Source organism: Manis javanica, chromosome 8, assembly GCF_040802235.1.
Source record: "Manis javanica isolate MJ-LG chromosome 8, MJ_LKY, whole genome shotgun sequence".
NCBI classification, from domain to species: domain Eukaryota; kingdom Metazoa; phylum Chordata; class Mammalia; order Pholidota; family Manidae; genus Manis; species Manis javanica.
Genome location: NC_133163.1, coordinates 35,614,293 through 35,735,175, shown reverse-complemented (window position 1 = coordinate 35,735,175; position 120,883 = coordinate 35,614,293). Strand labels below are relative to the sequence as shown.

Genomic DNA, 120,883 nt, shown 5'->3' with positions numbered 1-120,883 from the left:
GGGCAGATTTCAGTAGTGCTAGGATCACATCCAGGGAATGGCTGCTGGGTGTCTCCCACAAGAAGCCTCCAAGAACCTGTCTCTCAGTTAATTTACACTGATTATTCTACCAGGGAAACAAGGGCTACGGCTGCTTCCCGCCATCTCCAGCCCAGCCCCACTGAGCATGCTCCTTGTTAAGCAGCCAGCAAGGCCACCACTGTGGGATCTGCCATAGCAACAGCTGAGTAACTGGAGAGACGCACGGGTAGGCAGCCCACTGCTGAGACTCAGCACCAGCACACCACAGGGCTCCTCATTTGCAAAACCCCTCTCCTCTTCCAGGCTTTCATGTGTGTGTCCAACTCAGGGTGACATAAGAGATGTGCTCACCTTGCAGATGGATTTCCGCCTTGTCTTAGGATTAGAAGAAACAGAACAGACGTCCCTCTCCTACTATCTCAGAATCATGTTCCATGCACATCCTTTTTCTCTTCTATCTCTGAAAAATAGAGAAAGGGGAAAAGAGACTGAAATGACAAAGAAAGAGTGGAGAGGGTGAGTTGTCAAAGACACTTGCATATTGGAACTGGGGACGATACTGAAATTTAGGGGAAACAATCCTAGTGGTAGTTCTAGTTAACACAAAATGACCGTGTACCATTTCAGGTTGTCCTTGGTGTCAACTACCTTCAGGACTGTATTAGTTTGCCATAACAAAGGACAGCAGACTGGGTGACTTAAACAACGGAAACTGTTTCCTCACCGTTCTGAAGGCCAGAGGTCCCCGATCACAGGGCTGGCAGGGTTGGTTGCTCTGGAGGCCTCTCTCCTTGTACCTGGCCATCTTCATGTTCACATATCCTGTGCCTCTCTGTGTCCTAACGTCCTCTTCTTACAAAGACACTACTCACATTGGATTAGGATTCAAACATGTGGCCTCATTTTATCTTTCTGACCTCTTTAAATGCCATGTATCCAACAATAGTCACAATCTGAGGACTTCAACATATGAATTTAGGAGGGACATGATTCTGCCCATAACAAGGAACAAATCCAGAAGCCTCGTCAGAGAGTTTCTGTGCACAGGTAATTTTGGGGAATTATTTCATTCTCTCAGAACAGGAAATGAAAGTTGTAGTGTCTTTCTTCTGACTCCCTAATAGGTGATCTGGCCTGTCAGTGTGGAGTATTTTGTGATGGGAAAGCCTCAGAAGAGAGATTCTTCCTGTTATGAGACCAGAGTTGAGAGACCTAACTAGTGATCACCAAGCAGTATGTGTCATATTAAAGTTTTGTTGCCAAAGTTACATTGAAGGACAATATATAACCTGCAATTAGGAATCTATGCAATAATGAGGCATTGTATGTATTAGTTAAGGTATTGCTAGATTCAAGATTACAGACTTTCTTTTTTACCTAAGTACATACCTAAGACCCCCTCTAAGATTGCCATGTAGACTGCGGGGGAGGAGAGGTTCCCTCACACTCTGTAGGGAAGATGAAACTTTGGGACATTCAACCAGGGATCGGAGAGTTGAGCTGGTAGTCATAAGTTAGCAAACTTCAAAAAGGCTGTGTGAAGGGAGTGGTAATGATACGCATTTGAAAGCGGTCACAATATTTGTTCAGAAAATAATTTTGAATCTATAAAGAATCATGCCATTTTCCCAGTAGAACAATGTATCGAAGAATCTCTGTTAATTTATATTTTTAACTTTTGGAACACATGGCATGAAGTTCTTCTGAATGTGGAGAGCCAGGTATTGACACCCTGCTGGCAGAGAGGGGCAGAGAAGAAGTGGGGATCCCGGATCCAGCAGAAAGTTTTAAAGGGCCAGGCCTGGCCATGGTGGACATCACTTCTGCCCATATTCCACTGGCCACAACTCAGTCACAAGGGCCAGCCGAAATACAAAGGGACTTCTTGGGCAGTCACTGCCCAGCTGTAACTCCCTGCCCGGAAGGGGAGCAGAACTCTGGTGGACAGCCAGCATTTCTGCCACATAAAAAAGTTTGTGGTGGCTCCCATCCCTACCCCATGTAGGCATCATGAATGGAGCTTTAAAAACGCATGTGCCTGGGTCTTAGCCCCAGAGCTTCTTCTGACTCAGTAGGCCTGGGCTGGTGTCTGGGAGAATCTGTATTTTTAAAGGCACAGCCAGTTGGAGAGTCACTGTTATGCTGGGGAGCTCTGTCATTGCCTCTCAGCAGTTATTAAAATAATTTCCCAGATTTCTCAGTGTAAACAATGCTCTTTCATTGGCTTCAATTTTATATCTGCTGGTAAAGTAGTTTTTACCATGATCAATTCCAAATGGAACTGAGTCAATACTTTTGTACAGGTTTTCAGTAATTGAGTATATGTAATGATGAATAATATATAATGTGATTAATTTTATATCAATATATGACACAATACAATAATGCAGGCATGTGTAATTGATTTATTGATTTCTGAGCTCACAGTTGTTCTGTGTCATAAAATCATTGCATTCAGAAAGCCATCTTTTTTTTGAGTGATTTGAAACTTTTTATATTTCCTTTTGTGTGCTATTGGAAATAAGAGTAAAAACTAGAATTTTACAATTACAATATCAAAACTCTAATGTGATCACTTAAAAATTATTACCAGAAAATATTTATTCCTTTGAAGGTATTACTAAAGCAGAAAAGTCATATATTAAAAGGCCATCCTCATTAGATTAAAATTAATTACTCCTTTCCAATTCTTCCAGTGCAGTTTGTGCATATATTGTCTTATTTTGTTTACATTTATCTATATATTGTTTTATATTTACTTAAATATATTTATTTTATACTTACATGGTTTCTGTTTTTATTAGCTCCTGAGCTCCTGAAGGGGAAGTCTAGTATTATGTTCAGTATCATTATCTTCTACAGTATGTTATACAAATAAGTACTCAAATGTTTATTACAATGAGTGGAAGTCATATCATTTAACTTACTCAATGCCTGTCATGTGCCTAAGAATGAGCAAGGAACAATGCAAAAATCTCTGCCCAGGGCTTATATTCTTGTTGGGGGCAGACAGACAGTACACAGAATAAATACATTAAATATATGGTCTGTCAGGTGGTGATAAGTGCTACAGAGACAGATAAAGCAGAAGAGTGGGGCAGAGTATTACTGCACGATGAGGGCATTTCGATTTTATGGGGAGACTAGGAATGGCCTTAAGGAGAAGGAATTTGGGTTAGACTGAAGGACTTGAGTGAGGACTACAAGAAATGAGAAGACAAGCTCTGCCTACATCTGCAGCAGAGCACTGTAGGCAGGGGTAGCTAGTGCAATGCCTGGAGGCTGGCGTGTGCCTGCAGTGCACGCAGAGCAGTAAGGAGGCCAGGCTGGACAGATGGAGTGAACAAGCAAGAAAATCCAAGGAGAGGCCAGCTTGTTTGGGCCTCTAGGCCATGATGAAGGGCCTTGATTTTGATTGGAGTGAGATGAGAAGGCTTTGGAAGAAGGCGTGACTTCTGACATTGAAAAGGATCTGGCTTTCAAGTTTGCATTAGACTATAGAGAGACAAGAGTGGAAACAGGGAGAACAGTTAAGAGATGAATCTTAAGAATCCAAGTAACTGATGATGGGGGTTTGGATCAGACCGCTAGCAGTGGAATTGGTAAGCAGTGGTCAGATTCTGGAAATCTTCAACAAGATATGTGAGGGGTGAGAGAAAGGGAGGCGTCAAGGATGCCTCGAAGGCATTTGGAGTAGGTAAAGGATGGAGTTAGTTTAACCACGAGGAGAAAGACTGAAAGCACAGGTTTGGAAGGATATAGACCAGTGGCTCTGTTGTGGACATACAAAGTTTGAGATGCCTATGAGATATCTAAGTGGAAATGCAAATAGGTTGTTAGATATGAACTCGAGTTCAAGGTAAGATCCAGGTTGGAGATATTTTGAGGGGGTTTTCAACCTACTGGCAGTATTCAAAACATTGAGACAGGCTGAGCTCACAGGTGAATGAGTGCTCCAAAGTTAAGGTGTCAGGGAGATGAAGAAATATAAAGGCTGATGCTAGGTGCTACAGGAATAAGGTACTTCAGGGAGAAAGGAATGACCAACCCTGTCAAATACTGCCAGGAAGTCAAGTAGGAATATGAGATGAGGACTAGGCAACATGGGTTTAACCGGGACTTGACAGGAGCTGATGCAGCCAGGAATGGGTTCAAGAGGCAATTGGAACTGGAGACACTTGAAGGGAATACATGAATAATGGGAAGGTAACTAAAGGAGTGAAATCAAGAGATTAAAAATGTCTTTTTTCCTCAAGAATGGAGAAGTAGCCTGTTTGCGGGTGATGGGCATGACCAAATAAATGCAGGGCAATTGGATGTTTTCGTGGAGGCAAGGGAGAATCGCTGGAGTAACGTCCCTGAATGGGGCATGAGTGGATGGGATGGGGCTGGCGCTAGGTAAGAGCTGGGCAGTCCTTCCACCCAGGGGCGGGAGGCAAAGGGACAGAGCAATAGGAGGCCACAGGTGCTGGTCGAGGAGCAAATGTGGGGGAGGAAATTAATTACCTAGCAGGATAATAGATGGGTTCTTTCCATTCTCCAGTCTTTGCGACTTATGTATTATTACATAGTTACACAAGATAGTGAAAGAAACAATTCATGCTGACAAATGGGCGTGTGTGAACAATGCAGCCAGAGCAACTTAAAGCCTACAAGGTTACGATAGGGTCAGAGGCGACCTCTAGTGGTTCACCTAGGCCATTAAGTTTTTCTTTTTTTCTTAGCAGAACTACAAAAATACTACGACCCATATTTTATATTATTTTTAAAGAAACAATTACAATTCACGGTTTAATTTAGAAATATATCAGGCATTTGATTAAAGTAAACCCAAACCATGTGCCTTCCAAGCTGGAGTCACTATTAATTATCATTACTAAGACTTTCTCCTTTAAGTACAGCATTCCCTGCCATACTGCCAATATTTATGTTCATTCTGCTTCTTGAAACGATGGTTTTCTTAAACCCAGAGGAAGGACAACTGGTAGGCCACTGCTGATCCAAGGCTAAACAGTCTTCTCAATCCTACACAGAGTAGAAATTCCTCATATTTTTCATATTTTATTTCACTTAATTTTTTATTGTCCCTGGATTTCCTGTCTGGCATTTCCGTCACGCTGCATTGTTAACTCATTTCCTTATTCGAGTCTTCCCTGATCTTTTGGAATACTCTAGGGTTTCCGTTATGCAATCTCACAACACCCGGTACTTCCTTCTCCTTCATGCCGTTTCCCCCAACTGTAATGAAATAGTAAATTGTGTAATGATTGTTTAATGTCTACTTCTCGTAAATCATGAGACGGGTAAGGGCTGAGACTGTGTCTGCCTTGTTCATCACTGTCTCCTCAGCACTTAGCTCAGTGCCCAGCACATAACATGTATTCAATATATAAATATTTATTGAATGAACAGATAGTATCCTGAAGGAAACTCTTGCCATGACCCTATTAACATCTTTTGCATCCCACTGCAGATAAAACTGCATTTCAGATGAGGATTTAGATTTGTTTCTTGAAAACAATTTACAATTGCTTTAGGTGCACCTGTAACAAATGTAACACTCTGTTGCAAAACTATTACAGCTACTCTTTCAGTAGCTCAGTTTAAATTTCTAGCCAGAAAAGCAACTCTACAAAGAAGGCTGAATCCTCAGGTATGACCCAGTCTTTATGAGATCATTTTTTCCAAGATAGAACTAAGGGAAAGACATTAACATTCCAACACAGAGAGAGGTAAAGCCCATCCTTATCTGTTGTCATAACCCAGTGTCATTTAGTCTCAGGTTTGGTAACATCATGCCACCTACAGGACTTACCTGGGCAACAGCACCACTGAAATGGGCGTGGTGGTAGTGTTTATTCCTCTGAGGCCTTTTGACAATCCCAGCCTCATTCTTAAGACTCTTTCTGAGTGCTGCTATTTAACACCAGAGACTGAGAACAGGGGAATGGCTGGTTTTGAAATACTGCACATGGTCCTTGGGTCCTAGACATATGCCTTGGAATTAAGAGGGAACAGAGTAAAATGTTCTGAGCAAGAAGTTGTCCAAGTCTACTTGGAATGTCTGCTATTATCGTATCTTCTCCCCTCACCCACCCCAACTCTTGATGTTATCATTTTGGTGTAGTCCTTTTTTATTTTTATTGAAGTATCGTGGATATACAGCCTTATATTGGTTTTAAATATACAACACAGTGGTTCAACAGTTACCTATTATTAATTCCTCACCCACTCTAGTGCGGTTACTATCTGCAACATAGGAAGATGTTACAGAATCATTGGCTATATTCTCCATGCTGTACTACCGTCCCCATGACCAACTTATATTATGATGAAAATTTTGGGTCCCTTTATCCTCCTCAGCCTCCCCACCCACTCACCTCAACTACCAGTAACTACCAATCCTTTCTCAGTGTCTATGAGTCTACTGCTCTTTTGTTCATTCTGTTTTGCTTTTAGATTCCACAGGTAAGTGATATTTGGTATTTGTTTTTTTCCAACTGGTTTATTTCACATAGCATAATACCCTCTAGATCCATCCATCTTGTTGCAAATGGCAGGATTTCTTTTCTTTTTATGGCTGAGTAATAAGTAATATTCCATTGTGTATTCTTTCATCTACTGGTGGACTCTTAGGTTGCTTCCATATCTTGGCTATTATAAATAATGTGGTAAAAAACATAGGGGTGTATATATCTTTTCAAATCAGGGACTTTGTTTTCTTTACTTAAATTCCTAGAAGTGGAATTACTGGGTTGAATGGTATTTCTATTTCTAGTTTTTTGAGGAACCTCCATAAAAGTTTCCACAGGGGCTGCACCAATTTACATTCCCACCAACAGTGTAGGAGGGTTCCCATTTCTCCACATCCTCACCAACACTTGTTATTTCTTGTCTTTTGGATAGTGGCTACTCTAACTAGTGTGAGGTGATATTTCATTGTGGTTTTGATTTGCATTTCCCTGATGATTAGCAATGTGGAGCATCTTTTCATGTGCCTGTTGGCCATCTGAATTTATTCTTTGGAGAAATGTCTGTTCAGTTCCTCCACCCATTTTTTAAATCAGGTTATTATTGATTTTTGATGTTGAGGCTTGTGAGTTCTTCATGTATTTTGGATGTTAACCCCTTATTGAATAAATGATTTACAAATCTATGCTTTCATAACTGTAGGTTGCTTTTTTGTTTTACTGATGGTTTCCTTTTCTGTAGAGAAGCTTTTTAGTTTAATGTAGTCCCACTTGTTCATTTTTTATTTTGTTTCCCTTGCATGAGGGGATGTAACCAGGAAAAAATCGCTAGTGTTTATATTCGAGAGATTTTTGCCTATTTTTTCTTCTCAGAGTTTTGTGGTTTCATGTCTTACATTCAAGTCTTTGACCCATTTCAAGTTTACTTTTGTGTATGGAGTTAGTAATCCATGTTCATTCTCTTGCATGTAGCTGTCCAGTTTTCCCAACACCTGTTATTGAAGAGACTGTTTTGGTGTAGTCCTTTTGATTTGGACCCTGAGATTCTTTTCTGTTTCTTGCATGATGTAGCAGGATTTTCCTAAAGTCACAACTTTAACATTTTTATAGAGGCATATGTGATGATTAACTGCACACAATAAGAATTTCATTTATTCTTAACACCTTTAGATTAAACATCAGAATTAATACAAACATGCACTTGTATAATGGTGGCATATTCTCCCACATCTGCTGTTTCTCTCATGGAGCTCTTCCCCATATTGTTCATATGGATGGCTCCTTGTCATCCTTTAAGTCTCAGACTTGGCCTGACCATCTCCTCCTTTAGCCTATCTCATAGACCCTGTTATTTTCCTTCATACCACTAATCATAAGTCTTCAGATATTTATTGTGTTCATTCATTGTGCCTATTCTTCTAGACTGCAAGACTGGACAGGGACCTTTTTTGGTTTTGTCCACTTTTGCATTCCTAGGGGCCTACCACAATGCCTAACATGTGATAGGTGCTTCATAAAAAAGTGCTGAATAAATGAATGTTTTGTTTCACTTCCACTTGTTCCTCCTACAGCATTTTAGTTTCTGCTATTACACTGTAACTCCCTAGGGGATAGGAGAAAATGACAATGTGCCTTTCCTCCATCACTGAGTATTGAGATGGCAATTCTTTATTGAGAAGCTGTTGGTTTCTCCTGGATGACTTTGACGTACTCAGAAGTGCACAAAAATATTATTATTATATTAGTAATTAGTAACAGCGTGACTGAGGCAATCAGGACAGCTGTCTGAAATGCTTTTATGGTTATACTTACTGGGTTCTTGGGCACCCGAAACTACGAACTACTGACATTACAATGAAGTGAGAATTAGCAGAATGTTGAAGTGTATGCATGTGTGTTTTAATTTGCATAACGAACCAAGGCATCCTACACCATCTCTCGGAAATGAAATTCAGATGGACACATCCTTGCGTGCCGGGAAGCAGAGCTTCTTGCTGCTGCTCCTCTGCCCAATGGGGGGCAGCAGCATCCTAGTAACTCATTCCCTGACGACGTGCAGGTGGGAGGAGATTCGCGTTCAAAAGTCTTTTGACTCTACCCGCTCTCCGTAGCTCCTTAACCCGCTGGAGTTTCAATGCGCGTTGTTGTTTTACGAAGCTGAGTCTTATACACCACCCGCTGTTTTCCTGGTCATGGCTTCTCCGAGTTCCTTCACCTACTATTGCCCTCCAACTTCCTCCCCAGTCTGGTCAGAGCCGCTGTACAGTCTGAGGCCCGAGCACGCGCGGGAGCGGTTGCAGGACGACTCAGTGGAAACAGTCACGTCCATAGAACAGGTGAGGTAGGACTGGGCGATGTGCCCGCGTGGGGGCTTCTGGGAGCGGGAGTCCGGTCCGCAAGGCCGCCCGGGTGCGGAAGTCACCCGGGAACTACGACTCCCACAGTACACCGCGGCAGCTCCCCTCTGGGAAGCTCTGGGCGCCCCGGCTTGTGCTGGGGAGTGGCGCGTTTGTAGGGCCAGGTTAGGGAGGGGTCGTCGTCAGGGTTGGGGTTGGAGGCGAGGACGGTACCCGGGTGCTCTCTGCCTTAGGGACCGGAGAGAATCATGTTCTGAGCCTGGAGGACTGAAATAGCCTGGGCGGGTCAGACAGCCCGCTACATTCTGCCAGGACATCAGGAGACTCTTGGATGGATACTGTACTTTCCCCACACTGTTCATAGTTTTGGGACATAGAGAAGAGAAGCGGCCAGACTGCGGTCATGCCATTCCATGATTTCTTTAATTTCTGACCCATAATGGCAGGTTGGGTCCTGCCTCGTAGATGGGCATTTTAGTAATCATATCATTTGAGCACCAACAACGTGTTGGACAATGTTAAACGTTGGAAATACAAAGAATTAGAAGAGTGCCTGACCATGAGTACAGGCAGGAAAACAATACACTTGGAAAGTGCTATAGTAAAAGTATAAATTTTGGACTACGTGTCATTCATTCGCCGAGGTCTTGCAATGGGATCAGACCTATCACTTTGAAAAGGGATTGAGAAATGAGTAGTAAAAGATAGCTTAGTTTTTCTTCTATTCCCCAGTTGAAATTGTTTTCAAATTATTGTTGGAATGTTTGTCCATCTGTCACTAGAAAAGGTCAAGATGAATCTTTTTAGCATTAACTCCGAAGTATCAGACTGCTTACTGAAGTAAGATCTCTTAGTAAGATCAGTGTCCAGGCTTAGCCTTGGAGGGACCTGGTTTGACTTTCATACCTGAAGATGAAAGCCTCTGTTTAGGCAAATTAGTAGTGATAGTTATATTGTATATTTATGACTATAAGTGTAAATTAATAACAAAAACAAGGGCTTGAATACACAGTCATACATATGGAATAGAGTATTATAACTGGAGATTTCTACTTTGTGGATTTTAGGGTAGAAAGGAAATCCTTGCCTTTTGAGTCTAGCTCCAGAGGTTAGTTAGCTCACCAGTGTTTCCTTCTACAGAGGTGTTTTTGCAAAAGATTGCAAAGAAATCTAACATCAATGAAAAACCTACAAGATCTTTGCAGCATTCCTAAGTGATGGATTGTTGAGTTGATTCAGGTTGAGCCTTTTTCCTTTTTTCTGCTCTTAGACTGTTTGATTACCTTTTATGTAGTTAACCAGCCCAGCAGATAAGGCTATGGACAGAATGCTGATGGAGAAAGGAAATTAGAAGTTGGTCTGTTAATTTAGAAACCAGATCAGAGATCTCCTTGGTTAGAGGGGAGCTTTACTGAATCTTCTCTTTCTCTTTTTTCTATACTACTGTTTTCAGTAGAGTTTCCTGCTTAGTTCTTACCAGGAAAACACTAGCACTTATATTCTAAGTGCCTAGGCATAATGAGTGATGCAAAAATGGATACAAGGGTTGGCCACGGCCTGGCCAGATAAGAAAGTTAGGTTCTGATAAAGAACATTGTTATAGGATGTCTTTCAAATCTAGGCCCAACTGTGTGGTATAGTAGAGCATCTTATATTTCTTTTCCATACCATTATTCCAGCTCATGTTTTTTTTTTTCAATTTCTTATTAAGGTATGATTGATATACACTCTTACGAAGGTTTCACATGAAAAAACAATGTGGTTACTACATTTACCCTTATTATCAAGTCCCCACTCATACCCCAGTGCAGTCACTGTCCTTCAGTGCAGCAAGTTGCCAGAGATCCACTATGTCCCTTCTCTGTGATACACTGTTCTCCCCATGATCCCCTACACCATGTGTACTAAACATAATACCCCTCAATCCCCTTCTCCCTCCCCACCCACCCTCCCACACCCCTCCCCTTTGGTAACCACTAGTTCATTCTTGGAGTCTCTGAGTCTGCTGCCATTTTTGTTCCTTCAGTTTTGCCTCATTGTTATACTCCACAAATGAGAGAAATCATTTGGCATTTGTCTTTCTTCACCTGGCTTATTTCACTGAGCATGATATCCTCCAGCTCCATCCATGTTGTTGCAAATGGTAGGATTTGTTTCTTTCTTATGGCTGAATAGTATTCCATTGCATATATATACCACATCTTCTTTATCCATTCATCTACAGATGGACACTTAGGTTGCTTCCATATCTTGGCTATTGTAAAATGTGCTGCAGTGAACATAGGGGTGCATATGTCTTTTTGAATCTGAGAAGTTGTATTCTTTGGGTATATTCCAAGGAGTGGGATTCCGGGATCAAATGGCATTTCTATTTTTAGTTTTTTGAGGAACCTCCATATTGCTTTCCACAATGGTTGAACTAGCTTACATTCCCACCAGCAGTGTAGGAGGGTTCCCCTTTCTCCGCATCCTCGCCAACATTTGTTGTTGTTTGTCTTCTGGATGGTGGCGATCCTTACTGGTGTGAGGTGATATCTCATTGTGGTTTTAATTTGCATTTCCCTGATGATTAGTGATGTGGAGCATCTTTTCATGTATCTGTTGGCCATCTGAATTTCTTCTTTGGAGAACCGTCTCTTCATATCCTCTGCCCATTTGTTAATTGGGTTACTTGCTTTTTGGGTGCTGAGGTGTGTAAGTTCTTTATATATTTTGGATGTTAACCCTTTGTCAGATATGTCATTTACAAATATATTCTCCCATACTGTAGGATGCCTTTTTGTTTTGTTGATGATGTCCTTTGCTGTACAAAAACTTTTTAGTTTGATGTAGTCCCATGAGTTCATTTTTGTTTTTATTTCCCTCTCTTGAGGAGATGGGTTCAGGAAGAAGTTGCTCATGCTTATATTCAGGAGATGTTTGCCTATGTTGTCTTCTAAGAGTTTTATGGTTTCATGACTTACATTCAAGTCTTTAATCCATTTTGAGTTTATTTTTGTGTATGGGGTTAAACGATAATCCAGTTCCATTCTCTTGCATGTACCCGTCCAGTTTTGCTAACACCAGCTGTTGAAGAGGCTGTCATTTCCCCATTGTATGTCCATGGCTCCTTTATCATATATTAATTGACCATACATGGTTGGGTTTATATCAGGGCTCTCTAGTCTGTTCCATTGGTCTATGGGTCTGTTCTTGTGCCAGTACCAAATTGTCTTGATTACTGTGGCTTTGTAGTAGAGCTTGAAGTTGGGGAGCATAATTCCCCCTGCTTTATTCTTCCTTTGGCTCAGGAATGCTTCGGCTATTCTAGGTCTTTTGTGGTTCCATATGAATTTTAGGATGATTTTCTCTAGTTTGTTGAAGAATGCTGTCGGTATTTTGATAGGAATTTCATTGAATCTATAGATTGCTTTAGGCAGGATGGCCATTTTGTCAATATTAATTCTTCCTATCCATGAGCACGGGATGTGTTTCCATTTATTGGTATCTTCTTTAATTTCTCTCATGAGTGTCTTGTAGTTTTCAGAGTATAGGTCTTTCACTTCCTTGGTTAGGTTTATTCCTAGGTATTTTATTCTTTTTGATGCAATTGTGAATGGAATTGTTTTCCTAATTTCTCTCTCTGCTAGTTCATTGTTAGTGTATAGGAATACCACAGATTTCTGTGTATTAATTTTGTATCCTGCAACTTTGCTGAATTCAGATATTAGATCTAGTAGTTTTGGAGTGGATTCTTTAGGGTTTTTAATGTACAATATCATGTCATCTACAAACAGGGACATTTTAACTTCTTCCTTGCCAATCTGGATGCCTTTTATTTCTTTGTGTTGTCTGGTTGCCATGGCTAGGACCTCCAGTACTATGTTGAATAGAAGTGGGGAGAGTGGGCATCCTTGTCTTGTTCCCGATCTTAAAGGAAAAGCTTTCAGCTTCTTGATGTTAAGTATAATGTTGGCTGTGGGTTTGTCATATATGGCCTTTATTATGTTGAGGTACTTGCCCTCTATACCCATTTTGTTGAGAGTTTTTATCATGAATGAATGGTGAATTTTGTCAAATGCTTTTTCAGCTTCTATGGAGATGATTATATCATTTTTGTCCTTTTTGTTGATGTGGCGGGTCATGTTTTGAGCTCACGTTTTAAAAGTCTAGGATCAGAAGTTACAGAGAGTAGAAGTTAATGTAGTATTCCATTCTCATGGCTATCTCAGTGTCTGAATAATCATTGCAGTGCGCATCACTTGGGTCCCAGCACTGTGTTAAGTGCTCCCCAGACATTTCACAGTGAAGATTGAGGCTTAGAGAAGTACTAGGTTGGTAGGTTAATGATTTCTTATTTATAGGAAATACCAACCTTGTTAGGAGGAGTTGTTCATAGAAGGTGCTGTTATTCTTTTGGTTCTGTCCGTTTCTTCATAGGGATTTACTGACAGTGCTCAATTTTGTGCCATTGCCAATAAAAATAAAAGCTTGTCACCTGTTTCCTGATTATCAGGAAACTTTATTTGTTAAATGACAGTTTGATAATAGGAGTTAAATCTATAAATAGTGGAAAGAGCCCTTAGCTGTGGGTTCTTCTGTTCTCACATTTTCATTCATTCAACAAATACTTAAGTGCCTTCTAAGTACCAGGAACTGTTCTAGGCACTGGGCATAAGGCAGTGAACAAAAGAGGCCAAGTTGATGCTGTTAGGAAACTTTTGTGCTAGGCCAGGAAGGTAGTCAATTAAAAGAGGAAAACAACCAACCAATTTTAATTAGAGGGAAGTGCTTTGGAGAAAAATTAAGTTTAGTATAAGGGAAATAAGATAGGCCAGGAATGGATGGAGTGGGAGCAGGGGGGATTTTATGTAAGGTGGTAAGGGGTACACTGCTGGTGATGTGACATTTGAGCTGAGACCTGAAGTGAGTGAGTGAACAAGCCCTTTTTTAATCTAGGGGAAAAGCATCCTGGGCAGAGAAAGTAGCCAGCACAAAGGACCTAAGGCAGGAGTGTGCCTGGTGAGTGGAGCGGCTCTGTGAGCAGAGAGGTTGGTGAACAGAACAGGCGATGAGGTGGGATCATATAGGGCCTTACAGGCCATTGTAAGTACTTTCAGAATCCTGATTGGGATGGGAAACGATTCGGTTGGATAGCTCCCATTTCCCCCCCAGATTCACGTTCCTCTTTTCTACCCTGCTCTGCAGATGTGCCCCAGGAGGTGGACCTGTATTGAAAGGCTCGCTTGCCTCATGGCTTCTGGTTGTATTTGGCCATGGGCAGTACTGCTGGGACATGAGAGAGGGAGAAGAATGAATGAGTGCATTTGTTCCCTCTCTGCAGGATTGCATGGGCCGAAGTGTCTCTCTCCTTAAGGCCCATCTCCTCTCAGGTGCCTTCTCTTTGGAGCTCTCTGTCTCCCTCTCTACTCTGTTTCTTCATACTTTCAGGTCTAGGAGGGGATCCAGTACCCCTGTGTGCCCGCCCCAGAGTACTGCACTCCTCCCTGTGGTTTTCCTACACCTGCCATACCTTTGTAACTAGTACCTTCATAAACTCTCCTCAAATCACCCACTGTGAATGTGCCATCTGTTCCTACCGGGAGTCGAATGGTCCATTATCTGAGGGTTTTGACACAATCTGACCAGCATTTTAACAAGTTCATGTAGGTCACTGTTGAGAGTAGACTGTGAGGAGGCAAGGGTCTGTGCAGGGAAACCAGTTAGGAGGCCATTGCAATATGCCAGGTGACAGATGTTGGCAGCTTAGCTCAGGGCTGTGGTAGTGGAGCTAATGAGGTGTAGTCAGATTCTCGGTTGTTTTTTTAAAGGTCCTTTCTTGACGAGCTGCTTTGTTGATGGATTTGGTGCATGGAGAACATTTTATGACTCTGGAAAGTGCGAGGTGATTGTATTGCTAGTGGTTTTCTTCCTTTTGGTGCCATCTGTAGTCACTCCCATTGCAAATACTCTGTGACTCAGGCCGGTAGGTTAATACTGGTATAGTCTCAGGAATAGGAGGCTTGCCCAAAACGCTTATTACAGAGGGTGCTACTCCTATCTGTCTTTTAGTTTGCCTTTGAACAGGGGCCAAAGCATCTCCCACTTGAAATGGCATTTTGTCATTAGACAGCATTCAGTCCAGTGACAAGGAGCTCTGAGGGGAACTTAGAAGAATTATCTGCTGTAGTTCCTACCTTCAAAACTCTTTTCTCTAAGAGGAAAAATAAAGAATATGTCTGAAGCAGTCCCAGAACAATGTACAGGGACACATAATTAAGTGCTAGATTATTGACAGTCAGGGAGAGGAACTCAATCTGATGTGGACGGGACATCCTGTCAGGACAATTTCAGGATAGTGTTGGGCTGCAAAGGATGGACTTGGGGAGCAGCCATTCCAGTCAGAGGAGCTGTTAGGAAGGAAAACGCTTACCAGGAATGGATGGTGCAGGTTGGCTGTGATAAGAAACTAGGTCAGCTGGATGGATGGGCCAGCAGGGCTCGGGGAGAAAAGCGAGGGATAGAGCTTGGCCGAGGAGCTGGCTTCAAGGGACAGGCATTGTGCCACTCAGAACCTGAAGGAGGGAATGTCAGGGGTCCAGGAATGAATCCTGACTCCTGCTGTTGGCTTATTTTCAAGTTATGTCTCCAAAAGATTATTAAATAGAGGTAAAACAAGTCATTAAATGTGCTCAAACTTACCAGTTTTTTATGCTTCTGGTAGAAAGAACCAGAGCTCTACCTTCTTTAGTGGTCAGAAGGCTGGCTATAGTGAAATCAATTTTGTTTTATTGACATTCAGCATATACCATGTTGCCCAGCTAAAAGAAACTTCCAGATAGCAAATTTCTCCTATCTTCTCTATTAAAAAGCTCCCCCAAAACTTTTTGGTCAACTCAAAATTACATGTACTTTTAGGTATATAGGTGAACAAATCAATTGTCTACTTATAAAATTTACATCTTAAGTTTTGGTACATATGCCTATTTAAAATTACATACTTTATAAAATCAATTCTAATTCAGAAATATTGTTCTTCCTCATTCATAAATTTTCATTTTTCTCCAAATTCTTCACATATATCTTTGACCTTAGCATTTTTATCATTACTGGCGCCACATTTTGTATTAGCTAATGTGTTTTTCTATACCACACTTTAAGTTTAGGAGATAAATCCCTTTTGAATATGGATAAGGATATTTTATCCCAAGTTATAATTACCCATTTGCATAACATATGAATTCTTTTACAATGTGTCCAGTTGGTGTTATCTTTAACTCTGAATTCTTGTGTTCCCTTTTTGCTCTCCTAAGCCACCAGTTCCCTCATGACTGGAGAAAGTGAGATGTACTGTTAGGATTAACAGTTATGTTATAGATTAAAAAGATTTGGGAGGGCTGGCCTGGGAACCAAGTGGTTAGGTCTACCATTGATTTGATGAGAAAACAAATAAGGTCCAAACAACAGACTTCACTGAAATTTCAGAACACAGCTTCTTTTGTGTGTTGTGGCCTGCTTACCTATGTAGGTGTGGGAAAGCTTGGGTGATTAGGCATCATGAAACCAAGCACTTTGGAATCTTTTTAAAGGAATTTGTAGTTAGCAAAAAATGTGAATAATAACATAATTAGCAATTGTTTTCCTGGAACCTAGAATTAGCAGTTGCCAGCATCTTATTTTTTTTGCTTCTGGTTATTTGCTTGAAGGACAACAATGACAGTCCAGCTAGTCTCCTTTAACCCCACCCCCAGTTCTGTTTGGCCCCACCCCCTCCAGAAGCAACTTCTATGTGAGTCCAGTATGTATCCTTCCACTTCCTCACTTTTGATCCTGTCTGCATCTGTAAATTCTGTACTATGTGCATTATTTTTAAAAATTTACATAAATTCTCAAACTCTGTCATCTTGTCTTTTTCTGTTTAGTGTTTCTCATCTTTATCCAAACTGATGACTGTTCATCTTGTTTATCTTATATAACTACTAATAAAGATAATTTTCAGAAAAAGGTAAAATCATGTCTCACACAGATAAAAAATAACATGTGTTAAAATTTTTATTTTACTCACCTTGAGGGAACAAGGCAGATGTTATTACCAGTTCAAGTAAAAGTCAAAAAGCACATATTCATCTGGAGTAAGGAAATTGAATTACAAATAGAGGCAGAACTGGTTTTTCCATTGTGTGTGTTGGGACGAGGTGATCAAATCAAAGTTTAAGGGTCAAGATAGAGTTTGCATATCTTCTCAATTACAACTTTCAGAGAGGCCTAAAATAATTTGAGAACAATGAATAGGGCTAGAATCAGACAGGTGCTGTAGACAATGCATAGTTTTCCACTGAAGTGCAAAATTTTTTCTTTACTACTGTGTAGTATATATAGTATATACTATACCATAGCATATATATACTGTACTATATATATAGTCTACAGTAGTTAGATGGGATGTCTTAGATGTATAGTATAGTATAGTATAGTATAGTATAGTATAGAGTAGTCTATTTTATCCCTACCCTCCCTGATGGCTGTTTGGATTGTATCTAAGTTTTCAGTATTATTATTATTATTATTATTATTTTTTATTTTAGATTTTAAAAGAGGAATTTATTATATAAATTACTGGAGTGTAGCTAAAGGAGCCTCGGATCCACTCTGGCTCAGGAATATGGGGTGTCAGTCCCAGCTGGTTAATATTCACCTCAGTTCTGGGCCGGGGTGAGGGGCAGATGGGGATATAAGCAGAAGCCTGCAATGCACAGTCCACATTTACAGAAACACTGCCTGGCTCCCTGAAGTTCCTTCCTGAGGGCAACTCCCAGCTCTCCTCTGTGCAAACCTGATGTGGAAGAGTCATGTGGAGAACCTGGGAAGTCATGGGGACAGAGCGAACCCACATCCTCAGGACTTCAGGTCTCAATTTTTCAGTATTATTTATAATACTGCAGTGAGCATCTTTATGCACATCTTCCATTGCACATGTGCAGAAGTTTCTCTAGATAGAGCTCTACTTAGGAAATTTCTGGGTTGAAGATTCTGTGCCCTTTCAGTGTTATTACCTGCTGTCATACTGTCCTCCAAAGTGGCTGTAGCAGTTTGTGCACTAATTAGTGGTATACTGGAGTTCTGTTTTCCCCCACACCCTAAGACTTGATATTGTCAGCAGTTCTAATTTGGGAAAATAATGTCTTTAAATATGTTCCAGATATTTTCCCCTAGGCTCTTGTTTGCCTTTAACCTTTCTTTTCCCTTATAGTTTGGGCTTCTTAAAGAAAAAATAGATTTTCTATCTCATGAATACATTCTCTTATATACTTTTTTAATGATTCGATTGAAGTTTTTCATGTTCAAGCTTGATCAACTTGAAATTTATTTTTTTTAGGGTGTGAAATAGTAAGGTAATTTTCTACCAGCAACATTTACTCAACAGTCTATGTTTCTTCCCTTGTTATTGGGTTTTACCATCTCTGCCGTATCCCAGCTTTTCCTACATGCATGGGCTGTTAGGAATTCTTTAGTGCAAAATGCTTCTGGAAGACTCCTGAAATAACAGAGTCATGATGAGCACCTGTCCTTTGAAGGAGGAGGGGTTACTGCTGATAACCAATTGTTACTCTGTAGGCTATTAGGTACCTCTTTCTAGTGTTCATTTTGGCTTATGACTTAAACTTAGTTTTCCTTTACTACTTCTAGGATACGTGGTGTTAAAACAGGTTTTTAAAAAAGGAATTGACAATGAGGGCAGTGGTTCTCAACTGTTAGAATCACCTGGGAAGCTTTTTGTCCTCTCCCTCCAAGGTTGCACCCCAGACCAATTAAAGCACAGCCTTTGAGGGTGGGACCCAGGCATCAGGATTTTTTTTAAACTCTCCAGGTGATTCTGATATGCACTCAGGGTTGAGAACCCTTGGTTCATTAAGGATTCATAAAGGATCTCAGCCTTGATAGAGAGGAGAGCCAGCTGGATAAGAAGACCAGGTCAACTTGGACCTCTACAGAGTTATAAAGTAGCCTACTCGAGGACAAAGGTAGAAAAACCCAATGGATCACCCAGCTAAAGACACAATTCTTCTTTTGGGGTGTGTGTATACATGCGTATATATGTATATGACCAATTTTTTAAAATGAATCTTTAAAAGCAAGGTAAAGACACAATGACAATTCATTGCTAACTGATAAAGCATTCATATTTTAAGAATGACATTCTTCTACATAAGGACAATAACATGACACCTAAGAAAATAAAAAATAATCCTATATCATCTAATATCCAATTTATTTTAAAATTTACCCAATTGTCCCAAAATTCTTTTGTATCTTTATTTTTGTGTGTTGAACCACCCAAAGTTTCTTTATTTCAAGATATTTAACATTTTTGAAGCATTAATTCCTTGGGACTTAATCTTCTGGTGACTAATCCTGATGGCCTTTCTTGTAACATTTCATGTATCATTGTTTCTGAAACAGATCAGATGCTTTCGGCTGTCCTCCTTCCAAGAGAGCCATTCCACTTTCATTAATGTGGTCATGAACTGTGTGCCCTATGCTCGAGGGAAATAAACCTATGGGTCCTTTGCTATTTATGCAAAAGAAAATATTACTTGTTGTTATGGAGGCATTAATCCACCTTTGTATTGTGCCCAGTTGGTAACTGCCTTGGCTGTGGGGGTTCTCATGCAGAAAGCAGAGATTGACTAGAAAAGAATAGTAGGTCCTTTGGAATGGAAAGGAGGCATCAAAATTCAAGATAAAATGAGGGGCCAGGGAAGGTGAACATGCTTCAGCATCCTTGTGTTAGAGCTGATTATTTTTTTGGTATTTGGATAGCTATATAGTATTCAGAATTCTTCATGCTGAGATAACTTTTCTTGAATAGCCTCAGTTCTCCTATATTTAAAGTTAGACTTTTCAATCATTTAAAAAAAGAATTTAATCATAGATCTTGCCTATGGATATGCACTTGTTAAGACTACTTCCCTTAATTCTGTCCCAAAGGCTGTATTTCTAAATCTAATAATGTATTAGAGGCCTCCAAGACCACCCCTAAGTTTGCTGATTCACTGTAAGGATTGAGAGAACTCATGGTTATGATTTATTACAGTAAAAGACTACAGAGTAAAATCAGCAATGAGAAAAGGCTCATGGGATGAAGTCTGGAGGAAACTAGGCACAAACTTTTGATAGTTTTCTCCCAGTGGATTCACACAGGGTGTACGTAATTCCTCCAGCGTTGAATTGTGATGACACATGCAATGTGTTGGCTACTAGAGAAGCTTGTTAGAGACTTGGTGTCTTGCCAATGGGTTTCAGCCCCGGGCATGTTCGCTATGGATTCAGTGTGACCAAAGAAATTGACAGCAAAACGTTCTTTGAGGTGAAAGGGTTTATTACCCGGCTTGTTCTCCGGCAGAGTAGGTCGAGCACTAGCATCTCTGCCTCCACCCAGAGCACTGTGCCGAGCTCTCTATATAGCGCAATAATAGCTTATTGCCTAAAGGTGTGGAAGCGGCAGCCCAGCAACAGGCCAGTTACACCATCAGGTGGTTTAAGTTCAGTGAGGATCCTGGCCATAGGAACCCCAACTTCCCCACACTCCACCCCTCCAGGATTCTCACCTTACAATCTACACACTTTCAATCTTCTGCAATGGTCCCTGTGCAAAAAAGCTGGAGCACTGTAACCAGATTCCACAATAGCAACAGAGGATAACAACAACTTAGAGATAATAAAAATTAAGATACAGCAAGATTTTGATACAAAAATTATAATGATCCTCAAGCCAGAGAAGGTTCCTAATAATAAAAATTATAATAATCCTCAAGCCAGAGGAAGTTCCCAATGCACAAAGACTTTAGGGGCGATAAGACACATGTTTTAATGCCACCAACATAGGCAAATCTTGTCCATCAGGTAGGATGCATGCAAGAGAGTCATCCTGTGATAGAACTGTAGCAGAAAGAGGGTCCCTTCCAGGTCTAGTATACCATACTTTTACTCCTTTCCCCATGGGGGTTACTGAAGGGTCTATATATAGTGCTACTGGAGGTGCATGCACTGGCCAGAATGATAAAACAAAACTCCCTGGTAAGATGCTCTTACCTTCTGGCCATTCAGGATATACTACTATAACCTTTGGTGGCCACTAGGCTGTTGCTCCAGGAATACACAGGAGGCCAGCTTCCAGGCCTTGTCCCCAAGGTGCCAGGAGAGCCAGCCATTGTTGGTCCATGTCGAAAGGTCCAAGGCCATGTCCACTCAATGGAGTCTCTGGGATTCAGTGCAGTTGGTGCTGGCAACAAGATGTTATTCTGGTGGTCAAACCTTGGCTTCTGTGATTTTTCCTTGGTTTGTACTTGCAGTTGTACAGGGAGGCAGCCATATGTGTTAGCATGTCTACGGGGCTCAGAGCTCCCTTTTGAGGTCTCTCATTCAAACACCGTAGCACGGTCCATAAGCGGACTGACCATCCCCGCCGACTATTGGTATCTGACTTTAGTCCAGAGTTTAACAAGCCACTGTGCCTCTCTATCATGCCTGCTGCAGTAGGATTGTATTGCACATGAAACTTCCACTTAATTCCCAGCTGTCGTACCCATTCTTGCAGTGTATGTCCAGTATAATGGGTGCCCTGATCACTCTCAATCACTTCTGGTCGGCCATGGGCAGCAAAGAGACGCTCCAGGCTTCTTTTGGTTGTCTGCTGGTCTGCAAAGTGGGTTAGAAAAAGCAACCAGAAGTCCAGTAGCTGTGTCCACACAAGTCATCGCATACTGATATCCTTCTGACACAGGTAGAGGCCCAATATAGTCTATCTGCCACCTGACAAGGGGTATAGACCCCGTAGCTATTGTCCCATGTTGCTGTGGAACTCCATGTAAGTCCCTTTTGGAGCACACAACCACTCCTGCCAGGCTCTGCTAACTTCTTTGAAGGTCAAAGGCAAGCCCCACTGGCAGGCTACAGCCCACATTGTCTTTTGCCTCTCATGCAACAAACGCTGATGTAGCCATTGGGCTACATCAGAGGCAGGCTTTCCTTCTAACCAACGTATCTGGGCCAATTTATCTGCTTCATCATTTCCTGGGGATGCCATAGGCAAATGACCTGTCACATGGTATACTGTAATTATTTTAGTCTGACCACAGGCTCGTAAGTCTTGCCACAATTCTTGCCCCAAAGGGATTGGTGACCAACCAGTTAGTTGGCATGGTACCAGGTTGGTAGCCATAGGGTCAAGCCACAGGGTCAAGCCCCGACAGCTGTGAGTGCAGACAACTATAGGGGAGGGCTCCTGGCTGATCACAAGCCACACAGCCCTCAGCTCTGCCCATTGGCTGCTCTTCCCCTCACCATCTTCCATCCATATTGTCTCAGTCTTAGGATGGAAAGCTATGGCCTCCATTTTGGGGGCTGCCTGTGGCTGGAGCCATCTGTGTATCATGCATCTTCAGGTGTAGGGGCTCTTCCCTCCCAGTAGGGACTCTTTGCTACTAATGGTTTGAAAGCAAGTTCTTCCTGCTTTTCACTAGTATATGTCACTGGCCACAACAAGCATTGGAGTTCTTCACTCAAGGGGCTACTAGAGAGGGCACTATGCTGCTGTAGGTAAGCACCCCACTTGGCTAGTGTGGGTGTTCGTGCCACACCACTCCTTGGCTTTTGGGTCCAGTCTCGTACCCACCCCAAGATGGGATAGGTGGTTATTACCTTTATTGGGGCCATTCTAGTGATGGGTTCTGTAGCCAGCAAGGCATGATACATGGCAGCCAGTTGTTTTTCTATCAAAGTGTATCGTACCTCTGCCCCTTCCCAGAGTTGTGACCAGAATCCAACAGGTTGGCTTGTTCTCCAGCAGGAACTCTTGCAAACACACAGGCTGGACTCATGGCTCTGCCTCTGACCTCTGCCTCTTTAGTTTTAATGGCTGGAACTGCTGCTCTGGTTTCAGCTGTTGCCATAGCTCTAGTAAGATCCTATTGGACTTTCCATCTAATTTCCTTCCATCTGCTCCTGCCTGTATTAAATCAACCCACATCTGGGTCCTCGTAACCTTCATAGGGCCCTGTAAATTCTTCTTGTGAGTAACAGGTCTTCTTTCTTTCCAGATTCTCATTTCTTCTGCCTCTCCTAAGTCTGCTACTATACGTGTCACCTCGCTTATGGGATGCCCTAAGTGAGGGGAAAGAATGGCCACTGGAGACCCAAAGAGGGATGTAGGAGCCATTTGAAGTACAATATTTCTCATCCCAGTAGTGAAAATTTCTTCATCTGGGCTTTAATTCTCTGGACTATATACATGGCATTTCTTATGCCTAGCTCTCGTCGCACCTGTTGGAGCTCAGCATACGTCTGCCATCTAACAGGGAAGGATGGCAGATCACCCTGATTGGGCCACACAGCACGAAGTGCAGCCATAAGCCACTCAAGGAAGGAGTAACTCCCTGGGGTCTGATGTCCATTTTGTAATCGCTGCCTCAAGGTGAGCTGCACTGTCAGGGAAGACAGCTTTCCCATCTCTGATCCCGACAGGACAATTCCATCCACCCCTAAGTTCCACAGCCACCGGCTCAGCCTGAGTATAGGGGTGGACCACAGAGTGCTCCACGACCTGGGGAGGGGGCTGCCCCTCTTCTTGGGGAACTTTCAGCTGCTGGGTCTTTATTTTCTTTACAACCACTGGGTGTGCTTTGCTTTCAATACAGGAGGTGCCAGTGCCTCTGGCACCACCCCTTCATCCTTCCCCAGCTCCTCCATTTCTGGGGCTGATGGCACCTTTCTCTCCCCTCCCCAAGTGCCTCCTCTGCTAGAGCCTTTACCTTTTCTACCCTGCCTCGTAGCAATGCCAGCTCAGTCTTCAGAAAGTCTCTTACCTTCACCTGCATGCTTTGCAGCTGACGCTCTCGTGCCACCTCCGCCTGTGCTTCCCTCAGGAGCTCGTCCCTTTTCCTTGATGGCCTCTTCCTCCTTCAGAACACCTGGCAGCACTGCCATCTTGTCTCCAATGGCTCCTTGCTGCTGGCGCTCTTATGCTTCCTCCTCCCACATCAATGTCATCTCCTTCCTCAGGGAATCCACAGAGGTTTGCAGCTCGCGTTCTCGCACCACCGTTTCTTGGGTCTCCTCTGTAGACCTTTTTAAGACTGTGAGAAGCAGCCAACCCACAGTCCCCACTGCCTCACGGAAACTCTGCTTCTCAAAGGATCCACTCTACCAAGAGCCGCCCATACTGCCTCAGGTGTCACCTCCACTTGCCTCCAGTCCTGGGGTGGGGCCCAGTCCTCTAGGAGGCAAGCCATCTTAGACCACATACCCACTGTTGGAGGGGCAGCCCGCAGAAGCGCCCCTCCCATAAGGGCAGCCTGCCTTTTTCCTTGGTCAACAGTGAACCCTGCCAACTGTCGCCAGTTGTCTTGCCAATGGGTTTCAGCCCCAGGCAAGTTCGCTATGGATTTAGTGTGACCAAAGAAATTGACAGCAAAACATTTTTTGGGGTGAAAGGGTTGCTTACCTGGCTTGTTCTCTGGTGGAGTAGGTCGAGCATTAGCATCTTTGCCTCCGCCCAGAGCACTGGGCCAAGCTCTCTATATAGCACAATAATAGCTTATTGCCTAAAGGTGTGGAAGCGGCAGCCTAGCAACAGGCCAGTTACATCATCAGGTGGTTTAAGTTCAGTGAGGATCCTGGCCATAGGAACCCCAACTTCCCCACACTTGGTGTTCATGGTTTTTACTGGGGGTTGGTCACTTATGCACTCTCTTTGTCTAGCACTTCTCAAAATTCCAGACTCTCAGAGGAAAGTAGCTGTTCAGCATAAACTACATTATGTATATCTATTAGGCACAGTGAGCCACTTGTATCAGTTCTGGGAATGTTGGGAACCCTCCCCAAATCTAGGTTCCCAGACACCAGCCAAGGTTCCACCCAATAAGGAGGACTTCGTAAGGATAGCAGTCTCAGGTCTACTATGTTAAATTTTTTATATACAAGTAACTTTTTTCCTTCTGCTATGCAAATCAGAACATTCAATGAATGCTTGCATCTTCCCAGTAACAATTTTTTTTTATTTTTTTATTTTATTTATTTATATATATATATATATTTTTTGAGAGGGTATCTCTCATATTTATTGATCAAATGGTTGTTAACAACAATAAAATTCTGTATAGGGGAGTCAATGCTCAATGCACACTCATTAATCCATCTCAAGCCTAATTCTCATCAGTCTCCAATCTTCTGAAGCATAATGAACAAGTTCTTACATGGTGAACAAATTCTTACATAGTGAATAAGTTCTTACATGGTGAACAGTACAAGGGCAGTCATCACAGAAACTTTCGGTTTTGATCACGCATTATGAACTGTAAACAATCAGGTCAAATATGAATATTCGTTTGATTTTTATACTTGATTTATATGTGGATCCCACATTTCTCCCTTTATTATTACTATTATTTTTATTTTTAATAAAATGCTGAGGTGGTAGGTAGATGCAAGATAAAGGTAGAAAACATAGTTTAGTGTTGTAAGAGAGCAACTGTAGAAGATTAGGTGTGTGCCTGTAGACTATGTGTTAATCCGAGCTAGACAAGGGCATTAAAACATCTACGGATGCAGAAGATTTCTCTCAAAACGGGGGGGTGAGGTTCTAAGCTTCACCTCTGTTGATCCCCAATTTCTCACCTGATGGCCCCCCTGCGACTGTGCGTGTCTTAGGTTGTTCCTCCCTTGAGGAATCTTACCCGTCTCTGGCTAACCAGTCATCTTCCGGGGCCATACAGGGAAATGTAAAGTTGGTAAGTGAGAGAGAAGCCATATTGTTTGAAATTCCCAGTAACAATTTTACTCAGAGTTTACATAACACTGTATAAAGGCTATATGAGGAAAAGAAGCAAAAAAGATATGTTGCACGTTTTGGGGATTACTTTGATTCTTCTCTCCCCAAGTACTTTGAATTTTTATATTAATCATTACTATTTGTCAAAAAACCCTGCAGGCTTGCTGCTTAGTATTATTTTTAGGTTGTACTCTAAAAACCAGGTGATCTGCTAAAATACACCATTTCCTAAAGACAATCCACGGAATGGGAGTAAATTTTTGCAAATCACTTATCTGTTTTGTATCAAGAATACCAGGGACTTGTACCTAGCATACGTAAGGATTACAATTTAGTAATGAAAAGACAAATAACCCATTTTTTTAAATGAGCAAAATATCTGAATAGACATTCTCTAAAGAAAATCTACAAAGGACCAATTAGCCCACAGAAAGATGCTTGACATCATTAGCTCTCAGGTACATGCAGTCACAACTATAAGGAATATTGCTTCACACCCACTAGGATGGATATAATCAGAAACACAGATAATAATGTGATGGTGAGGATGTGAAGAAATTAGAACTCTCATCCATTGCTGGGTGGGAATGTAAAATAGTGCACCTACTTTGGAAAACAGTCGGACAATCCTTCAAAGAGTTAGACATACAGTAACCATATGATCCAGCAATTCTATATCTAGGTGTATACCTATGCCTAGGTAGAAATGAAAACATGTCCATCCAAACACTTGTACAATAATGGTTGTATCAGCTTTATTCATAATAGGCAACATAACTGGTACAAGATGTGGAAACAACCCAAATACCCATCAGATGATGAATGGATAAACAAATGTGATATATCCATACAATGGAATATTACTTGGCAATAAAAAGAAATTGAATACTGGTACATGCTACAACATGCATGAAGCTTGAAAACATCATGTTAAATGAGAGAAGACAGTCACAAAGGACCATATTTTGTGTGATTATGTTTACATGAAATATCCAGAATAGGCAAATCTTTAGAGATAGGAAGTAAATCAATAGGGTGGGATGGATGGAGGATTGGGGGCAACTGCTAAGGGGTGCAGGATTTCTTTTTGAGGTAGTGAAAATGTTCTCAATTTGGTTGTGGTAATGGGTACATAACTGTGGATACACTAAAAGCCATTGAATTACACACTTTACATGGGTGAATGGAATGATGTGTGAATTATATCTCAATAAAGCTAATAAAAAAATATGCCAGTTCTTTAGAGAAAATAAAGGAGATTGTTATTTGTCCATTATTATGAATAGCTGTTCTTTAACACTCAGGTATTTATTAGAATTCATAACTCAGATTTTCAGACGTGAGTCAGTTACTAATTTAATTAGAACATCACTTGTTCATTCTAAAGAAGAGTGATTAGGAAATCCAAAAAAATGATGCTCTATTGGGAATATTTTAATCATTTTCTACTTTGCAGTATGACATACATGTATTTGTTCATGTAAAATAAACCTCTGTTTTCCTCACCTAGTTCTTGGCTGCTCACATCTCCTGAGTGGGAACTAAAGGTGGGGATTCTCATTAAGGAGTTCTTGGCTTCACCTTTTCTTCCTAGGGGTCTAAGTGTCAGAATGCTAAGGAGGTGAGGCTCATCCATTAGCCTTTGGATATTATTAAGTCATATGAATTTGAATCGACCTGTATTTGGGTAAAGGAAGTGAATTTTCTTTCTACTTGGTTTTGTTTAATTCAAAATTCATTGATTCACTTAGTTATAACTGTATACTGTAGGCAAATCTTTAATGATCTTACTGACAGTTGCTTCTTATATATTTCCCATTACTTTCCAGCTTACTGCTAAGGTAGTCATGACTGAGAAATGCAGTCTGTGTTCCATTTAGGCTGGTGCTTTAAACGTCCTATCTGAGTGTCTGGAAAGGAAAAAGAATTGTGTGAAATCTGGGACACTTTCTTCCTCCCGAGTCAGAGTCTCACAAAGACTTCAGTCCTTTTTTTTGAAGTATTGCAAATTCTGAGCCAGATCATCCCTCAAACTCATGTTCAAAGGCAAATACCAAAGGATATCCTAAAGCCAAATGTGAATGAGTTTTAGATTGGCTGCCATTTTAGGTGGTTCACATCACTGCTCCTCTCATCATCACAAGTAATTCCTGCACACTTGTCCAATAGACTTTAGAAGCCCTAACTCAGTGAGTGTTTCCAAAATAAATAATACATTTTGAAATTTCCTAGAGAGGAGATTATTATGTATCTTGAAATGTCAACAAGGGCATGCCTCACTATGAAAAGCTAATGAAGGTGAAACCCTGTATCCTGCTGACCAGCACTCCCTGCACTACCGTGACTTTTCCTTATAGAAGCTGTACTGTGTGACCACATTAGGTATGCACTTCAGAAGAAACAGCTGATCTGGTTTCTTTTATGGCCTGCCTTTTTGAGATCCTTCGTTTTATGGGACTGTAGAGTCGTGTGTGTGGCATAGGACCAATGACCAGATGTGCTGTTTCTTTCTTGTTTCGACAATTGATGTTCTTGTAAATCCCTTAGAGGATTTTAATACTGTTCAACCTGTATTTGAGCTGTTCAGTCTGATGAGACATATGACCCTTGGCAGGAATTAAGTGTGCATTTGAGGAATGGCCAGTTAAATGAACACTTAAACAACTTCATAGAGTGGGCAAGAATAAATCTTCCAAGTAAAATGTATCTCTTTTCATCTGCTCCCTTAGTAACTGGTGCTAGAGTGCCAAACTCCAAAACTGCTGTTAGTTTGGATATTATCGATTCGTTTACTAGAGAGTTTAATTGTGATGCCAAGATGGTACCAGGCATTCTGTCAGTCTCTGTGTCCTACGCCTGTCATCCCACTTCCTGGATTTAGTCTTACAGTACTGTGAAGTACAAACCACACCAAGCAACTGTACCAATAGGTATTTGTGGCAAATAGGAAGAAAAAGTTGATAGAGGTCTCATCTGTATTTGTTTTCTCTCCCCCATCTCTTGCATTCTTTTCAGGCAAAAGTAGAAGAAAAGATCCAAGATGTCTTCAGTTCTTACAAGTTCAACCACCTTGTACCAAGGTAAGCTGTGTTTAGGAGTTTGAGGGAATCTGGAAGACACACCTCCCGTGGGAGCCTTTCTTTCCTCCTTGAGCCTATCCAATCTCAGGGGATAAGTCTGCTGCAAGACTGGTGTGTTTCTGGACCTTGATATGTATATCCATAGCTACCTGGATATGCTCATGACCCCAACTCCTTCCCCTATGAGAAAGCTGTTTGGAGGAGAAGCTGTCCTTGTCCTGAGCCTCAGGTGTGACATGGGGATAGCCCTCAAGGCCTGAGCTCTAAGGTCTGAAGATGGGGGAGGAAGTTCATGTTTCTGTTGCTTAGTTGTGACTGGCTACTCTGGTGTTCAGACTAGTAAATGTATCTATTTTTCTTCTTCATATTTATAAAGTTTTTCTTCTTCATATTATACTTTGTATCAGATGTACAGTCCAGGGAGTGGTAAAGGATGGATTTTTTTGATATGTATTTTAATTGACTGGGACACCGTGAGAAGTCTGAGTTTCTCCCAGCCTGGCCCTTGTTGGTAATTGTGCGGCAAATCCTAAGGATGATACTTCAAGTGAGAAATGTTTTCTGTTTTCCTTGGTGCTTAGCAAGTTGAAGTCTCCTAAGCTCTCTGATGTCAGAAATTCCAAAAAGGAGATTGTAAGCAGAAACTTATTACTGAACTTAAGCTTTATTTTCTCCTTTTCATTTTGTAATGTATCATACTAGAATTGCATAAGGTTCTTTCATCCCTTTATCAGCATTTTTCTCCTAGTCACAGGTTGTTTCTCTGAAACCTTCCTGTGCCATAGTTCCAGCCATCATCACAGATTATAGTACCACACTGTGTGCGGTCATCATTTCTTAAAAATAATATAGCACTTTTCCTTGACAAGCTGAACAAAGGGTAGTTAGGCTGCTGGCTGGTTCACTCGGGATGGGAAGCTGGAGGGTCTACAGTGCAACCTAACCATCTTTATTACATCTTCCGACTTCTGAGTCCTACCAGACTAACTGCTGCCAAGTCATTCTCTGGGTTTGTTACTTACTGGGACATCATATGGTTCTAGCCTGAGTTACCTTTGTGTCTTTTCGGCCACCATTGTATGTCACCACTATTTCCTTGCCAAAGAAATTCTGTCTGAAATCTCTTGACTACCCAAGGCAGTAATCAATTGGAAAAGGCAAAGGGGAAAAAGGGAAAGACAGGTGGAAAAGTTGTCTTTATCATCCTTCCCTGGGGAAGGAAAGAAGGACAATAACAATTAGCTAGAAGAGTCTTTCCCCAAACTGCTAAACTAAGTCTCTGCATTAACCCAAAGCTCAGACCTCAGTCAGTGAATCATTGCTCTTGTCATGAGCCACAGCAGGCGATTAGCAAAGGAAGCCGTTTGTTTAGAGAGCCCAGGGAGAAGGACTCCACGCAGGCCAGGCCAAGCGGCTCCAAAGCGGGCAGCGCTTGGGGAGGGGGCAGCATGATTGCTTTAGGAGGGGCTTTGTGCTCTGCCGGTGCATCCTCGGTGACTCACCTGACTGGGCTCTGAGTCACTGTCTGTGGCCCTGTGGACACGTGTCCTCTGTGTTTCCGAAGGGACCTTTGATCGTTTGACGTTCCCTTTTCAGCCACCATCAGAACAGAGCCCTTGGACTTCTGTTCTTACTGAGATACGAGGGAGAGGGAGGTGATAGCCTGGGAAGATGTGTTTTAAGAGTGGCGGTAGAGGACAATAAAGGAGTAAAATCCTCTGATTCACAGGTCTTAGGCCAGGTGTGGGTGGGAAAGAAAGTGTTCCTCCTGGGTTTGGATCCTTTGTGGAAATAGAATTTACCAGGGCTCTGGGTTAATTTGAGGAATCTGACATTTCCCCATTTTATCTTGTTGGCTATGAAATGAGAATTTTAAAGGATGCTAATTAGCATTTTATTATGTCACATCATGCTAATTAAAATTAGAGATATTACACATCTGGCTGAGTGGATGAGTGTAAAATCAACGTATCAATGTAAGGCTAAAATCAAACATCACCATCATAGAATGGACTTCTAAGATATAAGAATAGACCTGAAAATTGATCAACATTTTAAATTATTACCACAATTTCAGTAATTAACACTGTAGTCAGATTTTAAAGGTCTGATATTATCATGCAGGGACTAACCTTCATTGCTAGCTAAAGTGAATATTCAGATATCGACAGTAAATCTAGATGACATGGCTTGTTTGTTTTTCTGAGGTCATGATGCTGATCAGATGTGATAGAATGACACACACTCCCAGGTCCAGGGATGCCAGGAATGATGCTGATGATGGCATTTGCCTGCTCAGCCTTCTAGCACCACAGCCAAATAACAAATTTGGCTGAAATTCAAGGTTGAAACTGAATATCGGTGCATTCTACAATTATTCCCGACCCAGAAATGATTCTCTTCTTTCTAAGACTGTGAAACATGCATCCTATCCTGGAGTAGGGTGGTCTGTTCCGAGGAGCTTTTTGACCACGTGTTTAACCATTGGGTTTACCAGTATCCTGCTTTCCCATGAAAGTTAATTTTTCCTTCCCCGTGTTCCACATACTTTTGAATTTTTCCTTTTCCATTTATTACATTAGCTTTAATAAGAAATATGAAATGCATAAACTTAACACACACACACACACACACACACACACACAGAAACATGCACGTTCTCTTTCTCACATATAATTTAAAAACTGTTTTCTCTTGGGAAACAGAGTGAGCGAGGCTGACCCCGGCCTTGCCCCCACTGGGCTCTCAGTCTCCAGGGTGAGGTGGCTGTTAAACAAGCAAATGGAAATACATCATTACCAATGGCATGAGCGGCAAGGAAGAGAAAGGGATGCTCCGAGACAGAATAACAGGGAGGATGTAATTTAGGTTGGTAAGTCAGGGCAAGTGTCTTAGTCTGTCTGGGCTACTGTAACAAATGACCACAGACTAGTTGACCTAAACAACAGACATTTATTTCTCACAGTTCTGGAGAAGTCCCCGATCAAGGCACTAGCAAATACTGTGTCTGATGAGGGCCCACCTCCTGGTTCACAGAGGGCCATCTTCTGGCTATGTCCTCGCAGGTGGAAGGGGTAAGGGAGTTCTCTGGAGCCTCTTTTATAAGGGTGCTAATACCTTCATGAGAGCTTCCCCCAAAAGACCTAATCACCTTCCAAAGCACCCACCTCCTAATATCATCATATTGGGGATTAAGACTTAAACATGTGAAGTTTAGAGGGACACAAACATTCAGTCTACAGCAGAAGACCTCACAGAGAAAATGACTGTTAGGCTGAGACCTGGAAGGTGAGTGGGAGGTGGCCAGTTTAGGAGGTGGTGGGAATGTCCAAGGTAGAGAGAACAGCATGAGCTGAAGTCCTGAGACTTGAAAGAACAGAGCACGAAGAAGGCAGTGTGACCGGGGCTCAGTGAGTGTCCGAGGTGAAGTTGGAGGGAAGTAGATGGAGGCACGTCACGAAGAGCCTTGAGACCCAGTGGGGTTCAAGCCTTAGTGAGAAGCGCAGTCACATTTTATTTACAATTTACATTGCTGCTAAGCACACATATATTTCTAAGTTTCTTCTCCCACAGTGGAAGCTGACTCCCAATGTCCTTAATATATTTACTTACTTGATAATTTCTCGTCTATGTCCAGTCTGCAGTGCCCCTTTACACAGCCACACGGATGACCCCCTCATCCCCTTGAGCACTAGCACCCTGCATTCCCTTCCCCAGCGCCCCACCCCTGTGCAGAGCCTGTGCTTGCTGCTCCACCTCATTGAATGGCTTTAGGGCTGAATTGCTCAGGAAGGAAAGGGAAAGCTCTAGCTTCTCTTCTGTAACTCCTTACACAGAAAAGAGTTTTGGACAGAGGTGAACTGAGAATAAAGGAATGGTGAAGGCATTAGTGTGCCGGGGCTGCCATCAGCAAATACCACTGGCTGGGTGGCTTAACCCACATAAATTTACCTTCTCACAGTTCCAAAGGCTGGAAGTCCAAGATCAAGGGGCCTGCAGGGTGGTTTCTCCTGAGGCCTGTCTCCTTGGCTTGTATGAAGGCCACCTTTTTACTGTGTCCTCGCATGGCCTTTTCTCTTACTCCTCCCTGGTGTCTCTTCCTCTTCTTATAAAGTCACCAGACCTCCTTTGACCTTAAATAGCTCTTTAAAGGCCCTGTCTCCAAATACAGTCACATTCGGAGCTAGGGCCTGAAGAGAGGAATTTGGGGGGACACAGTTCAGTCCACAGCAGTACCATAACTGACTGAAATAAACTGGATACATGTCCCTTCTATTTAAAAGAACCATAAATCTCAAAGAAGTTAAAATTCGGCCGGCATTGTGGTCTTTGAAACTGTAGTTAAACACTGAAAGAAACCTTTTCCAAGACTTTAGAAGAATGTATGCACGTGAACTTCAGTGCGTGCTTGCATGAGTGCACTCATGGGTGTGTATTTATGATTCAGTGGATGAACATGAAAGAAAAGAGCTCCCTTGTGGAAATGGTTGCTCAATGGAGTTTCTGTTCCCCTGTGTGTGGCTAAGGTTGGTCTTCAGATGACACCAACTAAAGGGACTCATTAGTTCCCTCCTGGCAGGACTTTGAGCGCCTGGCTGGCTGAGGCCAAGGTGGAAGGGAGCTGTTGGGAGCCCCCTTTCAGGCTGCCTCAGGCCCTGTCCCTACACCAGCCGGAGCTGCAGAGAAGGTGACGGAGGCTTCCTTCAATTAATTTGTTCTGGGCGGGTGAGGCTTCAGGGAGTTTCTTGTCACTGCTAAGTCCTGAGGAGTAAGCCAGCATTTCTGCTGCCCTAGAGGCAGAAAAACATTTGCCTCTGAGGTCTTTCATTTTCTAGTGAATGAAAAGCCCCTTGTCAAGTAAGAGGCGTATTGAGGAGGCAAGGAAAAGGGTTCCCACTCCAGATTTCTTTCTTCTTTTTCCATTAAGAGGAAGGATTTGCTTGGTTGCTTAATTTGGCTCCCTAAAAATACCGAGTCTCATAGAGAAGGTTACCCTTTGCTGACAGGTCCCCTGCTGTGTGGTGTCTGAGCAGGAAAGGTCATCGACCCTCCCCTAGAGTAGTCACCCTCTCTGTTGGAATGAAGTTTAACTTCTCCTTTGAGGTTTATCTTTCTTTTAAATTGAGGAGACATGTCCAGGGAGAACAGTGTCTTTTGGTCAGTCAGAAACTGACCTTACCATTCCTTTACTTTTTCCTCTGTTCATCTGACAAATGGATGTTGAGAGCCTGCTCTGTGCTGGGCACAGACGCTCAGACAGACATGAGCTCTCTCATGGTTGCATGGCAGCAGAGTAGGCAGGCCTACAGAACCGGTCCTCCTTCCGAGTACAGCTTCCTTCTCATTCCCCAGCATTAGGGCCAGAATCTCAACATTTCACTCATGTAGGATCATAAGACATTACTTCCAAGAGATTAGTGCTGTCTTGCCTGGCACTTCTGACTGGGCGGCTACTGTTCTATTTTGGGACAGAGTGCTTTCCCTTCTCTGCCTTGTGGCTTAGCATCTCAAGGTGTTGGGCATGTTTAAGTTCCTTTCTTTTTTTTTTTTTGTCCTTTATAGATTTTTTAAATTTGGTATCATTAATCTATAATTACATGAGGAACATTATGTTTACTGGACTCCACCCATCACCAAGTCCCCCACACATACCCCATTACAGTCTCTGTCCATCAGCGTAGTAAGATGCTATAGAGTCACTACTTGTCTTCTCTGTGCTGTACAGCCCTCCCTGTGCCCCTCTCTCATTATACATGCTAATTGTAAGGCCCCCTTTCTTCCCCCCCTCTTTATCCCTCCCTTCCCACCCATCCTCCCCAGTCCCTTTCTCTTTGGTAACTGTTAGTCCATTCTTGGGTTCTGTGAGTCTGCTGCTGTTTTGCTCCTTCAGTTTTTTCTTTGTTCTTATACTCCACATATGAGTAATCATTTGGTACTTGTCTTTCTCCACCTGGCTTATTTCACTGAGCATAATACCCTCTAGCTCCATCCATGTTGTTGCAAATGGTAGGATTTGTTTTCTTCTTATGGCTGAATAATATTCCATTGTGTATAAGTACCACATCTTCTTTATTCATTCATCTACTGATGGACACTTAGGTTGCTTCCATTTCTTGGCTATTGTAAATAGTGCTGTGATAAACATAGGGGTGCATATGTCTTTTTCAAGCTGGGCTGCTGCATTCTTAGGATAAATTCCTAGAAGTGGAATTACTGGGTCAAATGGTATTTCTATTTTTAGATTTTTTTTTTTTGAGAGGGCATCTCTCATATTTATTGATCAAATGGTTGTTAACAACAATAAAATTCAGTATAGGGGGGTCAATGCTCAATGTACAATCATTAATCCATCTCAAGCCTAACTCTCGTCAGTCTCCAATCTTCTGAAGCATAACGAACAAGTTCTTACATGGTGAACGAATTCTTACATAGTGAATAAATTCTTACATGGTGAACAGTACAAGGGCATTCATCACAGAAACTTTCGGTTTTGATCATACATTATGAACTATAAACAATCAGGTCAAATATGAATATTCATTTGATTTTTATACTTGATTTATATGTTGATCCCACATTTCTCCCTTTATTATTATTATTATTTTTATTTTTAATAAAATGCTGAAGTGGTAGGTAGATGCAAGATAAAGGTAGAAAACATAGTTTAGTGTTGTAGGAGAGCAATTGTAGATGATCAGGTGTGTGCCTGTAGACTATGTGTTAATCCAAGCTAGACAAGGGCAATAAACCATCCACGGATGCAGAAGATTTCTCTCAAAGCAGGGGGGATGAGGTTCTGAGCCTCACCTCTGTTGATCCCCAATTTCTCACCTGATGGCCCCCCTGCGACTGTGCCTGTCTTAGGTTGTTCCTCCCTTGAGGAATCTTACCCGTCTCTGGCTAACCAGTCATCTTCCGGGGCCATACAGGGAAATGTAAAGTTGGTAAGTGAGAGAGAAGCCATATTGTTTGAAAAGGTTAGCTTTTTACTTCTTTGCAGATTTATGCCCTGTGGCTTCTATGCCCAGCACTTGTCTCGAGGTATCTTTACCACCTGGAGGAATTATGATACTCGGTAACTTCGATATGAGGCACGAATTCTATTTAAGGGTTGTAATTAGGAAGGAAGAAGAAAAGCTATAGAGGTAGCATATGGAAGAAAACATGGGAGGATTGATTATTTCTTTGACATATCTTCTTGTAGAGTACCTTAAGTATGTATAGGTTTTAAACTACTAACTAATTTGTACACACATATTAACATAATAGGAATACGGTGACATAAACAAAGCAAATCTATAATTACCATCCATCTCCAGTGAAGCCAAGAAAACCATTTAGGCACCCTAGGCATTTGTGAAAATTTGTCTATGGTATGATGGATATTGTCCAACTGTACTTGAACAGTCTGAGAAAAATCAGACAAATTAAAGCAGCCCATTTCTGGGATCTGTTCACCTCCCATATGTCCTTTTAACCGTAGATAGTCTATAGTCATAAGATTTTGGAGTGCTACACCTTGCACCCCTCCCAACTCCTGGTTGAGTTCCAACAGTACAGATCCGGTCAAATTCGTTGTCTCACTGTATGCACATGCCAGCCTAGACATCTCCCTCCTCATTCCAATGGCAAGTCCAGGAAATGGGGTGGACGCAGCCACGACCACTGTGGAGGCTTTTTGATGATCATCCCCCAGCACAAGTCCTCCAGAGAGTGCTGATGCCGGAAGCTCCTCCTCATATCGTATCTTAGTTCATTTTCTGGGTAGCCAAGCTAGGCCTTGATCTTCTGCATAGAAACAAACAGACCATTTGCCCACACTTTGACATGCCCTCTATACCACTGTGCAGAACTCATTGGAGGTCAGCACACAGGGACTGCTTTTTTTTTTTTTTTTTTTATTAAGAGAAAGGAATATTATCAGAAAAGAGTACCTCCATAGCTGATCATCTGACACCCTTTAAGTGATCAACATTAAGGATATTTAAAGCATGCGTTGATCTTTGATTTACCAATAGTTTTATCCTATCAAGGAGTAATCCCCCTTTTCTTTCTTTCTTTCTTTTTTTTTTTTTAATCTTTAATCTACATGTACATGAAGAGTACTATGTTTACTATGCTCTCCCCTATATGAGGTCCCCGCTAACAACCACATTACGGTTACTGTCCATCAGCTTAGCAAAATGTTGTAGAATCCCCCTACTTGTTCTCTCTGTGTTGTGCAGCCCACCCTCCCCTTTCTCCCTCCCCCCCCATGCATGCTAATCTTAATACCCCCCTCTTCTTCCCCCCCTTATCCCTCCCTGCCCACCCATCCTCCCCAGTTCCTTTCCCTTTGGTACCTGTTAGTCCATTTTTGGGTTCTGTAATTCCGCTGCTGTTTTGTTCCTTCAGTTTTTCCTTTGTTCTTATACTCCTCAGATGAGTGAAATCATTTGGTATTTCTCTTTCTCCGCTTGGCTTATTTCACTGAGCATAATACTCTCCAGCTCCATCCATGTTGCTGCAAATGGTTGGATTTTTCCACTTCTTATGGCTGAGTAGTATTCCATTGTGTATATGTACCACATCTTCTTTATCCATTCATCAACCAATGGACATTTAGGTTGCTTCCAATTCTTGGCTATTGTAAATAGTGCTGCGATAAACATAGGGGTGCATCTGTCTTTCTCAAACTTGATTGCTGCATTCTTAGGGTAAATTCCTAGGAGTGGAATTCCTGGGTCAAATGGTAGGTCTGTTTTGAGCATTTTGATGAACCTCCAAACTGCTTTCCACAATGGTTGAACTAATTTACATTCCCACCAGCAGTGTAGGAGGGTTCCCCTTTCTCCACAGCCTCGCCAACATTTGTTGTTTGTCTTTTGGATGGCAGCTATCCTTACTGGTGTGAGGTGATACCTCATTGTAGTTTTAATTTGCATTTCTCTGATAATTAGCGATGTGGAGCATCTTTTCATGTGTCTCTTGGCCATCTGTATTTCTTTTTTTAGAGAACTGTCTGTTCAGTTCCTTTGCCCATTTTTTTTTTTTTTTTTTTTGAGAGGGCATCTCTCATATTTATTGATCAAATGGTTGTTAACAACAATAAAATTCAGTATAGGGGGGTCAATGCTCAATGTACAATCATTAATCCATCTCAAGCCTAATTCTCGTCAGTCTCCAATCTTCTGAAGCATAACGAACAAGTTCTTACATGGTGAACGAATTCTTACAGAGTGAATAAATTCTTACATGGTGAACAGTACAAGGGCATTCATCACAGAGACTTTCGGTTTTGATCATGCAATATGACCTATAAACCATCAGGTCAAATATGAATATTCATTTGATTTTTGTACTTGATTTATATGTTGATCCCACATTTCTCCTATTATTATTATTATTTTTATTTTTAATAAAATGCTGAAGTGGTAGGTAGATGCAAGATAAAGGTAGAAAACATAGTTTAGTGCTGTAAGAAGGCAAATGTAGATGATCAGATGATCAGGTGTGTGCCTATGGACTAAGTATTAATCCAGGCTAGACAAGGGCAGCAAGACATCCACGGATGCAGAAGATTTCTCTCAAAGCAGGGGGGGTGAGGTTCTGAGCCTCACCTCTGTTGATCCCCAAATTCTCACCTGATGGCCCCCCTGCGACTGTGCCTGTCTTAGGTTGTTCCTCCCTTGAGGAATCTTACCCGTCTCTGGCTAACCAGTCATCTTCCGGGGCCATACAGGGAAATGTAAAGTTGGTAAGTGAGAGAGAAGCCATATTGTTTGCAAAGGTTAGCTTTTTACTTCTTTGCAGATTTATGCCCTGTGGCTTCTATGCCCAGCACTTGTCTCGAGGTATCTTTACCACCTGGAGGAATTATGATACTCGGTAAATTCGATATGAGGCACGAATTCTATTTAAGGTTTGTAATTAGGAAGGAAGAAGAAAAGCTATAGATGTAGCATATGGAAGGAAACATGGGAGGATTGATTATTTCTTTGACATATCTTCTTGTAGAGTACCTTAAGTATGTATAGGTTTTAAACTACTAACTAATTTGCACACACATATTAACATAATAGGAATACGGTGACATAAACAAAGCAAATCTATAATTACCAGCCATCTCCAGTGAAGCCAAGAAAACCATTTAGGCACCCTAGGCATTTGTGAAAATTTATCTATGATATGATGGATATTTTCCAACTGTACTTGAACCATCAGACAAATTAAAGCAGCCCATTTCTGGGATCTGTTCACATCCCATATGTTCTTTTAACCATAGATAGTCTATAGTCATGAGATTTTGGGGTGCTACAACTTGCACCCCTCCCAACTCCTGGTTGAGTTCCAACAGTACAGATCCAGTCAAATTCGTTGTCTCACTGTATGCACATGCCAGCCTAGACATCTCCCTCCTCCTTCTTATGGCAAGTCCAGGAGACGGTGGGCTGGATGCAGCCACAACCGCAGCATCGTCCGGATCCCTGTGGAGGCTTTTTGATGATCATCCCCCGGCACGAGTCCTCCAGAGAGTGCTGATGCCGGAAGCTCCTCCTCATATCGTATCTTAGTTCATTTTCTGGGTATCCAAGCTAGGCCTTGATCTTCTGCGTAGAAACAAACAGACCCTTTGCCCACACTTTGACATGCCCTCTATACCACTGTGCAGAACTCATTGGAGGTCAGCACACAGGAACTGCTTTTTTTTTTTTTTTTTTTTTAATTAAGAGAAAGGAATATTATCAGCAAAGAGTACCTCCATAGCTGATCATCTGACACCCTTTAAGTGATCAACATTAAGGATATTTAAAGCATGCTTTGATCTTTGATTTACCAATAGTTTTATCCTGTTAAGGAGTAATCCCCCTTTTCTTTCTTTCTTTCTTTTTTTTTTTTTTTTAAATTTTTAATCTACACTTACCTGAAGAATACTATGTTTACTATGCTCTCCCCTATATCAGGTCCCCCCTAACAACCACATTACGGTTACTGTCCATCAGCTTAGCAAAATGTGGTAGAGTCACTACTTGTCCTCTCTGTGTTGTGCAGCCCACCCTCCCCTTTCTCCCTCCCCCCCATGCATGCTAATCTTAATACCCCCCTTCTTCTTCCCCCCCCTTATCCCTCCCTGCCCACCCATCCTCCCCAGTTCCTTTCCCTTTGGTACCTGTTAGTCCATTTTTGGGTTCTGTAATTCCGCTGCTGTTTTGTTCCTTCAGTTTTTCCTTTGTTCTTATACTCCTCAGATGAGTGAAATCATTTGGTATTTCTCTTTCTCCACTTGGCTTATTTCACTGAGCATAATACTCTCCAGCTCCATCCATGTTGCTGCAAATGGTTGGATTTTTCCACTTCTTATGGCTGAGTAGTATTCCATTGTGTATATGTACCACATCTTCTTTATCCATTCATCTACAGATGGACATTTAGGTTGCTTCCAATTCTTGGCTATTGTAAATAGTGCTGCGATAAACATAGGAGTGCATCTGTCTTTCTCAAACTTGATTGCTGCGTTCTTAGGGTAAATTCCTAGGAGTGGAATTCCTGGGTCAAATGGTAGGTCTGTTTTGAGCATTTTGATGCACCTCCATACTGCTTTCCACAATGGTTGAACTAATTTACATTCCCACCAGCAGTGTAGGAGGGTTCCCCTTTCTCCACAGCCTCGCCAACATTTGTTGTTGTTTGTCTTTTGGATGGCAGCTATCCTTACTGGTGTGAGGTGATACCTCATTGTAGTTTTAATTTGCATTTCTCTGATAATTAGCGATGTGGAGCATCTTTTCATGTGTCTCTTGGCCATCTGTATTTCTTTTTTGGAGAACTGTCTGTTCAGTTCCTCTGCCCATTTTTTAATTGGGTTATTTGTTTTTTGTTTGTTGAGGCGTGTGAGCTCTTTATATATTCTGGACGTCAAGCCTTTATCAGATCTGTCATTTTCAAATATATTCTCCCATACTGTAGGGTTCCTTTTTGTTCTATTGATGGTGTCTTTCGCTGTACAGAAGCTTTTCAGCTTAATGTAGTCCCACTTGCTCATTTTTGCTGTTGTTTTCCTTGCCCGGGGAGATATGTTCAAGAGGAGATCACTCATGTTTATGTCTAAGAGGTTTTTGCCTATGTTTTTTTCCAAGAGTTTAATGGTTTCGTGACTTACATTCAGGTCTTTGATCCATTTTGAGTTTACCTTTGTATATGGGGTTAGACAATGGTCCAATTTCATTCTCCTACATGTAGCTGTCCAGTTTTGCCAGCACCATCTGTTGAAGAGACTGTCATTTTGCCATTGTATGTCCATGGCTCCTTTATCAAATATTAATTGACCATATATGTTTGGGTTAATTTCTGGGGTCTCTAATCTGTTCCACTGGTCTGTGGCTCTGTTCTTGTGCCAGTACCAAATTGTCTTGATTACTATGGCTTTGTAGTAGAGCTTGAAGTTGGGGAGTGAGATCCCCCCTACTTTATTCTTCTTTTTCAGGATTGCTTTGGCTATTCGGGGTCTTTGGTGTTTCCATATGAATTTTTGAATTATTTGTTCCAATTCATTGAAGAATGTTGCTGGTAATTTGAGAGGGATTGCATCAAATTTGTATATTGCTTTCGGCAGGATGGCCATTTTGACGATATTAATTCTTCCTAGCCATGAGCATGGGATGAGTTTCCATTTATTAGTGTCCCCTTTAATTTCTCTTAAGAGTGACTTGTAGTTTTCAGAGTATAAGTCTTTCACTTCCTTGGTTAGGTTTATTCCTAGGTATTTTATTCTTTTTGATGCAATGGTGAATGGAATTGTTTTCCTGATTTCTCTTTCTATTGATTCGTTGTTAGTGTATAGGAAAGCTACAGATTTCTGTGTGTTGATTTTGTATCCTGCAACTTTGCTGTATTCCAATATCAGTTCTAGTAGTTTTGGAGTGGAGTCTTTAGGGTTTTTTATGTACAGTATCATATCATCTGCAAATAGTGACAGTTTAACTTCTTCTTTACCAATCTGGATTCCTTGTATTTCTTTGTTTTGTCTGATTGCCGTGGCTAGGACCTCCAGTACTATGTTAAATAACAGTGGGGAGAGTGGGCATCCCTGTCTGGTTCCCGATCTCAGTGGAAATGCTTTCAGCTTCTCGCTGTTCAGTATAATGCTGGCTGTGGGTTTATCATATATGGCGTTTATTATGTTGAGGTACTTGCCCTCTATTCCCATTTTGCTGAGAGTTTTTATCATGAATGGATGTTGAATTTTGTCAAATGCTTTTTCAGCATCTATGGAGATGATCATGTGGTTTTTGTCTTTCTTTTTGTTGATGTGGTGGATGATGTTGATGGATTTTCGAATGTTGTACCATCCTTGCATCCCTGGGATGAACCCCACTTGGTCATGGTGTATGATCCTTTTGATATACTGTTGAATTCTGTTTGCTAGTATTTTATTGAGTATTTTTGCATCTACATTCATCAGGGATATTGGTCTGTAATTTTCTTTTTTGGTGGGGTCTTTTCCTGGTTTTGGTATTAGGGTGATGTTGGCTTCATAGAATGAGTTTGGGAGTATTCCCTCTTCTTCTATTTTGTGGAACACTTTAAGGAGAATGGGTATTATGTCTTCTCTGTGTGTCTGATAAAATTCCGAGGTAAATCCGTCCGGCCCCGGGGTTTTGTTCTTGGGTAGTTTTTTGATTACTGTTTCAATTTCTTTGCTTGTAATTGGTTTGTTTAACTTTTGTGTTTCTTCCTTGGTCAGTCTTGGGAGGTTGTATTTTTCTAGGAAGTTGTCCATTTCTTCTAGGTTTTCCAGCTTGTTGGCATATAGGTTTTCATAGTAGTCTTTAATAATTCTTTGTATTTCTGTGGAGTCTGTCGTGATTTTTCCATTCTCATTTCTGATTATGTTGATTTGTGTTGACTCTCTTTTTCTCTTAATAAGTTGGGCTAGAGGCTTATCTATTTTGTTTATTTTCTCAAAGAACCAGCTCTTGGTTTCGTTGATTTTTGCTATTGTTTTATTCTTCTCAATTTTGTTTATTTCTTCTCTGATCTTTATTATGTCCCTCCTTCTGCTGACTTTAGGCCTCATTTGTTCTTCTTTTTCCAGTTTTAATAGTTGTGATGTTAGACTATTCATTTGGGATTGTTCTTCCTTCTTCAAGTGTGCCTGGATTGCTATATACTTTCCTCTTAAGACTGCTTTCGCTGCATCCCACAGAAGTTGGGGCTTAGTGTTGTTGTTGTCATTTGTTTCTATATATTCCTTGATCTCTATTTTGATTTGTTCATTGATCCATTGATTATTTAGTAGCATGTTGTTAAGCCTCCATGTGTTTGTGAGCCTTTTTGTTTTCTTTGTAGAATTTATTTCTACTTTCATACCTTTGTGGTCTGAAAAATTGGTTGGTAGAATTTCAATATTGTGGAATTTACTGAGTCTCTTTTTGTGAGCTAGTATGTGGTCTATTCTGGAGAATGTTCCATGTGCGCTTGAGAAGAATGTATATCCTGTTGCTTTTGGATGTAGAGTTCTATAGATGTCTATTAGGTCCATCTGTTCTAGTGTGTTGTTCAGTGCCTGTGTGTCTTTACTTATTTTCTGCCCGGTGGATCTATCCTTTGGGGTGAGTGGTGTGTTGAAGTCTCCTACAATGAATGCATTGCAGTCTATTTCCCTCTTTAGTTCTGTTAGTATTTGCTTCACATATGCTGGTGCTCCTGTATTGGGTGCATATATATTTAGAATGGTTATATCCTCTTGTTGGACTGAGCCCTTTATCATTATGTAGTGGCCTTCTTTATCTCTTGTTACTTTCTTTGTTTTGAAGTCTATTTTGTCTGATATTAGTACTGCAACCCCTGCTTTCTTCTCACTGTTGTTTGCCTGAAATATGTTTTTCCATCCCTTGACTTTTAGTCTATGCTTATCTTTGGGTTTAAGGTGAGTTTCTTGTAAGCAGCATATAGATGGGTCTTGCTTTTTTATCCATTCTATTACTCTATGTCTTTTGATTGGTGCATTAAGTCCATTTACATTTAGGGTGACTATTGAAAGATATGTACTTATTGCCATTGCAGGCTTTAGATTCGTGGTTACCAAAGGTTCAAGGTTAGCTTCTTTAGTATCTTACTGCCTAACTTAGCTCGCTTATTGAGCTGTTATATACACTGTCTGGAGATTCTTTTCTTCTCTCCCTTCTTATTCCTCCTCCTCCATTCTTCATATGTTGTGTGTTTTGTTCTGTGCTCTTTTTAGGGGTGCTCCCATCTAGAGCAGTCCCTGTAGGATGCCCTGTAAAGGTGGTTTGTGGGAAGCAAATTCCCTCAGCTTTTGCTTGTCTGGGAATTGTTTGATCCCACCATCATATTTAAATGATAGTCGTGCTGGATACAGTATCCTTGGTTCAAGGCCCTTCTGTTTCATTGCATTAAGTATATCATGCCATTCTCTTCTGGCCTGTAGGGTTTCTGTTGAGAAGTCTGATGTTAGCCTGATTGGTTTTCCTTTATAGGTGACCTTTTTCTCTCTAGCTGCCTTTAAAACTCTTTCCTTGTCCTTGATCCTTGCCATTTTAATTATTATGTGTCTTGGTGTTGTCCTCCTTGGATCCTTTCTGTTTGGGGTTCTGTATAATTCCATGGTCTGTTCGATTATTTCCTTCCCCAGTTTGGGGAAGTTTTCAGCAATTATTTCTTCAAAGACACTTTCTATCCCTTTTCCTCTTTCTTCCTCTTCTGGTATCCCTATAATACGAATGTTTTTCCTTTTGTATTGGTCACATATTTCTCTTAGTGTTGTTTCATTCCTGGAGATCCTTTTATCTCTCTCTATGTCAGCTTCTATACGTTCCTGTTCTCTGGCTTCTATTCCTTCAATGGCCTCTTGCATCTTATCCATTCTGCTTATAAATCCTTCCAGGGATTGTTTCACTTCTGTGATCTCTTTCCTGACATCTGTGATCTCCTTCCGGACTTCATCCCACTGCTCTTGCATTTTTCTCTGCATCTCATCCCACTGCTCTTGCATTTTTCTCTGCATCTCATCCCATTGCTCTTGCATTTTTCTCTGCATCTCTGTCAGCATGTTCATGATTTTTATTTTGAATTCTTTTTCAGGAGGACTAGTTAGGTCTGTCTCCTTCTCAGGTGTTGTCTCTGTGATCTTTGTCTGCCTGTAGTTTTGCCTTTTCATGGTGATAGAGATAGTTTGCAGAGCTGGTACAAGTGACCGCTGGAAGAGCTTCCCTTCTTGTTGGTTTGTAGCCTTTTCCTGGGAGAATAGCGACCTCTAGTGGCTTGTGCTGGGCAGCTGTGCGCAGACAGGGCTTCTGCTTCCCGCCCAGTTGCTTTGGGGTTTATCTCCGCTGTTGCTGTGGGCTTGGCCTGGCTGGGGCTCTTCCTCCAAAATGGTGGAGCCCCGTTGGAGGGGGAGCAGCCAGGAGACTATTTATCTCCGTAAGGGGTCTCTGTGCTCCCTGCTGCCCAGGGGGTTAGAGTGCCCAGAGATCCCCAGATTCCCTGCTTCTGGTCTAAGTGACCTGTCCTGCCCCTTTAAGATTTCCAAAAAGCACTCTCCAAACCAAAACAACAGCAGCAACAATGAGAGAGGGAACAGAAAGAAAGAGAAAAAAAAAGGAAAAAAAAGGAAAAAACAAGCGATTTTTTTTTTTTTTTTTTTTTGTCCTCAGGTGCCGGTCCCAGGCACCCGCTCACTGGTCCTGCTGCCCTGTCTCCCTAGCACCAGGGTCCCTGTCCTTTCAAGGCTTCCAAAAAGCACCCACCCACCGGTCCCGCAGGGAAGGAACGCTCAATATTCTTTGTCCTCAGGCACTGGTCCCACGCACCCGCTCACCAGTCCCGCCGCCCTGCCTCCCTAGCACCGGGGTCCCCGTCCCTTCAAGGCTTCCAAAAAGCACTCGGCAAAAAGAGAGAAAAAAAAAGGGGAAAAACGCGCGATTTCTTCCGTCCTCAGGTGCTGGTCTCAGGCACCCACCCACCGGTCCCACAGGGAAAAATGCGGGATATTCTTTGTCCTCAGGTGCCGGTCCCAGGCACCCGCTCACCAGTCCCGCCGCCCTGCCTCCCTAGCACTGGGGTCCCTGTCCCTTTTAGGCTTCCAAAAAGCACTCGCAGAAAAGAGAAAAAAAAAAGGGGAAAAACGCGCGATTTCCTCTGTCCTCAAGTGCCGGTCTCAGGCACCCTCCCACCGGTCCCGCAGGGAAAAACGGGGGATATTCTTTGTCCTCAGGCGCCGGTCCCAGCCACCCACTCACCATTCCCGCCACCGTGCCTCCCTAGCACTGGGGTCCCCGTCCCTTCAAGGCTTCCAAAAAGCGCTCGCCAAAAAGAGAAAAAAAAAAAGGGGAAAAACGCGCGACCTCCTCCGTCCTCAGGCACCGGTCTCAGGCACCCGCCCCCAGGTCTCGCAGGGAGAAACGCGGGATATTCTTTGTCCTCCTGCGCCGTTCCCAGGCACCTCCTCACCGGTCCCGCCACCCTGCCTCCCCAGCAACAGGGGCCCGTCCCTCTAAGGCTTCCAAAAAGCGCTCGCCAAAAAAAAAAAACAAAAACAAAACCGCTCCGGTTTCTCTCCACCCGCCGGGAGCCGGGGGGAGGGGCGCTCGGGTCCCGCCGGGCTGGGGCTTGTATCTTACCCCCTTCACAAGGCGCTGGGTTCTTGCAGGTGTGGATGTGGTCTGGATGTTGTCCTGTGTCCTGTGGTCTCTATTTTAGGAAGATTTTTCTTTGTTATATTTTCATAGCTCTATGTGTTTTTGGGAGGAGATTTCCACTGCTCTACTCACGCCGCCATCTTGGCTCCCTTCTTCCCTTTGCCCATTTTTTAATTGGGTTATTTGTTTTTTGTTTGTTGAGGCGTGTGAGCTCTTTATATATTCTGGACGTCAAGCCTTTATAGGATCTGTCATTTTCAAATATATTCTCCCATACTGTAGGGTTCCTTTTTGTTCTATTGATGGTGTCTTTCGCTGTACAGAAGCTTTTCAGCTTAATGTAGTCCCACTTGCTCATTTTTGCTGTTGTTTTCCTTGCCCAGAGAGATATGTTCAAGAAGAGGTCACTCATGTTTATGTCTAAGAGGTTTTTGCCTGTTTTTTTCCAAGAGTTTAATGGTTTCATGACTTACATTCAGGTCTTTGATCCATTTTGAGTTTACCTTTGTATATGGGGTTAGACAATGGTCCAGTTTCATTCTCCTACATGTAGCTGTCCAGTTTTGACAACACCATCTGTTGAAGAGACTGTCATTTTGCCGTTGTATGTCCATGGCTCCTTTATCAAATATTAATTGACCATATTTGTTTGGGTTAATGTCTGGAGTCTCTAATCTGTTCCACCTGTCTGTGGCTCTGTTCTTGTGCCAGTACCAAATTGTCTTGATTACTATGGCTTTGTATTAGAGCTTGAAGTTGGGGAGTGAGATCCCTCCTACTTTATTCTTCTTTTTTTTTTTTTTTTTTTTTTTTTTTGAGAGGGCATCTCTCATATTTATTGATCAAATGGTTGTTAACAACAATAAAATTCAGTATAGGGGGGTCAATGCTCAATGTACAATCATTAATCCATCTCAAGCCTAATTCTCGTCAGTCTCCAATCTTCTGAAGCATAACGAACAAGTTCTTACATGGTGAACGAATTCTTACAGAGTGAATAAATTCTTACATGGTGAACAGTACAAGGGCATTCATCACAGAAAGTTTCGGTTTTGATCATGCAATATGACCTATAAACCATCAGGTCAAATATGAATATTCATTTGATTTTTGTACTTGATTTATATGTTGATCCCACATTTCTCCTATTATTATTATTATTTTTATTTTTAATAAAATGCTGAAGTGGTAGGTAGATGCAAGATAAAGGTAGAAAACATAGTTTAGTGCTGTAAGAAGTCAAATGTAGATGATCAGATGATCAGGTGTGTGCCTATGGACTAAGTATTAATCCAGGCTAGACAAGGGCAGCAAGACATCCACGGATGCAGAAGATTTCTCTCAAAGCAGGGGGGGTGAGGTTCTGAGCCTCACCTCTGTTGATCCCCAAATTCTCACCTGATGGCCCCCCTGCGACTGTGCCTGTCTTAGGTTGTTCCTCCCTTGAGGAATCTTACCCGTCTCTGGCTAACCAGTCATCTTCCGGGGCCATACAGGGAAATGTAAAGTTGGTAAGTGAGAGAGAAGCCATATTGTTTGCAAAGGTTAGCTTTTTACTTCTTTGCAGATTTATGCCCTGTGGCTTCTATGCCCAGCACTTGTCTCGAGGTATCTTTACCACCTGGAGGAATTATGATACTCGGTAAATTCGATGTGAGGCACGAATTCTATTTAAGGTTTGTAATTAGGAAGGAAGAAGAAAAGCTATAGATGTAGCATATGAAGGAACCTTGGGAGGATTGATTATTTCTTTGACATATCTTCTTGTGTAGTACCTTAAGTATGTATAGGTTTTAAACTACTAACTAATTTGCACACACATATTAACATAATAGGAATACGGTGACATAAACAAAGCAAATCTATAATTACCAGCCATCTCCAGTGAAGCCAAGAAAACCATTTAGGCACCCTAGGCATTTGTGAAAATTTATCTATAATATGATGGATATTTTCCAACTGTACTTGAACCATCAGACAAATTAAAGCAGCCCATTTCTGGGATCTGTTCACATCCCATATGTTCTTTTAACCATAGATAGTCTATAGTCATGAGATTTTGGGGTGCTACAACTTGCACCCCTCCCAACTCCTGGTTGAGTTCCATCAGTACAGATCCAGTCAAATTCGTTGTCTCACTGTATGCACATGCCAGCCTAGACATCTCCCTCCTCCTTCTTATGGCAAGTCCAGGAGACGGTGGGCTGGATGCAGCCACAACCGCAGCATCGTCCGGATCCCTGGGGAGGCTTTTTGATGATCATCCCCCGGCACGAGTCCTCCAGAGAGTGCTGATGCCGGAAGCTCCTCCTCATATCGTATCTTATTTCATTTTCTGGGTATCCAAGCTAGGCCTTGATCTTCTGCGTAGAAACAAACAGACCCTTTGCCCACACTTTGACATGCCCTCTATACCACTGTGCAGAACTCATTGGAGGTCAGCACACAGTAACTGCTTTTTTTTTTTTTTTTTTTTAATTAAGAGAAAGGAATATTATCAGAAAAGAGTACCTCCATAGCTGATCATCTGACACCCTTTAAGTGATCAACATTAAGGATATTTAAAGCATGCGTTGATCTTTGATTTACCAATAGTTTTATCCTGTTAACGAGTAATCCCCTTTTCTTTCTTTCTTTCTTTCTTTTTTTTTTTTTTAAATTTTTAATCTACCCTTACATGAAGAATACTATGTTTACTATGCTCTCCCCTATATCAGGTCCCCCCTAACAACCCCATTACGGTTACTGTCCATCAGCTTAGCAAAATGTGGTAGAGTCACTACTTGTCCTCTCTGTGTTGTGCAGCCCACCCTCCCCTTTCTTCCTCCCCACCATGCATGCTAATCTTAATACCCCCCTTCTTCTTCCCCCCCCATCCCTCCCTGCCCACCCATCCTCCTCAGTTCCTTTCCCTTTGGTACCTGTTAGTCCATTTTTGGGTTCTGTAATTCCGCTGCTGTTTTGTTCCTTCAGTTTTTCCTTTGTTCCTATACTCCTCAGATGAGTGAAATCATTTGGTATTTCTCTTTCTCCACTTGGCTTATTTCACTGAGCATAATACTCTCCAGCTCCATCCATGTTGCTGCAAATGGTTGGATTTTTCCACTTCTTATGGCTGAGTAGTATTCCATTGTGTATATATACCACATCTTCTTTATCCATTCATCTACCGATGGACATTTAGGTTGCTTCCAATTCATGGCTATTGTAAATAGTGCTGCGATAAACATAGGGGTGCATCTGTCTTTCTCAAACTTGATTGCTGCGTTCTTAGGGTAAATTCCTAGGAGTGGAATTCCTGGGTCAAATGGTAGGTCTGTTTTGAGCATTTTGATGAACCTCCATACTGCTTTCCACAATGGTTGAACTAATTTACATTCCCACCAGCAGTGTAGGAGGGTTCCCCTTTCTCCACAACCTTGCCAACATTTGTTGTTGTTTGTCTTTTGGATGGTAGCTATCCTTACTGGTGTGAGGTGATACCTCATTGGAGTTTTAATTTGCATTTCTCTGATAATTAGCGATGTGGAGCATCTTTTCATGGGTCTCTTGGCCATCTGTATTTCTTTTTTGGAGAACTGTCTGTTCAGTTCCTCTGCCCATTTTTTAATTGGGTTATTTGTTTTTTGTTTGTTGAGGTGTGTGAGCTCTTTATATATTCTGGACGTCAAGCCTTTATCGGATCTGTCATTTTCAAATATATTCTCCCATACTGTAGGGTTCCTTTTTGTTCTATTGATGGTGTCTTTCGCTGTACAGAAGCTTTTCAGCTTAATGTAGTCCCACTTGCTCATTTTTGCTGTTGTTTTCCTTGCCCGGGGAGATATGTTCAAGAAGAGGTCACTCATGTTTATGTCTAAGAGGTTTTTGCCTATGTTTTTTTCCAAGAGTTTAATGGTTTCATGACTTACATTCAGGTCTTTGATCCATTTTGAGTTTACCTTTGTATATGGGGTTAGACAATGGTCCAGTTTCATTCTCCTACATGTAGCTGTCCAGTTTTGCCAGCACCATCTGTTGAAGAGACTGTCATTTTGCCATTGTATGTCCATGGCTCCTTTATCAAATATTAATTGACCATATATGTTTGGGTTAATTTCTGGGGTCTCTAATCTGTTCCACTGGTCTGTGGCTCTGTTCTTATGCCAGTACCAAATTGTCTTGATTACTATGGCTTTGTAGTAGAGCTTGAAGTTGGGGAGTGAGATCCCCCCTACTTTATTCTTCTTTTTCAGGATTTCTTTGGCTATTCGGGGTCTTTGGTGTTTCCATATGAATTTTTGAATTATTTGTTCCAATTCATTGAAGAATGTTGCTGGTAATTTGAGAGGGATTGCATCAAATCTGTATATTGCTTTGGGCAGGATGGCCATTTTGACGATATTAATTCTTCCTAGCCATGAGCATGGGATGAGTTTCCATTTATTAGTGTCCCCTTTAATTTCTCTTAAGAGTGACTTGTAGTTTTCAGAGTATAGGTCTTTCACTTCTTTGGTTAGGTTTATTCCTAGGTATTTTATTCTTTTTGATGCAATGGTGAATGGAATTGTTTTCCTGATTTCTCTTTCTATTGATTCATTGTTAGTGTATAGGAAAGCTACAGATTTCTGTGTGTTAATTTTGTATCCTGCAACTTTGCTGTGTTCCGATATCAGTTCTAGTAGTTTTGGAGTGGATGGAGTCTTAAGGGTTTTTTATGTACAGTATCATATCATCTGCAAATAGTGACAGTTTAACTTCTTCTTTACCAATCTGGATTCCTTGTATTTCTTTGTTTTGTCTTATTGCCGTGGCTAGGACCTCCAATACTATGTTAAATAACAGTGGGGAGAGTGGGCATCCCTGTCTGGTTCCCGATCTCAGAGGAAATGCTTTCAGCTTCTCGCTGTTCAGTATAATGCTGGCTGTGGGTTTATCATATATGGCCTTTATTATGTTGAGGTACGTGCCGTCTATTCCCATTTTGATGAGAGTTTTTATCATGAATGGATGTTGAATTTTGTCAAATGCTTTTTCAGCATCTATGGAGATGATCATGTGGTTTTTGTCTTTCTTTTTGTTGATGTGGTGGATGATGTTGATGGATTTTCAAATGTTGTACCATCCTTGCATCCCTGGGATGAATCCCACTTGGTCATGGTGTATGATCCTTTTGATATACTGTTGAATTCTGTTTGCTAATATTTTATTGAGTATTTTCGCATCTACATTCATCAGGGATATTGGTCTGTAATTTTCTTTTTTGGTGGGGTCTTTGCCTGGTTTTGGTATTAGGATGATGTTGGCCTCATAGAATGAGTTTGGGAGTATTCCCTCTTCTTCTATTTTTTGGAACACTTTAAGAAGAATGGGTATTATGTCTTCTCTGTGTGTCTGATAAAATTCCGAGGTAAATCCGTCCGGCCCCGGGGTTTTGTTCTTGGGTAGTTTTTTGATTACTGTTTCAATTTCTTTGCTCGTAATTGGTTTGTTTAACTTTTGTGTTTCTTCCTTGGTCAGTCTTGGGAGGTTGTATTTTTCTAGGAAGTTGTCCATTTCTTCTAGGTTTTCCAGCTTGTTGGCATATAGGTTTTCATAGTAGTCTTTAATAATTCTTTGTATTTCTGTGGGGTCTGTCGTGATTTTTCCATTCTCATTTCTGATTATGTTGATTTGTGTTGATTCTCTTTTTCTCTTAATAAGTTGGGCTAGAGGCTTATCTATTTTGTTTATTTTCTCAAAGAACCAGCTCTTGGTTTCGTTGATTTTTGCTATTGTTTTATTCTTCTCAATTTTGTTTATTTCTTCTCTAATCTTTTTTATGTCCCTCCTTCTGCTGACTTTAGGCCTCATTTGTTCTTCTTTTTCCAGTTTCGATATTTGTGATGTTAGACTATTCATTTGGGATTGTTCTTCCTTCTTCAAGTGTTCCTGGATTGCTATATACTCTCCTCTTAAGACTGCTTTCGCTGTGTCCCACAGAAGTTGGGGCTTAGTGTTGTTGTTATTTGTTTCTATATATTCCTTGATCTCTATTTTGATTTGTTCATTGATCCATTGATTATTTAGTAGCATGTTGTTAAGCCTCCATGTGTTTGTGAGCCTTTTTGTTTTCTTTGTAGAATTTATTTCTACTTTCATACCTTTGTGGTCTGAAAAATTGGTTGGTAGAATTTCAATATTGTGGAATTTACTGAGGCTCTTTTTGTGAGCTAGTATGTGGTCTATTCTGGAGAATGTTCCATGTGCACTTGAAAAGAATGTATATCCTGTTGCTTTTGGATGTAGAGTTCTATAGATGTCTATTAGGTCCATCTGTTCTAGTGTGTTGTTGAGTGCCTGTGTGTCCTTACTTATTTTCTGCCCGGTGGATCTATCCTTTGGGGTGAGTGGTATGTTGAAGTCTCCTAAAATGAATGCATTGCAGTCTATTTCCCTCTTTAGTTCTGTTAGTATTTGCTTAACATATGCTGGTGATCCTGTATTGGGTACATATATATTTAGAATGGTTATATCCTCTTGTTGGACTGAGCCCTTTATCATTATGTAGTATCCTTCTTTATCTCTTGTTACTTTCTTTGTTTTGAAGTCTATTTTGTCTGATATTAGTACTGCAACCCCTGCTTTCTTCTCACTGTTGTTTGCCTGAAATATGTTTTTCCATCCCTTGGCTTTTAGTCTATGCTTGTCTTTGGGTTTAAGGTGAGTTTCTTGTAAGCAGCATATAGATGGGTCTTGCTTTTTTATCCATTCTATTACTCTGTGTCTTTTTATTGGTGCATTAAGTCCATTTACATTTAGGGTGACTATTGAGAGATATGTACTTATTGCCATTGCAGGCTTTAGATTCGTGGTTACCAAAGGTTCAAGGTTAGCTTCTTTAGTATCTTACTGCCTAACTTAGCTCACTTATTGATCTGTTATATACACTGTCTGGAGATTCTTTTCTTCTCTCCCTTCTTATTCCTCCTCCTCTATTCTTCATATGTTGTGTGTTTTGTTCTGTGCTCTTTTTAGGAGTGCTCCCATCTAGAGCAGTCCCTGTAGGATGCCCTGTAGAGATGGTTTGTGGGAAGCAAAATCCCTCAGCCTTTGCTTGTCTGGGAATTGTTTAATCCCGCCATCATATTTAAATGATAGTCGTGCTGGATACAGTATCCTTGGTTCAAGGCCCTTCTGTTTCATTGCATTAAGTATATCATGCCATTCTCTTCTGGCCTGTAGGGTTTCTGTTGAGAAGTCTGATGTTAGCCTGATGGGTTTTCCTTTATAGGTGACCTTTTTCTCTCTAGCTGCCTTTAAAACTCTTTCCTTGTCCTTGATCCTTGCCATTTTAATTACTATGTGTCTTGGTGTTGTCCTCCTTGGATCCTTTCTGTTGGGGGTTCTGTGTACTTCCATGGTCTGTTCGATTATTTCCTCCCCCAGTTTGGGGAAGTTTTCAGCAATTATTTCTTCAAAGAGACTTTCTATCCCTTTTCCTTTTTCTTCTTCTTCTGGTACCCCTATAATACGAATGTTATTCCTTTTGGTTTGGTCACATAATTCTCTTAGTGTTGTTTCATTCCTGGAGATCCTTTTATCTCTCTCTATGTCAGCTTCTATACATTCCTGCTCTCTGGCTTCTATTCCTTCAATGGCCTCTTGCATCTTATCCATTCCGCTTATAAATCCTTCCAGGGATTGTTTCACTTCTGTGATCTCCTTCCTGACATCTGTGATCTCCCTCCGGACTTCATCCTATTGCTCTTGCATTTTTGTCTGCATCTCATCCCATTGCTCTTGCCTTTTTCTCTCTGCATCTCTGTCAGCATGTTCATGATTTTTATTTTGAATTCTTTTTCAGGAGGACTGGTTATGTCTGTCTCCTTCTCAGGTGTTGTCTCTGTGATCTTTGTCTGCTGTAGTTTTGCCTTTTAATGGTGATAGAGATAGTTTGCAGACCTGGTATGAGTGACCGCTGGAAGAGCTTCCCTTCTTGTTGGTTTGTGGCCTTCCTCTCCTGGGAGAATAGCGACCTCTAGTGGCTTATGCTTGTCAGCTGTGTGCTGACAGGGCTTCTGCTACCTGCCCGTTTGCTATGGAGTTTATCTCCGCTATTGCTGTGTGCATGGCCTGGCTGGGGCCGCTCCTCCAAAATGGTGGAGCCCTGTTGGAGGGGGAGTGGCCGGGAGGCTATTTTTCTCCGTAAGGGGCCTCTGTGCTCCCTGCTGCCCAGGGGGTTAGAGTGCCCAGAGATCCCCAGATTCCCTGCCTCTGGTCTAAGTGTCCTGTCCTGCCCCTTTAAGACTTCCCCAAAGCACTCTCCAAACCAAAACAACAACAGCAACAATGAGAGAGGGAACAGGAAAAAAAAAAAAAAAAAGGAAAAAACATGCGATTTTTTTTTTTTTTTTCCTCAGGCACCGGTCCCAGGCACCCACTCACTAGTCCTGCTGCCCTGCCTCCCTAGCACTGGGGTCCCTGTCCCTTCAAGGCTTCCAAAAAGCACCCGCCCACCGGTCCCGCAGGGAAAAACACGCGATATTCTTTGTCTTCAGGCGCCGGTCCCAGGCACCCGCTCACCAGTCCTGCTGCTCTGCCTCCCTAGCACCGGGGTCCCTGTCCCTTTAAGGCTTCCAAAAAGCACTCGCCAAAAAGAGAAAAAAAAAAGGGGAAAAACGCGCGATTTCCTCCGTCTTCAGGCACCGGTCTCAGGCACCCGCCCACCGGTCCCGCAGGGAAAAACGCACGATATTCTTTGTCCTCAGGTGCCGGTCCCAGGCACCCACTCACCGGTCCTGCTGCTCTGCCTCCCTAGCACCAGGGTCCCTGCCCCTTTAAGGCTTCCAAAAAGCACTCGCCAAAAAGAGAAAAAAAAAGGGGGGAAATGCGTGATTTCCTCCGTCCTCAGGCGCCCATCTCAGGCACCCGCCCTCCGGTCCCGCAGGGAAAAACACAGGATAGTCTTTGTCCTCAGGCACTGGTCTCAGGCACCCGCTCACCAGTCCTGCCGCCCTGCCTCCCTAGCACCGGGGTCCCTGTCCCTTTAAGGCTTCCAAAAAGCACTCGCCAAAAAGAGAAAAAAAAAAAAGGGGGGGGAAATGCGCGATTTCCTCCGTCCTCAGGCGCTGGTCCCAGGCACTGCTCACCGGTCTCGCCGCCCTGCCTCCCTAGCAACGGGGCGCGGTCCCTTAAAAAAAAAAAACCTCTCCGGTTTCTTTCCACCTGCCTGGAGCCGGTGGGGAGGGGCCCTCGGGTCCCGCCGGGCCGGGGCTTGTTTCTTACCCCCTTCGCAAGGTGCTGGGTTCTTCGTGGTCTGGATGTTATCCTGTGTCCTCTGGTCCCTATTTTAGGAAGAGTTTTGTTTGTTATATTTTCATAGCTCTATGTATTTTTGGGAGGAGATTTCCACGCTCTACTCACGCCGCCATCTTGGCTCCGCCTCCTCTATTTTTAGATTTTTGAGGAACCTCCGTATTGCTTTCCACAATGGTTGAACTAATTTACATTCCCACCAACAGTGTAGGAGGGTTCCCCTTTCTCCACAATCTCGCCAACATTTGTTGTTGTTTGTCTTTTGGATGGTGGCAATCCTAACTAGTGTGAGGTGATATCTCATTGTGGTTTTAATTTTCATTATCTGATGACTAGCAATGTGGAGCATCTTTTCATGTGTCTGCTGGCCATCTGTATTTCTTCTTTGGAGAAGTGTCTGTTCAGCTCCTCTGACCATTTTTTTATTGGATTATTTGCTTTTTGTTTGTTGAGGTGCATGAGCTCTTTATATATTTTGGATGTCAACCCTTTATTGTATCTGGATATTCTCCCATACTGTAGGATGTCTTTTTGTTCTATTGGTGGCGTCCTTTGCTGTACAGAAGCTTTTCAACTTGATATAGTCCCACTTGTTCATTTTTGCGTTTGTTTCCCTTGCCCAAGGAGATATGTTCATGAAGAAGTTGTTCATGTTTATGTCCAAGAGATTTTTGCCTATGTTTTTTTCTAAGAGTTGTATGGTTTCATGACTTACATTCAGGTCTTTGATCCATTTCGAATTTACTTTTGTATATGGGGTGAGACGATGATCCAGTTTCATTCTCTTACATGTAGTTGTCCAGTTTTGCCAACATCAGCTGTTGCAGAGGCTGTCATTTCCCCATTGTATGTCCATGGCTCCTTTATCATATATTAATTGACCATATATGTTTGGGTTAATGTCTGGAGTCTCTAATCTCCACTGGTCTGTGGGTCTGTTCTTGTACCAGTACCAAATTGTCTTGATTACTGTCGCTTTGTAGTAGAGTTTGAAGTTGGGAAGCGAGATCCCCCCTGCTTTATTCTTCCTTCTCAGGATTGCTTTGGCTATTCGAGGTCTTTTGTGGTTCCATATGAATTTTAAAACTATTTGTTCCAGTTCATTGAAGAATGCTGTTGGTATATTGATAGAGATTGCATGGAATCTGTAGATTGCTTTAGGCAGGATGGCCATTTTGACAACATTAATTCTTTGTAGCCAAGAGCATGGGATGAGTTTTCATTTGTTAGTGTCCTCTTTAATTTCTCTTAAGAGCATCTTGTAGTTTTCAGGGTATAGGTCTTTTACTTCCTTGGTTAGGTTTATTCCTAGGTATTTTATTCTTTTTGATGCAATGGTGAATGGAATTTTTTTCCTGATTTCTCTTTCTGCTAGTTCACCGTTAGTGTATAGGAAAGCAACAGATTTCTGTGGATTAATTTTGCATCCTGCAACTTTGCTGAACTCCGATATTTGTTCTAGTAGTTTTGGAGTGAATTCTTTAGGGTTTTTTATGTACAATATCATGTCATTTGCAAATAGTGACAGTTTGACTTCTTCTTTACCAATCTGGATGCCTTGTATTTCTTTGTTTTGTCTAATTGCCATGACTAGAACCTCCAGTACTATGTTGAATAACAGTGGGGAGAGTGGGCATCCATGACTTGTTCCCAATCTTAGAGGAAAGCTTTCAGCTTCTTGCTGTTAAGTATGATGTTGGCTGTGGGTTTGTCATATATGGCCTTTACTATGTTGAGGTACTTGCCCTCTATACCCATTTTGTTGAGAGTTTTTATCATGAATGGATGTTGAATTTTGTCAAATGCTTTTTCAGCATCTATGGAGATGATCATGTGGTTTTTGTCCTTCTTTTTGTTGATGTGGTGGATGATGTTGATGGATTTTCGAATGTTGTACCATCCTTGCATCCCTGAGATGTATCCCACTTGATTATGGTATATGATCTTCTTGATGTATTTTTCAATTTGGTTTGCTAATATTTTGTTGAGTATTTTTGTATCTATGTTCATCAGGGATATTGGTCTGTAATTTTCTTTTTTGGTGGTGTTTTTTCCTGGTTTTGGTATTAGAGTGATGCTGGCTTCATACGATGAGTTTGGAAGTATTCCCTCCTCTTCTATTTTTTGAAAAACTTTAAGGAGAATGGGTATTATGTCTTCTCTATAGGTCTGATAAAATTCACTGTGAATCCATCTGGCCCTGGGGGTTTTGTTCTTGGATAGTTTTTTGATTACCGCTTCAATTTTGTTGCTGGTAATTGGTCTGTTTAGATTTTCTGTTTCTTCCTGGGTCAGTCTTGTAAGGTTGTATTTTTCTAGGAAGTTGTCCATTTCTTGTAGGTTTTCCAGTTTGTTAGCATATAGATTCTCATAGTATTCTCTAAAAATTCTTTGTATTTCTGTGGGGTCTGCATGGTATTTCCTTTCTCATTTCTAATTCTGTTGATGTATGTAGATTCTCTTTTTCTCTTAATAAGTCTGGCTAGAGGCTTATCTATTTTGTTTATTTTCTCAAAGTACCAGCTGTTGGTTTCACTGATTTTTTCATTTGTTTTATTCTTCTCAATTTTATTTATTTCTTCTCTGATTTTTATGTCCCTCCTTCTGCTGACTTTGAGCCTCATTTGTTCTTCTTTTACCAATCTCAATAATTGTCACTTTTGGGATTGTTCTTCCTTCTTTAAATATGCCTGGATTGCTATATACTTCCCGCTTCAAACTTCCTTTGCTGCATCCCACAGAAGTTGGGGCTTTGTGCTGTTGTTGTCATTTGTCTCCATAATTGCTTGATCTCTATTTTAATTTGGTCATTGATCCACTGATTATTTAGGAGCATGTTGTTAAGCTTCCATGTGTTTGTGAGCCTTTTTTTTGTACAATTTATTTCTAGTTTTATACCTTTGTGGTCTGAGAAGTTGGTTGGTAGCATTTCGATCTTTTTGAATTTATTGAGGCTCTTTTTGTGGCCTAGTATGTGGTCTATTCTGGAGAATGTTCCATATGCACTTAAGAAGAATGTGTATCCTGCTGCTTTTGCGTGTAGAGTTCTGTAGATGTCTATTAGGTCCATCTGTTCTAGTGTGTTGTTCAGTGCCTCTGTGTCCTTACCTATTTTCTGTTTGGTGGATCTGTCCTTTGAAGTGAGTGGTGTGTTGAAGTCTCCTAGAACGAATGCATTATATTCTATTTCCTCCTTTACTTCTGTTAGTATTTGTTTCACATATGGTGGTGCTCCTGTATTGGGTGCATATATATTTATAATGGTTATATCCTCTTGTTGGACTGACCCCTTTATCATTATGTAGTATCCTTCTTTATCTCTTGTTACTTTCTTTGGTTTGAAGTCTACTTTGTCTGATACAAGTACTGGAACATCTGCTTTTTTCTCCCTATTGTTTGCATGAAATTTTTTTCCATCCCTTGACTTTTAGTCTGTGTATGTCTTTGGGTTTGAGGTGAGTCTCTTGTAAGCAGCATATAGGTGGGTCTTGCTTTTTTATCCATTCTGTTACTCTGTGTCTTTTGTTTGGTGCATTCAGTCCATTTACATTTAGAGTGATTATTGAAAGATATGTACTTATTGCCATTGCAGTCTTTAGATTCATTGTTACCAAAGGTTCAAGGGTAGCTTCTTTACTATCTAATCGTCTAACTTGACTCGCTTATTAAGCTATTGTAAACACAGTCTGATGATTCTTTATTTCTCTCCCTTCTTATTCCTCCTCCTCCATTCTTTATATGTTAGGTATTTTAATCTGGACTCTTTTGTGTTTCCTTTGACTGCTTTTGTGCATAGTTGATTTTATTTTTTGCCTTTAGTTAGTATTTTGTTGGTCTAATTTCTGTGGTGTGATTTTATTTTCTCTGGTGACATCTATTTAGCCTTAGGAATGCTTCCATCTAGAGCAGTCCCTTTAAAATATCCTGTAGAGGTGGTTTGTGGGAGGCAAATTCCCTCACCTTTTGCTTGTCTGGGAATTGTTTAATCCCTCCTTCATATTTAAATGGTAATCATGCTGGATACAGTATTCTTGGTTCAAGGCCCTTCTGTTTCACTGCATTAAATATATCATGCCATTCTCTTCTGGCCTGTAAGGTTTCTGTTGAGAAGTCTGATGATAGCCTGATGGGTTTTCCTTTGTAGGTGACCTTTTTTTTCTCTCTGACTGCCTTTAATACTCTGTCTTTGTCTTTGATCTTTGCCATTTTAGTTATTATATGTCTTGGTGTTGTCCTCCTTGGGTCCCTTGTGTTGGGAGATCTGTGGGCTTTCATGGTCTGAGAGACTATTTCCTTCCCCAGTTTGTGGAAGTTTTCAGCAATTATTTCTTCAAAGACACTTTTTGTCCCTTTCTCTCTCTCTTCTTCTGGTACCCTCATAATGCGAATATTGTTCTGTTTTGATTGGTCACACAGTTCTCTTAATATTGGTTCATTCCTGGAGATCCTTTTATCTCTCTCTGTCAGTTTCTGTGTATTCCTGTTCTCTGATTTCTGTTCCATTAACGGCCTCTTGCACCTCATCCAGTCTGCTCTTCAGTCCTCCAGAGATTGTTTTATTTCTGTATTCTCCTTCCCAAGTTGATCCTTTAGCTCTTGCATATTTCTCTGTAGGTCCATCAGCATGGTTATGACCCTTATTTTGAATTCTTTTTCAGGAAGATTGGTTCAATCTATCTCTCCAGGCTCTCTCTCAGAGGTTGTCTGGGTGATTCTGGACTTCTCCGCTGTCTGTGCCAGTTACCCACACACTGGGAGCAGGCTCCTGGTTAATTTCCTGAGCTGTGGTGGGCAGGGCAGCCCAGAGCCCTGAGGGAGAGGCAGGTGCACCAGGTGTGCTCTGCTGCTTAAATGGTGCCCCTTTGCACCCTGCCCTGGCTTCCTCTGCCTGTGCTGGGCAGCTGCTCACCGGCAGTGGCTTTTGGATCTGGCCCGGGCGGCTACACGCTGGGAAGAGGCTCTGGGCAGCTGCTGGAGGCGCGGCCGCTCCCAGGCTGCTCTGCTGGGGCTGCGCAGGAGGAGGAATGAACGGTAGGCTGTTTATCGCTGTGAGGGGCTTCAGAGCTGCGCTGCCTCCCAGGGTGCTGGGGTGCCTGGAGTTCCTCAGTATTCCCAGCCTGCTGGGCCAAGTATGCCAGGACGATTCCATCTAGCTGTGAAGCTCCTGTCCCTTTAAGACTTTCAAAAAGCACTCGCTTTTCTTTTGTCCCATGGGAGCTGGCTGTGGGGAGTTGCTCACAGATTTAATTTTTCAGTTTACCTAATATCCAGCACACGGTGCATTGTGTGTCTGTGCTCCTGGTGCAGATGACTAGGGCTGGGTATTTAGCAGTCCTGGGCTCCCTCTCCCTCCCCGCTCCGACTCCTTTCATCCAGCCGGTGAGCTGAGGTGGAGGTAGCACTCAGGTCCCCCCGGGCCGCAGTTTGTATCTTACCCCCTTCGTGAGAAGCTGAGTTCTTGCAGATGTAGATGTAGCCTGGCTGTTGTACTGTATCCTATCGTCTCTCTGTTAGGCGTAATTTTATTTGTTGTACTTTCAAAAATATATATGGTTTTGGGAGGAGATTTCCACTGCCCTACTCACGCTGCCATCTTCCCAAAATCAAGTTCTTTTCTTTTTTACTTGTTTTTCTTTCAAGAAGGGAACAAATCTATAGAAAACCCCATGGTAAATTGGTGCCTTCAGTTAGAAGTCAGGAGGTCCCCTCCAAATCTGTGCTTGCCCTCACCCAGCTTGGGTTCCTCAGCCTCCCTCCCTCCGTGAGTGGGTCCCTGCCTCCCTCATTAACGGCCTCCTGGGGGCTCCTGATTCTTCTTGTCCATCATACCCACTGTGGCCATCTCCAGCGTGCTCAGCCTGGGCCAGCACACAGAGTGAGCTAGTTCAGCAATCCCTGACCCTCCTGATGACCTGCCCCACCTCTCCCTTTTTGCTCCTCCCATCTCACCACTCCTTTCTAGAGCATCGAATTGCTGCTTCTGCTGAAGGGGCCTGGCGAGATTCCCGAGAAAAAAATCATGTAAAGGCGCCTGCCAAACAGCTTCACCAGAAGTTTACACTCCTCAGCATCAGCTGGGCTTTTGCTCCTGCTTCAGACTCTCTTTGTTCATCTTGTATAGGTTTCCTAACACATCCACCACAGTGGCCAATCCACAACTCTCCCTTGGTCTTGCTTCCTAATTCCCCAGAAAATTGAGGCCATCCCACGTGAATTTCCTTGGTTTCCCTCTTCCCGACTTCTAAGTCCTGTCTTTGTGTAGCCTAATGATGTCTGCCATCATTTCTGTGTCTGAGCATGTGGAATTCTTCCTTGCTGCCAGACTCCCATGCTCTCCGCCCCAACCCTCTTCCCTCCTCTCTGGGACCCTCCTTGATAGATTTATCCCAGGCTCTTATATATGCAGTATCTCCCCCTTGCTCTCAAGCATTTCTCTCCTCTCCTTTTTCTGAACCACCTGCCTTCAGGCTATTGCCCTGTGGTCTTCCTTCTCATAGACACACTTAGATTGTGGGTTCAGTTTCTTGCCATGAGTCTTATCCCCACCCCAATCCATTCAGTATGCTGAGCTCCTATGATGTAGAAATGCAACTCCAACCATGTCTTTCACATGCATAAAATACTTATATGACTTCTTTTTTAAAAAATTATTTTATTTGCCTTTTAAATAACAGCTTTAACTAGGTATGATTTATATATTGGACAATCCACCCATTTAAAGTGCACAATTCAGTAGTTTTTAGTATGTTCACAGAGTTGTGCCACAATTAGCACAGTTAATTTTAGAATATTTACATCACCCCCAAAAAAAGCCCTGTAGCCTTTAACCATGACCCTCCAGTTCCTTCATCCCCCAAGCCCCCAATAATCAATCAACTTTCTGTTTCTATGGATTTGCTTATTCTGGACATCTTGTATGAATGGAATCACATAGTATGTGGTCTTTCTGTGATGGCTTCTTTCACTTAGCATAGTGTTTTCAAGGGTTATCCCGGCTGTAGCACAGTGACTGCCATTTGCTCTTTGGTTAAACATCAAATCCCTGATGTATCTGTAAGCCCTGCATTACGTGATTCCTCTGCACCTGTCTAGTCTGATTTCTCACTGCTCACTACCTTGTACTTTTGCTTCAGCTGAATGGAACTTCTCAAATGTGCCCCTGTGTTCCTTTCCTGAACCCCCCTCCCTTGCCCTTCATTTTGCCTGGAAAACTCATGTCCTTTCGGTCCCCTTCATTCATGGACTCCGTGTGCTTTGGTAAGTTTGCTCTGACCCTCCGTGTCTTCCCATGTGCTGCCAGCATCCTCTGCGCTTATGTGACCACAGTATTTGGTGGACTGGCTGCATTTGCCACTGACTTGTCTGTGTCCCCGCTGGACTGTGACTCCAGGAAGCCACATCAGCCTCTACCCCCATGCTCGACACTTGGGTGCTCCCGGAGACCTGAGCCCTGGACCTCCTTGGAGAGAAATCGAGTCTGGCCTTTTCCTCCTCTTAATGGTCTGGGATCTGTCCTCACCACTCCCTGAACTCTCTTGAAGGTCACCAGCCCCTTTTTGGTTTGGCCTCCTTTGCCTTAATCTCACTGTAGCATTTGCCACTGTGACCTGACACTGCCTTTATGCTTCCCCTGCTTATGCAACTCTCTTTCCTTCTCTCCTGTGGCTCCTGGTCCTCCTCCAAGCCCTTGCAGATGGGTCTGCTCTAGTTCTGCGTTCAGACTTCTCTCTCTGCTCTGTCTTCCGCTCCTGCAGCTCCACCTGTCACCTGCGTGTGAGTAAATGATTACCAGTCTGTCGGTGTCACTTGGATCCCTTTCCTGAGTCTCACATGTGTTTCCAGCCATGCGATTGACATCCTCACCTACATATATTTCCAGTGCCTTAAAACTCACAGTCGTCTTGTCATGGGTCCCTGTGCACGTTTGAGCCCTGAGAATGCTGAGTCCCTCCCACCTGGCTGACTCTCAACAGCATCTCACGCAGTCTTCCCACCTCATCCCTCCCCACTGAGCACTTGTATTCAGTCCAGTTTGTATACACATTGAATATCACTGCTATCAGATAATTTTTCTAAAGCACAGTTCTGGCCATTTTTTTTTCTCAGGGCTTCCCTTTACTTACTAAATTGACTTGGAAGTCCTCTACTGGTGTCCAGAAACCTGTAAAAAGGGCTTCAGCTACCTTTTCAACCATTCCTTTCATTCCTCATCTGCAGACCCAAGCCCCCACTCGTCTTGCACACTCTATGCCTGTGTTGTACAATACAGTGCCATTAGCCACCAGCAGCTATTTAAACTTAAACTAATGCAAATTAAATAAAATTTGAAATGCAGTTGCTCAGAGCACATTTCATGTGCTCAGTAACCACATGTGGTTGGTGGCTGCCTACTGGGCAGCACGCCTAACATTGCCACCATTGAAATGTTCTTTAGGACAATGCAGGGTCTGTACTATTTGTTTCCTTTCCTTCTGGCTCAACTATCCCACTATTGTCTCCTCCCCTCCTTGCCATCTCTACCTGGAAATACCTTCTCCCTCTACCAAGGCTGCCCACCTCATTTCCCCCATTCTTCTGACCTTTCCTTTCTTAATGAGATGCCCACTCTCCTTAGAGCCTCAGTAGTGTTTTATCTGCATTTCCTTTTTGAAAGGAAAAGCTGCCTAGGAGCTCTTTTCTTTCAAATCATCAGCCAGGTCTTTCTCCTTTCCTTTCTTTTCAAGTGTAGAAGCCTTCTGGGCCTGATCGGTTGCAGATTCACTCGCTGTATCCACTTAGGTCCTTACTCATGTCCAGTACTGAATGGGAAGACTTTGAGGTAGAGACTGCATCAGTGATCTTATTCTATGCACAATACAGTGGGATTGCTGAATTGGAGACCTAGAAAAGAAAATGGTTCTCTAATTTCTGTAGTCAGTAAGGCCGGTCAGTGTCTTGCCATTCTTCTTTTTTCCTTCCTTCTGCAATCACACAGGCCTCTTCTGTGAGACCAGGCACAAAGTACGGCCCCTGTCCTCTGCTTGCCTGTGCAGGTGCCCATGGGCAGCACATTCTAGCTCAGAGCCAGCCTTGCTGGCATCAGTGCCAACGAGGGTGACTGGCTGCAGAATACAAATGCGATCCTCCAGCCAGGGCAGTGGGTCAGCACGTAGGAGATGGAATTTTGGGAAGGGAATAATGGATGGACAACTGAGGAGCAGGCAAGGCTGCAAACTACAGACCTCAGAGAACTGACCCCAGGAGAAATGACTGGAATGATAAAGGGCTTAGATTTACATTGTTTACACAATGTAGAGCTTACATCTGTTCACAGCTAGACCCTGGCGGAACTTTCTGGGTGGCTGTATGTGTCAGCGTGGCTTTTCACTTAGTCCAAAGTCATCTGCCGTGAAGGAGAGGATCTCACCCAAAACATTGGCCAGCGCATTTTCATATACCTTAGGGATATTCAGATTCTAGCCTCTTTCCTCTGGTTTAGCTGCCCTGGGGAACTAAAGAAGTTGCTGGTTATCTGCTGATTGACTGGGGGAATGTCCTGAGGCTGTGAGTATGTGTGTCTATGCTTGTGAGCTCTGTAATGGGTTGGAAACATAAGCCATTAGACTGGGTTGACAGATTCTTTGTCTTTCCAGGCTTGTTTTGCAGAGGGAGAAGCACTTCCATTATCTGAAAAGAGGCCTTCGACAGCTGACAGATGCCTATGAGGTAAATATACTGCCTAGGAGCTCTTTCTTTCAAATCATCAACCATGTCTTTTTCCTTTCTTTTCTTTTCAAGTGTAGAAGCCTTCTGGGCCTGACCTGTTGCAGAATCACTCCCCGTGCAGCATGGCCGTGGCAGGCACCGGGTGCACGGCCCCAGGACCTGCAGAGCTAGGACTGCCACTCCTGACAGGGCAGAACCAGAGCTCCTCCAGCCTTGCCTTCCCTCAGAGCTTGTGGAGCTGCTGAGGTGGGGTGGGGCTTGCTTTCCCCATCAAATCATGTGCTTTCTTCCAGACACCTAAAGTCAGTTACCTATTCATCCCTAACCCTTTGCCCTATAAACTGATCTAATCCCTGTGCTGGCCAAAGGATCAGGATATAAATCCCAGAGAGTACTTCTACAGTTCACACTATAAAATGCCCACACTTAGCATGCATTTTAAATTCTGTTCCTGGGAGCTCCAGGGTGCCACAGAGGGCCTCCAGGGAGGGTGGTGCTGGTGGAGGAGGCAAGGGGTGTTAGGAATGGGATCGAGTGGCAGGCAGACGTGAGTGTGAATGGGAGGCCCTGATCTTTCTGCCCCACTTTACAGTGAGCAGCCCAGCTTCAATGTACTTTTTTATTTGGGGTTCTACATTCGATTATTTACATTAGGGATTGGCTACCTCAAATGCCTGTAGACCCAAGCTGGTAGCAAAATAAGAGGAGTGGGCCAGAGGGAGACTGAGGCAAACTGGAGGCCCCTTGCTTTCACTCTGCTCCTGCCAGCTGTGGCCATCCTTGAATTCAGACCCAGGGTTGACAGATTGCTATATATATTTTTTAATGAAGCCAGAAATCCAGATATCTTTGTGAATCTCCCAATGCTTAAATGCTGCAGCCAATTCCAGTTAAACAAACAAAACACTGCAGGAAACAAGACAGGCACATCCACAGGCTAGATTTGGCCTTGGGCTTGGAGTTTTCAATCCTTGACCAAGTTCTTCATAGTGACGGTCCAGTCAGCCTGGACACGGTTAATACCATGCCAGCTAAATTTTTAACATGGTAAAATTTTACTATGCATTATGTCATTTAACCCTCACCACTCCACAAGGTAGGTGAATCTCTATTTTTACAGATAAGGAAACAGGCAAAGCAGGATTAAGGAATTTTCTCAGAGGCTTATTGCTGTAAGAGGAGGGGCTGGGACTCAAACCCAGGGAGGCCCAATCCATAACGGTCTCCTCCCCCAAACCCCCATTCCCAAATGGCAAGCTAGCCTCAGCCTGGGAAGGTCAGCACATTTATGAAGAGGGCAGCTGGGGCCAATGGAAAGAGCACTGGATTAGGAGTCCAGAAACCTGAGTTCTTGTCTCAGCTCTGACATTTAATGTCATTGTCTTGTCCTTCCCCTGTGAAGGCACCTACCACTGCAGAACCCGTTCCCCATGCCAGCTTCCAGCCCAGGTCTGTTCCACAAGTCCCACCCTGGCCCTGGTGGGCCAGCCCTGGTTCACCCCCTGGAGCCCCAGCTTGGTGTGATATGTATGGGGCCTGGAGGTGTTAAAATTGAGTCCAGTGGCTGCCTACACCATCCCAAGGTCTGTGACCTGTCCCTAATCCCTAACAATATAGCCAAATGGGCACACTCATCCCCCCCCCTCTGCCCTCCCCCAAAAAGTAATTTGTTTGAAAAAGTTCACTCTCTGGATCATGTATATACTTGTAATCTATAGAGCTGAGGTAGTAATACTCCTGTCTGCCTACTCTGGAATGCTCAGTGCATGTTGATGGCTTACATTAGGATCAAGACCTGTTCACATGTCACTGGTGGAAGCCTTCTGCAGCCCCCCAGGCAGAATTAGTCAGTTCCTTTCCGTGTGCTCCCTCGGGACTCTGTTTCTGCTGTTAGAGCATTTGTCTCGGTACATGTATGCATGTGTTATGTTCCACCTCATTCCAGAAAGACGTAAGGTAACTTGTACTTCTGTATCTATTGCCCTCTTCCTCTACAGATAACCATACACATTTTATGTCCCGGGCATCTGAAGAACAGGAACTGAATTTTGTTCATATTCATGTCCCCCAGTATCTAATACAGTGCTTGGCACAAGTAGAAGTGTACGAAATATTTGTTGAATCAGTGAATGAGTTAATCCAGGAGATCCTGTTGAGATTAGCTGTTTCCTTGGGTTCACACTGAGAAAATAGCAGCACTTAGCTTCCTGGCATGTGAGAAGTTGTCTGCTCAGCCTTCCTTAGATGCCTGTCAGGGAAGGACCCCTTGGGTTCAAGGTTAACTTCTTTGTCCCATTGTTCTTTCCTCCCATCTGGTCATTTCAGTCCTGGCTAAGGCCACAAAGCAAAGCACCCGTCATTCACTTACTGCACATGGGGTGCCCTCCTCGGCCTTAGCAGGCTGCCGGGAGTGAGACAGACGTCGCCTTGTCAGCAGTGTCCTGGCGTGATTCTGAGTAAGGGGCGTGTTTTCTCCCCTGTCCCTCTCACAGTGTCTGGATGCCAGCCGCCCGTGGCTCTGCTACTGGATCCTGCACAGCCTGGAACTGCTGGATGAACCCAGCCCCCAGGTGGTGGCGACAGAGTGAGTCTGGCTTTGGGGGATTCAGGCTGTTCTCTGAAATTGTATTTTGAGTTTGGGGTTCTTTGTGTTCTGTTTATCTTTCTGTTTGATTTTGAATGAAAAGTGTAGAGCTACAGAGAAACCTTTGCCCTCCTCTTGACCTCCAGGAACTTCCTGAAACTCCCCCACTTCAGAAGCCTATTGTAAGCTCGTGGGTAGAACAAGACTTTGAACTCCCAAGAAATGGATTCTGGTTTCTTCTCTGGCCTTTTCTTTTGGCTCATGCTCTGGTCTTTGAGAAAAGTCTTCATCATCAGCTCCGGGAGACATGACTTTGCCAGGAAGTGCAGTATGCATTGGAATAGCTTCTGTGGGGAAGCGTGTGCCCACCCAGTGAACAGAAATGCCTTTGCCTTCCATAAACACCTCCACAGAAGTCCCTCCGGCAGTGCCTGGGAACAGTGTAGCTCTTGATGGCATTGAGTGTGTTACTGTGTTGGTGTGCATATACCATGACTCACCATTTTCTTCAACTTATGAGTTATGATTAGAGAGCTAAGCAACTAGGATTCTCCCCAAACTGCTGGTGTGGCTGGTGTTTCAGTGTGGCATCTCGTCCTTAGAAGCGCATTACAACTTATATTTTAAAAAAGAACTAACCATCACTCCAGTCTTAGGAGTACCTAGGGTGGGAAGGGGCAGCCAGCAATGGATCAGGCCCCCGCCCTCTCACTGAGAGAGCACGTCACCTTGGCAGCATCAGGAGTTTCTCTGCTCCCAGAGGTGCTCCTGAGGGAGGGGCATTTGGAGGGGAGGCCCCTGAGTCAGGTTCGTTTCTCACAGCCCACAAGGGCCACTGTGCAGGGGTGCGTGGAGGCTGGCCTATGCCCCGCCCAGGTCACAGTGCCCTGCCTGGGCCTCAGTGTCAGGTCAGGAGAACAGAACCGCATATTGTCTCATTCATTCTGCCTCAACAATAACCGCTCATTCTTGCCTTCCTGGGAGGGTGTCTTGTGATGAATGTGGACAGGAAAGATAATAATGAATTAGGCCATTAACCCCTGTGATGTGCATGATGCTTTCTTAGGGAGGGAAAAATATGCATTGTCTTCCTCATTGTGATGCTGCTGCAAGCCAGCTGCTTCCAGCGCTGGAGGTAGAGTTGGACATGGTTTCTGCAGTGACAGGAATTTAATTGTCAAGATAAAGGCCTGTGCGTTTTTGAAATACCAGTTGGGGGTTGTGGATTGTTTGGGAAGTTTCTCCCCCACACATACACCATCAGGATGTCTGCTGGGGGATGTCTGCTCTGTGAGACAAGAGAGAAAAGGGAGGATTCTGAGAGAGGGAAGTAGAGGTGCCCCCCGGGACACCTAGGCTGCTCTGAAGTGGGAAGATAGGAATAAGGGGTTCCTCAAACGGCAGGACTCCAGTTAGTATCAAGTGTGAATCTTCTCTGGGTTGTATACTTGGTATTGTATAGGTGAGGTTTTTCTAAGGAAATAAGGGTCAGAACTGCACTTGGGCAACAGCAGGCAGGAAGAGGGGAGCTCTGTAGAAAGCTTTTCACCAGGAACAGGTGGAGACAACCTCTCAACAGTAGGGAACGCTTTAAAATCCATTTAATGGTTAAGTAAGTTCTGGTGCAATACATACAGTGCAGCCATTTAAAAATTAAGAAGTTCATGTATGTTAACTAGACTTATTGTGATCTTTTTGCAATATATGCAAATATCACATCATTCCATTGTATATCTGAAACTAACATAATGTTATCAATTATACCTAAAATACACAGTATGTGTATTTGTATATAGATGTATTTATTTACATAGAGACATCTATGATTTAAGTGAAAAGAGGTAGTTACAAAAATTCCATTTTTATAGACAAAATATAGATGACTATATATATGCATGGAAAAAAGTATATCTACATACATGGCAATAGATATTTCTGGATGGTAGAAAAGATTTTTCTTTTCTAAGCCTTATTTGTACTTTGCAAAATTTCTACAATGAATCATTATATTTTATAATTAAAATAAAAAAATTTTTTAAAAAGCTGTTTCATTCTAATTTCAAGTACCACTTGATAGTGAATGGCTGAGAATTTCTGCCTCATGGCTGCCTTTAAAGCTTTACTGTGGTTCTTCTGAGCATTGATTGAATAGACTTTTTAAGAGGTACTTAGACTTTCCAACAATGTATCTTGTTTTGTGCCTAGCAGGCAATTAATTCTAGGTGCAGATAGTATCTGTTATGGACAGAGTCCAGTAGCTCTGACCTACTTATTTATAAGGAAATAAATGATTTTTAGTAAGATACAGAAAAATCTTAATAACTTCTATAAAAATATGGGAATTTTTTTTAAGACTATCTGATATGGAATATTGCCTTTCTACTTGTTTTGCACAGGGAAAAGAAGTACTTTGAAAATGTGGCCAGGTTTTTTTCTTCTTCTTCTTCTTCATACAAATATTAAGGTGACCTAGAGGCAGAGAGTTTCACTGTGGAGTCTTAATATTTTGTTGCCCCTCTTCTTTACACACACACACACACACACACACACACACACACACACACACACACACACAGCTCTCTGTTTCCTGTTCTGTTCACTGTTGTGCTCCTATCTGTTTAGAGAGCAATGTGACAGGCTGCGTTCCCTCTAGTGGACAGAATCACTTTTGTCAACTACTCTGACTGCTGACATCTTAAGCTAGTGTTAGACCTTTCAAGAATAATATATTCATTGGTAGGAATTTAGTTTGTCTCTCTTAAGAGATTGTATCCAGACATTTATACATGTGTTTACCTAAAATAAATTAATATTTTGGAACCAGACCAAGTATCTGCTTTGTCAATGATTTTAGCCCTGGAGGAAGCATCCTTTAATGAGAATCCCATCCTTTGTTACTTTACCATAACACACGGAACACAACGGAAATCACAGGGAAACCACTGTACTGTTAAAGTTGGGTTTTTACCTTCTGTAAGATGTAAACATTGTCTTTAACTTAAAAATGGCTTTAGGACTTTTTCCAGTTATGAATTTTTTCATCAATTCCATTTAAATGTTCATGTGTCAATGTTTTTATTATTTCCTTCTCAAAGAGTTACTAGTAGTTTGTCCCCTGAAGAGCTTCTTAAATATTTTTCCTTTTCCTTTTTAAATTTAAATGTAATTTGTCTGTTTCCTTACCTTTCAGTGAAGATTCCTTATCTAGGCATGTGTCTTCTGGGCATTTTTTGGCCAGGTGCTGCTGGCCTCTAGTGGGTAGAGGTGCAGGGATGCTGCTCAGAGTTCCCACGACAGAGAATTACCCAGCCCTGAACATCAATAGTGGCAAGATGGAGAAACCCTGCCCTAAAATAACCAGCTTCAGACTTGACTGTGCTTCCAGAACAGCAGCATCCAGAGGGCTGCCTGCGTGGACGGAGAGACAGACAGCCTGCGTCCTCTCCCCATGCTGCTGGCCTCTGGAGCCAATGAGAGAGCCTGCCTGTGCTTCACCTGCACGTTGCTGTGTTCTGCCTGAGAAGCAGCTCTCCTCTCCCTTGGGTTAAGCTGAAGCTGTTTTACAGTGTGAAATTTGAAAGCCTTGTTCCTAGAAGATCCCTCATGTCCACTCATTTCACTTCAATTTGTGTTATTTACCAGAAAGTTGGTATAATTACCTTTTATACTTGAAGTGTTTTGCCTGGGTAGCTTCCTCACTGTGGTTGCCTGTAGCATTAAGCCTTTTAATATTTTTTATGTTTAGCCATTTTTACAATTCTAATCAGAACTGCCTTTGCATTAGAAAATGGAGTTTGGAGCCAGAGGCAGTTCTGACCAACATTGTGTTTATGATGCTTTTAACAAGCATTTTCATTATTATTATTTGCAACTTATGCTCCTTTTTCTCCTATATTCCTTGTCATTTCCTATCTTATATTTATATACCTTATTCATCCCTGACTCCTGCCAGTCCTACTTATATTATTGCTACTTGTACCTGTTTCACTTGTTTTATTCTTATTGGCTTCTGATTTGTTTTATATTATTCTGGGCTTTAATTCTCTCCTTGGAGGTGTTTCCCTGCTTGTTTTCTATTATTGCTTATTCTCATACATGATTTTGAGTCCTTCATCTAAGTTGGTGACAGTCATGTCCAGAATCAACCACTCTAGGTCAGTCCTCATCCATCACCTAAAAGTGTGAGTAAACTCTTTATAAGGCTGACAGTTAATCATCGATACTCTTGCTCTGAACTTGGTCCTCTCACAAGTTTTATATACTCATTAACAGTTGAATGGTAGAGCATTGGTGTAGAGCTTCCCATGAGAGTGAAAATGCTCTGAATTTTGTGACAGCAACAGGAGCAGTTGCAGTGTGGTTTGTGTGACTGAGGAGATAAATTCTTAATTTAGTTCATTTAAATTTAAAATATAAACAGCCTCATGGGGCTAGTGGGTATCTACTGGACAGGGCAGGTCTGTTGCTTTGCTCCCCAAAATGTGGTCCCCAGACCAGCGCCACTGCCCACCTGGGAGCTTGCTAGAAATGCAGAATCTCAAGTCCGTCTAGCTCTACAGCATTAGATCTGCAGCTGAAGATCTTCAGGCGATTTCTATGCCTGCTCAAGTTTGAGAAGCACTGATACTTGGCTGTACATGGAAGTCACATGGGGAATTTTAAGAATATTGCCCCTTGGGTCACACCCTCAGCAATTATTTAATTGGTGTTATTAGGTGTGACCTGGGTGTTGGGTTAAAAAAAATTGCCTAAGTGACTTTAATTGCTCAGCAAAGATTTGTACTACCCAAACTTTGTGTGTATCCAAATCAACCTGGCAATTTTATAAAAATACCCAGGCCTAGGCTCTTTCCTGCTTCAACAAGCCTGGGACTCTGTATTCTTTGTTAGGCTCACCAGCGATTCCGATAGACACATTTTGGGTTTGAAAATCCCTGATCTGGAAGACAGTTTCCCACTTTCTTGGCAATTGTCACATAAGCTAGAATGAAATGCCCTGCTGGCCTGAAAGAAAATTGATCTACTAGATCTTTTAGTCATTTGACTAAAGGAATACTTTTTGAATACTTGTTTTTCACAAAGTGTGCCACTCTTGATGTTGCCGCTTGTGATTTTTTAAAATTAGTTGGTGAATTTCTGGTCTCTGAGGCAAGTTTTTCTCCCCCTTTTGGTAGGTAGACATATCATTCACATTTTGGTTTTCAGAATTGCTATGAATTCTGTGAACGACAGCAGTAGCTTCATGGTCAGTGTGCCAGTTCCTCATGGTGCAAGTCGCAGTGCCTGTGGATCAGGGTGTCCTGTGGCACAGAAGCATCCGAGAACCGAGGAAGGCCCAGCCCTGTTCCCCAGTGCAGCCTCGCAGTGCATCAGATGCAGCATGCCAGCTGAGGGAGGGTGGCATGGAGCGATGATTGAAAGGCGTCTGGTTCATTCAGATCTCAGCTCATTCCACACTTTAGGCTGCAGGGGCAGCAGTGTTGCATTCAGCATGATTCTATCTTGGGACCTGGGAAAGGGAATGGATAACTAAGTGACTATTTTTCTTTTTGTAAAATGTGCTATAGGTTTTATGTCAGCAAAAGCCTTTTTGTTCTTGTGATATAGGAAACTTTTTGTATGCTGTTACAGCCAACCTTTGTTAGGACATGAGTTTATTAGTTGTTTCTGGGAAATAGGATAAGAATTGATGAAGGTTTAGAAAATATGTTAGGAACAAACTCATTTTCTCCAGGAACATTGCTATTAAAAATGTGCCATGTGTGAAAATTCCAAAAGCTCACAGACAGGTATACATTCTTGAGATATGAGTCAGCAGTACTATTTTCCTTCTCTGATTATCATCTTCAGTTTCAACACTTGTGTTACCTACAGTAAAATTTTAGGTGCACATAGAAGTGAATGTGTATTGTTTCTAACCTGTGAAGATTTCAGGACTCCCAATTTCCAGTCAGTGATGTTTTCTACTGCTGTCCCTACCCAGATAACAGAAGGTCTGAAATCAAAAGTATCGAATAATATGTGGGGAAAAAGCAGTAATAAACTTGGGCTCAGTGGAGATTAGCCAGACTCTATGTGGTCTCTGGCAGCGGTAGATAAGAAAGAACCTAGGGAGAGAAGGTTGCCTGAACACTAGGACACAGATTTGCAGCTTGTTCTCCTAAACAGACTCTTGTCCTAGTAGGAAGCCTGTGATCCTGGCTGAGTTGTGGGAAAACAACTTGATAACCAGGACTTGCCTGGGGCACCCCTTTCTGGTGAACTTCAGAGAATCTTGGACAAGTAGGGGCTCTGCTGTGTTCATCCAAAACAAGAATGTGACTTTTGGGCAAACTGGTGCCATACTTGGAGGCAAGGGCTTACAGGGAAACCCTCAATAAACAGTTTCCCTCGGTGAGGGAACTGGAGCCTCTGTGGGTTAGTGTGAAAACTTCTCCAAAGCCCACAGATGGGTATCCATTCTTGAGATACAAGTCAGCAGTACCTACGTTTGTCACAGTTGAGGTGAGCATAACAGAAGCCGACCTCTCTTTCATTCTCCTGACCCTGAGGCAGACTCCATTAAAAGCTTGTTTCTTGTCAGTGGTAGGATTGAAATCAGTAGCCTCCTGAGGCTCAGGTGGCAGTGGGAGTGAGAGGACCTCTTTAAATATTCTTGGTAAGCCTCCGTGATGGCTCTAGACCAGGGTGGCTAGTGTGCACCACCACAGGCAGAATTCAAAGCCTGGGAGGACCCTGAAGGCAAGGGAGAAGGGTCCGGCCCTGCAGACTCAGAGGGGCAAATTGAATGAGAAATATGGGAAAGGTTGGTCAAGAAGCAATTGAGACTTACCTGCCGTTCTCAGAAGGGCTGTTTCTGGCTGGCCTTGGGTTCCGTGCTTCATGAAGAGGCCAATGCTTAATATAAAACTCAGCAAGGAGGCCATACAAAACTGAGGGAAGCAGGGGAGAGAGGCCTTTGCAGGGATGGGTTAATTATACTCAATATAATATATGTAGTAGTGGGAGGAGAGGTTTTTCTCTTTTGAGGGATAGGGGAAGCTTTGAAAAGGCATGGATTCTGGAAGATTTTGGTGTTTTGAAGACAGTTAATGCTCTCTGACTTTGTTTTCCTATTTGGCTGTGTATGTAGTGTGTGTCAGTTCCTGGAGCTGTGTCAAAGCCCAGAAGGTGGCTTTGGAGGGGGCCCTGGCCAGTACCCACACCTTGCCCCAACGTACGCAGCGGTCAACGCGCTGTGCATCATTGGTACCGAGGAGGCCTATGACGTCATTAACAGGTAGAGCCAGAGCCAGCCATGCCTGACCCCCAGAAAGGCTACCTACCAGCTGACACTGCACTCTAACCATTCCTGTCTCCTGCCTCTCTCCCGTTCGTTTCTCAGAGAGAAGCTTCTTCAGTATTTGTACTCGCTGAAGCAACCTGATGGCTCTTTTCTCATGCACGTTGGAGGTGAGGTGGATGTGAGGTGAGTGGGCCCTTTCTCAGTCTGCTGCATCAGGAGGTCCTACAGTTTCTCTCCCATTAGAGATGCCAAACCCAGGAAACAACTTGGGGAAGCGGCTGCTTTGTCCCACAGAATGTGTGGGATGATGTGTCAGTGACAAGATTCTTAGTTATTGCAAATGCCAAACAGATGTCCTTGGGTGTCACTGTCACTTGACTTCTTTTATGTAAATGTCAGAATTTCCATAAGACAGAAACAAAATCAAATGCTTTTGTTTTTAAAATTAAGAATACATTTGTGGAGTATAAAATGATATATGTAAAAACTATATAGTGTGATGCAATCTTTCATCTCTCTGGGATAGAAAGAAAGAGGGGAGAAAGCACAGTAGGGACTTAGTAAATATTTTCTGAATGAATTTGATGAAATCATGAGAATGCTTAACACCTGCATGAGAACTGCTGTGAGTGGCACAGAAACACATCAAGGTCCAGTAGAGTGCAGGGAAACAGAATTGGATTTACTCGTTGGAACCAGTTGGCTCAAAATTATAATTTTACTCAAGAGTTATCTGGCAAGATAAGATGTACCTAGCAAGTAGCTTACTCACCTGGCAGGAGATTGTTTATGAAGCATACAGGGAATTCACTGAATAAGTCATTTCTCAAAGGCAGTGGATCACTGAGGTTTTATACCAAATTCTTGTTTAGTCTGAGAAATGAATTTTTTATGAGTTTTCTGTATTAAAGCCATCTTATTCCCTATCTGTAACTGTGTTTGCTTCTATGCAAGTTGATTAATATTCTGGCTTAACCATTGGTTTGAAAGTACAGGGGAAGAGAAAACATGGAAGTTGTGGAGCATAAAACCCCTTGCAGATAAAAGTCGGGGACCAGGCTGCGAAGGCCTTTAGTTAAAGGATTCTCTTCTGTCTGTAACCTGTCCATCCAAACCAAAAAATTAGACTAGGTTTCTACGTAGGGGAAACTGTTTATCTACTCACAGCACTTCTGACACAAAATGTGTGGGCTTTTCCCCTCATATTAAATAATTCTGACACTAACTACCCAGACTTAGCACCTACCCTACAAGGCTCAGTCCCATGAGACCATCCCCCCTTCAGATGTCAGTCATAAGTGCTGTCCCCACACTTTCACCCGACTTGGCTGCACATCAGGCGTGCAGCCCCTCCTTTGCTTCAATTTGTTACATAGGATCCAGAAGAACAGCCAGATGTAGAGGGAGGTGGGGTGAGCTCTGGGTGGGTCCAGAGCATGGGAACTCTGGACCCCACAAAGTTGGGGTATTCCCCCCTCCCGGCAGGCACATGGCTGTGTTCACCAACCCAGAAGCTGCCTGAACCCCTGCATGTAGGGTTTTTATGGAGGTTACATTGTGTAGGCATAATTGACTTAATCATTGGCCATCGGTAATTAACTCAGTCCCAGCCCCTGTCCTCTTGCTGGTGGGACCGAAAGTTCCAACCCTCTAATCGGTGGGCCCCCCTAGCAGCCAGCCCCCATCCTCCAGGAGTCACCTCATTAGCATAAGCCCCGGTGTGGTTCGGAGGGGCTTGTTGTGAATAACAAATGATGCTCCTCTCACCTCCATCCGGAAATTCCAGGGGTTTTAAGAGCTCAGTACCAGAAACTAGGGAGTAGACCAAATGCTTATTTCTTATTATATCACAATAGCCCTGGTGTCTGTTGTTAAAATATAAATTGAGGCATATTAAAAATTTTAATTCATTTGAACAAACAGTCTATTTGAATTGGGCAGCATCCAGTCTAGCAGATAGAAAGGAGCTCAGAGAAGCTATATGAGACTTTTATAGACAGGAGGGAGGTGGGGGGAACAAGGAACTTACACCAGCGAGAAGTGGGTTGCTGCGAGGTTACCTCTGGTTAGGGGATGGCGGGCTACCAGTCAGATCACCTCACTAGTGCTGACCAGGGGAGTCCTGATTGACCCGGTTAAGGTACCATTTCTGGGAGAGCTGAAACTGTAAGTTAAGAGTCAGCTTGGTGACATGGAGCTTAGCATAAGTAATTCCATTTCAGGCCTGTTGTCTTGTTTTTAACCCTGTAGATGCCATTGAAGCCAATATAACTGTTGAAGAAAAGCACTATTGTGTTGATGCTTCTTAAGGAAAAAGATAAAAGATGTTTTCTTCCCTTCGTGGTGACTACATTTTCATTCCTGTGCTACAGATGTTCCAATCAAATCGCAGTCTTGAAATTTAGCTTTTTAAAACTCTGAAAGTATTAGGCAAAACCAAACAAATTCTAGCAAGGTCACTTTGGTGTTTCATTGCATGTTTTTTTCAGAAATGATTATTCTCCAATTTATTCATTCCAGTACATTTATTTCTGTGTTCTTATACAAATCTGCTAAACAAATCATAGAAGACTTTTTGCAATAAAATAGATTTGTTCCACTGAAGAACAGTGTAGCCATATTCCTCCTCTACCTCAGCCTTTCTGGTAACGTTCTGCCATTTGAGCCATGCTTTTGACTTGCATGGGATTCAAGGTGCGAACAATGGATAAAACCTAGCAGAGCGTGTTGTTTCCTTGCTTTGCCTACTTTCCAGTACCCCGATTCTGTTGTCTTCCTCTTGGTGTTTCTCTAATTGCCCTTTGCCTGGAAGTGTCAGCCGGGACTCTGGAATGCTTGTTGAGTGGGGGAGAAGTAGCAGTGATGAGGAAGATTTGGCATTTGGGGTAGAGTGTATCTCATTCTGGGTTAGGCAGATCTTCAGGTCTGTCACAACTCCTAGTGGTTCCACATCGAGCTTATTCAAGCCTCTGCAGCTCCAGTGTAGCGCAGTGAACCCATGGCAATAATCAAGTTGCAAGGAACTCATAGCAAGCTCAGTTTTTCCTTAGTTCTTAAGATCAGACTACTGATCTATCACCGACATCCTGATCTAGGTTATATGACCTGGAGCATTCTGTGATGGTGGTGGGGAGACAGGGACCCAGCATTTGCAAAAGGTTAGGTGACAGCACAGAGTGTGTTTGGGAAAGGAGAAGTTCATTGTTGCTGAAGGTGGAGGGCCTGCCTGGAGAGCAGTGGGAGAAAAGAAGCTGGAAGCGCAGAATAAGAACAGATAGAAAGGTCCCCAAATCTTAAACAGTCTGGAGTTTATTTTAAGGGCAGTGGGAAGCCACTGACAAGTTTTAAGTAGGGAGTGACGTGATCTGATTGGTATTTTATTAGAGGCTCTGCCGTGGCAGTGAATAGGTTGTAATGTTTTGGTAACAGTCTCTGGTTTCAGGGCTGGAGGGAAGACCAGACAGGAGACTGATCCGGGTGATGGTGACTTAGCTTTGGGTGACAGCAGAGAGGATGGGAGTAGTAGGCAAACTTGAGAGGTGTGATGACTAGATGGAGGGAGAGAGGAAGACACTGTGCGGAAGAGGTGTGTTTTGTTCTCTGCCATCTCAGTGTGAGATCTGGTATCATGTCTCCACTCTTGCATTTATGAGAGGCTGACTGCATTGCTGGCTGCAACCCTGCCTTAGAGGTTACCTTAGGATTCAAAAACAAATGCTTTTGAAGCCCTCTGAGAGGCTCAAAACCTGAAAGAAATTAGATTAGACCTTCCAAATTAGCCTGTGGTTGATGATTTAACATGTAGCACATAGGACTCTGGTGTGCTTCTGATGCCTGCTGGTAAACCCTACCTCCGCTGGGCCTGTGGCCAGTGTGGCTAGGCTGAAAAAATGCTGGTAGGGTCATAACACTTGCAGCTTCTGGAGAGATTGCTTTGAAACACTTCAATAAGTTTGGCTTAGTATTATGTCTCTATTGAATAATAGGGAAACTAGACCCTTCTCTTTCCTCCCTTTTATATACCTTAGGAGCCCTTAGAAAAAGGCTATATAAGCAGAATTAGAACAATTTTTGTCTTCAACGTAAAATGGAGCTGAGATGCTGGCTATTTTAAAAGATCATAGAAAAGACAGTTTGTGGACATGTTCTATAATGGAGGGAAATAAAATGTGTCCTGACAAGAATTAGGGCTGGCAGGAAGTAATAGCAAGAAATTATTCCAAGTTAAGTAGGATAATATATATATATAAAAAAAAGATGTTCTCTTTCTTTTTCCTTTAAAAATTTGTGTGCATGTGTATACTGGTGGGGTGCTTGAAATCAAAGCTGTTTTCTCTCTTCAGAGGCTTAAGGAATGTATCTGAGTAGGCTCATCCCTGTCCCTCTTGTCTGGTCTAAGTGACTATTACAGTCTGATGGCCTGCTTTGAAGGTATCTGTTGCAGAAAAAAATACACAGTTGGCCCTTGAACAACATAGGTTTGAACTGTATGAGTCCACTTATACGTGGATTTTTTTCAATAAATATATTGGAAAAAAATTTGGAGATTTGTGACAATTTGAAAAAACATTTTCTTTTCTCTAGCTTCTTTTACTGTAAGAATATAGTATATAATGCATATATCATACAAAATATGTGTTAAGTAATTGTTTATGTTGTCGCTAAGATTTCTAGTCAACAGTGGACTATTGGTAGTTAAGTTTTGGGGAATCAAAAATTTCATGTGGATTTTTGACTGCATAAGAGGTCAGCAGCCTTCACCCCCAAGTTGTTTGAGGTCAGCTATAGATAACCTTTAGTGCGTCCATGCTATAAACAGATCAAAATCTTGACTGACATCTGAATGAATGAGCATATCAGAATACCTGAATGACACTGTGAAATTTTGGGAACCACTATAGGTCTTTGAACAAAGAGCTGAATTCACTTTTGACATGAATTGATATGGCTGTTATTTCCTCTGATGTAGATTTGGCCACGTGGAGGTAGGGAGACTAGAATGTCATGTTCTTTCACTGAAGCCATGCTGTGAGCAACTCTATCCAAATAGAGTGTCAGAACTTCTCAGTTGGAGACCAGGAGGACTGACCATGTGCCAAGAGTGAGGACAGGAGGCGACGACAGCCCACTAGACAAGGAGAGCAATCCGCCCAGGAAGTTCAGAGAAACTTATTTAGGTTCTTCCTTAATGTTTAACCCTTTCCTCCTCCATTTCTGCCCTTCCAGAAGTGCATACTGTGCCGCCTCCGTAGCATCTCTGACCAACATCATCACTCCAGACCTCTTTGAGGGCACTGCTGAATGGATAGCAAGGTGAGAGAAGCTGGGATTTGTCCTGGCCTCTTAGGTGATCAAGACTTGGGAAAAATAGCGAAAATGGAGAAGGTCTGGAGGGGCATATAAAATTGTAGGAGATGTCTCAGGATTGTAGGATTGCGCATTTCAAAAATACTTCAAAGTTTTCCCTTTTCCAACCTTTCTTTCATGTTTTATTATACTTTAGATTGGCAAAGATCAAAAGCTTTAGTAAGCAGTATTGGGGGGGTCTAAATGGGTTTAACTAGTTTGGAGAGCAATTTGGTAATATCTCAAAGATGCCCTTGCTGATGCCCCAGTAATTTAACTCCGTATAGAAACTCTCACACACATGCATGAAAGAGACAAACATAGGACTTGTTTCTGATAGCAAAAACCCAGAAACAGGTTACATGTTAAATAACCATGAGATGCATAAATAAGTTGTGCTGTAGTCACATTGGAATCTAACATAACATATAAATGAATGAACTAGAACTGCATGTATCAATAGGACAAATCAAGAACAATGTTGAGTTTACAAAAAAGGATGTTAAAACATGCAGATCAGCACATTTACTTTAAATTTGACAATGTGCAAAACAATTTTATATTGTTTATGGAAGAATAACATGTAGTAATGTAGAAACATGCATGGGAAGGATAAATACCAAATTCAGGATGGTGGTTACTTCTAGGGGGAGAGAGCAAAGGAAATGAGATTGGGAGGTCTACACATCTACACAGGGGACTGCAACTGTAACTGTACGTGCTCATTTCTTTAAAATAAAAAAAACCCAAAAACCCTGAAGAGTATATGGCTAAAATCAAAGCTGGGTGTTAGACGTATATATGTTCTATATATTATTTGCTATACTTTCCTGGATGCCTCTAATATTTCATAATTTTGAAAAGAGAACAAAATGTATGGTAGGTATGTATGTACTATTATGGAATGATATCTAAGCTCTATTGTTTTTTACCTTTTTATTTTTATCAAAGTAGTACTTATTACATGAAAATATAATTTATAGCTAACCTAAGCGATATACTATGATCATATTTACTTTTTTTTGTGTAACTTTTATTTTCATGGAATCAATCATGACTTCCACTTATCAATGTATGTACCGTGAATTCATTCTGGTAATGTATCCATTCTCTTTTATGAGTAGGTATGTGTCTGTGTGTGCGTGTGCATGTGCGTGTGTGTTTTGAGTTACCCTCTTGGAGCCTGCTGCTCCCGCTTCAGTCTGGACAGATTGTTCTCAGCTTGGTGCACAGCAGGCATCTAGAAGCTTCCTTTCAGCATGAAATTCACTTCACTTCTCTCCTTTGCTGAAGCCCCTGTCCTCCTTTTTCTTGGTTCACTTACTCATTTTAATGAAGCAATTACTCCAGTAGATCCCAAAAAAGAGCACTTGGGAGATACATTTTTAAGATTTTGCATTTGTCTTTAGTCTCACACTTAATTGTAGTTTATTTGGTTAGCATTTCTAAATTGGAAACTTTATAAACTGTATTCCTTCAGAATTTTTAAGCATTGCTCCATTATATTCTGGCTTCTGGTGTCATTGTTAAAAAGCTGACAGTAATAATAATGACATTTACTAAGGATTTGGTATGTAGTATTTGATAGTAAGGTAGCTGTTGTTTAGAGATTTAAAGTACAGGTGTCTACTGCCTGGGTTTGGTTCTTTTTAATACATTCTGTTTCTCACTTGAGAATCCCATCTTTTTATTCATTACAAGTGTATTTTTCTTCACTTCAATGAGGTAAATATGTAATTATAATATTTGCTTTTATAAAATCCTTATCTGGTAATGTCAACATCTGGGTCTCTTGGAATTGGCTTGTCACATTTTCCTAATTCTGTGCATGTCAACGTATTTTGGGATTGTATCCTGGACATTGTGATGTTCTGTTGTAGAGATTGGGTTCTGTTAGATTGCTGTAAAGAATGTTGATGATTTTGTGTCAGCAGGCAGTCAACTTGGTTAGACTCAAATTCAGATCGTCACACCTGCAGTGGGCAGTGGCTCAGTTCTCTGGTCAGTGCTTGGTCAGAAGCTGCGTCCAGTTTGTCTAACGCATGTGTGATTCGGGGGTGAGGTAGAAATTTGAGTGAAACTCAAACATGGAATTTGGGGTTTTTTCTTCTCTGGCTCTCCCCTTTCTGGGAGATCTCCTCACTTGCTGTCAGCCTGGTTCTTCTTGTCAGAAAGATGGTGGGCTCTCTGTTGGTGTCAGCTGCCCTTCTCTCTCCTCCAACCTGCTGCGGCCACCACTGAGTGACTGTAGCCATCCTGAGGACAAACCAGGGAGAAGAAATAAGGCAGGGGAGCGGGGGACTGCCTGCCTGCTCTTGTCTGCTCCAGCTTCCAAATACCCACCAAGATCTGCCTGCCTGTTTTCAGTCTGCTGAGCTCTCAGCAAGTCATTTTTGTGTATCTTGTCCAGAGTGAATGAATAGCTGTTACTTGTAGGAGGGGTTTGTGGCACCTACTAGATGTGGAACGCTGACTCCCTTGTTTTGTCTTTTATTAGCTTTGTGCCTTGGACAAGTTATTAAAATTATATTATAATTTCCTTACATGTCAGATGGTAGGGTATTGGATTTGATATTAAGCTGAAAGACATATTAAGTGAACAAAACCTTGTTATTGTGACCCACTGTGTATCACTGCCTCCCAATCCTTTGTGTGTTTTTGTTTTGTTTCTCTTTTTCACTATTCCACCTCCTCCCCCTCCCTTGAAGTTTTTGTAATCATTATTCTTGCTTCTTGCTTTTTGGAAACTTCATGCTGATGAACCACGGTATGGATTTTTAAAAAATTCATGGTGTGGGGTACTCAGCAGGTGTCTTTTGTATGGGATCACATATACTTTAGTTCCAAGAAACTTTATATTATTTCTTCAGTTATCTCCTCCCCTGCATTTTCTGTTTTTGCTCTTTTTATAATGTCCTTTAAGTGGGGCTGGGGTTTTTTTTCATAATTATTTTTGCCTATTTTCCATCTCTTAATCTTCCTTATTGTACTTTCTTAGAGATTCCCTTAACCTTTTATCTTTTAATCCTTCTGTTGAGTTTTTATTTCTGCAGTTCCATTTAAAAAATTTTTCTACAGCTGATTTTATCTTAATTTATGAAAAGAGTGCTTCTTTCTTACATACTCTCCTGTTCTTGTTTCAGGGATATTTTATCCTTGCAGTGTTTTTATTTCATACAATATTCTTTCTAAAGATACAACTTTAAAAGGTTACTTCTGATGCCTATATTATTTCCTCTGATTTATTTTTGTTTGTTAGTTTGTTTTGGCCTCTCTCATATTAGAGACTTTACTCAAATGTCTGGTGTTCCTATTTATGAATCAAGTACTGAGAAGCTGATGGGGCGCTGTGTGCCAGGTAGGCTAGGATCCAGCCATCCACAGGGGAGTTCTCAGACATGTATATCAGTAGAGTTTTTCCCTTGGGTTTATCAGTTTCCCTAGAAAATCTTCCAGATTCCTGGTTGGGGTATGAAGTTGGTAACCAGCTTTATGAAATACTTACAGGGAAAGCAATTTTGGGTGTTTGTGTTCAGACTGTAGACTCTCACTTAATTCCCCTGCTCAGTATGGTGCCTCCCTCCTGTCCTCAGCTGTGCTGGGCATCCTGGAATTCAGAGCCTCTTGATTAACCCCTGATAACCCCCATCTTCTACTGGGTTTGAGTATTTCTGCTGGATAGCTAGAATCAGTAAATCTAAATCTTACATAACTTTACAACCAATCAACTTGGTTCAAATGCATCCCACTTTTAGAAGTACTTTGTGTCTCTAGTTCCTGGGCCTTTCATTGGAGCCCAGCACCTTGCTTTCTGTTGTCTTCTCCCTATGCTCCCTCTGGGTTGGTTTAGGTTTCTCTATTCTATGAAGTCAGTTACTTCTTATATCTCTGTTTCTGGCTTTCATAATTTTATCTCCTGTCTTTATTCCTGTCCTCTCCTATTTTCCTTTCCCTTGTGGGTTTGTCCCTTTTTAAATTCCTTTACTTTCATTTTACTGGGCTCTTGTGTTCAGTCTCTTATGTTTAGCTAGAAGACACTGCCAAAGAATTTTACTAAATTACTCCCATGCATGTAAAAACAAAGAGGGAAAGTAGCATATATATGTGTGTGTGTGTGTGTGTGTGTGTGTGTGTGTGTGTGTAGATAGTGTGTGTGCGTGTGTGTGTGTACAGAGAGAAAGAGAGAAACTGGGACAGAAACTGACCGTGGTTAGCTGCTGGTGAGAGGGACCAGGGTGGGCCAGAGACTTACTCTTCATTGTTCATTCTTTTATACTGTTTGAAATTTTTTAAATTAAAGCATTTTTTTTTAAAGAATTAAGAAGAAAGGAAAAATTTAAGAGGTCCCTTGCATATTTTTCCCTCATCTGGCCTTTAAAACCTCAGCTATTCCTGTGCTCCACATAGCCAAACACACTGGAAAGAAAACCTGGTGTGTGTTTGTGGATTTGGGGAATGGAGGATCCTGAGGAATCAGTACAGGGAATGGCAGCCAGTTTTTGGTTCTGCATCCTCCACTGTGATCTTCCTGGGCCTGGGGCCTTCTGAAAAAGACCTGTGGGTTCCCAAGATGCTGGACCTCCAGCAGGAGGTTCTTGGAAAATGGGAAGTACTGTTGCTTCCTTTCTCTCCCATCTGAAGTCCCACCGGCTCTTGGATCAGGTGCTCGCCTCCCTGTGCACCTGTGCAGCAGCAGGGATTGTGAGACAGACACACCTGTAGGGAGTGTGACTCCGTGTACATAGTTGGAGACCATTGGAAATAAGGTTCTGTGTTGTTATATGAAAATATACTTAGAAGAAAATGTCTTTATTTCACAGACAAAAGATGTTTATTATAGGTCAAAAAGAAGACACTCTGAACTACTTATAATCTACTACCAACCACTCTTTCGGTGTATGTCTTTCCAGAATTTCAGAAAAATCATACGTACATTATAATTTTATAACTTTTCATTTAATACATTTGGAACATCTTTCAATAGACTTCTGTGGCTTATTTTAAATGTGTAGTACTGTACAGATATACCATAATTTATATAACCAGCCCCTTACTGTTAAGCTTCTGAGTTGTTTAGAATATTTCACTGTTAAAATAGGAATACAGTAAACATTCTTATAATCTTATCTTTGGATACATTCCTGCTTATTTTGTAATTGAATTCCTGGAAATGACCCTTTATTGCTGGGTCAAAGATTATGCATGTTTTTATAATTAGAAAATATACTCTTAATATATAGATTAATCCCAAATAATAGTAATTATAATGATAATAAATGAGTAACTTCAATATGTAGGAAATTATAATTTTTAAAAATCAGTTTATTTTGAATAGAAATATTTTAAAATAGTTTGAAAGGCTATGTTCACTAAAGAAGCTTTTTAGAAATACAGAAATAAGAGGAAAGTATCAGATATAGGCTTGTACTAAAAGATAACCAGAACTAGCAGTTATTTTTCTGTTTATTTTCCTCTGGTGTATTATACTATATGATTTTATAACTTTTCTCCAAAAAGTAATGATTTGAGGTACTATATTTATTACACAAATAGTCTGTTTCTTAGTTTCCTTGTTTTTGTTTTTGAGGAGAAGGCAGTTCTAAAAGTTGATTAGCCAGCATCTTTCCATTCACAGTTGTGATGGCTGATGCCTTAATCTGAGCAAACTCATTCTTTGCCATCCAGATCCTACATTTGGCCATTCACCCAGCCCAGCTGCTCATTGATTGGCACTGACCGCTCACTCAGTCTGCTTTCTCTATCTCCTAGGTGTCAGAATTGGGAAGGTGGGATCGGCGGGGTGCCAGGGATGGAAGCCCATGGGGGCTATACTTTCTGTGGCCTGGCCGCACTAGTCATCCTCAAGAAGGAACGTTCCTTGAACTTGAAGAGTTTATTAGTAAGTGTCCGTTGATCCATCTTCCTCTGGGTCCCCTGGTAGTGTGACTATTCAGACTCGCAGGCTTCAGGAGAGTTTGGCTGTGGGAAGGGCTAACAGAGTTCCTGCCATGAGCTCATGAATCCCAGGTCCTGTGATGAAGCTGTAGATCTAGCTGGAGCACCCAGCACTGTTCTGAGAAAGTGGAAGGAGTGAGCATCAGCTCTCAGGCTCAGCTCCCCTTCTGCCTTTCCATCTTCCTGCTCGGAACTTTCTACCTAGTGTGTTAGGCCAATTCCAGCTTCTTCTTGGGTCCCTCAGACATCCGGTATGAGCCAGAGTGCTTTCTTCATACTTCCAAGAAAAATGTAGCTTCAGTCTCTTAAAATTAGAGTTATTATGTGTCTTAGAAAGAATTTCCTAAGAGAAAAAGTTATGAGAAGAGCTTTGAGGAATTTTGAAGACAAGCTTTACTGTACTCTGTGAACCTTAGTAACTACACTGAAAAGAGCTGAGCAGAGCTGGGTAGTTGCATTGAGCAGGTGGACTCCCAAGCTCCTGAACAATTCAGAATGAACTCTGGAAGCAGTTAGCTTCAGGGAGTTGCTAGATTATAGTTTAATTATCACTGGAGGCCTAGGGCACAAGCACACGTACAGCCACACCACCAAGGAGGTATCTTTTGGGAAGCATTTGCTCTCTGACCAGCTGCAACTGGCATTCATCTCCTCTCCCCTAGTTCGGATGTCGGACTCCTATAGGAACTGTTGGGGCCCACCATGAGCTTCCCAAAGAGTTTCTGTTATACTCTATAGATAATATGACAGGCAGCATTTTGTCCTCAGCTTTAGAAAGCATGCTTTTCTTGAAGGTTCTTAAAGCCTTGAAGCTTTATGCAAAATGGCCAACTTTGTGTACTGAACCTAGGGTTTATCAGACATTTTAAAATCTGATCACCAACAAGGCATGAAACATAAACGTCCCATCTCCCAGGCAGAAGTAAGTAATACAACTACTGAATGCCTCAGTTACAATGACAGTATTCTAGATTTGAACCCTGTCTGTACTACTTCCTAGCCATGTGACCTTGGGGAAATTATCCTAATCTGTTTAACTTCAATATTTTTTTCTTCTGTAAGGTAGAGATAACAGTTCTTTGAAGGTTCGAGGAGAGTACCTATATAAACAGCCTGGCACATAGTAGATGCTCAGTAAATGCTGGTATCCTTACCCAAACCATTCCCTCCCTTCCATTTGTTTTGGGAGAACTGGGGCCCATACATAGCTGAAGGATTTTTTGAATTTATATAGCCAAGTGAAGCAAAATACACCATGGGTTCTTACGCACTGGAAAAAATTAGTCTTGCTTAAAAACACTTAACTGTAGGATAAGTAAAAATGAAGAAGGAACTCCCCACTCTAGTGCCTGTTCCCCTTTTCTTGAGCAGTTTGTAGCCTATTTGTATTAAATGGCATCATCCCTAAAGCCCTGGTTCATTTCAGACCAGCTGGGGAGTATTAGTGCCTGGATCTGCAGTGCAGTTTTTATGTCTGTCTTCTAAGAATTTGGTATTGTGACTCTCTGTGGCTGAATGTTGCCTTGAACAGGGATATAATCTACCCTTTACAACTGTTAAAGAAGGGCTGGACTTCCCTTTCAATCAAAGTCTTTAACTGCTCCTTTCAGAAACTCAGTCTAGTAAGAATTTAGGTACAGGGGACATACCCTACTCTGTACCTTTCAGTTTGGTAAGGCAGCTAAGTCCATGGCTGTGCCTGGAACTGCCTTGGAGGGCTGGGAGGGAGATGGAAGTGTCATTATCTGCTCAGCCACTTGGTTCTGCTCATTCCTAGAAGCCAAACCCATGACTATCTTGATCTTAGTAGTAGAGCGTGTTTAGAAACTTGGAGATAAGCGAGGAATGGTAGCATCATGTGTGACCATGGAGTGACATCAAGAGCCATTTTATAGGTTCAAACCAGCCAACCAGCTTCCTCTGGAGAAGCAGAGAGGCTGGTCCAGACAGAGCCATCATAGTAATCGAGACTAATGGCTTCTGCTTCCAGTCCTGCAAGTGACTTGCTAAGAAACCTGGGATAAATTTCCCCAGGTGCCAATTAAAAGTCAGGAACAGTTTGAGATCATCTGATAAGATGTAGCATAAAATTCCATTTATGTGCTTTTAATAAACTTTCCTGAGCAGGGAAATTGACTAGGAACAAGCCACTGGTGGTCTTATCTTAAATTTCTTAGTTAAGTCTTGTTTACAAAGAGATGTTTACAGGTCTCCTTACCAGCCAGCGTGGCCTCTTTCTTCTCTCTGACCGGAACCTATCTGGCACCCAGGAAAAGGTGGTTGCTTGTCCTGAGCAGAGGTCTGTGCTGGTTGCCTCAGAGCCCCACTCTAGTCTGTGGCAGTGGAAGGGGAAGAAGGGAGAAACCAAACACCACATCTCAGTTCTCAGATGGGAACCCTCCCTCCCCAGATTGGCCTCTGGTGATCTCATCTTGCTGGATTTTGTGTCTCTTTTAGCCTGTGACTGCCTCTCCCTTTCTCATTCTCAGCAATGGGTGACAAGCCGGCAGATGCGGTTTGAAGGTGGATTTCAGGGCCGCTGCAACAAGCTGGTAGATGGCTGCTATTCCTTCTGGCAGGCAGGGCTCCTGCCCCTGCTCCACCGTGCACTGCATGCTCAAGGTGAGTGGGCGGCTGTTGGCAGGCCTGGTGATTTCCCCTGGCTGCTAATCAGTCAGGAGCCAGAACGCTTTTTAGAGGGGTCAAAATAAGCTGCCTTTCCTGGATTTTGAGTGCCTCGCATAGAACTTCCTGCCTTAGGGCAAATATGTGTGGACTAGGATTTAATCTGATTGCTTAGTGGACATTGCTTCTTCAAACTGGCCATGGCCAGAAAGAGACAATGCCTGTCTGCCTGACCACCACCTTTGCTGCCTGTGAAGCCCCACTTCCCAGTGCAGAGCTCCACATTGGTCACGTCAGAACTGAAAGCCCACACTGTGCATATGGTCGCAACAGTGACAGAAAAGCCAATGGCATAAAGGGCCAGAGAACCAGAACCCACGGAAAAAAGACCCACCTCGTCTGGGTGGCTGTGCCATTGCTGCCATTAGAAGTGGTGCATTTTAAATCCATTGAAGATTCCTAGATGCAAGTTTGTTCCACCTGCATCAGCAGAGTGGAGAGGCCCGTGTCCGTTCCTGTGGGGTCTCATGTGGGCATCAAAAGCAAAGCAGTCAGTCAGTCAGCAGAACTGCTGGGAACCTTTCCTTGCTGTCTCTTGAAATCTCAGGCCACCTGCTGAGTCCTGAAACACTTTTCTCATTTATTTTATGAGAAAGCGGGGCATCTCTGAGGAAACCGGAGGGAAAGGAGGTCAGGGGTGTGCTGCGGGTTCTGATCTGTCCTTGGAGTGAGAGCCCTCGGCCCAGAGGGAAGCTTTTCTTTGGACTTAGTGGTTGGGTAATTAGTTGTCAAGTGTAGAAGATGAGATTCTTTTCTACTGCCCCCCAACCCCCACTCCTTACTCACGCATTTTCTCTTGTTTGGCTGTTCTTTTCGAGCCTCTTTCTTTAGTTTCTTAATTTCATTCGAGTTGTAGCCACTTTTGATACTGAACTGGAGTAAAGAGAAGCTCTGTCCTGAGGCTCCGTCGGTCTCGGGCGGGAAGACATACCACCCTCCTGCCTCCGCAGCCCGCGTGGTCTCCGGCTGGGCAGCTGTGGTAGGGAAGTCGGGATTCCCAAAGAATCCAACACCTTCAGAACAGAGAGAGCCTGGGCCTAGTGATCTCTTTATTTGGAGCTGGTGGGGTTGGGCCCCTAGGCACACCGCCATCCTTTCACAGACCTGTCCCTGGCAGGGGTGACATGCAGTCATTCTGCAGTTGCCAGGACAGTCCAGAGAGCACTGTGACAGGAGCACTGTTTACCAGAGTTCTCAAGGGAGCTCTAGGTGACACCATGTTGACTGTAGCACAGCTCTGGAGGACTAGTCACCCCCCAGGCTCTGCCTGTGGGAAAGGTTGTCTCTGAATTCAGGGCTGCCAGCTGTTTTCACTGGCTCAGAGAAGACCTATGTTGGGTCACCGACTTCTCAGAAAGGCAGGGGTCTGGGAAGAAGGGAAGTGCTTTGAGTGGTGGACAAAGTACTGCTGTTGAGAGTCAAAAGGAGGTACGATGTAGGGAGATATTGACAGAATACTGTGATCATAGGTTTCAAAGCAGTATGTATATAATTCCATTTTTAGTGAAGTGTTAACTCCAAAAAATTAGTAAAAGTTACTTGGGTTTTGAAGTGACAGGTAATATTTGTTTTCTTTCTTTTTTATTTATATTATCTAATCTTATTACAATTAGTATGTATTCCCTACATAAAGAAAACCAATGAAAGTTATTTTACAAAAGAAAAGGACCTCTCTAAACAAAACAAGTAGCAAGGTGGGAGAAATACCTGTGACAAATGATGACTAGCTAATTTCTTTAATTTAAGAAAGCCATACAAATCAGTAAGAAACAAATGAACAACACAATTGAAAACACAGATTCAGAACAGACAGAAGAGCTATTATTATTACTTCTACTACAGTAGCTACTACTACTGGCAGGGAAAACTTACCCAGTGCTCACTGTAGGCCAGGGACTGAATTGAGTATTTCACATGTATTTTCCCATTTGATCCTCAGACAACTCTATGCAATAGGTACTCTTGTTATCCCCATTTTACAGATGAGGAAGCCAACTACAGCAAAGGTAAGGGATTGCTTTATAATACTGATTGCCACCTATAGAGGTATCGGAGCCCTGCTTGTAACCACAAGTGCCATTCATCAAAGGAAAAGATGACAGTTAAAGAAGTGCAAATAAAACAAAGTGGGACACTCTTCATTTTTATTATCAGATCAGCAGAGGTTAGAAAACTTGATGTTGGGGAGACTGTGGGGAAATAGGCACTTACGTACTGTTGGTGGGAGTGTAAATTGGTGCATCATTTTTTGGAAGGTAGTTTGGAGACATGTTTAAATTATTTGAACCCAGCAAGTGCACTGTCAGGAATTTACCTTGCAGAGGTTTTAGCAAAGGATGTGTGTTGAAGTGGAGTTTTAATAGCACACAACCCAACTGTCCATCAAAAGGTTAACAGTTAAATAAATTATGATTGCCCCATCCAGTAGCTACATATGATGGGCTGATACGGAAAAGTCTCCAGGTCACTGCATAAAGTGTAAAATGCCAGGCCTGGAGCCATCTGTATGCACATTGGCTGGCATCCACACAGCTTGCCCTGGAAGTGAACACAAAAACCCCTTAAGCACTGGGCACCTTTGGGAGGGAGGGCAGGACACGGAGGGAAACTTACTTTCTGAATTTTATATCCTTCCATACTATACTGTGCTTTCTTATTTTTTACCATGTATTTACTACTTTACTATTTTGTTTTAGTAAGTGAACAAATATATTTTTTAAAGGTATAACTAATTAAATCAACAATGAAGGACTGACACATCGCAGCACACGAACCCAGGCTGGCCCCTGACTCGGCAGGTGGCTACCAGTAGTTCCGTGGGGCTGGTTGTCTTACTGTGTAGAAGACAGTATTTGAGAAGAAGAATGAATTGTTATTAATATGTTAAACATATCAAGTGCTGTCTAAACTGATGGATTACTTGGTCTTGCTGGAACAATAGGAAAGCAGCAGACCCTGAGCTGCTGTTTGGATTGACAGTTACTAGTTGCTTGTATGCTTTTTGGGACGTACCGCAGGTCTATAGACACATGGATGTGTCTGCCTGTGAAACTGAGTTACATGTGGCTGTACCTGTCAGTTACTGTTTGGAAAACTTTTGATTTCTCAGACAAACGGAGTCTTTGAAATGCCAAATAACATTACAATAGGGATCTGTAGTTTCAGGGAGAGGTATAAAGGATTTAAAAGGCTTTATATGCACGATTCCAGTGCATAGTATCACCTTGTAACCATGTCTCCCTCCGTCTCACTACCATTATATGTGCTGGTGTGCAGATTCAGGATCTCTGGGAGTTCCTTGTTGAGTTTATGAACTTTGAGCTTTTAGATTTCAATAACATAGGTGGTAACTGAAACAACTCTGAATCTATTTAATAATAAATACAGCATTTTCTTTTCAGATTTCTATTTTAGTGATAGAATAGCACTTACTTTGTAATAAGTCTTTTATTTCTTACAGGATATGAAATAAAGGCATATGTTGTACAGATGCAGTTATCCTAAAGTTACATAAATAAGCTTTTAAATATAATTGCTTTCTTGGGATATAATTCACATGCCATATGACTCACCCCTTTAAAGTTTACAAGTCAGTGGCTTTTAGTGTAGTCACAAAGTTGTGCAACCATCATCATAATCAATTTTAGAATTTTCTTCACACCACCAAAAGCCCTGTGCCCATTAAATATGCTTCTTTAAGGAAGAAATTACAAAGAAAAAACCAATAGTGTGGTTATGCATATGGGTAAATTACATATACATATATTTCTAAAAATCCATATAACCAAAATAAAAGAGCAAAAAGGGGAAGATAAGTGTAGCATATGATAGAAAGGGTAAATATAATAAAAATCTAGATCAATAAAATTAACTCTTGTCTCAGAAGACAAAGGACAGACACTCTCAAAAGGAATACAACCTGTAAACAAAAGTTATTGGAAAATTTCACCCTAATTAATAATCAAAGGCATGCAAATCAAAATGAATGGGTACAGTCTTTTTAACATTTTAATTGCTTAGAATTGTTTTTAAAGTAGATAGTACAAGAAAATCTTAAATTTTGTTGGCAGCTATATATTCTTAAAGCAGTTTATCAGTGTCTATTAAAAGCCTTAAAAATGTTTATTTTCCTTTAACAATAATTCCATTCCTGTGAATCTGAAGAAATACTCCTAAACAGAGGGAAGATTCACAAAGATGTTGATTGCACATTTTTAATAATTGCAAGGAACTGGAAACAACCCTGGAAATAAGAAGATAGGGTGAAGTCCCATCATATCTGTATGTATTTTCTACAGTCACCTGTGCTCACAGGTGGGGAGGGAAGAAAGAGAAAAGTAATTAAAATCCTGTGAGTGCTTCAGTAAGCATGTGTTTCGGCCTGAGCCTGAGAGGGGAGACCTGCTCCTCCTTCCGTCGGGCTCCGTTCCGTGTGCCTCTTCAAGTGTGAGCCCAAGCGTGACTTGGGTTTGAAGATGAGTGGTTTTTGTACAGAGCCCCCAGATGCTAGCCAACCACTGCACCCGATCTAGTGCTCAGCCCAGGAGAGGGAAACCACCCCCATCTATTCCTCCATCTCTCATTTAAGAGATTTTAAAATGATTATTTTCGATAGCTTTCTATATATATAAATATTCCACAATTAAGTATTTGCTTACATACTCTCTTTATATACTGCACTTGCTGTACACTTTGATAAATTTTTATCAGAAAAGATTATATACTCATGTATATGAGACTTTTGGCTCAGTGCCTATAATGATGCAGTTACCTTGTTTGTCCACTGAATGAAATACTATAAATGGCTATTCAGAATGCTGGTTATGAAGATTATGTAGGAGAACAGAAAGTTTATGCCTACTTAGAGTGTAAAATGAAAAATGTAAGATATGAAGTTATATTAATTGTATAAAAAATGCATAGAAACAATAAGAGACTGGAAAAAAGAAAAATTAGCTTTCAATTGCCATTTCCAGATTGCTGTCTTTGTAGCCCAGGTATCAATATTGACCAAGGACTTAATGCACATCTTGCATGTGTATTTTTAAAAAATCAGTTCCCATTTCTGTGCACATCTATCTGCTGGCAATTTGTCCCTTCTTCCTGCTTGATAACTGTGTGGCCCACAGAATCTCTGACCATACTAATTGAACTTCAGAGTGAAAAACCCAGTTCCTGGTCAGTACGTTAGTATTATTACTAGAATTGTCCCTTTCTGTTGGGCTATCATAGTATATAATGCAGAAGGACAGTTACTAGTAATGCTTCTTGGGAGAAGTTTTTAGCCAAAAGTTGGAGACTTCCCTTTGGAGACAGATTAAATTCAAGCTTAGGAAAGTGGAAGACACTGATATGATTACCCCGTTAAGAGTTATCCTAGCTGATTAGAGTCGTTAAAGTTTCAGAGGTGTGTTAGAGGAAATGTCTTAAGCCCAGAGTAGGAAGTTAGGGACCAATTAGGAGCAATAACAGGTCAGTCTGAAGAGCTGAGCTAAACAGCCAGTCCATGCCTGCAGAGATGTGATTTAGGATATCTATCCAAGTTAATGGGGTACAATTCAAATAAAGCAAAAGTGCCACTCTGAACTGCTGTTCTATGGCTCATGTTAGAGTTCAGGAGAAGGGACATGCTGTGGGACTTGGGTGAGGATATCAAGTGTCCCAAGAATGTAATTTTCCAAATTAGTCCAAGAAGAATAGAGTGAAACCTTGACTGTTCCCATTGGGTAATAAAACACAAAGAAGTCATTGATGCCTAGTTGGACTTCTGCCCGGCTGAGGCCCTCACTGGTGCTGTGTCTTCCCACAGGTGACCCTGCCCTCAGCATGAGCCACTGGATGTTTCACCAGCAGGCCCTGCAGGAGTACATCCTCATGTGCTGTCAGTGCCCCGCTGGGGGGCTTCTGGATAAACCCGGCAAGTGAGTGCCTTCCCTCTGGGGAGAGAGGGATGGGAAGGGGAGACAGGCCCCACCTCGGGCCGCTCAGACCCCGATGGGGCAGGTGCCGATGCTGACCTTTAAAAGCTGTGGAGTCCCTTTCCATCCAGCTGCTTCATGCTAATGTGACATAAGAAGAAGGCCCCCAGCTGGGGGCACCCTCTTCAAGGGCCATCCTGGCACCTCCAGTGCGCAGCTTGCCCCAGCTTACATGCACCCTCCTCTTCAGAACGGTAAACAGATTGCCGGGTTGGCAGCTTTTCTTCCCTCTCTTTTTTTCTTTTAACCAAACTGACTTAAATAGAACAGGATACAGGACTTAAAAATCCCTGAGTCTTGTAAACAAAGATTATAATCATGACAACTATTACAGTAGAATAAATACCTTTAGGTGCCATAATAAAAGAAAAAGCAAAATAAGTCCTGTTCCCCTTTGCTACTCACACCCCCACATCCATGCACATACGTACACATTCACACACTCGCATGCACACCCCACTGCTGTTGGCATCCAGGAAGAGGCCCAGCTGAAGGCCAGTCCCCAGCAGATCATCAGGAAGAATTTGGCTTATTTCTAGGACATTTGGGCACTTTGGCGGGAGGTGGTAGTGGGGGGGATATATTAATTTAGCACTAGCACTATCTTGGAGGGATCTTTCCAGAAGACAGTTGGAAGGAGTGACTCTAAAATGTCTGGCAGAGCTACAGAACAGGGCTTTGAATAATGCTGCTGGGGAAAACCAGGCTTCCTGGGGCTGAGCTGTGCAGAGGGCAGGGCGGGATGTGAGTGCGTCCGGGCCTCTGGGTCTGTGCTTGTGTTTGTTCTTGGGGCCGCACTTGGGGTGATCTGTGGGGAGAAGGGAAGCGCCTGCTCAGAGCCACCCTGTCCTTGCAGGTCACGGGATTTCTACCACACCTGCTACTGCCTGAGCGGCCTGTCCATAGCCCAGCACTTTGGCAGTGGAGCCATGTTGCACGACGTGGTCCTTGGTGTGCCTGAAAACGCTCTGGTAAGGTGGGAGGGGTGCTTAACAGCCTTCTCCACAGGTTCCACCTGGAAAGCAGAGCAGCCACTTGCCTGCAGACCTGTGTCTGTGCGTTTCCCGTGCAGACAGGCTGCGGAGCTCACCCTTCCCACCCTCCACCAATTTGCACCCATTTGTGAGGCTGCGACTGTGCAGTAAACACACCTGGAGACAAACTCAGGGTTCTAGGCAGAGGGTGCAATCTGTGACAGAGGTTTTGAATCTTTATTCCAGAGTCTAGGACCCAGACCACTTACCAGTAGTTCCCTCTTGGAGGTGGCTTACTCAGAGGCAGCACAGAGCTTGCAGCAGCTGCTGCCAGGCTGACGCCACCTTCTCCTGGAGCTCAGAGTGCATGAAGCCTTCTCAGACCACCTTCTGTACATGAGATCGCCCTGAAAGGCTCTGCCACAGAGTCTCATTTGTGCCTTCATTGCACTTATGACCATTTGTTATGTGTTTAACTTGTTCTTGTCTGCTTCCCCCAAAACTGTCAGCCCCGCGCCTGTTCCCCACTGCTTCCAGCCCGAGACCAACCTGGCTGAGAGACACTTCTGAGCCTAGACATGAGCCTGAGCCATGAACCCAGCTATGACTTCCCGTAGCCATCAAATAATGGGGCCTGTGCAGATTGGCACAAAATATTTCCAACAGAAGAAACATAAATGGCTAGTAGATGGATGAAAAGATGCTCAGCCTCACTAGTAATCAGAGAGTAACCACCATTCAGCTTTTCCAAGTCTTAGTGTTTTTCCACATTTGCTTCCTATGTAACCCTCTTCTGTTCCCTTCCGTTGCTCCACCCCAGCATAACCCTGTCCTAAATTTGACATTTATCATACTTGTGGATGTTTATGTGCCATAACAACATGTATGTCTCTGCAAACAATAGAGGTGCTTTGTATATCTTTAAACTTCTTTTAGCAATGTCTACTGTACCACATACTGTGCACTGCTTTTCCCACTGACCATTAGGCTTTGGAGATTTATCTGCATCCATATGTGTAACTGGTTTATTCATTTTAACTACTGTATGGTATTCCCTTATATAAATGCCCCAGTTTATTTTTCTAGTCTGCTGTTGGTTAACATTAAGATGGTTTGGGTTTTCAGCAAATATTCTTGTGTTAAGTGTTTCTCCAGCCAAGACTTGCTGGGTTGAAGAGAACACACACCTCCAACTTCACTATGTGGCACTGAGCTGATCCCCCACGTGGTTGGGCTGTTTTATGCTCAAAGGCTCTAAGATGAATTGCTGTATAGTCTGCCTTTTTCTTTCTGCCACTTTGATGTGGAATGGTATCTGTGTTTTATTTTGCATTTTCCTCATTACTATTGAGGTTGAGAAGCTTTTCAAATGTTTATTGTCCATTTCTGTTATGTCTCCTGTGAATTGCCTGCCAGCTCTTATCCTTTGCTGTTTTTCTTACTGATCTGCAATTATAATTGTTCGCTCTCTTCTCATACATTTGTAGGAATGCTCTGGATGTTCCGGATACTAATCCTTTGCTAGTGGCATGTGTGTGCTGAATCTCTTCTAGTTAGTGACTTGTCTTTTCACTTTGTTTTTAGTGTTTTTTTGTTGGGTAAAAGATTTTAATTTTAAAGTGAAAAATTTTATTTGCTTTTTTGGTTTTTGAGAGTTTGGTGGGGGTGGGGGTGGTAAGATTTCATTACTTAAGAAATCTTTCCGTATGCTAAGGTCACAAATATATTTTCTTCTAAATAGTTTAAAGTTCTGCTTTTCCTATCTGGACTTTTAATTCTCTGGGAATTGATTTCTGACCATGGTGAGGGCTGGATATAATTTTATCTTTTTTCCATATGGATAACCAATTGATCAGCACCATTTATTGAAGTTCACAACTTTACCTACTGATGTGTATCACATGAGTGTCACACACTCAAGTTTCTATGTGTCAGGTGACTGTTCTTTTCATCTGTTGATCTATCTGCACTGTCTTAAGCAAATCTTAAATGCAGGTGATCGAGTCCCATCCACCTCCTTTTTCTTCAAAGTTGCCTAATCTTTGCCTTTTACTTTGCCACAAAAAAAAAATAATGGAATTTTTTTGGAATTATATTGAATTTAAGATTAATGGGAGAGAAATGACTTCAGTTTTTTTTGTTGTTAGTTCATATCTTTTAGTAACATATATACAATGATTTATCTTCGTATTTGTTGAAGCAATTGGTCAGACATTTGCCACAGTATCTGTCAAAGTGGCTGGCCATAAAATAAAAACTCCAGCACCACATTCATCTGAAGGGCACTCCTGGTGAAGGCAACTGATTTTGCCATTCTCATCCACTTTATAGTATTTCACAACAGCCAGCTTAACCTTCTTTCTCTTATTCTTATTCTTCTTGGAAGTGGGATACAATTTTCTTAGCATCACCATGATGTCTCAGTATAAGATGAAGAGTGGACTCCTTTTGAGTGTTCTTGTCAGACAAAGTATGTCTATCTTCCAGCTGCTTGCCAGCAAAGATCAGTCTTTGCTGATGAGGAGGAATTATTTCCTTATCCTGGATCTTAGCCTTTACATTTTCTCCTGTGTCCAGGGGTTCAGGTGAGGGTGAGGGTGTTCCCTGTAAGGGTTCTCACGAAAAATCTGCATCTTGGTGGCGGTTCCACTGCAGATGGTGGATCAGAAAAGCTTTTCAATAGTAAGACTTCCCATTTATGAACATAATTTTTCAGATTGTCATACATGTCCTTCAGTGGTCTTTTATCATTTTCTCCATAAAGGACTAGAACATCTTTTGTTAGATTTATGTCTAAAAAATTGATAGTTTTTGTGTCTATTGTGATTGGAATTTTTCCCATTATATTTTTTAACTGGTTGTTTTATACTGATATGTAGAAATGCTGTTGATATTTTTATTTGAATTTTTTTTCCAGCAACCTTGCTGAACTTTCTTTGTAGTTATAATAATTTGTCTATAGACTCTCTTGGATTTTCTATTTAGAATGTAATGTCATCTTCTAATAAGGGCAGTTTGCCTTTTCCTTTCTGATTCTTAAGAATTTTCTTTTTCTTGCCCTGTGATGTGGCTAAGACCCTCATAGAATGTTGACTGGAGGTAGTAATAGAGCGCATTCCTACCCTACTTCTGATTGTAATGGGAAGGTCTCTATAATTTCACCATTATAGAGGGATTTTGCTTGCTGTGGGATTTTGATAAACTTCATATCAGATTAAGGATGTTACCCTCTATCCCTCATTTGCTAGGTTGTTTTTTGTTTGTTTCAATCATGATTTAGGGGTCAATTTTATTGAATGCTTTTTCTGTGTCTGGCTTTTCTCCTATAATATGGTATGTTTCATTAATAAATATATTCTGATGTTAACCTTATATTCCCAGGATAAGCCTTTCTTGGTCATAGAGGAGAGAGAAAGAGAGTATGTGTGTGTGTGTGTGTGTGTGTGTGTGCTAAACACACTGCTGGATTCAGTTTGCCAGTGTTTTTGGCTGGTATTTTTATTTAGGATTTTTTGCATGTATGTTTATGAGAAAAATTGATTTGAAATTTTGTTTTATTGTATTGTCTTTTCCAATGTATGTTTCAGGATACTGTTGTAGCCTCATAAAATTAGATGGGCATCTGTCTATCTTTTTTTTTTTTTATCTGTTTTAAGTCTTTGAAAAAGTTGTATAGGTTAGATACTATCCATTTCTTGTGTGTTTGATAACACTTGCCTGAGAAACCATTTAGGCCAGTAATTTTGGGTGTGTGTGTTTTGGGGAGGAATGCTGGTAGAATTATAACCAATTATTATTGTTGATTTAACCTATTCATATAGTTTTAAATATCTTCTTGAGTCAATTTTGAAATTCATGCTCTACAAAATTACTCAGTTTATCTGAATTCGTACATATTTTGGCATGAAGTTGTTCATAGTGTTCTCTTAAAATTTTTAAAATCTTTCCTTTAATTATGTCCCTTCTTCAGAGTGAGGAGTCCTGAACACTGGCCTAGGATCATGCCCTGTCTCAGACCTAGAGTTTCTGTTGGGTTTCTGTGATGTAGTGGAATAGCATACAAGAATTTAAATATGGCCTGACACCTTTACTTATGTAGTAGGGTTGTGATTCTTTTTCTTAATTATAATCTAAATACACATTCACTGTTTTAAGAATTGGAATATATATAAAAGTACAAATAAGAACATTGGAAGTGATCTTATCATTGTCCCTATTTTGGTATATGTCCGATTTTTGCCTGTTTGTATACATCACATCTACAGATTTTTAAAAAGTAACTTTGGGATAATATTGTGCATACTATTTTCATCATTTAATATGTTATAAACATTTGCCCATAGCATTAGATATTTGAAAGCCTGTTTTTAAGTGGCTATATAATATTCCCTCATATCCCATATTTTTACCAATACCCTGTTGAACATCAGGGTCTTGTGTGATAAATCTGTGTACATCTTTGAGATTCCTTATGCTAAATTTTTTCTTTTTTAAAATATTATATTGGTTTCAGGTGTATAACATAGTGACTCAACAACTATATATATTACTAGATGCTCACCAGGATTAGTGTAGTTACCATCTGCCACCATACAGATAGTATAATATTATTGATTGTATTCCCTATGTTGTACTTTTCATCCCTGTGACATTTATTTTACATTTGAAAGTCTGTACTACTTTATCCTCTTCACCTATTTTGCCTGTCCCTGCACCCAGCCCCCTATGGCAACCACCAGTTTATTGATAAGTTCTTAAGAGTACATTTAATGGGTAAAAGGCTGTGCACATTTCCAAGGTCCACTGGGATGACTGGTACCTGTTCTTCTCTTTGCAGCAGCCCACTCACCCTGTGTACAATATTGGACCAGATAAGGTGATCCAGGCCACCATGTACTTTCTGCAGAAGCCAGTCCCAGGCTTTGAGGAGCATGAGGATGAGGCACCAGCAGAGCCTGCCACCAACTAGTGGACACAGGGTCCCAAGGCTCTTTCGGTGAACACCGAAAGAGTGTTCACCCACCTCCCCAGTCAGACCAAGGTTTATCTGTTTCGATACATACTGCATTCTATGCTGCACAAGCCTTGGCCACAATCGAGCTGTGGTTCTTTGTCCCTTCTTGTCAAACAAAGCAAAACCAATGGCTCTGGGTTTAGAGAAGTCAGTGGCGTGTTTTTTCAAAAATTCTTTCCACTCTTATCAAACCAAAAATCTGTCAGCCTGTGTAGCATCTGAACCCAGCTCTGGCCTGGCCTGGGTTGGCTGGGAAGCAGTGCATGCTGGGAAGAAGCAGCCCCTCCAACTGAACCATCGTATTGAAATGAATGACATCTCTGAGTATTACAGCATCCAGAGGCACTGCTGCAGTTCTCACTTGCACGCCACCATTAAAGTCTGGAAATAAGACTGCTCCATGCCAAGCGGGAGCTTTGAGTCCCACCAAAATGAATTCTTCAGACAAAACCATGGTGGGGCTTCTCTAGGAGGTCCCCCTGGCTCTGACCTCCTGCCCTGGCCATTTGCAAGGGAAAGGAGCTGGGGTTGGGGAGAAAGGTCTCCTTTAGTTGTGAGTGCCTCGCCCTCCACAGTGGAGAACTGAGCCACACATCTCTCCAAGGCCATGCTTGGCGCACAGGCAGGATTTGCTTCAGTCCCAGGTGTGCTGGCTTAGACCTGGAAACCAATTATGAGTGGAAAATGAACCTCTAGTTCAACTCTGTGGCAAGGAAGCAGCCCCAGGGCCCACCCCATCATGTACAGTGAAGGCCCCTCTGACGTCCTCAAGGCAGCGCCTGCGCCTGTGGCCATTCTGTGTGCTTCCATCTTTTCTCCTACCAGACTCCTGGCCCACCCTCATCCAAAAGAGTGTTGTCTTCTCTCACCCAGAGTATTAACACTACTAAGTCTTTCACCTTAATTTCTGACTCAGGATTTATTCATATCCTGCCCAGTCCAGGTTCAGAGAAATAAAATCAAGTGCTAGACAGGCTGGCTGCTGCTCAGGCAGTGGCCGTGTAAACCTGGCTGTGGCAGGGCCGTGTGCTGTGCAGTGTGCTCGGCCTGCCAGACCCTCTGCTGCTCATGTGGAACCTTCTCGGTCAGTGGGGCTGAGCTGGTCGTCTGCCCACTGTTGCGGTCACTGCAAGCTCCGTGTCGCCAACCTGGCCGTCATGTAAGCGGCCATGGGCCACAGGGCAGATGGGAGCTCGATGACTCAGCATGCGGCTCTTCTCAGAAACTTGCCACTTGCTGCCTCTGATTCCCTATTGCTTTGGTATATTGGGCTATGTATTACCTCCTTGAAATAATAAAAGAATAACATTTTCTGTGATGTCTCTCATTTGTGACTGGTACCAAGAAAACCCCTTCAGAATGCCCAGTATTAGGAGTTACTGAAGGTTACTCATGGGCTGCCGCCAGGCTCCTGTGTGTGAGATTCCAGACCATGTGTGGTAGTGATTACAGAAGTCTGACCTGGTTCCAGCCTCACACGCCTTCTCCAGTCAGGGTCCTTACAAGTGGGCCTAACAAGGAGTGGGAAAATCTCTGTGTCTCCCAAGCCCCCTTGAAGCAATTCAATTCACTTTTGTCCCAGCACTCCACACTGCATTTCATGGTCTGTGTGTCTGTCTCCTCACCTGACTGTGAGCAGAGACCGTGTTCCTGTGTCCTAAAGCAGGCTTCCAACAGCGGGTGGCTAATGTCCTGACCAGGGGCTGTCTCAGGGACAGGCCCAAGTCCTGTGGTCACCTGGCTTTCCTCCTCATCTGGTGAGAGACCCTCTCCCAAAGGAGGCCAAGGTGGATGCTCTGTGGCCTGATCCTCCTTGATGGAAGAGAAGAGGGTATCCTCAGGGGTAGGGCATAAACCAAATCCACATTCTAGAATGGAATGATGTGATGTAATTCTTTTTTTGCTATGCTATTTTTGCTATGCTAAGGAAAAGGTTCTAGCTCTGAAGTAACACTCTAAACAGATCCTTCCCATCACTACAAAAAGCCAAAGCCTCTAGCACTAGTAGTCTCAAGGTGTTAGGAGATTAATTGCAGTAATAATTGGTGTGATTGAGAGACAAAAGGAATTTCTCCAGTCTCAGCTGGCTTTATACCAAGGAGGGAGGCTTTAAGCTGGGCCCCAAAGGGTAGGCAGAGAAGGAATTGGCCAGGAAGAGAGGGTCATTTACCCGTGTTCTTATCTCAGGGGAGTTTATGCTGGTGTATCTATGAGACTCCCTCTCTGCTCCCAGTTGGGCTTGGAGGGGCATTCAAAGTGGGTCCTGGAAGTAAATTCTCAGATTTATCATGTAGATCCTTAAGTAGAAGGCACTTACATAGCATTTGAAGTGGGTTACCCCAAATAAATATTTCCCCCATCAATAAAGAAATACAAAACTACTACAGATCTCTATCTAGATGGGCCCCACCTTCCCCCTGGACCCATCTCGGACCCACCTTGAGTGCCATGTAAGTTGGGAAGCTGCCAAACTCTACAGTGAGAGGAAGGGCAGTGAGAGGAAGGGGAGCCTTTGGGTAAGCAGAATCTCCCCTGGGTAACAATAACCAGTCAACAGTATTCCTAAACTGCGCTCCCTTCACAGTATTTGTGAGTTAGAAGCCACAAATTAGATTCTGGACAGTACAGTAGTATCCTTGATGAAGACCTCACACAAAAACAGAGGCCATAATATTACATGACAGTTTCATTATGGCCTCCATTGAGGACTAGCCTTAGACCTTGGTATGTTGCTTCCTGGTAATTTAACTTAGCAGAGAGATGTCAGAAAACTGGCAGGGTGGTGGCTTACATAATCTTTGCAATTTATTTCACCAAAATTAACTGTGCTACATGTCTGGCAGGACTTTGATAGCCAGGAGTTTTAAATGGAGCTCACTGATTGCCCTGACTTGTGCTATATTGTTGGTAGAAGTGGAAGCCATCGGCTTCAGATGTCAAATGTACTGATAACAGCACTGACATTCCATTATGAAAACTGAAGAACTTGTCTCTTGTTCTTACCATGCTGACCTCCTTATGGCAGTGGTCACTGGGCTACCTACAGGAATTCACCAGTAGCTTTGGCCTCCCGACTTAGAGGAAAGGGGAATGGCCAGGTGGTAAATGAATGATCTTATGGCTGCAGGCTTCCTAGACTCTGTGTGGCCAGGGCTACCAAGATTCAGGTGCTGCAGAGCCCAGATCTTAACACAGACATAGGATGTCTTTCATTTACTGTCTAGGGTAAGTTCAGTTTGATGAAAGTTTGTTTTCCTAATGCTGGTAACAGGACTTGATGTTGATAGGGTACAGAGGTCTATGATGGAGGTTTACTCTGTGTTGCTTCCACTGGGGGACCCAGGTGTTCATTTCGGGGTAGTAATTTGCTAACATTTGGTTCTTCAACCATCTATACCAGGGGCAGTGAACTTTCTCTATAAAGGGCCAATTACTATATATTTCAGGCCTTGTAAGGAACTACTCAGCTTTGCTCTGCCATTGTAGTATAGCACAGTGACAGGCAAGGTGTGGCTGTATTCCTGGAAACTTTATGAAAATAGGCGGCAGCCCAGATTTGACCCATGGGCTGTACTTTGCCCAGCCCTGAGCTAGACTAAATTCCATCCATATCATTCAGCATTCTTCCACATCTTCCTGACTGGGATGCTTTTTATGTAATACTAGTGTCAAATGACAAATGTATTGGTGAAGTTTGGACCAAACATTATAGCCACCCACAAAGGCAGTGAATAGCCTTTGAATAAGACTTGTATGACAAGACATTATTGCAACTGATAGAAAACCTGACCCAAACTATAAAGCAAAGAGGAAGTGTGCTGACTCGCAGACCGGAAGAGCTGGCATTAGCTTGGCTATCTGTGTGGCTTCGGTAGGTTTCTCCCCGTCCCTGTCTCTGTATTAGCTCCAACCCCAGTCTCTCTGTGTGGTTACGGAACGGCAACAGGAACAGCACCAGATCTTACATCCTCTTAGGGTCAAGTTCAGCAGACAAGAGCAGCTGGCGTTGTCCCAGCCTTCCTTCCCGGTGAGTATCATTGCATTTTGCTGGCTTTGATCAAGGCAAGTGCCTTTTTGAGAAGCAATCCAGTGGCCCAAAGATTACAGTGCACTCATTGGCCTAAGTCTTGATCATAAGCTTCTCCCTTGAGTGGGAAATGGGGGGCCATCAGAAGCATATAGTCTCAGAATGGGGCAGGAATGAAGCACAAAATGGAAGTCAAGGTTGTACCAAAAGGGGGAAATGGACACTGGAGAGGCAAATCACCATCATTCTCTACAACACTCACTACAGATAGAAACCTGTAGTGGACATGGCACCTACTTCTCCCCTCCCCATCTGAGGCGGCCAAAAGGCCTGGTGGAGTTTGATCCTCCTCCCACGTCCAGGGCCACGCCTTGATTGGCCTAAGCCAATCATTCTAGTCCATCCTTCTTTGTGTCAGTAATTTGGGGTTTGGCAATAACCCGTCTAAGCCAATCAGCATGGCTGGGCCTAGCCTCAGTGACTCATTCAGAGCCCAGCATGTGGCCTAAAATAGACCAGAGAGAGAAGCCCTGGATATTTGATAATAAGGAAGAGCAGCCCTCTCCTATTAGGGATGGTGCAATGTGTGGCCTGGGATCCCTACAACCATTTTCCTACTTAGAAGGAAGCCAGCCTTAGAAGCCAATACACCTAGACTCCTGAGAGACTTACTCAGAAACTTGGCTAGGGCTGATGACGCTGCTCCTGTGGCCTGCTCTCCCTCTGCATTTTTCAGCTATGTGAACCACTTTGAGATGAATTTACTATTACTTGCAACCAAAAACATCCTAATATGTACAAAACTCTATGCCAGATTAGCCCCTAGGCCATGAAAGTCCATAACTGCTGTCTGAAGAATGTTGACCACCCTTGCTACATCCACTCAAACAATAACCTCTAAGAGAGTCCCTCCTGGCCCACTGCCTCTCCTCATTTGACCTTGACCTACCCTGATGAGGTGGGTGAGGCAGGTGTATTATTTCTGCATTTTACAACTGGACAAACAGGTCAGAGAGCTTAAGTGAATCACCCAAGGTTTCCTGGCTATCAAGTAGTGGAGTCTGAACCTGAATCCAGATCTGCTGCCTCCAAAGCCATGAGCTTCTGCCACCCCAGGTCTCTAAAGGTGAAATGAATGGTCTTGGGGTGGGGGACAGTAGTTCAACATGCATGGGTTAACTTCTGGGCTGTATGACTGAGGCCCCACATACCTGCTCCATCTTTCACCAGGATGAGATGGTGAGAGCAAACAACAGGGGCAGGTGTACCTCAGCCTTCTAACCTGTGCTCAACTCTGTCAGGTCCCTATAAGAGAGCAGAGGCTCTCTGCACCAAATGCATGCCACCACTGCTCAGAGTGTGACGCTGCGTAACTCACAGGCAAGGCCATGGGGAATCAGTCTTGCTGGGAGCTGAGTAAGGCCCTGATGGCAGTTGGCCTCTCCAGCCTGCCCAACCAGCTCCTGGACATTGTCTTTCACTTCCCAGCAATAACCACCTCACCTCTGCTTTTCCCCCGCGGGTGCAGGAGGTCCAGGTGGGCCAGGTGGCTGATGTTCCCTTCCGCTTCTCGGGCACACCAAGAACCAGCAGGCAGGTGGGGACCTTGTGCTCATCATCAGCATAGCTTAATGGAAACCCTTTTCTGCCCTCTGCTCCCCTGCAGAAACACAGCTCTTATAAAATCACAGTAATAATAATGAATTTTTAAAAATAAACTTATTTTAGAATAGCTTTAGATTGACAGAAAAATTGCCAGTGTAGTACAGAGTTCCCATATACCCCTTAGGCAGTTTCCCTATTGTTACCATCTCACATTAAATGCACATTTGTCACAACTAATGAACCAATATTGATACATTATTATTAACTAAAGTCCACATTTATCTGGACTCCTTACTTTCCTCCTATTGCCCTTTTTCTGTCCCAGCATCCCATCCGGGACACCTCATCACATTTAGTCACCGTGTCTCCTTCAGCTGCCCTTGGCTATGACAGTTTCATGGTTTCCTTGATTTGGGTGACTGACAGCTTGGAGGCATCCTGGACATTGTCCCTCAACTGGGATTTGTGTGAAGTTTCTCACAACTAGACTGGGGCTCTGGGTTTTGGGGAGGAAGACCAACGAGGTCAGGTGCCCTCTTCTCACATCATATCAAAGGTACATGCTATCCATGTAGCTTGTCAGCAAGGATGTTAACCCCGGTCACATGGTGGAGCCCGTGTTTGTAATGCTTCCCCACTGAAAGATGCCTTTCTTAGAAGGAAATCTGTGTGCACAGCCCACACTTAAGGAATGGGGACTTATGCCACACATCCTTGAGGGCAGAGTATCTACATAACTTAATCTTCTGCAGGGGAGGTGTCCTACTCTCCATTTGTTTATTTATTCAGTCATCTGTATCAGTAAGGACTCTTGAATATTTTTCTACTTTGGGTTATGTTCCAGTACTATGTTGTTTATTTTGTTGCTCAAATTGTCAAATTAGAAGATCATTCAGCTGGGTCCTGTGTCCCTTTGATATCCCACACATTCTTACTTATAATAATTATTATTTTTTTCATCCCTTTTGTTTCAAGAAGTATTACATGTTGATAATGTTGACACTGGGTAATGGGCCATTACAGCTCAGTACACTACTCTCTCAACCTTTGGTCATATTAAATTCTTTCCATATTAAAAACTATGCATGTTGTTTATCTTGGATATGAGACTGTACCTGTGATGGCCTGGGCTGATGGGACAAGGCAGGTGACGGGAGCCTGGGACTTCAGCTACCCACATCAGAAGGGGCTCAGTGGCACAGCTCTCTCAAGGGGAGAGCAAGGTGGGTGCCCCCTAGGCATGCTGACTAGCGCCTGGCAAGATGGTGGTGAGTGCCCTGCAGGTGGCACCTCTGTGAGGGAGATGACGATGGTGATCATGAGATGAGAAGCCCAGGAGGCTCCGCGCGGCTGAACTCCACGCCTCACGGCCCGCCCCTCCTTCTCAGGAGCGGTGGCTGCCAGAGGTCTGGATACCAAGGGCCCATGAATGTGGTGAGCATGAAGTGTGATGCAGGCCATGCAGAGTGGAAGCTCTGGCCCCCCTTCCCTTCACCATCAGCATCTACCCAGCCTCTCTGCTGTCTACACAGGGAGCCTGAGGCTGGGCTCTTGGGAGGGAGGAAGGAGCCGGAGAGAAGATGACCTGGCCCTCTTCCTTGGCCTTCCTATATTCCAACCCTCTCTGACCCAGGGCCCCAGGTCTGAACTCTTTAGGCATTTGGAGTGCAGACATGTACATCTGTGCCATGTGCATGAGTCTGGCCTCTCCTCTAAGCTTCTTGAAGGCGGGGCCCAGGCTTCACTGGCTGCCCTGAATTTCCCCAGTGCCTGGCGCAGTGCTGGACTAACATGCTGCTCAAAGGCTTGGGGCTTGAACTCATACAGAGCATTGCCTCTGAACCGACATACATGTGCAGGGATGCGCGTACACTGGGGGGGCTGGTGCCCACTGGGATACACCCAAGTGTCTATCTGTGGGGTGCCTGTGCTAGGCCAGGCACTGTGAGGGGTGCAGCAGCAAGCACAGAGTCTGGTCCTGGCCTGTGGGAGGCCCCCTCTGGAAAGGCCTGCCAGTGTTCACAGCAGCCCTCTGCAGAGGAGGGGCCTGGGCTCATTTCTGCATGAGAAACATAGTCAGGTGCTTTGAACTGCAATCCCCCTACCCAGTGTCTCCCACTAGCCTTGCAGGAGGTATTTGCAGTGGACGTGACATTCCTTCTCTCAGCCAGAGGCCTCGCTGCAGCCTTTGGCCCAAAGCTGTTGGCCACTGTCCTTTAGCCCCAGATCTGCCCCTGCCACCTCTGAGCTGTTGATGGCACTGTCAGATATGAAACAGTGAAGCTCTCAAACGTGTCTAGGAGCCACACCTCCAGCAAGACTCTGGCTGGTGATGAGTGACCAGGGGTGTGGGCGGCAGCTATGCACGCCCATTTGGTTATTTCTTGAAGCAGGCTTTGCATGGATCACTGGGGCCTTATAGTACCAGGCTGTGGAGTGTGTGCCTTCCCCGCCAGCCTGCCATGGTAGCCACCAGGTTTCTCTTTTTCTTGGCAGGTGGCTCAAAGCCTCACCATGTTCAACAATGGAGTGAAAGGTTCTGGCACACAGTTCTTAACATTGGATCCCTGATCCTTCTTTTTTTCCCTCTGGCCTTTAATTTACTGGAAAAAATTAAGAGCAGAGACTATGCTGGATAGTTTTGCTCAGAAAGGCTGGAGGTACACAAGGGCCCCTCTCCTGCAATGGACATCACAGGGAAACAATCCTAAATAGTGCCTGGCACCCAGAGCAGGCCTGCTGATGCAGCCGGCATCCAGCACACAGCACAGGAGAAAACCCGCCCGGCTGGTTGTGAATCGTCCTGGGCCACCTGTTTGGTTCTCTTCTAGACATGTCCACACACCTGGGTGCAGGTGTGTATGCATGTACAGGGCACACACGTCAGGCAGGGTGAGCCAGAGCATGCGGGCCCTGGGCTCCAGTCATCAGACTGTGTGGGGCCAACAGGCTGGTCTGTCTCCACCTCACTCCACCAGGCAGCTCTGCTCAAAGGGCCCCTATGGGGAAAGGCTGAAAAACGTGGGCCTTGACCACTGTGGTAACCAGCGCTGGAGGGAAATGCTGGGCATGCGCAAAATGAGCTTGCACCATCTGTGCCTAGCACCATGAGGGCCACCAGGCACTGAAGAAATACGACTAAAACCAGGATGGAGAACATGGCGAAGTAACCAGCAGGGTAATAGTTAATGGTTATGATCCAGCCCACATGGGTGTATTTCATTTCTCAAGTCCAGATTTTTCCAACGGGTAACAGATTTGTAGTCTTGAGCTCCTTCAGAAATCAAGCAAAGCCTATTTGTTACCACTTTTTGTATTCAACATATATTTACTTCCCCCTTTTTTTAAGGATTTTAATGCACTGAAGGATGGAGTTTATTCACTCTGTATTTTCAACAAAACTCTCAAATAGAAATGGTTGCATGGCTCAGGAGCTATATGGCAGACAGACCTAAGAAGTGCTAACATTTGAGGACTGACTAAGTGCTAGGCACAGTTCAAGGGCCTTCACACTTTCGTCTTTACACCCCACTTTTGCCATAGCTGTCCTCATCTTATGCTTCAGGAAACCAGGCAGTGCCACCCAGAGCCGATCCAGACAGGTGGGCTCAGAGCCGAGACCTAAACCAGCCAGGCGCTATTTCTGAAGGTCCTGGGTCTTGGGCTTCCTGCCCAACCCTGATCCTGAGGGAACAGTGGTGGCACTGCCTGGCTGGGGGAGAGCCTCCAGAACCCGAGGGGGGTCTGCCTGATGCTGGTCCCACTTACAGCTAGGTCTGCTTATCCAAACTGGTCTAGGCACAGGGCATTTGGCCAGTTAGATTTTCTACCTGAGGACTTATTTTTTCCCCCAGAGGAAGTTGGGGCCTGTCAGTTAGCCTGTGCTTTAGTAAACACCAAACACTGAAGGACATTCTGTGGTGCCCACTCACGATCTAGCAGTGCCTCACAGGAGTCCTTATTTTTGCCATGGTTTCTCCACTGTACAGCCAGTGGACAGGCTGGTAAATTCCTTTTCCCGCCCTGGGTTTTCTCCTCAGGCTAGAGAAAGTTTTGAACAAAGAAAGGCTCATTTCCCATTCTCAGGGGCTATCCAGAATGGAGCCTGGAACAGGCCTTTGTGGCCTTGCGCTGGCTGTCTTATCAGCCACCTGGTGACCAGAGGCCAGCCTGTGCATGGTGTAAAAAACAGGTGTTGCCCCATGACATCACCCTCTCTTGGGGCTTCAAAAGCGGGCGGCTGGGCCTCCCTGTGCTGGCCTCAAACATGCTCAAGCCACACTGGGAGAAGGCAAACACCGTCAAGGCGGTCCTGTCCGGTGGACTGTTTGACAAGCACCTCTACCTTCCCATTTTCTCCAAGAACAGCCTTAAAAAGCCTCAGAGCCACTTTGCTAATTCATTGAAGCTATGCCTCACTTTCCCCACTAGCCTCCTTTCGTTCCAGGGTTATTTTACTTTTGGGAGCTGAACCTGAGTGCATGAGAACCACCTGGGACAGCCTGTCAAAACGATTCTGACTGTTTGGCCACAAACATGCTGTAAGTCAGGGAAGCCGGAATCCCCCGGGCCTGGCCCAGGGACCCCACTTTGGATAAGAACACCATGGGGGCTCCTGAGCAAGCCTGTCTGGGCAGAATATGAGGTATTCGAAGTTCAGAGACACCACTAGATAGCAGAGGGACTGAACAGCAGAGCCTCAGGGCTGCCACCAGGTCTAAGCTGCCCACAGAGGCCTCTCAGGTTTCGAAGAGTATGTCAGTTCAGTCCAGGGGTCCCCTTGCAGTCTGTTTACCCAGCCTTGTAAGGATAGGGTCCATCTGAGGGGTGGGAAGCATTTGTGAGACACCATGAAGTCCAGCTGCACATACTTGAGAGAGAGCACAGGAGCTGGATTTTCCCGGCTTGCCGATTCAGCCCTGGTCACGTGCCTTGTGTAGACAATGACAGCTGGCACCTGGGAGCTCATTTAGTCCTGAGGTCAAGCACATTTTATTAAGTGCTATTTCATTTAATCCTCACAATCACCTTATGAGGTTTGTACTATTATTATCCTCATTTTTATAGATGAGGACACTAAGGCTGAAAGAAGTAACTCATCAGGGATTACCTGCTTACTGACAGAGCCAGGATTTTTGAACTCAGGCAGTCTGACTTCAGATCCCAAGCATAAAATACTACTCTGTTTTTAGAAATAGATTTCTGCTCTCTTCAGTCCTAGTTTAGGGCTCCATCTCTATCACCTACTTTCTTGCTTTTTAAACCTTTCCCAGCTCTTTGTGAGCTGAGGTAGTTCTTCACTGAAGTCGTAGCTCCTCTACATATGGGATTCGCATATCAAGAATTTTAAAAAATTGGGCAGTATAAAATACCCTTGCATTTGGAATGATTGTAAAGATAGGACAATATCAAGCTTGCCATTATAAAAACACAAAGAGGTGACTAAACAGGACCCTCAGAGAAGCCACCTGTTGCAGCGACCATGCAATCACCAGGTCCTCTGGTTTTGTGCAGGGCTGTCCGGAGCAGTGATGAAAACAACCCACAGGAACACTGCTGTGAGAGGGAACCGTGTCAGACTCTGGGTGTCCTGTGAGGTACATACACTGGCTCCCTAGACCACAAGGAACCGAGCTGTGACTCTCCTCTGTACCTTTTAGCAGGCATGATCTCCAGCTCGGGTCTCTTACCTTGTCTTGCTGTCCAGGCAGCTGCTCCCATTGGCCCCACCTTTCCTCCACCTGCCGGTCTGCTCAGCATGAAGGTCAGGTGGTTCAGACTCTCCCAGGTGAACCAGCTATCAGTTGTGGCCCTGTTCTGCCAACCGGTTTATTGAAGTTTTGAGAAGCCTGAAGCTCAACCCCTGTACAGGCAATATCCTGGAGTCAGGGACTGGCTCAGGGATGTCACCTATCCCACTGCTGGGCTCTACTGCCCCTTCTTCTGTTCGCTCCCTGCATCCTGGTGCCCAGCTTCACACTCCTTTCATCCCCTCATCAATACGGCTGCACCCACAGCTCGGTTTTCATGGCCACCCTGATCAAGCCTGCTGTGTAATAAGGAATTCACAATTAAAACATACAAGAGATAAAGGGTAATGAAAGAGAGGAAAGCATTTTTTCATTGAGGCCTTAAGAAATCACCTGACTTCTCATTCCCATCTCATTCCTGTTTTGTAAAGGAGAGACTTTAATACCAGGCATGCTGCACTCCCAGCATCCTTGTTTTCCTTATTGCCAACCATGGTTTTGGGGGTTGGTTTGATGTTACAAGGTGCTTCTTGCAGAAACATGACCCACCTGTCAACTCACATTAACCAAAAAGAGAGACTATAGAGGAGACATCTAATTGATAGGAGCCCCAACACTACCATTCTAAAGGGGATGACAAATCAAAGAACTGATTTGACTTCACTCCTCTCTTGGGTCTAGAAACAGCAATATTTCCTGACAGCCAGAAAGAAAAACCAAAGCTGAGCTGTGTTCTGGCCATAAATGCTTTCTTTCAAGGTCAAACAAGTTCAGGCTGGTTCTGGTTCCTAACCTGAGCAGAGTTAACTTAATGCTGTTGAAGCCTCCTTTATCTCCAGCGCCTGGCAGCTCAGCTGCCTCGTAATATATTGGAACTCTCTAGAAACCCAAAGGTGCTAAACACCAGTCACCTCTGAACTGAGCATTCATTACCAGGAGAAACGCAAACCCACAGCTTTGGGCTCCCAGTTCCTTAAGGGCCACCTAGCAGGAACTGAATCTGGAAATGTTGCCCTGGATAACCCCATCCCTCCTGGAAGTTTAGAAGCTTCTATCCGATGAGCAAAGTCACCACCACCGGTTTATCCAAAGCTTGCTCTGTCGAGGCTGAGCTGGGCCCTTAGAACAAAGCGGGAATGGCGCTGGCAGGTTCTTCTGCAAGCCCACCTGTGTGACCTCTGCTCTCAGGCTTCCACGCAGGCCCAGTGGCCTCCAAAGGGCTCTTCCCATAACTATCTTGGCCTTTGCAGGGCAAGAAGACACCACCACCAAGAAGGATAAAATAAGTTTTTATTTATAGTCTTATAGTAAAGGGGGAAGCCTTAACTTGCAAGACAATTCTTCGGCAGTATGTACAACATACTTTTTATTTCCATGGAATGGAATCAAACACAGACTGAGACTACAGAGTATACTCTAGAAATCAGCAAATGCCAGGAACGGACTAGGAAAAAGACAAAGAAATAAGGCCTAAACACACAAAACCCTTCACTGGGATCTGCTGACCGCAGCCAGAACCAGGGCTGGATCACACAATGGGGACAGGTGCCAGGACAGTTGGAAAGGGGTAGGGGAAGGGTCCGCACTGGGGTGCGGGTTTAGTACCAGGTAAATTGCTCTTGGTATTTACATACAAAATCAGTTGGCTCTATTTCTTAGAAATACACATGGAAAGAAAAGATTTGATCATTACTTTATGAATCTGTTGCTCTGTGATACCAACATCATCAGGAAGAGGGACAATTCACTCAAACTGAAATTTCAGTAGCAGGAAATAAATATCAAAACATCATCACTGGCCCTCAATACAAAACCTCTACCCACCCGATCCTCCCTCCCTGTCCCTCCTGCCCCCTGGGGGCCACTGCGTCACTGCTGCTGTGTCCCCATGCCGCACGGGTGTCACATGGCCCTCCCTAAGGCTGGATGAGAGAAGCAGGAGTGAAGCAGGCCAAAGGCCCTGCACTGCCAATCTGTCTCCACTTCCTCTTATACCACAGACTTCTTCAAGGATCTGGTCTTTGAATAGGAGCGATAAATAGCTTTTTAGAAAAAAAATTTCTTAAAAAGAAGGGGTTGGAGCAGGGGGTAATTCTGATTACTCCATACCAGTCATCTTCTTAAAGCAGAGCAGTCCACAGATTCACAGAGTCTGTCAGACAGAGGTGAGGGTGGCCTGGGAGGAGAGGCCCGGAAGGGGCAGGAGGCCTCCGGGCATGTGCCCACAGGGCTGGAGGAGCTGGTGGGTGGTCAGGACACCGTGTGCTCAGAGGTCCGGCCGGCCGTCTGTCCTCCACAGAAAAAGCTGCCAAGTTGGGGTGTTTTGGTTTAAAAATTCCTGGTGGGGACAGGGAATCCCTGCAGGGAAACATTACAATGAAAAGAGTGGAAATGGGGAAGGAGAACGAGAGCTGTTGTCCAAGAGCTTCTACGTAAAAATAAAATTAAAAAAAAAAGAGAAAGAGGAAAAAAACAAAGTCTCTTAAATGGTTCTGAGGGTTCTAAGGATGAACTGAAAGGAGGGTGTGACGACGGAGGAGACAGACAGTTTTTATTGCTGGCCTGCCCCGGGGGCTCAGCTGGCCTCCAGGCGGAGCTTCTTCCTGCTCGGGGGCTCTTCAGGCTCTGACTCCGAGCTGGAGTCCGAGCCGCCATCGAAGGCAGAGATGGTGCTGCCCTTGGCGTTGGTGTAGAGGCTGTTGTCTGAGGAGGGGTAGTTGGTCTGCAGTTGGGCACTTGACCTCGCCTTCTCCAGTGCACGGACTGAAAGGCAACCAAGCAAGCAGGTTACAGCCTTCTGGAGACTGGGGGAGTAACTGAGCCTCAGCTCAGGCTCCAGCTGTTCTGCTGAAGGGCTTGCTGCCCCTGAAGCTCAGGAAGGCTCAGAGGTAACTCTCTTCTGATGGCTGTTCCACCACATACTTCATTTCCCTGCTCCTTTCCCAGCCAGACCCGAGGCCCAGGGGACACAGTCAGCCACTCTGCTCTGCCACCCAACCCCAAAGACAAGGCTTGTGATGTCACCGTCCTGCCACAGGAGCCTTGTGTGGGGACAGGAGGGTGAGCTCCTTGTGGGACCCAGCAATGCCAGGCTCCACAGGATGTGCAGGTCACATGACAGCAGAAAGGATGACGTAACATGTGTCAGCCTAAAAACCTTTTGGCTTAGCTCTCATGTACAAGATCTACTCGGAAAGACAAGCTGGATGCTTGGAAGCAAGTCACCAATACACACAGAACACCTGGGCCTTTGCCACACAGCCCCTACATGCAGGCTGCTTGGCCCAGCGACCAACCCGCTGCTGCCTCCCTCTCCTCTGCCCATCCCTCAGTTTAGCTCCTCTTGAGCCAGGAAGGGCAACCCACTCGTTTTATTTTACTTTATTTTATTTGAGGTGTTCTAACCCAGGTGGTTACTTGCATTTCCTTTTACTTGCATCTTCCATGAGGGAGGAAGAGAAGTGAATTCCCCAGGAACAAAGAACTTGATCAGCTCTCGCTTTCCCCTGCGGTTGTAGGAAAAGGTGGGTGTGAGCATTGGAGAACAGTATGGGCCTGGCCCATAGGTTGCCCTGATTGGACTACCATTGACAACAGGGAGGGCTCACTGTTCCCGAACATCTGGAGTTTCTGGTACTTATAAAGCACACTCCAATCCAAGGACCTCAAAGCTCTTTTGAGACACCTAATGCTAGGTGTGACCCCTACTATAGGCAGAGCACCTGAGCCCCAAGAAGGGGAGAGATCAGGTCAGAAAATGGTCTCCAGAGGTCTACTCCCTAACCTCCACTGTTCCCTCACTGGTGGCTCAGGCCCTTACTCAAGATGGCTGTAACACTGAACTACTCAGGCCCCAGAAGAGGACCATGGCTGCTTCAGAGCACACGCTCCGTAACTGGTTCTGACTCTATAGGCCCAGGTGCGAAGCCAACCTGGCCAGAGCGCACAGGGCTGGCTGCCCCGGAGGCTGGAGTACTCACCTTGCTGCTCCAGAAGAGCATTCTGCCGCTTGAGGTCATCAATATCTTGCTGGTGTGTGTGGTTTTTCCTTCGCATATACTGGATATACTCTGTGGCTTTGTCTAGGATTTGGGCCCGGGATGCCTGTTGCAATATGAGAAAAAGCAAAGGGGACAAAATAAAGACCTAGTCCATAAGGAGACCATGCCTTTCTGCAACAGCAGCATGGGGGAAACAGAAGCAGGAGGGTGAGGTGGGACAAGGCTAAGGAAAACAGAATTTGCAAGTGGAGCCTTCCTTGTACCAGTCAAGGCGCCAAATGCTTTACACAGTTTACATCACCAGCACTCTCTGAGAGAGGGGGCTCCACCATGAACCTGGGGCTCAGACAAGTTTACTGGTTTATTCAAAATCACCAGCTCATTGGTGGCAGAGTCCTGATTCACACTCAGGCCTGCCTGACTCCTGACTTGCACTCCTCCCACCCCCTTTGGACCTTCAGACTGCTTTCAAGTCTTCAGCCTGGCTATGTCTGAAAATATGAAAATGCTACTTAGTTGGAAGCCAGGGCCTGACTACAGGCAGTTGGAGCTGCTCAGGATGGGAAGGGGTACAAAGTTCTCATCAAGCTCAGCCAAGCCCTCAGAGCGACATTAACTGTGTTCAATTGAGCCATGCCTCTGTTTCAGCCTTCCTGGTCTAAGAGACTTTCATGAACACTGTCAGGGCATTATGTCAACACAGGAAGGGTACAGGATTAGGCCATTTAAGGAAGCAACCACACCCTCACCATGGCTGTGGGTAGCCTAGGCACTGGCCAGTCAGAGGAACAAGTTCATACACCATTACAATGGATGTCGGGTCACCCAACCCCTGGAGGTCAAACTTGCCTGGAAGAGTCCCTCCAGATTGCAAACATGGTAAGAGATACTCACAGTCAGGCAGCCAACTGGTTGAATTGGCAGAATGGTACAAAGCCAAGAGAAATGATGCCCAGGTCAAGGCTGTTCAGTAGCTCAAGAGTGGCATTTATGCCACTGAGGTGCCTGAGCAGTGAGTGGCAAGCTACTCACGCAGGGTAGGGCAGTACCTGACAATTCTGCGTCACAATCCCCATGGGTTCTAAGTAACCAAAACACAGCAGAAAGGAAAAGGGCAAAGAAAACTTTCACACTCAGGCTAGCTACCTAAATCCACTTGTATTAAATCTTGACAATCTCAGTTTATCTACCCCAGGCTGTGGGTCTGCAAGGGCTTGGGACTAGGGATAGTCCTCACAAGTGCTAGAATTTTCAGGCTTTCCTCTTACAGCACTCTGAAGGCAATGGATGGCAACTTGATGTCAGGGTAACCTGACATCAAAAGGAAATTGTTCATATTCAACCATGTTTATCTGGTGCAAACTGTGTGCAAGGTACTAAGCAGACCCTGTGGGGAAACAAAATGTACTAGTCATGGCTTCTTTTGCCCAGAAGCTTGCTTCCTATTTAGTTGAGGAGATAGATGTATCTGCACACAGACAAATCACAGGGCAGTACCAACAAGTGTAACTTGAATAGCACAGATTAGAAAGGCCATGGGAAAGATGGCTTCTGCGTGGGGCGACTGCCTGCTGTGCATCTTGGCTCTGTGCACACACGCTCCCATCTGAAACAGAGGACCCTGAACTAGACTGAGGTGAAATCTGTGGGGAAGGCCATGCTGGCTGGGGAGAATGATGCAGGCAAGGACATGAGGCTGGAAACAGACCAGGTGTATTTCTTTGGTTGAGTTTCCAGCCTATGTAGGAAGAATGACAGTACACAGCAATGGGGGCTCATAACTCTGGCAAGGCCACTTGAGATGCTATTTCCCATTTCTGCCAAAGGGGACTTAATAGCATCTAATTATTAGGTGATAAGAGGAAAAAAATTGAGGCAAATAATTAGAGGGAACTAATTAAAATATCCTGCCTCTCTGGATGCTAGAGATGGGATTAAAAATAAGTATTACAGGATAGGTGGCAGAGTAGTGAGGAGGACTTTAGGAACCCTGGAGACAAGTGCACTCTAGGCTTGGTCATTAATGGGCTCTGACTGCAGACACAGTACTTCTCTTCATAGCTAGGCTTTACCCAACCAGAAATTCTCTTAAGACTCCACTGAACCCTCCAAATTCTATGTACTCCATCACTGACTGAATTGGTGTGCGTATGTACATCCCAGTCTCTCTTCAAGTTTGCTTACTTTTTCAACTAACAGTTCCCAGAAGGCATTATTTAACTACTCATTTACATCTGGGACAAGGGGAAGAAAGCAAAATCACTGAATGAGAGCACTTGCAAATATCCAATGCTAATTTGTAATGAATGACCAGACTGAGAGCAGCCGGTGTGCTGACCACATGTTTCTTCACATAAACCATAAAGTGACAAATGAGCAGTAAGCATAGCACAACAAACCAAAGAGGGAAAAAGATCCTGTGAGTGATGGAAGTTTCCACTTTTGGGAAGTTTTCAGACAAAAATAAAATTCATAGATGCTCAGAACACAGAGTGTCTTGGGAATAAGAGGTCCCCCCCAAAGGACTCTGGATTGGGATAAACCCAGCATGTGGCCTCCAGAATGCTCAACACAGTCCTTCCTCCATTCCTGCTGAAAGCAGAAGTAACCCAGGCCACTGGGGTTAACTTTAAAGTAAAAAATTAAAAAATCAGCTTTATTCTGCCCTTCCAGGGTCCTCAATGAGAAATAAAATCCAACAAGAAAAAAATTAAAGCACAAAATACAGAATTCCCTCAAATTTACATATACATCTAGCCCAGAGGAGAAACAGCAAAAAGCTGAGGCTAGAAGATGCTCAAATCCCCTCTTCTCAGCTTTCTAAACCATCCAAGATCATGTGACCAGCCACCCGGTTAAGGCGTGAATAGGCCCTTCCTTCCCTTTGTGAGTTTATACCATGTGAACAGTAAACATGATGCTGACAAGAACCCCTGTCTTCCTGGCATGGATTATGGAATGGCCCCAGGCTTTCAGTTTCTGTTTCCTGAAATGCACTCAGTCAGCTAAGTTAGCAATCTTCCTGTGAGTGTCACCAAGTAGGACTTGGTAAGTCAATGTATCCACAGATCGACTGTTACCTTTGGACACCCAATAAGGACCTGAATAATTTTTTTCCTGCTAGCTTTTACTACCAGAAGGCACTAATTCTGATTCTGCCTTTCTGAGCAGAAATGGATCTTTTTAATGGTTTGGACATAGCCCTGAGATAGGATGGACTGTGAGATGGGGGACCCAGAGGTACTGGGCTGGCCTCCTACGTAGCAGTGTGAGCAATGCCAAGTGGCTCCTCAGGCCTCTTTTTCACTCGGAGCCATGCACAGGTTCACGGGACAGGCTCATCAGACCTTGTTCAAAGCCATGGCTGCACACAGCAATCCAAGTAGGCATGGTGACAATGGCAGCAGCTAACACTATTTGCTAAATGCCAGGCATCCTCACACAACTTTCTGATGTATTATTTCCTGCTTTATAAACGAGGAAACTGAGGCAGAGCTGTAACCTGGCCTAATGTTACATAACCAGTAGATAGTAGAGTCAGGACTTGAATCTAGGCTTAAAGGACACCCACGTTTTGGGAACACAGAGGCTGTGGAACTAATAAAAAAGATTAATAAAACTGCAGGGACGGTGTTGTCAGGGAGAGGAGAATTTATGCAGGAGGAAAAGGACTGTGAGAGTCATCTGACTGGTCTACAAGGCTGCCAGTGAAGACCCTGGTGAGGGTGGTTTCCTCGGAGAAGTGAGGGTTTAGGTAAATCGCTGCCACGCAGGTAATGGGGACAGGAGTGAGTTGAAGCTGAAGCAAAGATGAAAACTAGTTTTTAGAATTAGGTTGAAAAAGTTAGAAATAAAAAAAAGTAGTTTGTAATAAGAGCAGCACTGGAGGAAGATTGTTTTTCTTTTTCTTTTAAAGACAGGTGAAAACTAACCAGGCTAGCAGAGAAGAACAAATAGGAAAAGCCTGAGAATGCAAAGACAGCTTGAGAGAACTGCCCGACCCCTGGCCTTGGGGCCAGGGTGTAAACGCTTGAAGAAGGCGGAAACCAAAACAGCAACAGAGAAGACACAGGGTGCCCAAGGGGCCCAGCAGGTCCCTGCCCCTTCTCCTGCTGGTGCCTCAACTGCTTGCACATTTGCATCCCTGCCCACAGCAGCAAGGAGACAGTGCAGAAGGCCAACTTGCTTCCAGAAGCACCCACCTGAATGGAACTTGACTTGGAAACAGATTGCACCCACCTTATGTGATGCACCAAGAATTGATTACACATACCCAAAGGCTCAAACCCCAGAGTCTGCGTGTAATGAGTATCTTTTTTAAGGT

General features: G+C 43.2%; 2 protein-coding genes and 1 pseudogene across 11 annotated transcripts in view; 1 reads left to right on the top strand and 2 right to left on the bottom strand.

Moving 5' to 3' along the window:
* Positions 1-8,463: 8,463 nt before the first annotated feature.
* FNTB (farnesyltransferase, CAAX box, subunit beta) lies at positions 8,464-102,489 on the top strand. The gene is made up of 12 exons (XM_037006220.2): positions 8,464-8,827; positions 28,671-28,735; positions 65,283-65,355; positions 67,848-67,939; positions 75,072-75,218; positions 75,324-75,407; positions 80,451-80,537; positions 86,340-86,469; positions 89,015-89,147; positions 95,020-95,131; positions 96,045-96,159; positions 101,000-102,489. The coding sequence occupies exons 1-12, from the start codon at positions 8,684-8,686 to the stop codon at positions 101,129-101,131; spliced, it is 1,314 nt and encodes a 437-aa protein (XP_036862115.1). The 5' UTR covers positions 8,464-8,683; the 3' UTR covers positions 101,132-102,489.
* LOC108406932 (ubiquitin-ribosomal protein eS31 fusion protein-like) lies at positions 97,633-99,237 on the bottom strand (annotated as a pseudogene).
* An 11,342-nt stretch (positions 102,490-113,831) lies between the features above and the next one.
* MAX (MYC associated factor X) overlaps positions 113,832-120,883 on the bottom strand; it is a 21,636-nt gene continuing 14,584 nt past the window's right edge. For 6 of the 10 annotated variants that reach the window (XM_073242258.1, XM_073242256.1, XM_073242259.1 and 3 more), the window contains 2 exons: positions 116,539-116,669; positions 113,832-115,321 (listed from right to left, as the gene is read on the bottom strand). In XM_073242258.1, coding sequence (XP_073098359.1) covers positions 115,134-115,321; positions 116,539-116,669 — 319 coding nt within the window. In that variant the 3' untranslated portion in view covers positions 113,832-115,133. Of the gene's footprint in view, positions 115,322-115,979; positions 116,065-116,538; positions 116,670-120,883 lie in introns of all 10 variants that reach the window. The other 4 variants (XM_017675957.3, XM_017675953.2, XM_017675956.2 and 1 more) reach the window with 2 other exon arrangements.

Excerpts from the sequence above, each read along its gene's own strand:
- FNTB (XM_037006220.2), top strand. The coding sequence starts at position 8,684 with ATGGCTTCTCCGAGTTCCTTCACCTACTATTGCCCTCCAACTTCCTCC. Across the intron at positions 75,408-80,450 it reads GGAGGTGAGGTGGATGTGAG|AAGTGCATACTGTGCCGCCT; the intron begins GTGAGTGGGCCC and ends CTGCCCTTCCAG. Across the intron at positions 96,160-100,999 it reads GTGTGCCTGAAAACGCTCTG|CAGCCCACTCACCCTGTGTA; the intron begins GTAAGGTGGGAG and ends TTCTCTTTGCAG.